The sequence below is a fragment of the Pseudophryne corroboree genome, chromosome 6, assembly GCF_028390025.1.
Source record: "Pseudophryne corroboree isolate aPseCor3 chromosome 6, aPseCor3.hap2, whole genome shotgun sequence".
NCBI classification, from domain to species: Eukaryota; Metazoa; Chordata; class Amphibia; order Anura; family Myobatrachidae; genus Pseudophryne; species Pseudophryne corroboree.
In genome coordinates, this window is record NC_086449.1 from 811,890,248 (window position 1) to 812,034,426 (window position 144,179).

Below are 144,179 nucleotides of genomic sequence, written 5' to 3' on the forward strand. Positions count from 1 at the left end.
CTATTTAGCAAGCTCAGGAGAGCTCACTAAGATGCACCCAGCTCTTCCGGGCACAGATTCTAACTGAGGTCTGGAGGAGGGACATAGAGGGAGGAGCCAGTGCACACCAGTATTCCTAATTCTTTCTTAAAGTGCCCTGTCTCCTGCGGAGCCCGTCTTTTCCCCATGGTCCTTACGGAGTCCCCAGCATCCACTAGGACGTTAGAGAAATTTGTATTATATGGGAGTATTACCTCCAATCATAATTGTGTGAGTGGTTAAATATTGCACGGACAAAGGGCGTGCAATGGTTAAGGGGTCGTAGCCTCTTGCAATGGCGTGAACAGCGCACGCAGGGCCTGATGAATCACCTAGTAGGTGCTGTGGTTGGGGAGTGGTGGGTGCGGGAGAGGCGCAGATGGGGGAGGTGGTCCGTGGGTGCTGCGGATTGTGGAGGGGGTCTGGGGGTGCCATGGGTGGGGGAGGAGCAGTTGTGGTGGTGCCACAGGTGGGGCTGGTGCGGTGGTGGCACAGGTGGGGGAGGGGGTCTGGGGGTGCCATGGGTGGGGGAGGGACAGTAGCAGTGGTGCCACAGGTGGGGCTGGTGCGGTGGTGGCACAGGTGGGGAAGAGGCATATGCGTGGGTGCCACAGGTGGGGGAGGGGGTCCAGAAGAAGATGCATTCAATAAACTACAGTTCCCAGCAGCCCCGAGCACCGGAGCTGTAGTTTATTTAGTGCGTCTACTTCCCTGTAATGCGGCGCGTTGGGACACTGGTGATAACAATAGTGACTGGCTGGCAGAACTGACTGACTCGCTGCATCAATGTAAAAGGTGAGAGTGCTGTGCAGTGTCAGTGACCCTGCACACCCACTGCACTGCACAGCACTGTCACCTTTTACATTGATTCAGCGTCCAGACATTACCCTCCGCGATATCACCCACTCTATCCGCTACATTAGCCATCTCGGGGCTTCCAGGCCGGCAGCCCAGGTGCTGTGTTGCGGAGTCAGGGCCTCTGGGATCTGGGCGCGGCTGTGGCGGGGAGGCACTTCTGTAACATCATGCGCAGAGGAGGGTCCGGGGCTCAGAGAGTATGAGGTGCAGGGAGGGCTATGAAAGCCTTCCGCTGCGTCACTTTTTATACACATCTATGCCGGTGGCCGCAGCAGCTTTCGTTCCACCTGCGCCGCCCTACGGAGTGGGGATTATTGATGCCGGAGGGGGCAGGTGGACTGGCAGTAGGACATAGTGGGTCATTCTGACCTGATCGCTAGCAGGCTACTTTCAGCGCTGTTTCGATCAAGTAGTCACCGCCTACAGGGGAGGGGGAATCGCTGTGCAGGGCTGCAAACGCTTGTGCAGAGAGCTGCACAAACAAAAGTTTTTGCAGTCTCTGCACAGCTCCGGACTTACTCACCCGCTGCGATCATCCAGGACGGAGCTGACGTCAGGATCCCTCCCTGGAAACGGCTGGGCACGCCGGCGTTCAGACGGACACTCCCTGAAAACGGGCAGTTGATGCCTCCGGCCGGCCTCTTCCTGTCAATCTTCTTGCATTCGCTGCTGTGAATGCTTTCTTCATTATTCTCGTCACTGCCCGGTGACGGGCATCGCCAGGCAGCGGTGCGCCTGCGCATTTCCGCCCGTGCGCATGCGCTGTTCTGACCTGTTCACACGGCTGCAAAAAAGTGCAGCGTGCGTACGGGTCGGAATGACCTCCATAGGATGCTGCAGTAAAAGGATTTCCCCCCCTATCTACAGCTCAGAGACTTGATGCAGATGCAGTGACATACTCTCCAGCTGCAACTTTTTGACAGGTACAGTCCCTATTTTATGGTCTGTACCAATTTTTGGCTCTCCAAACTCCCATTGAAAGTATAGGAAAAGGGGCGTGGCCACAGCACTTTACTCGTGGCCACGTCCCCTTTTTGAATTTGTAGCGATTTTTATGTGTAAAGTGTTGGAGGGTATGGTGCTGCAGATGCAGTGGGCCTATTTTGGGGTGTGGACCTGGAGCTGCAGCTCCATCAGCCCCATTGTTAATCCTGTTCTGGGAAAACACAGCAGCCAAAGGGCAGAGCCTCCCATTGGATGTAACCTGTGTGGGAGGGCATATCTCGCCCAATCAGCTGTGGCTGGGTGTGATAGACCTGCTGCTAACCCAATGAGAGCTCGTAGCCACGCCCAGCGTTATACACACAGGCACAGAGTCACAGATCTGGGCTATTATATAGGAGATATACAAATTTGCTTAAGCCCCATACACACTAGAAGAGAAAGCAAAAGATCTCGTTCAGAAGGGCCAATCTGAGTGAGATCTTTCACAATCTCGTCCAGTGTGTACATTCAATGAACATGTACAGACGAGGGAGGTCCTCGTTAACGACAGCCCCCCACCATCGCTGCCGCCACCAATATCAGCGTCCGCGGGGATCACCTAGTTTGCACCAAACTTTAGACAGATTTGGTTCCCCACAGAAAAGATAATAAATAATTGGTTTATAGTGATATTTTATACTGTTTGCTTTCTTGAATTAGCATCACCCATCTCTTCATTCTTCTAATCAGTCATTCAGCCAAAAATTTTAGATATGTAGTTGCTCTGCTGTTTGGTATCATTGTGTGCACCACACTGAGCATGCTCCAGGGAAAGCAAAGGATAGCATTGCCTGAGATCAGAAAGAAAAGTGTACACCTGCATATAAAAGGTAAAGGCTATAAGACCATGTCCATTGGCAAGATGGCGGAGTGGGTACTTTACGCGGGCCTGATGCGGGGGCCCAAGTACAACTGAACCCTCTCCCCTTTCCCAATTGCAGTAAGCCACACTTCGGGAAGGGAGATAGAGAACTGACTGTTAATGCAGCAGCCTCTCTCCCCAGCGTGCTGGGCTGGAGAAAGAGGCAGCAGTCAGTCCTCTCCCTGCATGGGGGAGCGATCACACTCACACACCTCGTGCCCCGAGTGTGGGGCTGAGCATAAGATAATTTTTTAGATTATCTAAGGAAGGGGTCTGGCCACACCTCCCCCATTGGCCACGCCCCTCCCTGTACCGAGGCCTGGCAAAGCTGTCGGCACTCCTCTCCATGTCCAAGCCGCTGTGACTATAGCTGCAAATATTATTAAGAAGTATAAAGTCCATGAGACTGTGTCCTGGATGTGGCCGCAAGAGGATAACTGACCCCAGATTAAACAGGAGGATAGTGAGAATTGTAGAAAAAGATCCAAGGAAAGCGTCCACAGAGATACAGCTGAGCTCAAAGGTCAGGGTATGTCAGGGTCTGATCCCACCATCCAGCGCTTTCTGACTGGACAACACTTTTGATAATACCACATAAAAGGCCAGACTGGAATCTGCTATGATGTATATTGGGGGTGATTCCGAGTTGTTCGCTCGCTAGCTGATTTTAGCAGCATTGCACACGCTAGGCCGCCGCCCTCTGGGAGTGAATCTTAGCTTAGCAGAATTGCGAATAGAAATTTCTTAGCAGTTTCTGAGTAGCTCCAGACCTACTCACAAATAGCGATCAGTTCAGTCAGTTTCGTTCCTGGTTTGACGTCACACACACGCCCAGCCACTCCCCCGTTTCTCCAGACACTCCCATGTTTTTCCCTCAAACGCCTGCGTTTTTCCGCACACTCCCAGAAAACGGCCAGTTTCAATCACACTCCGATCAGTGCCCCCAGTTGCTGTGCCCCTTGTAGCTGTGCCCCAGTTGCTGTGCCCCTTGTAGCTGTGCCCCCTGTAGCTTTGCCCCCAGTAGCTGTGCCCCTTGTGGCTGTGCCCCCAGTAGTTGTGACCCCTGTAGCTGTTCCCCCAGTAGCTTTGCCCCCTGAAGCTGTGCCCCCAGTAGTTGTGACCCCAGTCACTGTGCCCCCAGTCGCTGTGCCCCCTGTAGCTGTGCCCCCAGTAGTTGTGACCCCTGTAATTGTGCCCCTTGTAGCTGTACCCCTTGTAGCTGTGCCCCCAGTTGCTGTGCCCCTTGAAGTTGTGCCCCCAGTTGCTGTGCCCCTTGCAGTTGTGCCCCAGTTGCTGTGCCCCTGGTAGCTGTGCCAGTGCCCCAAACACAAACACATAAAAAAATACACACACACATACTTACCACTCCTGGATGGTCATTCCGAGTTGTAGCCCCTAGTAGCAGTGCCCTGAGTAGTTGTGCCCTTAGTTGCTGTGGCCCCTGTAGCTTTGCCCCCAGTAGTTGTGACCCCAGTCGCTGTGCCCCTTGTAGCTGTGTCCCCTGTACCTTTGCCCCAATAGCTGTGCCCCGAATAGTTGTGACCCCTGTAGTTGTGACCCCAGTCACTGTGCCCCCTTTAGCTGTTCCCCCAGTAGCTTTGCCCCCTGAAGCTGTACCCCCAGTAGTTGTGACCCCAGTCACTGTGCCCCCAGTCGCTGTGCCCCTTGTAGCTGTGCCCCCAGTTGCTGTACCCCTTGTAGTTGTGCCCCCAGTTGCTGTGCCCCTTGTAGCTGTGCCCCCAGTTGCTGTGCCCCTTGTAGTTGTGCCCCCAGTTGCTGTGCCCCCAGTTGCTGTGCCCCTTGTAGTTGTGCCCCCAGTTGCTGTGCCCCTTGTAGCTGTGCCTCCTAGCTGTGCCAGTGCCCCAAACACATAAAAAAATACACACACATACTTACCACTCCTGGGTGGTCATTCCGAGTTGTTCGCTCTTTGCCGATTTTCGCTATGCTGCAATTTGTGGCTAAATGCACATGCGCATGGTACGAGGGCGCATGCGCTAAGTTATTTAACCCAAAACTTAGTAGATTTGCTGTTGTCTGTGCAGCGCTTTTCAGTCGCTCTGCTGATCGGTGAATGATTGACAGAAAGTGGGTGTTTCTGGGTGGTAACTGAGCGTTTTCCGTGAGTGTGCTAAAAAACGCAGGCGTGTCAGGGAAAAACGCAGGAGTGGCTGGAGAAACGGGGGAGTGGCTGACCAAACGCAGGGCGTGTTTGTGACGTCAAACCAGGAACTAAACGGACTGAGCTGATCGCAATCTAGGAGTAGGTCTGGAGCTACTCAGAAACTGCAGGGAATTATTTAGTAGCAGTTTTGCTAATCTTTCGTTTGCTATTCTGCTAAACTAAGATACACTCCCAGAGGGCGGTGGCCTAGAGTGTACAATGCTGCTAAAAGCAGCTAGCGAGCGAACAACTTGGAATGACCACCCTGCTGCGCTGTCCTCCGTCTCCGACCGCCGGCTCGTCTCTACTATGGGAGAGATGTCATGACTCATGACGTCTCTCCCATAGTAGCGCCGCTCAGACACTAGGGGTCAATTATGACCTCTAGTGTCAGTCAGCGGCGCCATCTGCAGCGGGCGCCCACACAGCCCACGGCGCTCGCTGCAGCCGCGAAGGGGGCTCGCTACTGATTGGACAGCGGTTCAGCACTGGATCCGCTGGGGCACGGACAGGGACGTGCATTTATCGGGACTGAATGCACGCTCCTGTCATTGCGGCACCAGTATAGGTGCCGCTTCCCAATTATTTTTCAATGGGCTTTCACAGCCCATTGCTGTGCCCCGCCCCCTGCTCGCCCCCCGCTGCTCGGACTTTTAGTGTTAGCAGCGGGAGGCACCTCTCCCGCTGCCTCCCAGCCCAACTATGCAGCCATAGTAAGAGGGGAAAAATTATTACAATAATAAAAGAAGATATTTATTGCAGACTCTGTTATATCTTCTTTTTATTATTTTAATCATTATGACAGGGGAGGCACTGCCTCCTACCTCCCCTGCCTCCCCTGACTGCAAGTCCCTGACACAGGTGTACGGGTCGTTGGATAGACACAACTTAGGTCGACAGTCACTAGGTCGACCATGGAATGTCGACATGCATTATGTCAACAGGGACGATAGGTTGACATGGTCTTTAGGTCAACATGTACTAGATGGACAGGTCAAATGGTCGACATGGGTTTTTGGACTGTTTTTGGCGTTGTATTCTTCGTAACGTGACGGGAAACCCCAATTAGTGCACCATGTCCCCTCGCACGGCTCGCTTCGATCGTTATGCTTCGGGCAAGGTTACCGTTCCAATCGTAGTCCACGTGGATCGTTAAGTATGAAAAAAAATGAATACAAAAAAAGTGAAAATCTCATGTCGACCTTTTGACCTGTCTACCTAGTACATGTCTACCTAATGCATGTCGACCCTTAGTGGTCGACCTAATAACTGTCGACCTAAGCTGTGTCGACCTAACGACCGTAACCCGGACACAGATACCATTCAGCAAGTTCCAAAAAAGCAATTTTTTTAAGGAACTTGCAGTAAGAGTGTAACTACGCCATCCTGAGATGGCGCACAGTCCCCCATTTGTCTTCACAAGCTGTGGTTTATATGGCAACTTGTGCAGAAGAGGGATCTTATCAGATGCTTCCCCTTATGTGTCCTCACTGTCTCCAACTCTCTGCGCAACTTCTGTCCATCCACGTCACCCACACCCCCGTCATCATCCCAGGGGTCATGGGTCAGTATCTGCGGTATCTGAATATTCCACATGATATTGCCATCAGATCTGCTCCTTACACTTACCTTAGTAGGGAGATAGGTCCTGAGCTCTGTGTCCAGTTTCTCTGGTCACACTGCATTGCCGTCTTCTCTGATGGGTACCGGGGTAACTTGGACATCACTGTGCCCTGGGTTAGAGCTACTGAGCACCCATGCTGGCCCCCAGAGCAGCACCCTCCGGCCCCGGCAGCCAGCGTGCCCCGCATCAAGCTTCTATTTATCCAGCCAGTTCTGTGTTAGACTGCCAGGAGAGCGCCCCCTGTGGTGTACGCATGTAATTTCTGCTGGATCTATAATAATATGGTGATGCACAATGTAATGGATGCTCAGTCCAGAGACACGTCATAAGCCGCATTACCACCTGTATGTGAGCAATTAGACATGAATAATGCACAGTAATGGCTGATTGTTACCGGGAATGGTGGATAAAATGACCTCTGAAGGCAAATAAGACTTGTGACTTCACACGTGTGACGCGCTGGTTAATAAATACATGTCACAAATAAATACAAACACATAATTGACAAGGTCCTTGAACTAATTAATTCCTGTTACAGCCATTAACTCAAGGGTTACTCAGACCTTGCAAAGAGAAAAGGAATTGTTACAGCGCACAACCACCGATTGGTAAGAACAACCACCGTCCGCTTTACATACACACAATAAAAATAAGTTTAGAAACAAATGATTCCCTATGTTTGTCAATAATAAGCAAAGTGACTGATCCTGCAGCAGATGTAATAGTTATGGCTCAATTAGCAACAGCTATTTTGTAACTGGTCTCAGAAACATGTTGCATCCAATTCATATCAAGTTGTTCAGATAAAGTTGACTCAAAACTGCGTTCGTAAAACTCAGAATAGCTAATCATTAAATGGTCTGGCCAGACAAAGTAGTATATAGCCGTGATCTCACCACTCTCCAACTCCTCCACTGCACAAGATTGCCCCCCTCCCACCCTCGGCCGCTTATCTGTTCGTTACAGCCATCCCTGGGGACAACTATCGGAATATTCCCGTGCTGAAAGCTGCAGGATAGGTGCTGTACAGTATGTCCGACCGGGTGGTGGGTGTCTGGTACATTGAAGGCTTGATGCTTTTCCCCGCCTCCTCACAGTATCAGCGGCTTCCTCAGAAGCGGATATATACTATTTTGTCTGGCCAGACCATCTAATGATTAGAGATGAGCAGGTTCGGTTCCTCTGAATCCGAACCCGCCCGAACTTCAGGTTTTTTACACGGGTCCGAGCAGGCTCGGATCTTCCCGCCTTGCTCGGCTAACCCGAGCGCGCCCGAACGTCATCTCGAGAGGCTCGGATTCTATCGCGAGACTCGGATTCTATATAAGGAGCCGCGCGTCGCCGCCATTTTCACACGTGCATTGAGAGTCATAGGGAGAGGACGTGGCTGGCGTCCTCTCCGTTTAGAGAAGAGAGAGACACAATATTTTGGGGAGCATTATTAGGAGGAGTACTACTATACTGTATACAGGTTGAGTATCCCATATCCATATATTCCGAAATACGGAATATTCCGAAATACGGACTTTTTTGAGTGAGAGTGAGATAGTGAAACCTTTGTTTTTTGATGTCTCAATGTACACAAACTTTGTTTAATACACAAAGTTATTAAAAATATTGTATTAAATTACCTTCGGGCTGTGTGAATAGGGTGTATATGAAACATAAATGAATTGTGTGAATGTAGGCACACTTTGTTTAATGCACAAAGTTCTAAAAAATATTGGCTAAAATAACCTTCAGGCTGTCTGTATAAGGTGTATATGCAACATAAATGCATTCTGTGCTTAGATTTAGGTCCCATCACCATGATATCTCACTATGGTATGCAATTATTCCAAAATACGGAAAAATCCCATATCCAAAGTACCTCTGGTCCCAAGCATTTTGGATAAGGGAGACTCAACCTGTACTACTATACTACTTGCTGAAGTGATATTTATAGATTAGATAGTGTGACTGTAAGTGTATTATCTGACTTGTGGGGGAGACACTGACAGTGGGGAGCAGTTAGAGTCTGAGAGCAGGACTCAGGAGTACATATAACGTACAGTGCACACTTTTGCTGCCAGAGTCAGTGCCACACTGCCATTGTTGTGACCACACTGACCACCAGTATAATAATATATTTTGTGATTGTCTGCTTAGGCCTCGGAGTACTAGTTGCAAGTTGCAACGTGACCTGACCACCAGTTTAATAATCAATCACCACCAGTTTAATATATATATATATATATATATATATATATATATATATATATAATTGTATATAATAAATATATATATATATATATATATATATATATAATATTGTATACCACCTACCCGTGGTTTTTTTTTTTCATTCTTCTTTATACATACTACTATAGTAGCTTACTGTAGCAGTCTGCGGTGCTGTGCTGACCTGACAGTGTCCAGCAGGTCCGTCATCAGTCATTACATAATAAATATATATAGTACCTGTCCGGCTGCAGTACTAGTGATATTATATTGATTTCATCTCATTATCAATAATTTATCATCCAGTCTAGACTCTATATTAGCAGCAGACACAGTACGTTAGTCCACGGCTGTAGCTACCTCTGTGTCGGCACTCGGCAGTCCATCCATAATTGTATACCACCTACCCGTGGTTTTTTTTTTCTTTCTTCTTTGTACATACTACTATAGTATAGTAGCTTACTGTAGCAGTCTGCGGTGCTGCTGAGCTGACAGTGTCCAGCAGGTCCGTCATCAGTCATCATTACCTAATAAATATATTATCTACCTGTCCGGCTGCAGTACTAGTGATATTATATATACATACATATATATATTGATTTCATCTCATTATCAATCATCCAGTCTATATTAGCAGCAGACACAGTACGTTAGTCCACAGCTGTAGCTACCTCTGTGTCGGCACTCGGCAGTCCATCCATAATTGTATACCACCTACCCGTGGTTTTTTTTTCTTTCTTCTTTGTACATACTACTATAGTATAGTAGCTTACTGTAGCAGTCTGCGGTGCTGCTGAGCTGACAGTGTCCAGCAGGTCCGTCATCAGTCATCATTACCTAATAAATATATTATCTACCTGTCCGGCTGCAGTACTAGTGATATTATATATACATACATATATATATTGATTTCATCTCATTATCAATCATCCAGTCTATATTAGCAGCAGACACAGTATGTTAGTCCACGGCTGTAGCTACCTCTGTGTCGGCACTCGTTAGTCCATCCATAATTGTATACCACCTACCCGTGGTTTTTTTTTTTCTTTCTTCTTTGTACATACTACTATAGTATAGTAGCTTACTGTAGTAGTCTGCAGTGCTGCTGAGCTGACAGTGTCCAGCAGGTCCGTCATCAGTCATCATTACCTAATAAATATATTATCTACCTGTCCGGCTGCAGTACTAGTGATATTATATATACATACATATATATATTGATTTCATCTCATTATCAATCATCCAGTCTATATTAGCAGCAGAAACAGTATGTTAGTCCACGGCTGTAGCTACCTCTGTGTCGGCACTCGGCAGTCCATCCATAATTGTATACCACCTACCCGTGGTTTTTTTTTTCTTTCTTCTTTGTACATACTACTATAGTATAGTAGCTTACTGTAGCAGTCTGCGGTGCTGCTGAGCTGACAGTGTCCAGCAGGTCCGTCATCAGTCATCATTACCTAATAAATATATTATCTACCTGTCCGGCTGCAGTACTAGTGATATTATATATACATACATATATATATATATATATATATTGATTTCATCTCATTATCATCCAGTCTATATTAGCAGCAGACACAGTACGGTAGTCCACGGCTGTAGCTACCTCTGTGTCGGCACTCGGCAGTCCATCCATAAGTATACTAGTATCCATCCATCTTCATTGTTTATCTGAGGTGCCTTTTAGTTGTGCCTATTAAAATATGGAGAACAAAAATGTTGAGGTTCCAAAATTAGGGAAAGATCAAGATCCACTTCCACCTCGTGCTGAAGCAGCTGCCACTAGTCATGGCCGAGACGATGAAATGCCAGCAACGTCGTCTGCCAAGGCCGATGCCCAATGTCATAGTACAGAGCATGTCAAATCCAAAACACCAAATATCAGTAAAAAAAGGACTCCAAAACCTAAAATAAAATTGTCGGAGGAGAAGCGTAAACTTGCCAATATGCCATTTACCACACGGAGTGGCAAGGAACGGCTGAGGCCCTGGCCTATGTTCATGGCTAGTGGTTCAGCTTCACACGAGGATGGAAGCACTCAGCCTCTCGCTAGAAAAATGAAAAGACTCAAGCTGGCAAAAGCACCGCAAAGAACTGTGCGTTCTTCGAAATCCCAAATCCACAAGGAGAGTCCAAGTGTGTCGGTTGCGATGCCTGACCTTCCCAACACTGGACGTGAAGAGCATGCGCCTTCCACCATTTGCACGCCCCCTGCAAGTGCTGGAAGGAGCACCCGCAGTCCAGTTCCTGATAGTCAGATTGAAGATGTCAGTGTTGAAGTACACCAGGATGAGGAGGATATGGGTGTTGCTGGCGCTGGGGAGGAAATTGACCAGGAGGATTCTGATGGTGAGGTGGTTTGTTTAAGTCAGGCACCCGGGGAGACACCTGTTGTCCGTGGGAGGAATATGGCCGTTGACATGCCTGGTGAAAATACCAAAAAAATCAGCTCTTCAGTGTGGAGGTATTTCAACAGAAAAGCGGACAACAGGTGTCAAGCCGTGTGTTGCCTTTGTCAAGCTGTAATAAGTAGGGGTAAGGACGTTAACCACCTCGGAACATCCTCCCTTATACGTCACCTGCAGCGCATTCATAATAAGTCAGTGACAAGTTCAAAAACTTTGGGTGACAGCGGAAGCAGTCCACTGACCAGTAAATCCCTTCCTCTTGTAACCAAGCTCACGCAAACCACCCCACCAACTCCCTCAGTGTCAATTTCCTCCTTCCCCAGGAATGCCAATAGTCCTGCAGGCCATGTCACTGGCAATTCTGACGATTCCTCTCCTGCCTGGGATTCCTCCGATGCATCCTTGCGTGTAACGCCTACTGCTGCTGGTGCTGCTGTTGTTGCTGCTGGGAGTCGATGGTCATCCCAGAGGGGAAGTCGGAAGACCACTTGTACTACTTCCAGTAAGCAATTGACTGTCCAACAGTCCTTTGCGAGGAAGATGAAATATCACAGCAGTCATCCTGCTGCAAAGCGGATAACTGAGGCCTTGACAACTATGTTGGTGTTAGACGTGCGTCCGGTATCCGCCGTTAGTTCACAGGGAACTACACAATTTCTTGAGGTAGTGTGCCCCCGTTACCAAATACCATCTAGGTTCTACTTCTCTAGGCAGGCGATACCGAAAATGTACACAGACCTCAGAAAAAGACTCACCAGTGTCCTAAAAAATGCAGCTGTACCCAATGTCCACTTAACCACGGACATGTGGACAAGTGGAGCAGGACAGGGTCAGGACTATATGACTGTGACAGCCCACTGGGTAGATGTATGGACTCCTGCCGCAAGAACAGCAGCGGCGGCACCAGTAGCAGCATCTCGCAAACGCCAACTCTTTCCTAGGCAGGCTACGCTTTGTATCACCGCTTTCCAGAATACGCACACAGCTGAAAACCTCTTACGGCAACTGAGGAAGATCATCGCGGAATGGCTTACCCCAATTGGACTCTCATGTGGATTTGTGGCATCGGACAACGCCAGCAATATTGTGTGTGCATTAAATATGGGCAAATTCCAGCACGTCCCATGTTTTGCACATACCTTGAATTTGGTGGTGCAGAATTTTTTTAAAAACGACAGGGGCGTGCAAGAGATGCTGTCGGTGGCCAGAAGAATTGCGGGACACTTTTGGCGTACAGGCACCACGTACAGAAGACTGGAGCACCACCAAAAACTACTGAACCTGCCCTGCCATCATCTGAAGCAAGAAGTGGTAACGAGGTGGAATTCAACCCTCTATATGCTTCAGAGGTTGGAGGAGCAGCAAAAGGCCATTCAAGCCTATACAATTGAGCACGATATAGGAGGTGGAATGCACCTGTCTCAAGCGCAGTGGAGAATGATTTCAACGTTGTGCAAGGTTCTGATGCCCTTTGAACTTGCCACACGTGAAGTCAGTTCAGACACTGCCAGCCTGAGTCAGGTCATTCCCCTCATCAGGCTTTTGCAGAAGAAGCTGGAGACATTGAAGGAGGAGCTAACACGGAGCGATTCCGCTAGGCATGTGGGACTTGTGGATGGAGCCCTTAATTCGCTTAACAAGGATTCACGGGTGGTCAATCTGTTGAAATCAGAGCACTACATTTTGGCCACCGTGCTCGATCCTAGATTTAAAGCCTACCTTGGATCTCTCTTTCCGGCAGACACAAGTCTGCTGGGGTTGAAAGACCTGCTGGTGAGAAAATTGTCAAGTCAAGCGGAACGCGACCTGTCAACATCTCCTCCTTCACATTCTCCCGCAACTGGGGGTGCGAGGAAAAGGCTCAGAATTCCGAGCCCACCCGCTGGCGGTGATGCAGGGCAGTCTGGAGTGACTGCTGATGCTGACATCTGGTCCGGACTGAAGGACCTGACAACGATTACGGACATGTCGTCTACTGTCACTGCATATGATTCTCTCACCATTGAAAGAATGGTGGAGGATTATATGAGTGACCGCATCCAAGTAGGCACGTCACACAGTCCGTACTTATACTGGCAGGAAAAAGAGGCAATTTGGAGGCCCTTGCACAAACTGGCTTTATTCTACCTAAGTTGCCCTCCCACAAGTGTGTACTCCGAAAGAGTGTTTAGTGCCGCCGCTCACCTTGTCAGCAATCGGCGTACGAGGTTACATCCAGAAAATGTGGAGAAGATGATGTTCATTAAAATTAATTATAATCAATTCCTCTGTGGAGACATTGACCAGCAGCAATTGCCTCCACAAAGTACACAGGGAGCTGAGATGGTGGATTCCAGTGGGGACGAATTGATAATCTGTGAGGAGGGGGATGTACACGGTGATATATCGGAGGATGATGATGAGGTGGACATCTTGCCTCTGTAGAGCCAGTTTGTGCAAGGAGAGATTAATTGCTTCTTTTTTGGTGGGGGTCCAAACCAACCCGTCATTTCAGTCACAGTCGTGTGGCAGACCCTGTCACTGAAATGATGGGTTGGTTAAAGTGTGCATGTCCTGTTTATACAACATAAGGGTGGGTGGGAGGGCCCAAGGACAATTCCATCTTGCACCTCTTTTTTCTTAAATTTTTCTTTGCGTCATGTGCTGTTTGTGGAATGTTTTTTGGAAGGGCCATCCTGCGTGACACTGCAGTGCCACACCTAGATGGGCCCGGTGTTTGTGTCGGCCACTAGGGTCGCTTATTACTCACACAGCTACCTCATTGCGCCTCTTTTTTTCTTTGCGTCATGTGCTGTTTGGGGAGGGTTTTTTGGAAGGGCCATCCTGCGTGACACTGCAGTGCCACTCCTAGATGGGCCCGGTGTTTGTGTCGGCCACTAGGGTCGCTTATCTTACTCACACAGCTACCTCATTGCGCCTCTTTTTTTCTTTGCGTCATGTGCTGTTTGGGGTGGGTTTTTTGGAAGGGCCATCCTGCGTGACACTGCAGTGCCACTCCTAGATGGGCACGGTGTTTGTGTCGGCCACTAGGGTCGCTTAGCTTAGTCATCCAGCGACCTAGGTGCAAATTTTAGGACTAAAAATAATATTGTGAGGTGTGAGGTATTCAGAATAGACTGAAAATGAGTGGAAATTATGGTTTTTGAGGTTAATAATACTTTGGGATCAAAATGACCCCCAAATTCTATGATTTAAGCTGTTTTTTAGTGTTTTTAAAAAAAAACACCCGAATCCAAAACACACCCGAATCCGACAAAAAAAATTCGGTGAGGTTTTGCCAAAACGCGGTCGAACCCAAAACACGGCCGCGGAACCGAACCCAAAACCCGAAAAATTTCCGGCGCTCATCTCTACTAATGATTAACTATTTTGAGTGGACTGCAATATTGGATCTATAATCACATGCTGGTTACTAAGCTGAATAGTGAAAGTGCACTTATGGATCAATAAAATTATATGTGGATACTAAAAAGCAATCATATTGGATCCGTACCACAGCGCCGACTTGGGGGTATATTTACTAATATTCGTGTTTTTGCCGTTTTTAAGGGTGTATGATCTCGAATGGTATCGGGTGCATTGTACTGCAACTTTAATGCTACAGCAGGGGGATCCCACACTGAGTGTCTCCCATGCTATGGCATTACCCCTTCCCCCCGGGCTGGTTCGGCCTAGTGCTGGTTTTGCTTAAGTAAGGGGAATCCTATGCTTTATTTTTCTTTATTTGTGGGTTTTTGTATGGGGGGGCGCCAGTGCCTCACCAGTCATTGCCCTCACCGCAAGTCACTGATACAAACATAAACTGTAGATCTTACGAATAATCAAATTAGCATTTAATTAATGCATAATTGCATAAGGAAGAACATTCACAGGTAAGTACAAGTAAAATGATATGTGGGCAGAAATGGCCGCTGTTACCAGATACCAGACTGGGGGGTACATTTACTAAGCAGTGATAAGAGCGGAGAAGTGAGCCAGTGGAGAAGTTGCCCATGGCAACCAATCAGCACTGAAGTAACATCTATAATTTGCATACTATAAAATGATACAGAGCTGCTGATTGGTTGATGGGGAAATATCTCCACTGGCTTACTTCTCCACTCTTATCACTGCTTAGTAAATGTACCCCTGGGTGAGCCGGGTGGTGATCTCCCCGTTACCTCTGGGTAAGAACACTTCTCGGTGTCCCGTCCACACAGCACTGGGCTCACTCTCCAGAGCATCGCCCTCCTGCTCCTCCCGCACATCCTGCAGGGACAGCACTGGGTCCTCGGCAGGGGCCTTCCCCGTGCTCAGCTTTTCCCAGACCCAGACTCCCACAGCCCATCTTCTGCCGCCATCAGCCCAGGGAGAGGAGACTGAGTAACGCTGGTGGCGGGCGGAACTAGTCAGCGCAGCCACTGGCTGGGAGGATGTGAGAGTGGAGTGTCCGTGCAGCGCAGAGCGGGGGACGGCGATTACACCAGGACAATCACCGGAGATGGGGTAGCTCACTCCGACCAGCCCAGCAGCTGGAACAACAGTGGATTTGATCCGCCACTGTCTGTATGCGGGCAGCAGGCTTAATCCGGCTATGGAGGGCAGAGAAGGAGGGGAGATAGCGCACTGCTGCACCCGGCTCTGCCACCGGCGGGGTAGCTGGAGGTAATCATTGACAAAAGCCTTGTCCTACCGCCACGTATAGGTGAGCACCACCAAAAAAACCTGAACCTGCCCTGCCATCATCTGAAGCAAGAGGTGGTAACGAGGTGGAATTCAACCCTCTATATGCTTCAGAGGATGGAGGAGCAGCAAAAGGCCATTCAAGCCTATACATCTGGCCACGATATAGGCAAAGGAGGTGGAATGCACCTGTCTCAAGCGCAGTGGAGAATGATTTCAACGTTGTGCAAGGTTCTGCAACCTTTTGAACTTGCCACACGTGAAGTCAGTTCAGACACTGCCAGCCTGAGTCAGGTCATTCCCCTCATCAGGCTTTTGCAGAAGAAGCTGGAGACATTGAAGGAGGAGCTAACACAGAGCGATTCCGCTAGGCATGTGGGACTTGTGGATGGAGCCCTTAATTCGCTTAACAAGGATTCACGGGTGGTCAATCTGTTGAAATCAGAGCACTACATTTTGGCCACCGTGCTCGATACTAGATTTAAAACCTACCTTGGATCTCTCTTTCCGGCAGACACAAGTCTGCAGGGGTTCAAAGAAATGCTGGTGAGAAAATTGTCAAGTCAAGCGGAACGCGACCTGTCAACATCTCCTCCTTCACATTCTCCCACAATTGGGGGTGCGAGGAAAAGGCTCAGAATTCCGAGCCCACCCGCTGGCGGTGATGCAGGGCAGTCTGATGCTGACATCTGGTCCGGACTGAAGGACCTGCCAACGATTACTGACATGTCGTCTACTGTCACTGCATATGATTCTGTCACCATTGAAAGAATGGTGGAGGATTATATGAGTGACCGCATCCAAGTAGGCACATCAGACAGTCCGTACGTATACTGGCAGGGAAAAGAGGCAATTTGGAGGCCCTTGCACAAACTGGCTTTATTCTACCTAAGTTGCCCTCCCTCCAGTGTGTACTCCGAAAGAGTGTTTAGTGCCGCCGCTCACCTTGTCAGCAATCGGCGTACGAGGCTACTTCCAGAAAATGTGGAGAAGATGATGTTCATTAAAATGAATTATAATCAATTACTCCTTGGAGACATTCACCAGCAGCAATTGCCTCCAGAAAGTACACAGGGATCTGAGATGGTGTATTCCAGTGGGGACGAATTAATAATCTGTGAGGAGGGGGATGTACACAGTGAAAGGGGTGATGAATCGGAGGATGATGATGAGGTCGACATCTTGCCTCTGTAGAGCCAGTTTGTGCAAGGGGAGATTGATTGCTTCTTTTTTGGTGGGGGTCCAAAACCAACCCGTCATTTCAGTCACAGTCGTGTGGCAGACCCTGTCACTGAAATGATGGGTTGGTTAAAGTGTGCATGTCCTGTTTATACAACATAAGGGTGGGTGGGAGGGCCCAAGGACAATTCCATCTTGCACCTCTTTTTTTCTTCTTTGCGTCATGTGCTGTTTGGGGAGTGTTTTTTTGAAGGGCCAGCCTGCGTGACACTGCAGTGCCACTCCTAGATGGGCCAGGTGTTTGTGTCGGCCACTAGGGTCGCTTATCTTAGTCACACAGCTATCTCATTGCGCCTCTTTTTTTCTTTGCGTCATGTGCTATTTGGGGAGTGCTGGGGGGCATGTCATCATGTGTAGCTGGCACTGCTGGGGGGCATGTCATGTGTAGCTGGCACTGCTGGGGGCATGTCATGTGTAGCTGGCACTGCTGGGGGGCATGTCATGTGTAGCTGGCACTGCTGGGGGGCATGTCATGTGTAGCTGGCTCTGCTGGGGGGCATGTCATGTGTAGCTGGCACTGCTGGGGGGCATGTTATGTGTAGCTGGCTCTGCTGGGGAGCATGTCATGTGTAGCTGGCACTGCTGCGAGGCATGTCATGTGTAGCTGTCATTGCTGGGGGGCATGTCATGTGTAGCTGGCACTGCTGGGGGGCATGTCATGTGTAGCTGGCACTGCTGGGGGGCATGTCATGTGTAGCTGGCTCTGCTGGGGGCATGTCATGTGTAGCTGGCACTGCTGGGGGGCATGTTATGTGTAGCTGGCTCTGCTGGGGAGTATGTCATGTGTAGCTGGCACTGCTGCGAGGCATGTCATGTGTAGCTGTCATTGCTGGGGGGCATGTCATGTGTAGCTGGCACTGCTGGGGGGCATGTCATGTGTAGCTGGCTCTGCTGGGGGGCATGTCATGTGTAACTGGCACTATACTGGAGACATTGTGTGTACCTGACACTATACTGGAGACATTGTGTGTACCTGACACTATACTGGAGACATTGTGTGTACCTGACACTATACTGGAGACATTGTGTGTACCTGACACTATACTGGAGACATTGTGTGTACCTGACACTATACTGGAGACATTGTGTGTAAGGAACACTACTGTGGCTGTTATGTGTAAGGCTGCTAACTGTGTGCATAGAGGGTGTGTGAAAATATATTTATTTATAGTTTGATTATATGAACTTATGAAGCCACGCCCACTTTTCCATGAGGCCACACCCACTTTTCCAGGAGCGAGCGCGCATGAGTGTGTGTGTGTGTGTGGGGGGGGGGGGGGCTCTTAAATCTTCTCGCTCAGGGTGCTAGTAGGCCTGGAGCCGGCCCTGCACTTACTGTCATATAATTAGTATTACCAGGCTTCCTATGATGGAGCAAATAGCTCCATGTGTAAGGTGTGTGACTGCAGAGTAATTAGTACCGGGTGTGACATCCTGAGACGTGTATAATACAGGGGATGTAATGGAAGGAGCACATATCTCCTATATGTACAGGCTTAGCTGTGGAAACCAATCACACAAGCCTGCCTGGCTGATTCCCCCCACTCCCCATTACATCAGTAGAACAGAAATATTTCGAAGAGACGTTGATTACAAAGTTATGATCGATGTCTCCCAAAGTCTCTGACTGTGACGTTATAACGTTGTTTATTACATGTATAATGTCATTAGTATGATTTAAGGCTCTTATGGTGACAGCGTACATGGCTGTAAGTGATGGCGGCAGTATAAAGGGCGCGATGTAAAGAGAGAGCGCTGTATAATTTATACTATACTTGTATAATGGTGAGCACATAAACAGTCATTATACATTGTGATTCCTGCATAAGATAATACAGATAAGCAATGAGGCATCATGCAGTTAGGAGCTATCCAGCCAATCATGTGTTATGTAAGAAACATCGGCTTTTGTCACAGTTCCCAGTAGGCGGAGCTTTACACAGTCCCCGCCCCATTCTCCCCCTACACACATAACACCCAGTGCGAGCGAGTGTAGCTCTGACTACAGTAATAGGGGGCACCAATGGTCTCAGTGTTACTGAATCGCAGCGCCCTAGAGTATCAGCATTTTATTCACAGGACTCCGAGGCCAAATGTTTTATATTAAGGAATTCAGCAAATATTACATAGATAAAATAGTGCTGGGCTGTCCTCCCTATGGTCAGCTGTGTGGTGATGGGCCGGGGATGTAGTCACAGTGATGTCACTCATAATGTCACCATCACACTATACTGACATCAGCACACTGACAGATATTCCAGCCAATCACAGGTGTCAGAGGCAGAGATGTGTATTTATATAGTTATAATGACAGCAACACACCAATAAGGGAACAGCTCCAGACACACTGGTCATGTGGTCATATACTGGGAGGAGCTCAGCTGTAGCTCCACCTACTGCTACATTCTATTGGCTGAGTGCTCCACCAATCATATTCCTCTCCATGTGATGTCACCAGTCTCTGGGAGGATTTCCTATGGTAATGTCTTCCAGCTCCTGACTCCCCCACATATAGTTATAGAACCTCTTGGTTCAAATAAACTGTTTCCTACCCATAATGCAGCATGGAGGGGCTCAGTGAGGGCGGCAGTGTAGGTGTGTAAGTGTCTGATGGGGTCACACAGAGAATAAAAGGACAGCTGTCCTGCCTCATAATCCAGATATACCCTCACTCTGTCACAGGGGATACTGTCAGGTAACTGGATCTCTCTACTGTCATGTGTCACTGAGTACTGATTATTATCTCTACACAGACACCAGGACTTGTTATTATATCCAATGAGTGACTGACGTCCTCTCCTGTCTATACTGGGATAACACATCCCCACCCTCCACCACTCTGACTTACTGACATCCACCTCCCAGTAATGTCGCCCTGAGGAGAATCTCCTGGTGCTTATTACCTGATCACACTGAAATCTCTCTGGTGTTACTGGGTGATTCTGACTTGGTGACCAGGATGCAGTTTTCCTGTCACCTGATATCTGTATATTATTACCAGCTGTGGTTACATCCAGTAATATGTCTGTAGCCTCCTGCACATAGATCCCTGTATTTATACCTGTTATTATATCAGATAATGTGTGTAATGTCTCTGAGATGAGACCCACATCCAGATCTCCTGCACCACGGACCTGGGTATCATGTCTCTCTGTGTCCTCAGTATCACACAAGTCCCCTGTGTCTGGTTCCTGTAAGACAGTCACTGGATCAGACATGTTACACAGCTCCTCAATGTGACGCATCTTCCCGGACAGCTCGTCCTTCTTTATTTCCAGCTGCTGGATCAGGTCAGAGACTGAGAGTGAAACGCGCTGTTCCTGCCTGGAGATCTCACTGAGGACTCTCTTCTCCAGGTCTGCCAGCTGTCTCCTGATGTCTCTAAACAGGGCAGTGACTGTCTCTGTTACACCCACTGCTTTTCCCTGTTCTTCTCTCCTGCGCTCCTGCAGACTCTGGACTCTTTTCTCAGTCTCCTCTCTCTTTATGGTTAGTTTCTGCAGAACATTTCTCAGCTTCTCTTTCTTCTTCTCAGAGGCCTCATCCAGCATCTCCACATGGTGTCCCCGATGTTCCCCAGCTGAACAGTACACACAGATACAGGCAGCGTCCTCAGTGCAGTAATACTCCAGGATCTTCTTATGGACGGAGCATTTCCTGTTCCCCAGGGCAGTGGTGGGATCACATAAGACGTGCTCTGATGACTTGCTGTGTACTCTCAGGTGATTATCACACAGAGAAGCCTCACACAGCAGACAGGATTTAGCAGCAGGTACAGGAGAGTCCACACAGTAAGTGCAGAAGATCCCAGTCTCCTCCTGATCTGGCCGAGTAGACAGGAACCTCCCCACTATGTTACACAGCGTTATGTTCCTCTGCAGTGCAGGACGCTCCTGACACTCTGCTCTGCATTCAGGACAAGTATACGCTCCAGCCTCCTCCTGTGTATCCAACACACGATCAATACAGACCCGGCAGAAGTTGTGGCCACATCTCAGGGTTACAGGATCTGTGTAAATGCTCAGGCAGATGGAACAGTCCAGCTCCTGTCTCAGATCAGCAGACGCCATCACTGGAAGCAGGAAAGAGAAATGAAAGTGAGAATTTCTGACACTCAGATACCAGTGAGGTCACATTCTGCACACAGGGCGAGGCTGAGCTTCACTCAGATTATAGCTACAGGCTCAGTTACACTAAAGGGCCGTACACACGGGGGAGATGTGTGCTCAGCGTTCTAGAACAGACTGCTCTGCACACATCTCTCCCCCCCGATCAGCACGACGTGATGTGAGCTGAGCGAGGGCGCACATTTCACCCAGCGGTCAAATGAGCAGTGTGCTAGATTAAGTCTGCATCAAGGGCGTAGCTACCATAGGTGCAGGCAGTGCAGCTGCTATGGGGCCCAGAGCTGAGAGGGGCCCCACCTTCCCTATCAAAGTTACATGAGGTATATACATTTCTCTGACGTCCTAGTGGATGCTGGGAACTCCGTAAGGACCATGGGGTATAGCGGCTCCGCAGGAGACTGGGCACAAAAGTAAAAGCTTTAGGACTACCTGGTGTGCACTGGCTCCTCCCCCTATGACCCTCCTCCAAGCCTCAGTTAGATTTTTGTGCCCGGCCGAGAAGGGTGGACACTAGGGGCTCTCCTGAGCTTCTTAGTGAAAAGTTTAGTTTTAGGTTTTTTATTTTCAGTGAGACCTGCTGGCAACAGGCTCACTGCATCGAGGGACTAAGGGGAGAAGAAGTGAACTCACCTGCGTGCAGAGTGGATTGGGCTTCTTAGGCTACTGGACACCATTAGCTCCAGAGGGACCGAACACAGGCCCAGCCTCGGAGCTCGGTCCCGGAGCCGCGCCGCCGGCCCCCTTACAGAGCCAGAAGCAAGAAAAGGTCCGGAAAAATCGGCGGCAGAAGACATCAGTCTTCAACAAGGTAGCGCAGGGCTATATGGGTGTATTTTAACCCCTGCCAGAACTCACCTAAAAAGCGGGAGAAAAGGCCGCCGAGAAGGGGGCGGAGCCTATCTCCTCAGCACACGGGCGCCATTTTCCATCACAGCTCCGCTGGAAGGACGTCCTGCACTACAGAAAAGGGTAAAAAAGAGAGGGGGGGCACTAATTTGGCGCAGTTTTATACTAACAGCAGCTATAAAGGGAAAAGCACATTTTATAGTGGTATTCCTGTATATATATAGCGCTCTGGTGTGTGCTGGCATACTCTCCCTCTGTCTCCCCAAAGGGCTAGTGGGGTCCTGTCCTCTATCAGAGCATTCCCTGTGTGTGTGCGGTGTGTCGGTACGATTGTGTCGACATGTTTGAGGAGGAAAATGAGATGGAGGCGGAGCAATTGCCTATTATACAGTTGTCACCCCCTAGGGAGTCGACACCTGAGTGGATGAGCTTGTGGAAGGAATTGCATGACAGTGTCAGCTCCTTACGACAGACAGTTGACGACATGAGACAGCCGGCTACTCAGCTTGTGCCTGTCCAGGGGTCTCAAACGCCATCAGGGGCTTTAAAACGCCCGTTACCTCAAATGGCAGACACAGACACGGATTCTGACTCCAGTGTCGATGATGAGGAGACAAACGTGACTTCCACTAGGGCCACACGTTACATGATTGAAGCAATAAAAAATGTATTGCATATATCTGATAATACCACTAAAAAGGGTATTATGTTTGGTGAGAAAAAACTGCCTGTAGTTTTTCCTGTATCCGAGGAATTAAATGAAGTGTGTGATGAGGCGTGGGTTTCCCCCGATAAAAAAACAAAAAACTGATAATTCCTAAAAGGTTATTGGCATCGTACCCTTTCCCGCCAGAGGATAGGGCACGTTGGGAAACACCCCCTAGGGTGGATAAAGCGCTCACACGCTTGTCTAAACAGGTAGCACTACCCTCTCCTGATACGGCCGCCCTAAAGGAACCTGCCGATAGAAAGCAGGAGAATATCCTAAAATGTATATACTCTCACACGGGGGTTATACTGCGACCAGCAATCGCCTCAGCCTGGATGTGCAGTGCGGGCCTGGCGTGGTCGGATTCTCTGACTGAAAATATTGATACCCTAGATAGGGACAGTATATTACTGACTTTAGAGCATTTGAAGGATGCATTTCTATATATGCGTGATGCACAGAGGGATATTTGCCGACTGGCATCAAGAGTTAGCGCGCTGTCCATTTCTGCAAGAAGAGGTTTATGGACGCGGCAGTGGTCAGGTGATGCGGATTCTAAAAGGCACATGGAAGTATTGCCTTATAAGGGGGAGGAGTTAATTGGGGTAGGTCTATCAGACCTGGTAGCCACGGCAACTGCTAGAAAATCCACATTTTTACCCCAGGTAGCTTCTCAACCTAAGAAGACGCCATATTATCAGGCGCAGTCCTTTCGGCCCCATAAGGGCAAGCGGGTAAAAGGCGCCTCATTTCTGCCCCGTGGCAGAGGGAGAGGAAAAAGGCTGCAACAAACAGCCAGTTCCCAGGAACAAAAGCCCTCTCCCGCCTCCGCAAAGTCCTCAGCATGACGCTGGGGCTTTACAAGCGGACTCAGGCACGGTGGGGGCCCATCTCATGAAGTTCAGTGCGCAGTGGGCTCACTCGCAAGTGGACCCCTGGATCCTTCAGGTGGTATCTCAGGGGTACAAATTGGAATTCGAGACGTCTCCCCCTCGCCGTTTTCTAAAGTCTGCTTTACCGACGTCTCCCTCAGACAGGGAGGCAGTATTGGAAGCCATTCACAAGCTGTATTCCCAGCAGGTGATAATCAAGGTACCCCTCCTACAACAGGGAAAGGGGTACTATTCCACACTATTTGTGGTTCCGAAGCCGGACGGCTCGGTGAGACCAATTTTAAACCTAAAATCCTTGAACACTTACATACAAAGGTTCAAATTCAAGATGGAGTCACTCAGAGCAGTGATTGCAAACCTGGAAGAAGGGGACTATATGGTGTCTCTGGACATCAAGGATGCTTACCTACATGTCCCAATTTACCCTTCTCACCAAGGGTACCTCAGGTTTGTGGTACAGAACTGTCACTATCAGTTTCAGACTCTGCCATTTGGATTGTCCACGGCACCCCGGGTCTTTACCAAGGTAATGGCCGAAATGATGATACTCCTTCGAAGGAAGGGAGTTTTAGTTATCCCTTACTTGGACGATCTCCTGATAAGGGCAAGATCCCGGGAACAGTTGGAAGACGGAGTAGCACTATCTCAGATAGTGCTGCGCCAGCACGGTTGGATTCTCAATATTCCAAAATCGCAGCTGATCCCGACAACACGACTTCTATTCCTAGGGATGATCCTGGACACAGTCCAGAAAAAGGTGTTTCTCCCGGAGGAGAAAGCCAGGGAGTTATCCGAACTAGTCAGAAATCTCCTAAAGCCAGGCCAAGTCTCAGTGCATCAATGCACAAGGGTCCTGGGAAAGATGGTGGCTTCTTACGAAGCAATCCCATTCGGCAGATTCCACGCAAGAACCTTCCAGTGGGATCTGCTAGACAAATGGTCCGGGTCGCATCTTCAGATGCATCAACGGATAATCTTGTCACCAAGGACAAGGGTGTCTCTCCTGTGGTGGTTGCAGAGTGCTCATCTTCTAGAGGGCCGCAGATTCGGCATTCAGGACTGGGTCTTGGTGACCACGGATGCCAGCCTGAGAGGCTGGGGGGCAGTCACACAGGGAAGAAATTTCCAGGGTTTGTGGTCAAGCCTGGAGACATCACTTCACATAAATATCCTGGAGCTAAGGGCCATCTACAATGCTCTAAGCCTAGCAAGACCTCTGCTTCAAGGTCAGCCGGTGCTAATCCAGTCGGACAACATCACGGCAGTCGCCCACGTAAATAGACAGGGCGGCACAAGAAGCAGGAGGGCAATGACAGAAGTTGCAAGGATTCTTCGCTGGGCGGAAAATCATGTGATAGCACTTGATAAAGCTAAATATTTATCTTATTTAAAACCCTTTAAGAGGTCTAAGAACACTGTACGCTATTGACGTATGGAGTACCGTAAGGGTACGCACGTTGCGTAACAATCGCTTAGCCGTAGTCGAGACGCTCAAGCGTTACGTTCGCTCACGGCCAAGAGATCACAGGCAGGCACGCTATTGGCTGCCGACTAACGTAATGGTTCGCTATTAGCGTAGCGGACGCTTGGGACCACGAGGAGATCACCAGCGGCGCAGACGCTCACACTGTTAAACCTTTGTATCTAAACCATACACAATGTAATATGCAGTAAACCTTTGTGTAGTGATAGGGTGTAAATGCAACACAGTGTAACCTTATTAACTTAAAAGCTGTTTGGGCGTCACCGACGCTCTGAGAATACTTAGCGATATAAGAAATACACAGATACCGGTCTTAGGGTCTAACGCCTTATATGAATGTTATACTTGCAAAAAGAATAATACAATACAAGTCATACACTACAATATAACATAGACTAACTAACCAGATAACTACACAGGAAATACAATACAATTACGTTTAAGGGAAAATGAGAGAAAAAGGAGAAGAGAGAGAGAGAGAGAGAGAGATATGGCTCACAATAACAACAAAGACAATATGATTGCGGAGAAAACTTACGCACAAAGGGAATGATCGCATGCACCTCTGAATATCCAGCTCCCGATTATCAGTGATGAGAACCGTTGAAGAGAGTGAGCTGGATATCATCGGCTTGTCTATTTATGCCCCACACACAATACAATTCAATGGTCCCTACAATCTCATTGTTCATTGGACACAGGAATTCGTCTTCGCATTATAACAAAAGGTCATAGGTTGATTCATACAGGTGGGCTGTGGCTACTTCCAACTGCTCAGGTGGGTGGGAAACTAGGTTGCAAGTAAGTGCAAATAATAGTAAATGGACATAACTTCTTATGTCCATAACTATTCGCACGAGCGATTAATCCGCTTCAAACCAACACCGGAATATTGCTAATTAAATACTCTTCCGATGGATACTAAACACCACTGTATGACCCCTGTCGGACCCTTCGTATCAAACAAAGAGGGATCTCTTTGTCCAGGAACATGCTACCTTAACTAAACTTTCAGATTCTATCAAAGGGACCATGATCTACAAAATACATTATATAGTGAAAATATGTAATGATTGAGTCGCACGCTACGAACACATAAACTCTACCGTAAATACGCATACCGTGCACCTGCGGGTGCACGTAACAGCGGGTATGCGCACGCACGGGAGAGCGCACGCATGCGCAGCGCGGACATGTATGAGGTGCAAATATGGCAGTGTGCATAGTGATATTTTTCTGACTTTGACAGTCCACCCTTTGGCAGTCAACAATAACTGCCACTTCCTAAAACATTTCAAAAAGAGAAAAATATATGTCAGGTGTTAATACATTTCCATGGTTGGGTAAGGGAGGAGAGAAGAAGGTGTGAAAAGGGTATGACCTAGTGAGATAGCAGAAGCATGTGTGTATGAATCCATGTTTGGGGGAGTCATGTATTATCGTGCCGTACGTGTTGTAAATCAAGCTTCGAGGTATTGCGAAGTATACATTTGAATTCCTTCTTATCCCGTATCAAGGGTCTGTGGATGGGCTGTCAAACTCTACCGAGCTCTTTTCGGCTGTGGTTGTAACAAAATGGGGGAGCACATTTTAGTTGATGATACATGAATGGGGGAATATGTGATTGCTGATATCTGTGCCTGTATTCCCTATCGACTATGTGTGTCATTACCTGAGGGTTGTAGAAATGAAGATAAAGAACACTTATGGTAAATGCAGTGGTATTCTATGTCAGGTTAATGAACGTTTGTCGGTTGAAGTCTTGTTCGGTGTCTGTTGAATGCAGTCTTCTTTGTGCTTTTGCCCAAAAGGTGTGGGCAAAAAGCTTTGTCAATGTCCATAGACTTACAAAAGTGTTGGGCTAGCGTAATTTTAAAATTTCTAGGGAAACTGGGGGTCTATGGCATAGTTCATCAAATATCTGTGTATAAGGTTGTCAAAACTTCTTCTTTAATCCATCAGTTGTCTGTATACAGGCTCATCAAATTCCTCGTCCAAGTGGGTCTTTTTACCTTGGAGAAAACGGAAAAACAGGTGAAAGAAACGGACCGTATAATCGCATTTTCATCACATCATTGTTTCTACCGTTGGGTCATAAATCAAATCCATTGGAATTACAGTTTCCTCACTCCTCAGACTCATTACCCTGGTACTATGTTTGCACTTCATTAAAGCCTGACCGCATCTAAATATCAAGCCAATTGATATGACAACACCTAAGATACATAGAAGAAACTTCCCAACATCCATTATGACTCCTTGAGCCCATTCTCCTAAACCAGAGAACCAATTTCGCGGGTTCAACCATGACACTCAACCAGTCAGCTCATTACCTACAGCAGCAAGAGTGAGATTGTGTCTCCTGCGAAATTCCCACTTTAGTTGGAGAATATCGTCCATCTTTTGGTCTATGACCTCGACCGGGTCCTCGGTGCTATTCGTACTATATGTGCAACATTTCACGCCGTACTGCGTTGCCAGTGTGACACAATATCCGCCTGTCACTGCTGTGAGGTAATTGAGAACCATTCTATGCTGTACCAGTTCTGTTTTATAAGCTTGAAGTTCTCTTCCAGTATACCTAAACGTGTCATCATACATTTCAGTGATATTATCTAACAAATTTGCAAGCGCAGATATGTATCTATAGTTCATCACTCCTCGAGCGGTGCGAGTGAAATCTAACGCAAGCAGGACCTGAATCCCGGTGGATTCATGGATCAGATCAGAGGCCGGATGCTCTGTCCTTTCTCTCAGTTGCCTTTTAACTACGTGCTCGTAATGAGTATGAGTATTAGGAGCTTGGGCACCACGGTGTATATCTTTCATTCTGGCATGTGATACAGTCATTACCTCAGGCAGTACTTTTCCAATATAACACAATCCTTCAGAGTTTGGGACAAGCCACTTATACGCCTTCCTCCCGCATATGAAATATGCATCATCGGGGAGAACATAGGGGACGGAGTAGGACATAACCATGTTACACATCTTCCATGTGAAATCTCCTAGCCCTAATTCTCCCATCTGCCTAGTACACGTATCAGTTTGTACGATATGTGCACAGTATCCTGGTGATACCTCTCCAACTCTCGTAATCCTACTTCCTAGGGTATACCTATATCGGAAAGATTTTCCTCTACTGGCTATGTGGCGTATAAGCTCTGTATCTGTAGGCATTCTATCTGCCCTATATGAAAAGGTCATGGTTTGGTTACTCCATGACACTTCCCAATTTCCCGGCTTTCGGGGATTGGTAATGTTAAAACATATTAGGGATCTATCCACATGATATTGGTGGAGCTTCAAACTAGGAGGACTGGAGATATTGAACCTCCTGTCCACCGGTCTCCCACCCTTTAGCTCAAGTACCTCCCCTACCGTTAAAGGAAATGGTACTAGCCCTGATTTGCTATGACCTTGAGGTACTTGAGAGCATACCCAACAATCTGTTTGATTTAACACACTACCCACTAAGGAGTGATAGTCACTCAATGGATGCCGGTCCATGTGGATATTAAAACTGGATTGGCATTTCTTGATGCACCCATCCTCAACTTCATTGTTACAGAGCCTACAGATACAGTTTTCTTCAGCTAACAATCCTTCACAATTCCTTCTATTGTCAATGCTATCGGATCGTTTTCTGATACTCGCCTTTACTTGTTGGTTAAGTTGTTCTTGGAAAACTACGCCTCCATCTTTATCATCAGAACCCATTCCAGAACCTCTCTCGACCTCCATGGTACTCTCGCCGGAACAGACTGCTCTGGTCAACATCATGGTCAACAGGAAAATCCGGATCACAGTCTCTTGGGGCAAGTCCATCTTATAGGAGGAAACGGAGAAGAATGAGAAGGGGAAAAAAATAATTTGAAGGAGAGGGGATGGGAAGTGGAGAAAACAATAAAAGGGAACAGGGAATCGACAACTGCTTTTGATCTTGTGATTTTCAATGCTCAGGTGCCGCCTCAGTCCTCCTGGAACAGACACTCCAGTGATACAACTTCCTCTACCGTCTGTTCCTTATCACGGGACCTCTCTGGATCAGCAACCTTCTTACAGTGGGATGAATGAACCCAAGTCTCTCTCTCGGCAACCTTCAATGTTGTAGTGCTAGTCAATAAGACTTGGTATGGTCCTTCCCATCTGTCAATAAGGCAACCTGAGCGTAGAAAATTCCGTATCATTACATAATCCCCAGGTTCAATGTCATGACAATTACTATCTGGTAAATCAGGAATCACCAACTTCAAATTATCATTTTGATTCCTTAACTGTTTACTCATGTTAATCAAGTATTTTACAGTCACTTCATTGTTACACTTCAAATCATCCTGAGGGTTAATCATAACATGCGGTTGTCGACCAAACAAGATTTCAAAGGGGGACAGATTAAGAGGGGACCTGGGAGTGGTTCTGATGCTGTACAGTACAATGGGTAAAGCTTCTGGCCATGTCAATCCTGTCTCTGCCATAACTTTGCTCAGTTTATTTTTAATAGTGCTGTTCACTCTTTCCACCTTCGCACTCGCCTGTGGACGGTATGGAGTGTGCAGCTTGCTATCAATTCCCATCAACTTACACATTCCTTGAAAGACATCACCTGTAAAATGGGTACCCCTATCACTTTCGATTATTCTAGGGATACCATATCTACATACAAATTCCTGCACAATTTTCTTAGCAGTAAACATAGCGGTATTTGTGGCCGCAGGAAATGCTTCGACCCAATTTGAGAAAACATCTATACAAACAAGTACATATTTTAAATTTCGACAAGGGGGTAATTGAATGAAGTCAATCTGTATTACCTGGAAAGGGCCGCCTGCAGGTGGGATATGAGATGGTTCTGTTGGTATTGCCTTTCCGATATTCTTTCTCAAACAGGTAAGGCATGACATTGCTCTCTTACTCGCATGAGATGAAAATCCTGGGTCGCACCAATATGCTCTTACCAACTTGCACATTCCCTCCTTGCCCAGATGAGTCAGCCCGTGAGCTGCCTCAGCCAAACATGGAAGGTATGCTCTGGGGGCCACTGGTTTACCTTGTCCATCCGTCCAGAGTCCTGAGGACTCCTGGCCATATCCCTTTGCCTTCCAGACTGCCTTTTCCTGTGTGGAACACAAATTTTGCATTTCACTCAGCTTCTGTGTGTTGATGGTATTAAATACCATCAGTTGTGTGGTGTCTGTCTGTCTGGGGGTACCAGCTGCTAACTTAGCAGCTTCGTCTGCTCGGCTGTTACCAAGTGATACTGGGTCCTGGCTATATGTGTGTGCTTTACACTTGATAACAGCCACTCTGTCGGGTTCCTGTATCGCTGTTAGAAGCCTTTTAATGTGAGCTGCATGCGCTACCGGTGTACCAGCTGCTGTCATGACATTTCTGAGGCGCCATAGGGCTCCGAAATCATGGACTACCCCGAAGGCGTATCTAGAATCGGTGTAGATATTGGCTGACTTACCCTTAGCCAATTCACATGCTCTGGTTAGGGCGACCAGTTCAGCAACCTGGGCTGAGTGAGGTGGGCCTAGCGGTTCTGCTTCTATGGTGCCTTGGTCATCTACGACTGCGTATCCAGTACACAAGTCTCCCGATTCCGACTGTCTGTGACAACTACCGTCCGTGTAAAAAGTAAGTTCTACATCTTCCAGTGGGTTGTCACTGATGTCAGGCCTCGCCGTGAAATTTTGGGTCAAATATTCCATACAATCATGTGTGTCTTCCTTTGTATTAAATCCTCCCTCCCCACCACTCTCATCCTCCACCCTTTGTGCCTGTCCAGGCACACCTGGGAGATATGTTGCAGGATTTAATGCAGTGCATCTCCTTATGGTGATGTTTACAGGGGCCATTAGTGCCAATTCCCATCTTGTAAACCGTGCTGATGAGACGTGCCTGGTTTGGGCAGAATTTAACAAAGCTGACACCGCATGTGGCGTATGAATTGTGAGGTTGTGACCTAGCACGACATCTTCGCTTTTCGTCACTAGCAATGCAATCGCAGCAACGCTTCGCAAACATGTGGGGAGGGATCGCGCTACCGTGTCTAGCTGAGCGCTATAGTATGCTACCGGCCTGCTGGCATCACCATGCTTCTGGGTTAGGACGCCTGCCGCGCAACCAGCACTTTCTGTTCCGTACAGCTCAAAGGGTTTCCCATAGTCTGGCATACCTAATGCTGGTGCCTGCGTTAGGCACTGTTTAAGTCTCTCAAATGCCATCTCGGACTCGTCTGTATGCGAAATCCGATCCGGTTTGTTTGAGGAGACCATCTCCTGCAAAGGTAACGCTAGAATGGAAAATCCTGGGATCCAGTTACGGCAATACCCACACATTCCTAAAAACGTTCTGATCTGTTGCTGTGTTTGTGGCAGAGTCATGTCTCTAATTGCTTGAATTCTATCAGCGGTCAGGTGTCTCAGTCCTTGTGTTAGACAGTGTCCCAAATATGTTACTTTAGTTTGGCATAATTGCAACTTGTCTTTGGAAACCTTGTGTCCTGTGTCTGAAAGATGAAACAGGAGCTGTTTCGTATCCTTCAGGGATGCTTTCAATGAATCTGAACACAGCAGTAAATCATCCACATACTGTATCAATACTGATCCACTCTCTGGTTGGAAAGACTGTAAACAATCATGCAAAGCCTGGGAAAATATACTTGGACTATCTATGAAACCTTGTGGTAATCGAGTCCATGTGTATTGGACTCCTCTGTATGTAATGCGAACAAATATTGGCTGTCAGGGTGCAGAGGTACCGAAAAGAAAGCGGAGCAGAGGTCAATAACAGTGAAAAATTTCGCAGTGGGAGGGATTTGCATAAGGATGACAGCTGGATTTGGCACTACGGGGAACTGACTCTCAACTATTTTGTTAATCCCCCTTAGATCCTGCACTAGCCTGTAACCCCTCCCCCCACTCTTTTTCACAGGGAAGATGGGACTATTGGCTGTGCTGGATGTTCTTACCAGAATGCCCTGTTGTAGCAAGTGCTCTATTGCGGGATACACTCCTAACTCCACCTCTGGCTTCAGAGGGTATTGTGGGATTTTAGGAGCTATCCTACCATCTTTTACTTGCACAACTACCGGAGCTACGTTTGCCATCAATCCAGTGTCCTGTCCATCTTTAGTCCAAAGTGACTCTGGTATTTGGGATGTCATTTCTTCTACTTGGGATGGAGTCCTATTTGTCATAATGGTATGTGACATTAATTTTGATGGGGAGTCTAACATGTCTCGCACTTCCTGAGCGTGATTCTCAGGTATGTCCAAGAATACACCTTCAGGAGTACAATAAATGACGCACCCCGGACTTCCGGGGGCGGAGCCAGCGAGTATGGCTGCCTTTTAATGTGGCTCCCAAAGCTGACTGAAAATTCCCCAATATTGGCAAGAATTGGGAATTCAGGTCCTCATATTTTCATTGCTGACACCTGAGGGACCTCGGGACTAAAACATTTATCAGGGAGAATTGAAATTACCCCGGAGTCAGGCCATCGGTAAGAGACGGCCAGCAGGCTTGCTAACACGGCGTGGGCGCGAAAATGGAGCTGCGTGTGTGAGCAAGCTCTGAAGAATCGAGTCCCTGGTAGCACTTGAGCCCGCCTAAATCACAGCCCTTAAAGAAACAACTGACGACGAGCTCGTGGAGCGAGGCTAGAGAGGAGTTGCGGGCAGAGGAAGAGGTGAACGTGTACCGTGTCCCGGGCGGGTGTAAGGACACTGAGAGCGGCGGCAGAGACCATCCTCCCTGCAGGACCCTGGGGACGCTCGCTCGCTAGCAAAGGGATTGCCGGCTACCTAATCCTGAAGAAAGAGTGTGAGCAGAGGAAGCGGTATACCTATACCGAGTCTCGGACGGGCGTCAGGACACTGTGTGCTGTGGCGGAGACCATCCTTCCTGCAGGACACCGAGGACGCTCACAAGTACGGAGGAGAGAGAGTGCCGGCTACCTAAACCCCGCTGGGCGCGACATACTGGCCGGACCGGAGGGTGCTCCCAGGAGGCGTAGAAGCGGCATAGCTCAGAGGGGCTCCCTGTCAGATACACGACCATAAGCCAACAGCATTGTGGACGGAGCTCAGATCGGAGCTCAGTAACGGGGACCGCAAGAACAAGAACACAGGGTTCCCTACAGTGCCCCTCCAGGGTCCGAGCCTAATATTTCTTTGCCCTCCAGGGTACTAATTTTGTTTGTACACCTCCTTCTCTTTTATTAACACTCTTCATAACTGCCTGCACCCTTCCTAAACTTGTATCCATCCCCCCTTGTGTGTTTCCCATATCCCCCCCTCCCCATGATTTCCCTCCCAACTCTATGATCCCTTTAGCTATCCCCTTTTTCCTCTTCTTGGCACATAACTCCAAGACAGCGGAACGCGGGCTGTGACCGGCTATCTGCCACTCCGAGTGAAGCAATCACAGAACACTAGGTGAACTGCTCTGAACCGACCTGTGAACAGTTTATGGACTGGCGGCATATTATCCTTACACCTGTCAGAGTGAATTATTCTACATACTGGGGAGGTTCTTTAATAGAAGAAAACCTCTGCAATTTCCCTTGTCCCCTTATTTTCCTCCACGTGCAGTACAGGTTTTTCAGCCTACTCACGAGGCTGGGATAGTATTACATGTGCCTGTAGTGACACCTTGTGGCTGATTTGAAAATAATTCTATTTAAAATCTAACTTGCAGGCTGCTGCCCTCATTTCACCATAACTGCTTGTTATATGTTTCACACTGAGGTTCCATTACACCTGATCCTGCTGCGGATCTGAATTTAATTTTTATTCTTATTTGATTTATTCATCTAATTATTGATTGATCTTATTTTTTTTTTTTTTTTTTTATTTTTTTTTTTTTTCTCCTCTCCCCTTCCCTTCTTACCACAAAATGCCATGATCCTTGCATATACTATTGAATTAAGTGACAGAGATATGCTGTTTATTTTGTAAGTGGCACCTGCTACGTTTCTTATTTACCATTCAATTGCTTGTACACGGCTCCCAGGGCAAGTGAGACCGCTGGTCTTTTAGCCTCCGGATCCGTATATTTTTCAGGTACTTTTCTATGTGCAAGTTACCCATCTCGTGAGAATATGTAGTTAACATTTCGTTCGCAGGGTCTAACGTACACATCTCAGTAAGACTTATGTATGCTTTATAGCGGTTAATTTACCATTGCGGCTATCATTGGTCACATCTGCTCTGCTTCTAGTGCTAGTACACCGTGGTATGGACAAGTATTTGGCTAAAAACCAAAATCCATCCGCAGACATGCCTAGTTCCGCGGCTAAATCAGGCTACAAACGCCAAACCAACCAGAAAACAAATGCGTCTCAATCATCTTCTCCTCCTTCTCCATTATCAGGAGGAATTGAGGACACACATCCTGTCCATATGGCAATTCCGTCACCAGCGGATAACGCCAAAGAAGTAATCAACATGCTAATGCCCCTCATTGATAAAAAATTTGAGGATCTGCATGCGCGACTAGACACATCGCTAGCAAAGATAGAATCAAATACTGCTAGAATAGACACTTTAGAACAACGAACAAGCGATGCTGAGGACTCAGTTCACGCTTTGCAACAAGAACTAGCGATTAAATCTCAAACTATACACACCATGGTCGAGAAACTCGATGACCTGGAAAACAGGAATAGAAGATGTAATTTACGTTTTATTGGCATTCCCGAAGAGGTTACTGACACACAATTGCAGGATTACGTTGGTAACCTTATCCCGTCTGCTCTGGGTCTGCTAGAATCTGACCTGCCACTGCCGGTGGAAAGGGCGCATAGGTTAGGTGCAGTTCGCAGGGATAGGGGTAATCAATCTAGGCCCACTATTGCTAAATTCTTAGACTACAGAGACAAAGAAAAAGTACTGCAGGCTTACCGTGCCGCCCCAGAGTTGCGAGTGGGAGGTCACAAAATTCTGGTGTTCCAAGACTTCTCAGCCTTGGTATCACAGAAACGTAAGGCATTTTCGGAGGTCTGTAGGTTTTTGGTGGACAAAAAGATAAGATTCGCTTTACTTTATCCAGCCAAATTGAAAGTAACTGAAAATGGCCGCACTCAGCTTTTTACTGACCCCCAACAGGCGAAGTCCCATTTCCTTAGACAGGGCCCTCCCTCGCCTGCCCGCTCTAATGCTAGTTCACGAGAATAAACAAGTCACACTCAAATAGCTCCTTATTGTGTTATCTTCTCGGGGGGGGGAGGGGCGCTCGGCCTAAACCCACTTGGTAGCCGGACCCCTACAACTTTCGCTCATTTCTGTGCCACCATGTCAATGAATAGGGGGGCTCTGGGGGGGTGGAGGGCCGGACGCACTTCCCCCTTATATTAGGTCTTACCCTACACTGTATTATTTACCCAGACCCTGACTGAAGGTTAAGATTTTTCTTTTTGATCTTCTCTTTGTTCTTCATTAATGATGTTTTGTGGGCTTCTTATACCTGCATTACAATGTTTGTTGTTTGTATTGTTTTTGTTCAAAAAACGGAGCATTCCCTCCATTACGGTTGGGAGTCCTCAGTTTGTTGACATGGGTCAATTAAATGACCCACGTTTAGTTATAGTTCTAAAAAATGGAAATGTATTACTTCACCTGAATTTATTGAATGTGATAGCCTGTTCTGTCTCCTCAGCGGTCTCCAGGGGTTGTGTAGCGGGGGGAGGGGGTCGGGACCTGAGCGCCAGGAACTTTGGGACCCCTGCTGTTCTACTCTTCGTGGGGGAACAGTTGCTCCCAATTGGGAAGGTTTGGGAAACATCGGGGCACCCCTTTCAGCTCTTCATCACCAATGATGGCGGATGATAATAGGCGCACGTCTGCGGGCCGGGAGACCGCCCACCGTTCTATACTATCTTGGAACGTGGGTGGACTTAACACCCCGATCAAGAGAAAAAAAGTACTCATTCACCTTCGTCGGAAAAAACCCTCTATCACCTTCCTCCAGGAAACTCACTGGAGGCTTGGTGATGAATCTACTTTGCGAGCCCCCTGGTTAGCGGAATGCATACAGGCTTCTCACTCCTCAAAGTCCAGGGGAGTGGCAATCTTGTTTCATAAACAATTGAGATACAAGATTCTACATACACTGGTGGACCCAGAGGGCCGCTATTTGATTCTTGATGTGGAAATTGAGGGTAAAAAATTTACCTTAGTGAATTTATATGCACCCAATGTGGCAACCGGGGAATTTTTACGTCACCTTACGCAGATCTTAGCCAGCAGAACCAATTACTCTTTAATAGTTGGAGGCGACTTCAACGCGGTTGATGACCACACACTGGATAAGTCATCTCCTGTCGCTAGACCGACCTCCCCATGTTGGCAATTTATACAGGAAATGAAGGAAATATTAGAACTGAGCGACCCATGGCGTTTACTAAATCAAACGGACAGATCTTATAGTCACCTATCTAGGGTACATGGTACTATGTCCCGGATAGATTATATATTACTGGCCAATCACTTATTGGACCAGGTGAAAAGTACGGCATTGGACGATATCGTTATCTCGGACCATGCTATTATACGATTAGAGTTATATGTGGATTCTCAGGGGGGCGGGGACCGCCTTTGGCGCTTTCCGGATCACCTCTCCAATTCAGAAGATTTCAAGAAATTTCTATTACAGTCCTGGCACAACTTTGTAGATGACAATATAGAACATTGGGATGACACGGTGCTTTTTTGGGAAGCGTCAAAGGCGGTGTTACGAGGTCACATAATAGGTTATGTAGCAAAGTTGCGGAAAGATAGCTCAAGACAATATCATACTTTACACAACGCTATGTCTCACAGCTTCAACATCTATAAAGCCACTCCCTTAGAGGAACATCTGGAGAGATATGTCAGGGATAAAAAATTACTTGATGCCTTTTTGACGGCTCAAGCTCAACAACGCTTAGACTACACCAAATTTCATTATTATAAGTGGGGCAACAGAACTGGTAAACTCCTAGCTACTATGTCTAAACCGAGAAGGCAACGCTCCTTCATAGCAGCGCTGAGAGACGATTCCCAGAACAAGACCTACACAACGACAGCGGACATTTTAACACATTTAAGTGATTATTACACTGCCCTTTATAGTCCCGTATCTCCTCATGAAGAGTTACAGAGGGAATTTCTAAATATGGCGAATCTACCTCATCTCAGTACCGACCAACAGGAGGCGCTTGACGGGGACATCAGGGAAGAAGAAATACGGGAGGTTATTGCCTCTTTACAGCCGCACAAATCGCCTGGACCCGATGGATTCACAGGGGCATACTATAAATTGTTACAAAGGGAACTAACACCGACGTTACTAGAACTATTTAATAAAATCTACAGGGAGCACCCAAGCTACTCTTCCTTTTCACAAGCATACACGACACTAATCCCCAAACCAGATAGGGACCTAATGTCAGCAGACTCATACAGGCCCATTACTCTTTTAAACTCTGATTTTAAGATCTTTACGAAAATAATGGCCAATAGGTTACAATTGATTCTCCCTGACTTATTGACGGACCATCAATATGGCTTTGTTCGGGATCGCCAATCGGTTAAAGCCATCCGAACAGCCATAGCGGCCACAATTGCGTCAAGGAATTCACCCCTATCAGAACATATTCTCTTAAGCCTAGATACACACAAAGCTTTCGACACTGTGGCGTGGCATCATTTATTTAATATGTTGAAGTATAGGGGCTTCAGCGACAGGTTTGTGAACCTCATTAAATATCTATATACTGCCCCGAAAACATCATTACTGGTTAATGGCAAACGAGGTAATCAAATAACCATGCAAAGGGGCACTAGGCAGGGCTGCCCATTGTCCCCTCTTCTTTTTAATTTGTCTATAGATCCCCTATTCCGAGTTCTCCAAGACTCAACGGTTTATAAGGGTATTCCTGTTGGAAATATGGAGATAAAATTATCTGCTTTTGCGGATGATGTCCTATTATATATAGGGAACCCTAGAGAGTCCTTAAGGGACATTCTGAGATTGTTAGATGATTTTGGTAAAATATCGGGCTTTCAAGTTAACCTTAACAAATCAGTGGGTTTATGTTTAAAAACTGGAATAAAAAGTCCAGGATGGGCCCGCCAACTTCCTATCAAATGGGCCCCCACATATATCACATATCTAGGCATCAAACTCTCTAAATACCCATCGGATTTGTATCGGCTAAATGTTAAAACGGCGATCGACAACGTAGCAAAGGAGTTGGAGGCTTGGAAGAGCTTGTTGCTCTCATACCTAGGACGGGCTAATTTAATTAAAATGTGCACATTCCCCAAACTGTTGTACATCCTGCAATCCCTCCCTGTACTGCTTAGCAGAGCTGACGTAGCATACATAACTAAACTGTTCAGACAATTCATATGGAAAGGTAAAAGACCGCGTATTGCAATGCACAAATTACAACAACCTAAGGCTAACGGAGGCATTAATTTTCCAAACGTCCAGAAATATAACCATGCTTCTTTATTGAGGTTTTTAAAAGACTGGTTACATAATAGTGACACTTATGCTAATACACAGCTGGAGGCACAATTTGTGGGGTCCAGAAACCTTATATCTTTCCTTCACGGGGTAGAAGCGGAATTTGACCAAGAATTGAAAGATAACCCGCTTCTATGGACAATATATAGATTATGGCATACTCTTAGACGCGCTAGGAATTTAGGTGGGCACAAGTCCTTGTTCCTGACGTTCCTGGGCAATCCGGAGTTCCAACATGGGGAGGCGGTCTTTCCATTCACGCTGTTCAATAAAGGGGGCCTGAAAAACATACGTCACGTAATTGATGAGGGTAGAAGGAAGCCATTGACATTTACAGAGGCGAGGGAAATTTACCCATTTATCTCTGATTTCCCGTTAGCATTTTTTCAGATGCAACATTATGCAAGCTCAGTGATCAAATCTCTTTCGGGGGCGGATTTCACTAACGATTTAGATACTATGCTCTTGACTCTGCCTGCCACGAAACGAGCTATGTCCATATATTATAGAAAACTTACTACTCTACTCGACCATTCTGCATCACAATATGGGATGCAGAAATGGACATCTGATTTCCCTAGGCTTACATGTGAAATAATTTTAAACAGCCTGCTTCAATCCTGTAAATTATTGCCTTCGGCACAGTATCAAGAAATGTTCTATAATATCACCCATAGGACCTATTTCTCCCCATATAAGCAATATTTGGCAGGCATGACAAATTCGGATAGGTGTCTCAAATGCCATACACCCAAATCCGATCTCATGCATTGCTTTTGGTCATGCCCGATTATCCGCCATTTCTGGCTGCAAGTACGGCAATATGCCATGGAAGAGCTGATTAATTTTATTCCCTTCACGGCGGAATGGGCAATTTTCGGAATTCTTCCGTCGGGGCAGAGAGTTACAAAGGGATGCAAACGATTACTTTTGGCAATAAGTGCGGCTGCGAGAAAGGCCATTCTACAGGCCTGGATCCTTAAAGATCCTCCTACCTTACCTCTATTCAAAGGGAAGTTGCACCACCTATTTCAAATGCATTGGATAGAAACTACCATACAAAAAGAGAAATTGGTGGGGCAATTCTTTGAGTCTTGGGAAAGCTATATCACCACCCTTCCCGCTGATTTTAAAATTAGAATAAAAAATTCATTGAAAATGACGCACCCCATTTTACACAATAAGTCCCTTCCCAGGATATTAGTCGGTGCCGATGCAGCCAGCAAAAAGGAATGCTTGGTATGTAAAGGCCCTTTGTTAGAGACACGTGTACACAAAGCAAATATCCACCGTAACACAATGTACACGTTTATCAATGTAGATGATCCCCGATCATCTACCGAGCACCACACCGATTTCTCCTTGTATCTCAGGCGAAGCTGTGTGTGTTTTTCTACACCTTAATGTATTACTTTTACTCTTTAACTATGAAATAGCGGCAAATCTCTCTTAGCACGTTTATCAATTATAAAATGGCAAACAGGAGAGTGATATATGAAAATACACGAGTGAAAAAGAAATGCAGATATATATACGTGCGTGCGTACGCAAGACAGAAATAAACAGTTTTGTTTGTTTTTTTAAAAGACACTAGCGTGTTGTTCTTACCTCCGGTTCCCAGATTCCTTCAGCACCCTTTACCAAGCGAAGCAGACGCTTATCCCGTCAGCACTGCGAGGAATATGATCTCCCGCCCTTTGCTGATGGATAATGTCTGCTGTAATTACCTAGTGCAGATATGTGAAGGACGGGCGAGCCGCCAATTGATAAAGCTAAATATTTATCTTATTTAAAACCCTTTAAGAGGTCTAAGAACACTGTACGCTATTGACGTATGGAGTACCGTAAGGGTACGCACGTTGCGTAACAATCGCTTAGCCGTAGTCGAGACGCTCAAGCGTTACGTTCGCTCACGGCCAAGAGATCACAGGCAGGCACGCTATTGGCTGCCGACTAACGTAATGGTTCGCTATTAGCGCTACGGGACGCTTGGGACCACGAGGAGATCACCAGCGGCGCAGACGCTCACACTGTTAAACCTTTGTATCTAAACCATACACAATGTAATATGCAGTAAACCTTTGTGTAGTGATAGGGTGTAAATGCAACACAGTGTAACCTTATTAACTTAAAAGCTGTTTGGGCGTCACCGACGCTCTGAGAATACTTAGCAATATAAGAAATACACAGATACCGGTCTTAGGGTCTAACGCCTTATATGAATGTTATACTTGCAAAAAGAATAATACAATACAAGTCATACACTACAATATAACATAGACTAACTAACCAGATAACTACACAGGAAATACAATACAATTACGTTTAAGGGAAAATGAGAGAAAGAGGAGAAGAGAGAGATAGAGAGAGAGATATGGCTCACAATAACAACAAAGACAATATGATTGCGGAGAAAACTTACGCACAAGGGGAATGATCGCATGCGCCTCTGAATATCCAGCTCCCGATTATCAGTGATGAGAACCGTTGAAGAGAGTGAGCTGGATATCATCGGCTTGTCTATTTATGCCCCACACACAATACAATTCAATGGTCCCTACAATCTCATTGTTCATTGGACACAGGAATTCGTCTTCGCATTATAACAAAAGGTCATAGGTTGATTCATACAGGTGGGCTGTGGCTACTTCCAACTGCTCAGGTGGGTGGGAAACTAGGTTTCCCGCCGCATGGCTAAGTAAGTGCAAATAATAGTAAATGGACATAACTTCTTATGTCCATAACTATTCGCACGAGCGATTAATCCGCTTCAAACCAACACCGGAATATTGCTAATTAAATACTCTTCCGATGGATACTAAACACCACTGTATGACCCCTGTCGGACCCTTCGGATCAAACAAAGAGGGATCTCTTTGTCCAGGAACATGCTACCTTAACTAAACTTTCAGATTCTATCAAAGGGACCATGATCTACAAAATACATTATATAGTGAAAATATGTAATGATTGAGTCGCACGCTACGAACACATAAACTCTACCGTAAATACGCATACCGTGCACCTGCGGGTGCACGTAACAGCGGGTATGCGCACGCACGGGAGAGCGCACGCATGCGCAGCGCGGACATGTATGAGGTGCAAATATGGCAGTGTGCATAGTGATATTTTTCTGACTTTGACACACTGTCAGCAGTGTTCATTCCAGGAGTGGACAACTGGGAAGCAGACTTCCTCAGCAGACACGACCTCCACCCGGGGGAGTGGGGACTTCATCCAGAAGTCTTCCACATGATTGTGAACCGTTGGGAAAAACCAAAGGTGGACATGATGGCGTCCCGCCTCAACAAAAAACTAGACAGGTATTGCGCCAGGTCAAGGGACCCTCAGGCAATAGCTGTGGACGCTCTGGTAACACCGTGGGTGTACCAGTCAGTGTATGTGTTCCCTCCTCTGCCTCTCATACCCAAGGTACTGAGAATCATAAGAAGGAGAGGAGTAAGGACTATACTCATGGCTCCGGATTGGCCAAGAAGGACTTGGTACCCGGAACTTCAAGAGATGCTCACAGAGGACCCGTGGCCTCTACCTCTAAGAAAGGACCTGCTCCAGCAGGGACCCTGTCTGTTCCAAGACTTACCGCGGCTGCGTTTGACGGCATGGCGGTTGAACGCCGGATCCTGAAGGAAAAAGGCATTCCGGATGAAGTCATCCCTACCCTGATCAAAGCCAGGAAGGATGTAACCGTACAACATTTGGCGTAAATATGTTGCGTGGTGCGAGGCCAGGAAGGCCCCTACAGAGGAATTTCAACTGGGTCGTTTCCTGCATTTCCTGCAAACAGGACTGTCTATGGGCCTAAAATTAGGGTCCATTAAGGTTCAAATTTCGGCCCTATCGATTTTCTTCCAGAAAGAACTGGCTTCAGTTCCTGAAGTTCAGACGTTTGTCAAGGGGGTACTGCATATACAGCCTCCTTTTGTGCCTCCAGTGGCACCTTGGGATCTCAATGTAGTTTTGGGGTTCCTAAAATCACATTGGTTTGAACCACTCTCCACTGTGGACTTAAAATATCTCACATGGAAAGTGGTAATGCTGTTAGCCCTGGCTTCAGCCAGGCGTGTCTCAGAATTGGCGGCTTTATCCTATAAAAGCCCTTACCTAATTTTTCATACGGACAGGGCAGAATTGAGGACTCGTCCTCAATTTCTCCCTAAGGTGGTTTCAGCGTTTCACTTGAACCAGCCTATTGTGGTACCTGCGGCTACTAGGGACTTGGAGGACTCCAAGTTGCTGGACGTAGTCAGGGCCCTGAAAATATATGTTTCCAGGACGGCTGGAGTCAGAAAATCTGACTCGCTGCTTATCCTGTATGCACCCAACAAGCTGGGTGCTCCTGCTTCTAAGCAGACTATTGCTCGTTGGATTTGTAGTACAATTCAGCTTGCACAAAATCTGTAAAAGCCCATTACACAAGGAAGGTGGGCTCATCTTGGGCGGCTGCCCGAGGGGTCTCGGCTTTACAACTTTGCCGAGCAGCTACTTGGTCAGGGGCAAACACGTTTGCTAAATTCTACAAATTTGATACCCTGGCTGAGGAGGACCTGGAGTTCTCTCATTCGGTGCTGCAGAGTCATCCGCACTCTCCCGCCCGTTTGGGAGCTTTGGTATAATCCCCATGGTCCTTACGGAGTTTCCAGCATCCACTAGGACGTCAGAGAAAATAAGAATTTACTTACCGATAATTCTATTTCTCGTAGTCCGTAGTGGATGCTGGGCGCCCATCCCAAGTGCGGATTGTCTGCAATACTTGTACATAGTTATTGTTACAAAAATCGGGTTATTATTGTTGTGAGCCATCTTTTCAGAGGCTCCTCTGTTATCATGCTGTTAACTGGGTTCAGATCACAGGTTGTACGGTGTGATTGGTGTGGCTGGTATGAGTCTTACCCGGGATTCAAAATCCTTCCTTATTGTGTACGCTCGTCCAGGCACTAGAGATGAGCGGGTTCGGTTCCTCTGAATCCGAACCCGCCCGAACTTCATGTTTTTTTACACGGGTCCGAGCGACTCGGATCTTCCCGCCTTGCTCGGTTAACCCGAGCGCGCCCGAACGTCATCATCACGCTGTCGGATTCTCGCGAGGCTCGGATTCTATCGCGAGACTCGGATTCTATGTAAGGAGCCGCGCGTCGCCGCCATTTTCACATGTGCATTGAGATTGATAGGGAGAGGACGTGGCTGGCGTCCTCTCCGTTTAAAAATAGATAGGAGAGTGAGAGTGAGACACTTCATTTACTGGAGCTTAGGAGGAGTACTCAGAGAGTGCAGAATTTTGCTGATAGTAGTTAGTTATACTAGTGACTGACCAGTGACCACCAGTGCGGTTTTATTATTATTTAATATAATCCGTTCTCTGCCTGAAAAAAAACGATACACAGTGACTCAGTCACATACCATATCTGTGCTCAGCCCAGTGTGCTGCATCATCTATGTATAATATCTGACTGTGCTCACACAGCTTAATTGTGGGGGAGACTGGGGAGCAGTTATAGGTTATAGCAGGAGCCAGGAGTACATATTAAACAGTGCACACTTTTGCTGCCAGAGTGCCACTGCCAGTGTGACTGACCAGTGACCACACTGACCACCAGTATATTGTGATTGTCTGCCTGAAAAAGTTAAACACTCGTCGTGTGACTTGTGTGGTGTTTTTTTATTCTATAAAAAACTCATTCTGCTGACAGTGTCCAGCAGGTCCGTCATTATATAATATATACCTGTCTGGCTGCAGTAGTGATATATATATATTTTTTATATCATTATTTATCATCCAGTCTATACTAGCAGCAGACACAGTACGGTAGTTCACGGCTGTAGCTACCTCTGTGTCGGCACTCGGCAGTCCATCCATAATTGTATACCACCTACCCGTGGTTTTTTTTTTCTTTCTTCTTTATACATACTACATCTCATTATCATCCAGTCTATATTAGCAGCAGACACAGTACGGTAGTCCACGGCTGTAGCTACCTCTGTGTCGGCACTCGGCAGTCCATCCATAATTGTATACCACCTACCCGTGGTTTTTTTTTTCTTTCTTCTTTATACATACTACATCTCATTATCATCCAGTCTATATTAGCAGCAGACACAGTACAGTACGGTAGTCCACGGCTGTAGCTACCTCTGTGTCGGCACTCGGCAGTCCATCCATAATTGTATACCACCTACCCGTGTTTTTTTTTTCTTTCTTCTTTATACATACTACATCTCATTATCATCCAGTCTATATTAGCAGCAGACACAGTACAGTACGGTAGTCCACGGCTGTAGCTACCTCTGTGTCGGCACTCGGCAGTCCATCCATAATTGTATACCACCTACCCGTGGTTTTTTCTTTCTTTCTTCTTTATACATACTACATCTCATTATCATCCAGTCTATATTAGCAGCAGACACAGTACGGTAGTCCACGGCTGTAGCTACCTCTGTGTCGGCACTTGGCAGTCCATCCATAATTGTATACCACCTACCCGTGGTTTTTTTTTCCTTTCTTCTTTATACATACTACATCTCATTATCATCAAGTCTATATTAGCAGCAGACACAGTACAGTACGGTAGTCCACGGCTGTAGTTACCTCTGTGTCGGCACTCGGCAGTCCATCCATAATTGTATACCACCTACCCGTGGTTTTTTTTTTCTTTCTTCTTTATACATACTACATCTCATTATCATCCAGTCTATATTAGCAGCAGACACAGTACAGTACGGTAGTCCACGGCTGTAGCTACCTCTGTGTCGGCACTCCATCCATAATTGTATACTAGTATCCATCCATCTCCATTGTTTACCTGAGGTGCCTTTTAGTTGTGCCTATTAAAATATGGAGAACAAAAATGTTGAGGTTCCAAAATTAGGGAAAGATCAAGATCCACTTCCACCTCGTGCTGAAGCTGCTGCCACTAGTCATGGCCGAGACGATGAAATGCCAGCAACGTCGTCTGCCATGGCCGATGCCCAATGTCATAGTACAGAGCATGTCAAATCCAAAACACCAAATATCAGTAAAAAAAGGACTCCAAAACCTAAAATAAAATTGTCGGAGGAGAAGCGTAAACTTGCCAATATGCCATTTACCACACGGAGTGGCAAGGAACGGCTGAGGCCCTGGCCTATGTTCATGGCTAGTGGTTCAGCTTCACATGAGGATGGAAGCACTCAGCCTCTCGCTAGAAAAATGAAAAGACTCAAGCTGGCAAAAGCAGTAGCACCGCAAAGAACTGTGCGTTCTTCGAAATCCCAAATCCACAAGGAGAGTCCAATTGTGTCGGTTGCGATGCCTGACCTTCCCAACACTGGACGTGAAGAGCATGCGCCTTCCACCATTTGCACGCTCCCTGCAAGTGCTGGAAGGAGCACCCGCAGTCCAGTTCCTGATAGTCAGATTGAAGATGTCAGTGTTGAAGTACACCAGGATGAGGAGGATATGGGTGTTGCTGGCGCTGGGGAGGAAATTGACCAGGAGGATTCTGATGGTGAGGTGGTTTGTTTAAGTCAGGCACCCGGGGAGACACCTGTTGTCCGTGGGAGGAATATGGCCACTGACATGCCTGGTGAAAATACCAAAAAAATCAGCTCTTCGGTGTGGAAGTATTTCAACAGAAATGCGGACAACAGGTGTCAAGCCGTGTGTTGCCTTTGTCAAGCTGTAATAAGTAGGGGTAAGGACGTTAACCACCTCGGAACATCCTCCCTTATACGTCACCTGCAGCGCATTCATAATAAGTCAGTGACAAGTTCAAAAACTTTGGGCGACAGCGGAAGCAATCCACTGACCAGTAAATCCCTTCCTCTTGTAACCAAGCTCACGCAAACCACCCCACCAACTCCCTCAGTGTCAATTTCCTCCTTCCCCAGGAATGCCAATAGTCCTGCAGGCCATGTCACTGGCAATTCTGACGAGTCCTTTCCTGCCTGGGATTCCTCCGATGCATCCTTGAGTGTAATGCCTACTGCTGCTGGCGCTGCTGTTGTTGCTGCTGGGAGTCGATGGTCATCCCAGAGGGGAAGTCGTAAGCCCACTTGTACTACTTCCAGTAAGCAATTGACTGTCCAACAGTCCTTTGCGAGGAAGATGAAATATCACAGCAGTCATCCTGCTGCAAAGCGGATAACTGAGGCCTTGACAACTATGTTGGTGTTAGACGTGCGTCCGGTATCCGCCGTTAGTTCACAGGGAACTAGACAATTTCTTGAGGTAGTGTGCCCCCGTTACCAAATACCATCTAGGTTCCACTTCTCTAGGCAGGCTATACCGAGAATGTACACGGACGTCAGAAAAAGACTCACCAGTGTCCTAAAAAATGCAGTTGTACCCAATGTCCACTTAACCACGGACATGTGGACAAGTGGAGCAGGGCAGGGTCAGGACTATATGACTGTGACAGCCCACTGGGTAGATGTATGGACTCCCGCCGCAAGAACAGCAGCGGCGGCACCAGTAGCAGCATCTCGCAAACGCCAACTCTTTCCTAGGCAGGCTACGCTTTGTATCACCGCTTTCCAGAATACGCACACAGCTGAAAACCTCTTACGGCAACTGAGGAAGATCATCGCGGAATGGCTTACCCCAATTGGACTCTCCTGTGGATTTGTGGCATCGGACAACGCCAGCAATATTGTGTGTGCATTAAATATGGGCAAATTCCAGCACGTCCCATGTTTTGCACATACCTTGAATTTGGTGGTGCAGAATTTTTTTAAAAACGACAGGGGCGTGCAAGAGATGCTGTCGGTGGCCAGAAGAATTGCGGGACACTTTCGGCGTACAGGCACCACGTACAGAAGACTGGAGCACCACCAAAAACTACTGAACCTGCCCTGCCATCATCTGAAGCAAGAAGTGGTAACGAGGTGGAATTCAACCCTCTATATGCTTCAGAGGTTGGAGGAGCAGCAAAAGGCCATTCAAGCCTATACAATTGAGCACGATATAGGAGGTGGAATGCACCTGTCTCAAGCGCAGTGGAGAATGATTTCAACGTTGTGCAAGGTTCTGATGCCCTTTGAACTTGCCACACGTGAAGTCAGTTCAGACACTGCCAGCCTGAGTCAGGTCATTCCCCTCATCAGGCTTTTGCAGAAGAAGCTGGAGACATTGAAGGAGGAGCTAACACGGAGCGATTCCGCTAGGCATGTGGGACTTGTGGATGGAGCCCTTAATTCGCTTAACAAGGATTCACGGGTGGTCAATCTGTTGAAATCAGAGCACTACATTTTGGCCACCGTGCTCGATCCTAGATTTAAAGCCTACCTTGGATCTCTCTGACTTTCCGGCAGACACAAGTCTGCTGGGGTTGAAAGACCTGCTGGTGAGAAAATTGTCAAGTCAAGCGGAACGCGACCTGTCAACATCTCCTCCTTCACATTCTCCCGCAACTGGGGGTGCGAGGAAAAGGCTCAGAATTCCGAGCCCACCCGCTGGCGGTGATGCAGGGCAGTCTGGAGCGACTGCTGATGCTGACATCTGGTCCGGACTGAAGGACCTGACAACGATTACGGACATGTCGTCTACTGTCACTGCATATGATTCTCTCAACATTGAAATAATGGTGGAGGATTATATGAGTGACCGCATCCAAGTAGGCACGTCACACAGTCCGTACTTATACTGGCAGGAAAAAGAGGCAATTTGGAGGCCCTTGCACAAACTGGCTTTATTCTACCTAAGTTGCCCTCCCACAAGTGTGTACTCCGAAAGAGTGTTTAGTGCCGCCGCTCACCTTGTCAGCAATCGGCGTACGAGGTTACATCCAGAAAATGTGGAGAAGATGATGTTCATTAAAATGAATTATAATCAATTCCTCCGCGGAGACATTGACCAGCAGCAATTGCCTCCACAAAGTACACAGGGAGCTGAGATGGTGGATTCCAGTGGGGACGAATTGATAATCTGTGAGGAGGGGGATGTACACGGTGATATATCGGAGGATGATGATGAGGTGGACATCTTGCCTCTGTAAAGCCAGTTTGTGCAAGGAGAGATTAATTGCTTCTTTTTTGGTGGGGGTCCAAACCAACCCGTCATATCAGTCACAGTCGTGTGGCAGACCCTGTCACTGAAATGATGGGTTGGTTAAAGTGTGCATGTCCTGTTTATACAACATAAGGGTGGGTGGGAGGGCCCAAGGACAATTCCATCTTGCACCTCTTTTTTCTTTAATTTTTCTTTGCGTCATGTGCTGTTTGGGGAGTGTTTTTTGGAAGGGCCATCCTGCGTGACACTGCAGTGCCACTCCTAGATGGGCCCGGTGTTTGTGTCGGCCACTAGGGTCGCTTATCTTACTCACACAGCTACCTCATTGCACCTCTTTTTTTCTTTGCGTCATGTGCTGTTTGGGGAGGGTTTTTTGGAAGGGACATCCTGCGTGACACTGCAGTGCCACTCCTAGATGGGCCCGGTGTTTGTGTCGGCCACTAGGGTCGCTTATCTTACTCACACAGCTACCTCATTGCGCCTCTTTTTTTCTTTGCGTCATGTGCTGTTTGGGGAGTGTTTTTTGGAAGGGCCATCCTGCGTGACACTGCAGTGCCACTCCTAGATGGGCCCGGTGTTTGTGTCGGCCACTAGGGTCGCTTATCTTACTCACACAGCTACCTCATTGCGCCTCTTTTTTTCTTTGCGTCATGTGCTGTTTGGGGAGGGTTTTTTGGAAGGGACATCCTGCGTGACACTGCAGTGCCACTCCTAGATGGGCCCGGTGTTTGTGTCGGCCACTAGGGTCGCTTATCTTACTCACACAGCTACCTCATTGCGCCTCTTTTTTTCTTTGCGTCATGTGCTGTTTGGGGAGGGTTTTTTGGAAGGGACATCCTGCGTGACACTGCAGTGCCACTCCTAGATGGGCCCGGTGTTTGTGTCGGCCACTAGGGTCGCTTATCTTACTCACACAGCTACCTCATTGCGCCTCTTTTTTTCTTTGCGTCATGTGCTGTTTGGGGAGGGTTTTTTGGAAGGGACATCCTGTGTGACACTGCAGTGCCACTCCTAGATGGGCCAGGTGTTTGTGTCGGCCACTAGGGTCGCTTAGCTTAGTCATCCAGCGACCTTGGTGCAAATTTTAGGACTAAAAATAATATTGTGAGGTGTGAGGTATTCAGAATAGACTGAAAATGAGTGGAAATGATGGTTTTTGAGGTTAATAATACTATGGGATCAAAATGACCCCCAAATTCTATGATTTAAGCTGTTTTTTAGTTTTTTTGGAAAAAAACACCCGAATCCAAAACACACCCGAATCCGACAAAAAAAATTTGGTTAGGTTTTGCCAAAACGCGGTCGAACCCAAAACACGGCCGCGGAACCGAACCCAAAACCAAAACACAAAACCCGAAAAATTTCCGGCGCTCATCTCTACCAGGCACAGTATCCTAACTGAGGCTTGGAGGAGGGTCATAGGGGGAGGAGCCAGTGCACACCAGGTAGTCCTAAAGCTTTTACTTTTGTGCCCAGTCTCCTGCGGAGCCGCTATTCCCCATGGTCCTTACGGAGTTCCCAGCATCCACTACGGACTACGAGAAATAGAATTATCGGTAAGTAAATTCTTATTTTTTTGTCATTTGGTGGTATGTAGGGGTTCTTTCAGACCTTTTCCTTTGGGCCTGCAATATATCTAGGTATGCCCCTGGGCCTGCTCATTGTAGTGTGGTATAAAATGAACTGGAGGGCATTTTAATGTTATATAATATGAACCGGGGCACTGTAATGAGGCACAATGTGAACAGTGAGCACTATATATCATAATGTGAATTGGGGGTACTGTGCGGCATAATGTGTACTGGCAGCTCTGAATTGTGACATAGGGGGAACTTAAGCACTACTGTGATTCATAAAAGAAACTAGGGCACTACTATGGGGCATAACATTAATGAGGCTCTACTATGGTTCAGAAAATGAACTAGGGCACTAATGTAGGGCATAACATTAACAACTGCTGCAGAGAAGTGTCTCTAGAAGCATTGGGACGGGGGCCCCTTCAAAATGTTGCTATGGGGCCCACAAAGTTCTGGCTACGCCCCTGGTCTGCACGCAGGCTCAATCTAGCACCGGCGACAGCGACGTGCGGGGACGTGCATCACTATCACTGTGGGGCAACACACAGAGATTTCCGTGCTTAAGTTCTAAGCAATCTAGTCAGATTGCTTAGAATTTATGCACGGATATCTCCGCGTGTACCCCCTTTAGGGACACAGATAATATGTATGACTGATAAAGATACACATTGGGCCTTATTCAGAGTTGGAGATCAATGTAATCACAAAATGTATCTTGGAAAAAGCGCATTTTCTTCCTAGTATGAGTGGGCGTGTTCTGTTCTGATGTTATCTTATAGCATTGAATAATAATGTATGCTGATTATGTCTTTTATTTCTTTTTGGTAATACCTGATTTATTACAGGTAGACACAGACAGTATCGGACTGAGGCATTAAGGGCCCACCGGGGCGGATGCTATGGTAGGAGGCCATGTATAGGGGTGTAGCAAGTCTCCAGAGGGGGTGTGGCCAGTATCCAGAGAGGGTGTGGCCTGCCACCACATTGGTTTGCCTAACCATTAGAGCGTGCATGGCCCCTTGATAAATATATACCGTATATACTGCTAGTGCGTGCATGATAATGTACCAGAGTAATAACAGCAATGCACTGTAGAGAATACACCATAGTCCTGTGCAGGATAATGTAACATAAGTATAATGTATGTAACCCTAATATGGGGTTTACAGTGACAAATTAGTTACTATCTATGGTGGGTAGTATTATATGGTATAACCCTGACACTTAATGACTGATATAGATTTATTATTTATGGGAAAATATATATATATATATGGATATATATGATACATAATTACAGTATGAATAAATGTAAGTATGTGTTATGCACCAATGGTGGTAGACAGGTGGTAAATGTAAATGCCCCCGGGAACTGGGGTAAATTCTTCTGAGTGTCCTCGAGCTAAAACAAAAGTGCTGTGTGCAGAGAGGGGAGCGAGCATGCAGCACGCGGGGTTAAGGGACTGTTACTCCGTGGGGGGAAAAAAAAAACGGAGCGAAGGAGACAGATCTGACAGGAGGAGAACGGAGAGAGCTGACAGAGGCACCGCTGTGGAGAGCGGGGAAGTCAGTTGATTGACCGGGACCAGAAGCGGTAGTGAACCCGGACCAAGAGGACTGGACTGCGGCCACCGGAGCAGGGGGAGCACCGATTGGAAGAAAGGCGGAGATCTAACTGACGGCGACGCTGAGGAGAAGTGGAGGGACTCTATACCAGAGAAGGCCGCTGCTGACGAGACTGGGAAGGGAGAGGATGGTGGAAGCAGCGATCGGGGTACACGGAGCGGGTGACCGGTGAGGAGACATCGCGCTAAAACATCCACCCAGCAGGGAGAGAGATAATCACCTGAGGTGACATTATGGTGTATAGTCAGTTCGGAGTATAATACAGAGACTGTGCCCATACTCACCTCATAGAACTCAGGGAAAGTTGGGAGTACTAGCCAGTTGAGTCTGCAGGGGAAGAGGAGAGCCAGCCCCTATATTAACATACTGAGTTCAGCCCAGATCTGGGGGAGGAGTGCTTGGCATGAGGGACAGAGACTGCTAATGATAAAGAATATAGAACATAAATAGACTTGTGTTCCTTATAAGTATCAGTGGAAAACCGGTGCTGGACATAAACTATACCGATACATTCTCTCTTCAGTAGTGCAGTGCAATAATCTAAATAAAGGAATATATTCTGTAACCCCCATGAAATACTCCTTGTATTGCTACATACAATTGTTAAGTCAGCACGAGGGCTGAGGTACTGTAGGATATTATACACAGAGATTCTACACAGAGGGATGAGATACTTTTGCACTGGGGGTATCATTGTATTTATCGCTGGCCCCTTTGACTGCATTTAACCTAATAGTCACCAGGATAGAGCTACGGAAGCATTGGAAAGTTATAAATATTGGAGGAGATTGAAAGCAGATACCCCTAATAGTATAATCTCCATGGATAACAAGGATAGTTATATATGCAGCAAGAGACAAGTACCCTTCTCCGTTGTCGCCTAAGACTGTACTTGAAAGCAGCTAAGAGAAGATCATCAGACCCACGCTAGGCCATCGATACGTAGCGATCAGTAGATTTGAAGTACTGGACATCATACTACTTCGGAATTTGTGACCCAGAAGATGTATATATATTTCCCTCTAATCTTTATGAACCCTACTAGTAATTCATTCATCCTAATGTGACGACTACAACAAGAGTAAATAAGGTAACTTGGGCCCCAACAGTGCACCAACGATAAACAAAGGGTATACCCAACACATAAAACTGAGACTGCAGTGTGAATTATAAGGTTATAGTAACTGTATTATTAATCTATCTGATAAACCTAGTTGAAATAAGTTGTTGTATGGTAGAAAAGGTAACAATTTATGTATAGACATATATGTTGGTAAATTATATCATTATTCTGTGGGTAATGATTTCAAATGCTTGTAAGAATTGGTAATGTACTGTTAACCTAAAGTAAATAAGTGTTTATTCGGTGAACCCAAGAACATGAGAAGGTATTAACGTCCTATTAATAAATACTTACCGTTGAATGGGATCCGTTGTTTCAGTCATCTGAATATCCGAATCTGAAAAACATAAGCAGACATAAAAGGTACAGTGAACATCTTACTCAACCCACACAAGACCAAGTAAATATAACATTACTTATAATAGCTTTCCCAAGCAAGCCTGGGTTGGAACAAACACTGCTTGGGTGGAGGCACTCTGTCCTATGTAGAAAGTAACCCTGTGAGGTGAAGTAAGGGTTACATGTATAATTCATGTACACAGTCTGGAACATGATCCCTAGAGGAGGGGCCCCCAGGCATTGGGGCTCACTGGCAGTTACCCCTGTACCCCAGGGGCAAACGCAGGATTTACTTGGGGGGGTTTCCATATTTTAAATATATATGTAAAATATACATATATAGGAAGTGGTGTTGGCGACACTAAGGTAGTGAAAAGACTTTTCTTTACCGGAGTGCTGCCGACACCACTTGCTATATTTGGGCTCCTGGCCGGTGGGCACCATCGGAAGGCATCGGGGCTGTTATTTACATATGGGAGTGCTGCCTCATGGGCTCTTATATATATATACACACACACAAATCAGTCCTTGCGCACAAAGTCCCTCAGGCTCCAGAGTTTAAAATGTCCAAAATGTTGCTCTGATCCCTCCAAGCTCTCCGAGTATCGCAAGAACAACTGGTAAACAAATGGGGAGCGCACTTGTAAGTGGTTAAAAAGTACAATCTTTACTTACAACATATGCTCACGTACATTCCCCCTGACGAAGTCACCCATTGGACGAAATGCGTTGGCATAGCCTAGACGTGGACGCTGTGACGTCATCTGCCGAGACCAGAGCGGACGCTGAGACAAGTCTGCATTACAACCGGAGCAGCTAAGTTGCAGCGATCCATTCATGCCGTTCATTTTACATTTGAATGTACGTGAGCATATGTTTTATGTAAAGAGTGTGCTTATTAACCACTTACACGTGCACTCTCCATTTATTTACTACACACACACACACACACACACACACACACACACACACACACACACACACACACACACACACACACACACACACACACTGTATAGGGACCAGATGCACACTGACACACACACTGTATAGGGACCAGATGCACACCGACACACACGCACACACACTGTATAGGGACCAGATGCACACTGACACACACACACACACACACACACACACACACACACACACACACACACACACACACACACACACACACACACTGTATAGGGACCAGATGCACACTGACACACACACTGTATAGGGACCAGATGCACACCGACACACACGCACACACACTGTATAGGGACCAGATGCACACTGACACACACACACACACACACACACACACACACACACACACACACACACACACACACACACACACTGTATAGGGACCAGATGCACACTGACACACACACTGTATAGGGACCAGATGCACACTGACACACACACTGTATAGGGACCAGATGCACACCGACACACACGCACACACACTGTATAGGGACCAGATGCACACTGACACACACACACACACACACACACACACACACACACACACACACACACACACACACACACTGTATAGGGACCTGATGCACACTGACACCCACACACACACTGTATAGGGACCTGATGCACACTGACACACACACACACACACACACACACACACACACACACACACACACACACACACACACACACACACTGTATAGGGACCTGATGCACACTGACACACACACATGTTGTACAGGGGGAGCATACCTTCTCAATCATCACAGGCCAGCTCTCCCTCCTTCAGACCCTACTGCACTGTGTCCCTCCCCCTGTTCCCAGCATGGGGGAGGGCTGCTGTGTGTGCTCAGAGCTGCCGGAGTCTGACAGGCAGTGTCCGTGAAGGCTCCCATCAGAGGAGCCTGTAATATCCACAGCGCAGATTTCTGCAGCAGGAGTGACAGTGACTCACTGTCACTGACTGCAGTCCACGCTCTACGCCGGCCGCCGAGGGGTGAGTGCGCCGGCTGGAGGGGGCTCTCTGTGTGGCTGCAGGTCCGTCCTCTCCGCTGGTAGGGGTCTCTGATGCGGGCCTGCTTCCATCTTCCGGAAGCAGCCGCACCATGCATGACGATGCCTAGTCCTCCTGGGCGCTGCACATGCGGCTGCTTCCGGAAGTTCAGCTGTGATTGCGGTAGCGGTTGCGATCATCGCGGTTTATATTGAGACGGAGACAAAGCTGTCTCTGTCTCTGAAAACAAGAATTTGCCCTAACAGAGGGGGGGGGGGGGGGGTTCTGGGTACTCAGAAACCCCCCCTGCGTGCACCACTGTACATACCCCGATCTCACATGCCTGATGCAGCGATCGCCGAGCAGGCTGATTACTGTCGCCTCTGTGCTGCACCCTGTCAGGACTGCATTACTGACCGGACACCTGGGTTAATCAAGGATGCCACTGCCACCGGCTTTCAAACTCTCGACTCCACCTCCATGTACAAAAACAGCGTGCAGAGAGAGTTAGATTTGGGTGGGGTGTGTTCAATCTGCAATCTAAATTGCTGTGTAAAAATCAAGCAGCCAGTATTTACCCTGCACAGAAACAATATATAACCCAACCAAATCTAACTCTCTCTGCACATGTTATATCTGCCCCTCCTGCAGTGCACATGGTTTTGCCCAACTGCTAACAAAGTTCCTGCTGCGATCAACTCAGAATTACCCCCAATGTATCTGCTTTATTAGGATTGGTACAAGGGTGGATATTTTATATTGTGTTGACCATCAATAGATGGCGCTAGACACGCCCAAAAGGCGGTGCTAGACACACCCCTCCCGACGGTGTACCCCCTAATAAAACGTGCTGTGCACGCCTATGCTCTCATACTCACCTACTCTCATACTCACCTACTCTCATACTCACCTATTCTCATATTTCTGCTACTTGATAATGCACATAAGCTATATCTATATCATACTCACCTACTCTCAGAAGTTGCAGGATACTCACAATATTTTGGGTAGCTCCTGCACCCCCAGAAGAGTAAGCGTCTCTCCCGCATCCTACCCGCTTCCCATCAGGCAGGATGTGGAGAAAATCACCATAATGGTGGTTCCGGGCAGAGGGGGTGGGATTCAGTGATGCTATTTGCATAATTACACCCCGTCCCTGTCCTTGGACCTACAAATTGCAGCATTTTTCCTATGTTGGGGCCTAATAATGTGACAGACCGGCCCCCGGCCCCCAAAGTGGGCAGCAGTGAGGAGACAAAAGTAGGTTACTAAGATATACCAGATGATTCATCGCGCCCTACGGGCGCTCTTCACACCGTCATATGGGGCTACGCCCCATTAACCCTTGTGGCATGCAATATTTGTATTATATGGAGTATTACCTTCAATCATAATTGTGTGAGTGGTTAAATATTGCACGGACAAAGGGTGTGCAATGGTTAAGGGGTCGTAGCCTCTTGCAATGGCGTGAACAGTGCACGCAGGGCCTGATGAATCACCTAGTAGGTGCTGTGGTTGGGGAGTGGTGGGTGAGGGAGAGGTGCAGATGGGGGAGGTGGTTCGGGGGTGGTACGGATGGGGGAGGGGGTGCCATGTGTGGGGGAGGGGCAGTAGCAGTGGTGCTACAGGTGGGGCTGGTGCGGTGGTGGCACAGGTGGGGAAGAGGCAGGTGCGTGGGTGCCACAGTTGGGGGAGGGGGTCCAGAAGAAGATGCACTCAATAAACTTCAGCTCCCAGCAGCCCCTAGCACCGGAGCTATAGTTTATTTAGTGCATCTTCTTCCCTGTAATGTGGCGCGTTGGGACACCGGCACTAACAATAGTGACTGGCTGGCAGAACTGACTGACTCGCTGAATCAATGTAAAAGGTGAGAGTGCTGTGCAGTGTCAGTGACACTGCACACCCACTGCACTGCACAGCACTGTCACCTTTTACATTGATTCAGCGTCCAGACATTACCCTCCGCGATATCAGCCACTCTATCCATTACATTAGCCATCTCGCGGCTTCCAGGCTGGCAGCCCAGGTGCTGTGTTGCTGAGTCAGGGCCTCTGGGGATGTGGGCGCGGCTGTGGTGGGGAGGCACTTCTGTAACATCACGCGCAGAGGAGGCTCCAGGGCTCAGAGAGTATGCAGCGCAGGGAGGGCTATGAAAGCCTTCCGCTGCACCGCTTTCATACACATCTATGCCGGTGGCCGCAGCAGCTTTCGTTCCACCTGCGCCGCCCTACGGAGTGGGGATTATTGATGTCGGAGGGGGCAGGTGGACTGGCAGCAGGACATTGGGGGTCATTCCGACCTGATCGCTAGCAGGCTACTTTTAGCGCTGCTGCGATCAAGTAGTCGCCGCCTACAGGGCTGCAAACGCTTGTGCAGAGAGCTGCACAAACAAAAGTTTTTGCAGTCTCTGCACAGCTCAGGACTTACTCACCCACTGCGATCATCCAGGACGGAGCTGACGTCAGGATCCCTCCCTGGAAACGGCTGGGCACGCCTGCGTTCAGACGGACACTCCCTGAAAACGGGCAGTTGATGCCTCCGGCCGTCCTCTTCCTGTCAATCTTCTTGCATTCGCTGCTGTGAATGCTTTATTCGATATTCTCGTCACTGCCCGGTGACGGGCATCGCCAGGCAGCGATGCTCCTGCGCATTTCCACCCGCATGCATGCGCAGTTCTGACCCGTTCACACGGCTGCAAAAAAGTGCAGCGTGCGTACGGGTCGGAATGACCCCTATAGGACGCTGCAGTAAAAGGATTTTTTTCCACCTATCTACAGTGCAGAGACTTGCTGCAGATGCAGTGGCATACCCTCCAGCTGCACCTTTTTGGCAGGTACAGTCCCTATTTTATGGTCTGTACCAATTTTTGGCTCTCCAAACTCCCATTGAAAGTGTAGGAAAAGGGGCGTGATCACGGCACTGTACCCGTGGCCACGCCCCCTTTTTGAATTTGTAGCCATTTTTATGTGTAAATTGTTGGAGGGTATGATGCTGCAGATGCAGTGGGCCTATTTTGGGGTGTGTACCTGGAGCTGCAGCTCCATCAGCCCCATTGTTAATCCTGCTCTGGGAAAACACAGCAGCCAAAGGGCAGAGCCTCCCATTGGATGTAACCTGTGTGGGAGGGCATTTCTCGCCCAATCAGCTGTGGACTGGGTGTGATAGACCTGCTGCTAACCCAATGAGAGCTTCTAGCCACGCCCAGCGTTATACACACAGGCACAGAGTCACAGATCTGGGCTATTATATAGGAGATATACAAATATGCTTAAGCCCCATACACACTAGAAGAGAAAGCAAAAGATCTCGTTCAGAAGGGCCAATCTGAGCGAGGTATTTCACAATCTCGTCCAGTGTGTACACTCAATGAACATGTACAGACGAGGGAGGTTCTCGTTAACGACAGCCCCCCACCATCGCTGCCGCCACCAATATCAGCGTCCGCGGGGATCACCTAGTTTGCACCAGGCTTTAGACAGATTTGGTACCCCATAGAAAAGATAATAAATAATTGGATTATAGTGATATTTTATACTGTTTGCTTTCTTGAATTAGCATCACCCATCTCTTCATTCTTCTAATCAGTCATTCAGCCAAAAAATAGAGATAAGTAGTTGCTCTGCTGTTTGGTATCATTGTGTGCACCACACTGAGCATGGTCCAGAGAAAGCAAAGGATAGCATTGTCTGAGATCAGAAAGAAAAGCATACACCTGCATAATAAAGGTAAAGGCTATAAGACCATGTCCATTGGCAACAAGATGGCGGAGTGGGTATTCTTTACCCGGGCCTGTTGCGGGGCCCTAGTCCAACTGACCCCCCTCCCCTTTCCCAATTGCAGTAAGCCACACTTCAGGAAGGGAGAGAGAGAACGGACTGTTGATGCAGCAGCCTCTCTCCACAGCGTGCTGGGCTGGAGTAAGAGGCAGCAGTCAGTCCTCTCCCTGCATGGGGGAGCGATCGCACTCACACACCCCGGTGCCCCGTGTGTGGGTCTGAGCATAAGATAATTTTTTTATATTTTCTAAGGATGGGGTCTGGCCACACCTCCCCCCATTGGCCATGCCCCTCCCTGTACCGGGGCCTGGCAAAGCTGTCGGCACTCCTCTCCATGTCCAAGCCGCTGTGACTATAGCTGCAAATATTATTATGAAGTTTAAAGTCCATGAGACTGTGTCCTGGATGTGGCTGCAAGAGGATAACTGGCCCCAGATTAAACAGAAGGATGGTGGGAATTATAGAAAAAGAGCCAAGGAAAACGTCCACAGAGATACAGCTGAGCTCAAAGGTCAGGGTATGTCAGGGTCTGATCCCACCATCCAGCGCTTTCTGACTGGTCAACACTTTTGATAATACCACATCAGGGCCGAAACTAGGATTTTTGTCACCCGGGGCAAGGTAGTCATTTGACACCCCCCCCCCGGCAAAAAAAAAAAAATTCTTTTACAATAAATAAATAAAAATAATAATAAAAAAAATTAAAATAAATAAATACATGAATAAAAATATTATATGTATATATATATATCTCTTTCAGAACTTTTTTACCTGAAAAATTGCCTTTTCTAACATGAACTTCATATCCAGGAAAAAGTGTCCCCATTTTACACAGTACGACAGGCAAGTGTCCCCATTCCCCATTTTACACATTGCGGCAGACAGGTGACCCCATTTTACACATTGCGGCAGACAGGTGTCCCCATTTTACACATTGCGGCAGGAAAAAGTGTCCCCATTTGACACATTGCGGCAGGCAAGTGTCCCCATTTTACACATTGCGGCAGGAAAAAGTGTCCCCATTTTACACATTGCGGCAGGAAAAAGTGTCCCCATTTTACACATTGCGGCAGGCACAGGTCCCCATTTTACACAGTACGCTGGCAAGTGTCCCCATTTTACACATTGCGGCAGGCACAGGTCCCTATTTTACACAGTACGCTGGCAAGTGTCCCCATTTTACACATTGCGGCAGGCACAGGTCCCCATTTTACACAGTACGCTGGCAAGTGTCCCCATTTTACACATTGCGGCAGGCACAGGTCCCCATTTTACACAGTACGCTGGCAAGTGTCCCCATTTTACACATTGCGGCAGGCACAGGTCCCCATTTTACACAGTACGCTGGCAAGTGTCCCCATTTTACACATTGTGGCAGGAAAAAGTGTCCCCATTTTACACATTGAGGCAGGCACAGGTCCCCATTTTACACATTGCGGCAGGCACAGGTCCCCATTTTACACATTGCGGCAGGACGGTGGTGGAGGGAGAGAGAGAGAGAGGAAGGGAGAGGGGCTGACTTACATTTGAAGCGGTTCTCGCCGCTCTTCAGCCGCCTCTCCCTCCTCGTCCGGTCTGCGCGGCTCCCCCTTCTCCCTCCTCCGGCGGGGTTTCGTGGAATGACGCGTTTGCGCCGTGACGTCACGACGCAATCGCGTCATTCCGCGAAACCCCGCCCCCCGAGCTGAACACTCGGGAGAAGGGGGTTTCAATGTTATAAAAGTGCCGCGGCGGGTGTTAGGGGGTCTCGGCGCCCCCTCCAATCCGGCGCCCAGGTCGCCTGCCCCCCTAGCCCCCCCCTAGTTTCGGCCCTGACCACATACAGGCCAGACTGGAATCTGCTATAATGTATATTGGGGGTGATTCCGAGTTGTTCGCTCGCTAGCTGATTTTAGCAGCATTGCATACGCTAGGTCGCCGCCCTCTGGGAGTGTATCTTAGCATAGCAGAATTGTGAATAGAAATTTCTTAGCAGTTTCTGAGTAGCTCCAGACCTACTCACAAATAGCGACCAGTTCAGTCAGTTTCGTTCCTGGTTTGACGTCACACACACGCCCAGCCACTCCCCCGTTTCTCCAGACACTCCCATGTTTTTCCCTCAAACGCCTGCGTTTTTCCGCACACTCCCAGAAAATGGCCAGTTTCAATCACACTCCGATCAGTGCCCCCAGTTGCTGTGCCCCTTGTAGCTGTGCCCCCTGTAGCTTTGCCCCCAGTAGCTGTGCCCCTTGTGGCTGTGCCCCCAGTAGTTGTGACCCCTGTAGCTGTGCCCCTAGTAGCAGTGCCCTGAGTAGTGGTGCCCTTAGTTGCTGTGGCCCCTGTAGCTTTGCCCCTAGTAGTTGTGACCCCAGTCGCTGTGCCCCTTGTAGCTGTGTCCCCTGTACCTTTGCCTCAATAGCTGTGCCCCGAGTAGTTGTGACCCCAGTCGCTGTGCCCCCTTTAGCTGTTCCCCCAGTAGCTTTGCCCCCTGAAGCTGTGCCCCCAGTAGTTGTGACCCCAGTCACTGTGCCCTCAGTCGCTGTGCCCCCTGTAGCTTTGCCCCCTGTAGCTTTGCCCCCAGTAGTTGTGACCCCTGTAATTGTGCCCCTTGTAGCTGTGCCCCCAGTTGCTGTGCCCCTTGTAGTTGTGCCCCCAGTTGCTGTGCCCCAGTTGCTGTGCCCCTTGCAGTTGTGCCCCAGTTGCTCTGCCCCTGGTAGCTGTGCCAGTGCCCCAAACACAAACACATAAAAAAAAAAAACACACACACATACTTACCACTCCTGGATGGTCATTCGCTCGTTGCCGATTTTCGCTATGCTGTGATTTGTGGCTAAATGCACATGCGCATGGTACGAGGGCGCATGCGCTAAATTATTTAACCCAAAACTTAGTAGATTTGCTGTTGTCTGTGCAGCGCTTTTCAGTCGCTCTGCTGATCGGTGAATGATTGACAGGAAAGGGGCGTTTCTGGATGGTAACTGAGCGTTTTCCGGGAGTGTGCTAAAAAACGCAGGCGTGCCAGGTAAATGCGGGAGTGTCTGGAGAAATGGGGGAGTGGCTGGGCGAACGCTGGGCGTGTTTGTGACGTCAAACCAGGAACTAAACGGACTGAGCTGATCGCAGTCTGTGAGTAGGTCTGGAGCTACTCAGAAACTGCAGGGAATTATTATTTAGTAGCAGTTCTGCTAATCTTTCGTTTGCTATTCTGCTAAACTAAGATACACTCCCAGAGGGCGGCGGCCTAGCGTTTGCAATGCTGCTAAAAGCAGCTAGCGAGCGAACAACTTGGAATGACCCCCCTGCTGCGCTGTCCTCCGTCTCCGACCGCCGGCTCGTCTCTACTATGGGAGAGATGTCATGACTCATGACGTCTCTCCCATAGTAGCGCCGCTCAGACACTAGGGGTCAATTATGACCTCTAGTGTCAGTCAGCGGCGCCGTCTGCAGCGGGCGCCCACACAGCCCACGGCGCTCGCTGCAGCCGCGAAGGGGGCTCGCTACTGATTGGACAGCGGATCCAGCACTGGATCCGCTGGGGCACGGACAGGGACGTGCATTTATCGGGACTGAATGCACGCTCCTGTCATTGCGGCACCAGTATAGGTGCCGCTTCCCAATTATTTTTCAATGGGCTTTCACAGCCCATTGCTGTGCCCCGCCCCCTGCCCGCCCCCCGCTGCTCGGACTTTTAGTGTTAGCAGCGGGAGGCACCTCTCCCGCTGCCTCCCAGCCCAACTATGCAGCCATAGTAAGAGGGGAAAAATTATTACAATAATAAAAGAAGATATTTATTGCAGACTCTGTTATATCTTCTTTTTATTATTTTAATCATTATGACAGGGGAGGCACTGCCTCCTACCTCCCCTGCCTCCCCTGACTGCAAGTCCCTGACACAGGTGTACGGGTCGTTGGATAGACACAACTTAGGTCGACAGTCACTAGGTCGACCATGGAATGTCGACATGCATTATGTCAACAGGGACGATAGGTTGACATGGTCTTTAGGTCAACATGTACTAGATGGACAGGTCAAATGGTCGACATGGGTTTTTGGACTGTTTTTGGCGTTGTATTCTTCGTAACGTGACGGGAAACCCCAATTAGTGCACCATGTCCCCTCGCACGGCTCGCTTCGATCGTTATGCTTCGGGCAAGGTTACCGTTCCAATCGTAGTCCACGTGGATCGTTAAGTATGAAAAAAAATTAATACAAAAAAAGTGAAAATCTCATGTCGACCTTTTGACCTGTCTACCTAGTACATGTCTACCTAATGCATGTCGACCCTTAGTGGTCGACCTAATGACTGTCGACCTAAGCTGTGTCGACCTAACGACCGTAACCCGGACACAGATACCATTCAGCAAGTTCCAAAAAAGCAATTTTTTTAAGGAACTTGCAGTAAGAGTGTAACTACGCCATCCTGAGATGGCGCACAGTCCCCCATTTGTCTTCACAAGCTGTGGTTTATATGGCAACTTGTGCAGAAGAGGGATCTTATCAGATGCTTCCCCTTATGTGTCCTCACTGTCTCCAACTCTCTGCGCAACTTCTGTCCATCCACGTCACCCACACCCCCGTCATCATCCCAGGGGTCATGGGTCAGTATCTGCGGTATCTGAATATTCCACATGATATTGCCATCAGATCTGCTCCTTACACTTACCTTAGTAGGGAGATAGGTCCTGAGCTCTGTGTCCAGTTTCTCTGGTCACACTGCATTGCCGTCTTCTCTGATGGGTACCGGGGTAACTTGGACATCACTGTGCCCTGGGGCAGAGCTACTGAGCACCCATGCTGGCCCCCAGAGCAGCACCCTCCGGCCCCGGCAGCCAGCGTGCCCCGCATCAAGCTTCTATTTATCCAGCCAGTTCTGTGTTAGACTGCCAGGAGAGCGCCCCCTATGGTGTACGCATGTAATTTCTGCTGGATCTATAATAATATGGTGATGCACAATGTAATGGATGCTCAGTCCAGTGACCCGTCATAAGCCGCATTACCACCTGTATGTGAGCAATTAGACATGAATAATGCACAGTAATGGCTGATTGTTACCGGGAATGGTGGATAAAATGACCTCTGAAGGCAAATAAGACTTGTGACTTCACACGTGTGACGCGCTGGTTAATAAATACATGTCACAAATAAAGACAAACACACAATTGACAAGGTGCTTGAACTAATTAATTCCTGTTACAGCCATTAACTCAAGGGTTACTCAGACCTTGCAAAGAGAAAAGGAATTGTTACAGCGCACAACCACCGATTGGTAAGAACAACCACCGGCCGCTTTACATACACACAATAAAAATAAGTTTAGACATAAATTATTCCCTATGTTTGTTATTAATAAACAAAGTGACTGATCCTGCAGCAGGTGTAATAGTTATGGCTCAATTAGCAACAGCTATTTTGTAACTGGTCTCAGAAACATGTTGCATCCAATTCATATCAAGTTGTTCAGATGAAGTTGACTCAAAACTGCGTTTGTAAAACTCAGAATAGCTAATCATTAAATGGTCTGGCCAGACAAAGTAGTATATAGCCGTGATCTCACCACTCTCCAACTCCTCCACTGCACAAGATTGCCCCCCTCCCACCCTCGGCCGCTTATCTGTTCGTTACAGCCATCCCTGGGGACAACTATCGGAATATTCCCGTACTGAAAGCTGCAGGATAGGTGCTGTACAGTATGTCCGACCGGGTGGTGGGTGTCTGGTACATTGAAGGCTTGATGCTTTTCCCCGCCTCCTCACAGTATCAGCGGCTTCCTCAGAAGCGGATATATACTATTTTGTCTGGCCAGACCATCTAATGATTAGAGATGAGCGGGTTCGGTTCCTCTGAATCCGAACCCGCCCGAACTTCAGGTTTTTTACACGGGTCCGAGCAGGCTCGGATCTTCCCGCCTTGCTCGGCTAACCCGAGCGCGCCCGAACGTCATCATCACGCTGTCGGATTCTCGCGAGGCTCGGATTCTATCGCGAGACTCGGAGTCTATATAAGGAGCCGCGCGTCGCCGCCATTTTCACACGTGCATTGAGAGTCATAGGGAGAGGACGTGGCTGGCGTCCTCTCCGTTTAGAGGAGAGAGACACAGTATTTTGGGGAGCATTATTAGGAGGAGTACTACTATACTGTATACTACTATACTTCTTGCTGAAGTGATATTTATAGATTAGATAGTGTGACTGTAAGTGTATTATCTGACTTGTGGGGGAGACACTGACAGTGGGGAGCAGTTAGAGTCTGAGAGCAGGACTCAGGAGTACATATAACGTACAGTGCACACTTTTGCTGCCAGAGTCAGTGCCACACTGCCATTGTTGTGACCACACTGACCACCAGTATAATAATATATTTTGTGATTGTCTGCTTAGGCCTCGGAGTACTAGTTGCAAGTTGCAACGTGACCTGACCACCAGTTTAATAATCAATCACCACCAGTTTAATATATATATATATATATATATATATATATATAATTGTATATAATATATATATATATATATATATATATATATATATATATAATATTGTATACCACCTACCCGTGGTTTTTTTTTTTTCATTCTTCTTTATACATACTACTATAGTAGCTTACTGTAGCAGTCTGCGGTGCTGTGCTGACCTGACAGTGTCCAGCAGGTCCGTCATCAGCCATTACATAATAAATATATATAGTACCTGTCCGGCTGCAGTACTAGTGATATTATATTGATTTCATCTCATTATCAATAATTTATCATCCAGTCTAGACTCTATATTAGCAGCAGACACAGTACGTTAGTCCACGGCTGTAGCTACCTCTGTGTCGGCACTCGGCAGTCCATCCATAATTGTATACCACCTACCCGTGGTTTTTTTTTTTTCTTTCTTCTTTGTACATACTACTATAGTATAGTAGCTTACTGTAGCAGTCTGCGGTGCTGCTGAGCTGACAGTGTCCAGCAGGTCCGTCATCAGTCATCATTACCTAATAAATATATTATCTACCTGTCCGGCTGCAGTACTAGTGATATTATATATACATACATATATATATTGATTTCATCTCATTATCAATCATCCAGTCTATATTAGCAGCAGACACAGTACGTTAGTCCACGGCTGTAGCTACCTCTATGTCGGCACTCGGCAGTCCATCCATAATTGTATACCACCTACCCGTGGTTTTTTTTTTTTCTTTCTTCTTTGTACATACTACTATAGTATAGTAGCTTACTGTAGCAGCCTGCGGTGCTGCTGAGCTGACAGTGTCCAGCAGGTCCGTCATCAGTCATCATTACCTAATAAATATATTATCTACCTGTCCGGCTGCAGTACTAGTGATATTATATATACATACATATATATATTGATTTCATCTCATTATCAATCATCCAGTCTATATTAGCAGCAGACACAGTTGTTATGATTCCAGTACTTCTGACCAGAGGAGATCTTATGACAGAGGCCAGAGTACTGGAAGGGAATGCTGGTTACGGGAGCAGGAAAGCCTAGTAACCCCTGGCGCCCTAACTCCGTTGTCTCGCCCGTGTTATCAGAAATCCCCTGCGAGACTATGGTTGCTTGAGCCCATGGCAGCCGCGTTTGAAGGGCGGATTATGTCTGCCAAACTCCGATGCCCCCTCAGGTCTTAATGGGAGACAAAGGGAAATCCGAGACAGGGTGATAACAAGGGGCCCTCTGACTAAGAGACCAGGCCAGGGGCTACAAGCTAACTAACTTAAACCAGAAGTATGTGCGGACAAACCGCCAGGGAAAAGGACAACCAAAAATCCACTAATCCGTAACTCCTATCCAGCACCGCTGGATACCAGAGTGGATTTGTGGGAGCGGAATCCTCCGCAAAAAGCTCCGAAACACAATATAACCAAATGATAAATAGTAAGCGGTCAAGCCGCAACACACGGCTACGCCGCGACTCACGAACACCACAGGATGTTAAAGGTGCTCGGTCTGGACTCCAGGAAAAGATGACAACTTCCGAGTACTGGACCACTGAGGACAGGAACGACCGGATAGAACAGGACTGGAAAACTCTCTGCAACTGACACAGCAAACAGGAAGCTATTACCGGCGTCTGTGAGAAGTCCTGAGAGTGCCTTTAAATGGGAGCCCTCCAATCAGGAGCCAGACAGGGCTAATTACAACATGCCGTGCAGCTGCATGCTGCACGGCCAGGAACCAGTGAGGTGATTAACTTAGACCCAGCAACGGGGAACGCGGTCCGACAGTGGCGTCCCCGTTGCTAGGGTCTGTGCGGCTCCGTGCGCCCGGCGTCTAGCGTTGCTAGGGAGCCGGCGGCTGTCCGCATGCGGTGTCCCTAGTTGCTAGGCGCCGGGCCGCACCGACGAGCGGACCCTCGGCGCCTAACAGTACCCCCCCCTTGAGGAGGGGTCAAGGAACCCCTAAAGCCAGGTTTCTGAGGAAATTCTCGAAAAAATGCCCTCTTGAGCCTCGGGGCATGGAGATCCTTATCCAGGACCCAAGACCTTTCTTCTGGACCATAACCTCTCCAATGTACCAGAAAATAAAGCCGACCCCGGGACAACTTGGAATCGAGAACCTTCTCCACCAAGAACTCCTGCTGACCCTGTACATCTACTGGTGATTTCCCCTGAGAGACCTTTCGAGGAAATCTACTGGAAGAAACGTATGGTTTCAACAAGGAGCAATGGAAGGTATTTCCGATCCGGAGAGTTCTTGGTAAACGTAACCGGAAAGCAACTGGATTGATTTTTTTTATAATATGAAATGGTCCAATAAATTTGGGGCCCAATCTGGCTGAGGTTTGTCGAAGTTTAATGTTGCGAGTCGACAACCATACCCTATCTCCTACTTTAAAAGTGCAAGGCCGCCGGAGCCTGTCAGAAAAAATTTTCTCCCGAAATGCCGCTTTTCTGAGAGCAAGGTGCACTTTTCTCCAAATGAGTCTGAGATGAGAGGTCAAGGTCAGCGAGGAGACAGAGGAATGTTGAAAAAAGGAATTAGCCCTGGGGTGAAAACCGAAAACTGTAAAAAATGGAGACACATTGGTGGAGGAATGACAGGCATTGTTGTAGGCAAACTCCGCCAAAGGAAGAAACTCGGACCAATCATTTTGGAGTTTGGCCGAGTACAAACGCAAATACTGTTTTAATGATTGATTAACTCGCTCAGTCTGCCCGTTGGATTGGGGATGGTAGCCGGACGTTAAAGACAATTTCATCTTTAATGAGGCACAAAAAGACTTCCAAAATTGTGCAATGAATTGTGGACCCCGATCAGAAACAATATCAGTGGGTAATCCATGGAGTCTGAAAACATGGCGGAGGAACAAAACTGCCAATCCCTGGGCAGATGGCAGTCGGGGAAGAGCAATGAAATGAGCCATCTTGCTAAAACGGTCCACTACTACCCATATGACTCGGCATCCGGCTGACAGAGGGAGGTCTACCACAAAATCCATGGAAATATGAGACCAGGGCCTGAGAGGAACATTTAAGGGCATAAGTTGACCGATAGGCAAGGAACGGGGAACTTTATGCTGTGCACAGACTTGACAAGAAAAAACAAACTCCTTAATGTCTTTGGAAAGACCAGGCCACCATACTGAGCGGGAGACTAATTCCAAAGTCTTAGAGATCCCCGGATGCCCGGCAACTTTGCTATCATGAAACTCAGTCAAAACAGTTGCTCTCAAAAACTCAGGGACATAAAGACGACCAGCAGGAGTATTTCCAGGAGCTTGATGTTGAAGCTGCTTCAACTGGGTGAATAAATCTTGTGTGAGACCTGCCCGAATGACTGAAGACGGAAGTATGGGAGTAACAGGACTGTTATCATGAACTGGAAGAAAACTGCGTGACAGGGCATCCGCCTTGGTATTCTTGGAACCTGGCCTGAAGGTGATAAAAAACTTGAAACGAGTGAAAAATAAAGCCCAACGAGCCTGCCGGGCATTCAGCCGTTTAGCTGATTCGATGTACTGAAGATTTTTGTGATCAGTCAAAACTGAAATGGTATGTGTTGCTCCCTCAAGCCAATGCCTCCACTCCTCGAAAGCCCATTTAATAGCCAGTAATTCCCGGTTACCAACATCGTAGTTGGATTCAGCAGAAGAGAATTTCCTGGACATAAAGGCACAAGGATGTAATTCTAGAGAGTCCGGATCCTTCTGAGACAGGATAGCCCCTACTCCAACCTCCGAGGCATCAACCTCAACAATGAAAGGCAATTCTGGGTTGGGATGTCTGAGGACTGGGGCTGAGATGAAGGCTTGTTTCAAGGCCTGAAAAGATACTTCAGCTTCACGTGACCAGTTGGTTGGATCCGCTCCCTTCTTAGTCAATGCCACAATGGGAGCAACCAGGTCGGAAAAAGAATGAATAAATCTTCTATAATAATTTGCAAACCCTAAAAAGCGCTGAATTGCTTTTAAGTTGGTGGGTTGCGCCCAACTAAGGATGGCTTGGAGCTTCTTTGGTTCCATACAGAATCCCCAAGGGGAAATAATGTACCCTAAAAAGGATACCTCCGTGACATGAAATTCACACTTCTCTAGCTTGGCATATAGGTGATTTTCACGTAATTTTTGAAGAACCTGACGCACCTGGGTAACATGTTGTTCAATAGAGTCAGAATAGATCAAGATATCGTCTAAGTAGACGACTACGAATTTTCCAAGAAAATCACGGAGCACCTCGTTAATGAGATCCTGGAAAACTGCCGTAGCGTTAGACAGGCCGAATGGCATAACCAGATACTCGTAGTGACCCGATTGAGTACTGAATGCCGTTTTCCACTCATCTCCTGACTTGATTCGGATGAGGTTATACGCTCCTCTCAGGTCAATCTTAGAAAAAATCACAGCCGAACGTAGCTGATCAAAGAGGACAGAAATCAGCGGCAAAGGGTAAGTATTCTTTACTGAGATCTTATTCAAGGCTCTAAAGTCAATGCAAGGTCTGAGTGATCCATCTTTCTTCTCCACAAAGAAGAAGCCTGCACTTAAAGGGGATTTAGATGGCCTGATAAATCCTTTCCCTAAGCTCTCTTTAACATACTCATTCATGGCCACAGTTTCTGGTCCGGACAATGCATATAACCTTCCCTTTGGCAATGTGGCACCAGGAATTAGCTCAATAGCACAATCATAAGGCCGATGGGGAGGCAGAATGTCCGCATTGCCCTTGGAAAATACATCAACAAAATCCTGGTATTCCACAGGAATGGGTGCGGGAATGACAGCAGCAATTCTGAGGGGAAGCGTAATACATTCCTTATTACAGATGGTACCCCATTGTGAGATCTCCCCCGACTGCCAATCAATGATGGGATTATGAAAGGCCAGCCAAGGGTGACCCAGGACCACTGGAACTGCTGGGCAATGGGTAAGGAAAAATTCAATTTTTTCGGAATGAAGAGCTCCTACCGAAAGTAGAACAGGGGGTGTACAGAGAGAAATAACCCCATTGGATAAGGGACTCCCATCTAAACCATGCATTGTGATATGCCTACCCAAGGTTAACTGAGGAATACCTAAGGCTTTGGCCCACGTTAAGTCCATAAAGTTCCCTGCAGCTCCACTGTCAACGAAAGCCGACACCGAAGAACAGAGGCTGCCAAAGGAAACTTTAGCTGGGACTAACAGGGAATTTTTCGAGGAGATAAGCTGCAGACCAAAGTGAACCCCCTCACAATTCACTTGGTCGAGGCGTTTCCCGACTTGTTCGGACAATTACGGGCAAAATGTCCTTTACCCCCACAGTACAAACAAAGACCAGAATTTTGCCTTCTGGTTCTTTCTTCAGGAGACAGCTTGGAGAGACCCATCTGCATGGGCTCCTCTATGTCCACAGGAATGGAAAAAACACAAGGGGTAGACCCGACAGGTGCTCCTTTTTCAGCCCTCCGCTCTCTGAGACGACGATCAATCTTAATAGAAAGCTCCATGAGTTTATCGAGAGTCTCAGGAGCGGGATACTGAAGGAGACTGTCTTTTATAGACTCAGATAAGCCGAGGCGAAACTGACTGCGCAGGGTTGGGTCATTCCATCCACAGTCGTTCGACCAACGGTGAAACTCCGTACAAGGGCCCTCATTCCGAGTTGTTCGCTCGGTATTTTTCATCGCATCGCAGTGAAAATCCGCTTAGTACGCATGCGCAATGTTCGCACTGCGACTGCGCCAAGTAACTTTACTATGAAGATAGTATTTTTACTCACGGCTTTTTCTTCGCTCCGGCGATCGTAATGTGATTGACAGGAAATGGGTGTTACTGGGCGGAAACACGGCGTTTCAGGGGCGTGTGGCTGAAAACGCTACCGTTTCCGGAAAAAACGCAGGAGTGGCCGGGGAAACGGTGGGAGTGCCTGGGCGAACGCTGGGTGTGTTTGTGACGTCAACCAGGAACGACAAGCACTGAAATGATCGCACAGGCAGAGTAAGTCTGGAGCTACTCAGAAACTGCTAAGTAGTTAGTAATCGCAATATTGCGAATACATCGGTCGCAATTTTAAGAAGCTAAGATTCACTCCCAGTAGGCGGCGGCTTAGCGTGTGTAACTCTGCTAAATTCGCCTTGCGACCGATCAACTCGGAATGAGGGCCAATAAATCTCTGCGGGATTCCTACCCTGTCTGAGAGCACGTAACTGACTCTCGGCGGATGCCTCTCTATCAGGGTCATCATACAATAGCCCTAAAGACCCCAGAAAGGCGTCTACAGACAACAATGCCGGATCCTCTGTTCTTAAACCAAAAGCCCAGGTCTGGGGATCCCCCTGAAGTAAAGAAATAATAATTCCGACCCGCTGAGATTCCGTACCTGAGGAGATTGGTCTTAAACGAAAATAAAGTTTACAAGACTCTTTAAAATTAAAAAACTGCTTCCTATCACCAGAAAAACGGTCAGGCAAATGCATTTTCGGTTCAGGAACGACCCTCGGGGAAGTCCGTAAAAGATCTTCCTGTGACTTCACCCGAAGGGAAAGATCCTGAACCATCTGAGTAAGTTCTTGAATCTGGCTAACTAGAAGCTGGCCAGGATTTGGCCCTAAACCAGTGGGATTCATGAGGCCGACAAATCTTCTAAACTGAATAAGGGAAAAAATCAAACCCTGTTTAATTTTAAGTTTTGGTCTGGCCGGTAATAATGTTATGATTCCAGTACTTCTGACCAGAGGAGATCTTATGACAGAGGCCAGAGTACTGGAAGGGAATGCTGGTTACGGGAGCAGGAAAGCCTAGTAACCCCTGGCGCCCTAACTCCGTTGTCTCGCCCGTGTTATCAGAAATCCCCTGCGAGACTATGGTTGCTTGAGCCCATGGCAGCCGCGTTTGAAGGGCGGATTATGTCTGCCCAACTCCGATGCCCCCTCAGGTCTTAATGGGAGACAAAGGGAAATCCGAGACAGGGTGATAACAAGGGGCCCTCTGACTAAGAGACCAGGCCAGGGGCTACAAGCTAACTAACTTAAACCAGAAGTATGTGCGGACAAACCGCCAGGGAAAAGGACAACCAAAAATCCACTAATCCGTAACTCCTATCCAGCACCGCTGGATACCAGAGTGGATTTGTGGGAGCGGAATCCTCCGCAAAAAGCTCAGAAACACAATATAACCAAATGATAAATAGTAAGCGGTCAAGCCGCAACAAACGGCTATGCCGCGACTCACGAACACCACAGGATGTTAAAGGTGCTCGGTCTGGACTCCAGGAAAAGATGACAACTTCCGAGTACTGGACCACTGAGGACAGGAACGACCGGATAGAACAGGACTGGAAAACTCTCTGCAACTGACACAGCAAACAGGAAGCTATTACCGGCGTCTGTGAGAAGTCCTGAGAGTGCCTTTAAATGGGAGCCCTCCATTTAGGAGCCAGACAGGGCTAATTACAACATGCCGTGCAGCTGCATGCTGCACGGCCAGGAACCAGTGAGGTGATTAACTTAGACCCAGCAACGGGGAACGCGGTCCGACAGTGGCGTCCCCGTTGCTAGGGTCTGTGCGGCTCCGTGCGCCCGGCGTCTAGCGTTGCTAGGGAGCCGGCGGCTGTCCGCATGCGGCGTCCCTAGTTGCTAGGCGCCGGGCCGCACTGACGAGCGGACCCTCGGCGCCTAACAACAGTACGTTAGTCCACGGCTGTAGCTACCTCTGTGTCGGCACTCGGCAGTCCATCCATAATTGTATACCACCTACCCGTGGTTTTTTTTTTTTTCTTTCTTCTTTGTACATACTACTATAGTATAGTAGCTTACTGTAGCAGTCTGCTGTGCTGCTGAGCTGACAGTGTCCAGCAGGTCCGTCATCAGTCATCATTACCTAATAAATATATTATCTACCTGTCCGGCTGCAGTACTAGTGATATTATATATACATACATATATATATTGATTTCATCTCATTATCAATCATCCAGTCTATATTAGCAGCAGACACAGTATGTTAGTCCACGGCTGTAGCTACCTCTGTGTCGGCACTCGGCAGTCCATCCATAATTGTATACCACCTACCCGTGGTTTTTTTTTTTCTTTCTTCTTTGTACATACTACTATAGTATAGTAGCTTACTGTAGCAGTCTGCGGTGCTGCTGAGCTGACAGTGTCCAGCAGGTCCGTCATCAGTCATCATTACCTAATAAATATATTATCTACCTGTCCGGCTGCAGTACTAGTGATATTATATATACATACATATATATATATATATATATATTGATTTCATCTCATTATCATCCAGTCTATATTAGCAGCAGACACAGTACGGTAGTCCACGGCTGTAGCTACCTCTGTGTCGGCACTCGGCAGTCCATCCATAAGTATACTAGTATCCATCCATCTCCATTGTTTACCTGAGGTGCCTTTTAGTTGTGCCTATTAAAATATGGAGAACAAAAATGTTGAGGTTCCAAAATTAGGGAAAGATCAAGATCCACTTCCACCTCGTGCTGAAGCTGCTGCCACTAGTCATGGCCGAGACGATGAAATGCCAGCAACGTCGTCTGCCAAGGCCGATGCCCAATGTCATAGTACAGAGCATGTCAAATCCAAAACACCAAATATCAGTAAAAAAAGGACTCCAAAACCTAAAATAAAATTGTCGGAGGAGAAGCGTAAACTTGCCAATATGCCATTTACCACACGGAGTGGCAAGGAACGGCTGAGGCCCTGGCCTATGTTCATGGCTAGTGGTTCAGCTTCACACGAGGATGGAAGCACTCAGCCTCTCGCTAGAAAAATGAAAAGACTCAAGCTGGCAAAAGCACCGCAAAGAACTGTGCGTTCTTCGAAATCCCAAATCCACAAGGAGAGTCCAAGTGTGTCGGTTGCGATGCCTGACCTTCCCAACACTGGACGTGAAGAGCATGCGCCTTCCACCATTTGCACGCCCCCTGCAAGTGCTGGAAGGAGCACCCGCAGTCCAGTTCCTGATAGTCAGATTGAAGATGTCAGTGTTGAAGTACACCAGGATGAGGAGGATATGGGTGTTGCTGGCGCTGGGGAGGAAATTGACCAGGAGGATTCTGATGGTGAGGTGGTTTGTTTAAGTCAGGCACCCGGGGAGACACCTGTTGTCCGTGGGAGGAATATGGCCGTTGACATGCCTGGTGAAAATACCAAAAAAATCAGCTCTTCATTGTGGAGGTATTTCAACAGAAAAGCGGACAACAGGTGTCAAGCCGTGTGTTGCCTTTGTCAAGCTGTAATAAGTAGGGGTAAGGACGTTAACCACCTCGGAACATCCTCCCTTATACGTCACCTGCAGCGCATTCATAATAAGTCAGTGACAAGTTCAAAAACTTTGGGTGACAGCGGAAGCAGTCCACTGACCAGTAAATCCCTTCCTCTTGTAACCAAGCTCACGCAAACCACCCCACCAACTCCCTCAGTGTCAATTTCCTCCTTCCCCAGGAATGCCAATAGTCCTGCAGGCCATGTCACTGGCAATTCTGACGATTCCTCTCCTGCCTGGGATTCCTCCGATGCATCCTTGCGTGTAACGCCTACTGCTGCTGGCGCTGCTGTTGTTGCTGCTGGGAGTCGATGGTCATCCCAGAGGGGAAGTCGGAAGACCACTTGTACTACTTCCAGTAAGCAATTGACTGTCCAACAGTCCTTTGCGAGGAAGATGAAATATCACAGCAGTCATCCTGCTGCAAAGCGGATAACTGAGGCCTTGACAACTATGTTGGTGTTAGACGTGCGTCCGGTATCCGCCGTTAGTTCACAGGGAACTACACAATTTCTTGAGGTAGTGTGCCCTTGTTACCAAATACCATCTAGGTTCTACTTCTCTAGGCAGGCGATACCGAAAATGTACACAGACCTCAGAAAAAGACTCACCAGTGTCCTAAAAAATGCAGCTGTACCCAATGTCCACTTAACCACGGACATGTGGACAAGTGGAGCAGGGCAGGGTCAGGACTATATGACTGTGACAGCCCACTGGGTAGATGTATGGACTCCCGCCGCAAGAACAGCAGCGGCGGCACCAGTAGCAGCATCTCGCAAACGCCAACTCTTTCCTAGGCAGGCTACGCTTTGTATCACCGCTTTCCAGAATACGCACACAGCTGAAAACCTCTTACGGCAACTGAGGAAGATCATCGCGGAATGGCTTACCCCAATTGGACTCTCCTGTGGATTTGTGGCATCGGACAACGCCAGCAATATTGTGTGTGCATTAAATATGGGCAAATTCCAGCACGTCCCATGTTTTGCACATACCTTGAATTTGGTGGTGCAGAATTTTTTTAAAAACGACAGGGGCGTGCAAGAGATGCTGTCGGTGGCCAGAAGAATTGCGGGACACTTTCGGCGTACAGGCACCACGTACAGAAGACTGGAGCACCACCAAAAACTACTGAACCTGCCCTGCCATCATCTGAAGCAAGAAGTGGTAACGAGGTGGAATTCAACCCTCTATATGCTTCAGAGGTTGGAGGAGCAGCAAAAGGCCATTCAAGCCTATACAATTGAGCACGATATAGGAGGTGGAATGCACCTGTCTCAAGCGCAGTGGAGAATGATTTCAACGTTGTGCAAGGTTCTGATGCCCTTTGAACTTGCCACACGTGAAGTCAGTTCAGACACTGCCAGCCTGAGTCAGGTCATTCCCCTCATCAGGCTTTTGCAGAAGAAGCTGGAGACATTGAAGGAGGAGCTAACACGGAGCGATTCCGCTAGGCATGTGGGACTTGTGGATGGAGCCCTTAATTCGCTTAACAAGGATTCACGGGTGGTCAATCTGTTGAAATCAGAGCACTACATTTTGGCCACCGTGCTCGATCCTAGATTTAAAGCCTACCTTGGATCTCTCTTTCCGGCAGACACAAGTCTGCTGGGGTTGAAAGACCTGCTGGTGAGAAAATTGTCAAGTCAAGCGGAACGCGACTGTTATGATACCAGTACGTCTGACCAGAGGAGATCTTATGACGGAGGTCAGAGTACTGGAATGGAATGCTGGTTACGGGAGCAGGAAAGCCTAGTAACCCCTGGCACCCTAACTCCGTTGTCTCGCCTGTGTTATCAGAAATCCCCTGCGAGACTATGGTTGCTTGAGCCCATGGCAGCCGCGTTTGAAGGGCGGATTATGTCTGCCCAACTCCGATGCCCCCTCAGGTCTTAATGGGAGACAAAGGGAAATCCGAGACAGGGTGATAACAAGGGGCCCTCTGACTAAGCAACCAGGCCAGGGGCTACAAGCTAACTAACTTAAACCAGAAGTATGTGCGGACAAACCGCCAGGGAAAAGGACAACCAAAAATCCACGAATCCGTTACTCCTATCCAGCACCGCTGGATACCAGAGTGGATTTGTGGGAGCGGAATCCTCCGCAAAAGCTCCGAAACACAATAAACCAAATAATAAATAGTAAGCGGTCAAGCCGCAACACACGGCTACGCCGCGACTCACGAACACCACAGGATGTTAAAGGTGCTCGGTCAGGACTCCAGGAAAAGATGACAACTTCCGAGTATTGGACCACTGAGGACAGGAACGACCGGATAGACAGGACTGGAAAACTCTCTGCAACAGACACAGCAAACAGGAAGCTATTACCGGCGTCTGTGAGAAGTCCTGAGAGTGCTTTTAATTGGGAGCTCTCCAATCAGGAGCCAGACAGGGTAATTAACAATCATGCCGTGCAGCTGCATGCTGCACGGCCAGGATACCAATGAGGTGATTAATCTAGACCCAGCAATGGGGAACGCGGTCCGACAGTGGCGTCCCCGTTGCTAGGGTCTGAGCGGCTCCGTACGCCCGGCGTCTAGCGTTGCTAGGGAGCCGGCGGCTGTCCGCATGCGGCGTCCCTAGTTGCTAGGCGCCGGGCCGCACTGACGGGCGGACCCTCGGCGCCTAACAGTACCCCCCCTTGAGGAGGGGTCAAGGAACCCCTAAGGCCAGGTTTCTGAGGAAATTCTCGAAAAAATGCCTTTTTGAGCCTCGGGGCATGGAGATCCTCATCCAGGACCCAAGACCTTTCTTCTGGACCATAACCTTTCCAATGTACCAAAAAATAAAGCCGACCCCGGGACAACTTGGAATCGAGAACCTTCTCCACCAAGAACTCCTGCTGACCCTGTACATCTATTGGTGATTTCCCCTGAGAGATCTTCCGAGGAAATCTACTGGAAGAAACGTATGGTTTCAACAAGGAGCAATGGAAGGTATTTCCGATCCGGAGAGTTCTTGGTAAACGTAACCGGAAAGCAACTGGATTGATTTTTTTTATAATATGAAATGGTCCAATAAATTTAGGGCCCAATCTGGCTGAGGTTTGTCGAAGTTTAATGTTGCGAGTCGACAACCATACCCTATCTCCAACTTTAAAAGTGCACGGCCGCCGGAGCCTGTCAGAAATTTTTTTCTCCCGAAATGCCGCTTTTCTGAGAGCAAGGTGCACTTTTCTCCAAATGAGTCTGAGATGAGCGGTCAAAGTCAGTGAGGAGACAGAGGAATGTTGAAAAAAGGAATTAGCTCTGGGGTGAAAACCGAAAACTGTAAAAAATGGAGACACATTGGTGGAGGAATGACAGGCATTGTTGTAAGCAAACTCCGCCAACGGAAGAAACTCGGACCAGTCATTTTGGAGTTTGGCCGAGTACAAACGCAAATATTGTTTTAAGGATTGATTAACTCGCTCAGTCTGCCCGTTGGATTGGGGATGGTAGCCAGACGTTAAAGACAATTTCATCTTTAAAGAGGCACAAAAAGACTTCCAAAATTGTGCAATGAATTGTGGACCCCGATCAGAAACAATATCAGTGGGTAACCCATGGAGTCTGAAAACATGGCGGAGGAACAAAACTGCCAATCCCTGGGCAGATGGCAATCGGGGAAGAGCAATGAAATGGGCCATCTTGCTAAAACGGTCAACTACCACCCATATGACTCGGCATCCGGCTGACAGAGGAAGGTCCACCACAAAATCCATGGAAATATGAGACCATGGCCTGAGAGGAACATTCAAGGGCATAAGTTGACCGATAGGCAAGGAACGGGGAACTTTATGCTGTGCACAGACCTGACACGAAAAAACAAACTCCTTAATGTCTTTGGAAAGACCAGGCCACCATACTGAGCGGGAGACTAATTCCAAAGTCTTAGCGATCCCCGGATGCCCGGCAACTTTGCTATCATGAAACTCCGTCAAAACAGTTGCTCTCAAAAACTCAGGGACATAAAGACGACCAGCAGGAGTATTTCCAGGAGCTTGATGTTGAAGCTGCTTCAACTGGGTAAATAAATCTTGTGTGAGGCCTGCCCGAATGACTGAAGACGGAAGTATGGGAGTAACAGGACTGTTATCATGAACTGGAAGAAAACTACGTGACAGGGCATCCGCCTTGGTATTCTTGGAACCTGGCCTGAAGGTGATAATAAACTTGAAACGAGTAAAAAATAAAGCCCAACGAGCTGATTCAATGTACTGAAGATTTTTGTGATCAGTCAAAACTGAAATGGTATGTGTTGCTCCCTCAAGCCAATGCCTCCACTCCTCGAAAGCCCATTTAATAGCCAGTAATTCCCGGTTACCAACATCGTAGTTGGATTCAGCAGATGAGAATTTCCTGGACATAAAGGCACAAGGATGTAATTCTAGAGAATCCGGATCCTTCTGAGATAGGATAGCCCCTACTCCAACCTCCGAGGCATCAACCTCAACAATGAAAGGCAATTCTGGGTTGGGATGTCTGAGGACTGGGGCTGAGACAAAGGCTTGTTTCAAGGCCTGAAAAGATAACTCAGCTTCACGTGACCAGTTGGTTGGATCCGCTCCCTTCTTAGTCAGTGCCACAATGGGAGCAACTAGGTCGGAGAAAGAGTGAATAAATCTTCTATAATAATTCGCAAACCCTAAAAAGCGCTGAATTGCTTTTAAGTTGGTGGGTTGCGCCCAACTAAGGATGGCTTGGAGCTTCTTCGGTTCCATACAGAATCCCCGAGGGGAAATAATGTACCCTAAAAAGGATACCTCCGTGACATGAAATTCACACTTCTCCAGCTTGGCATATAGGTGATTTTCACGTAATTTTTTTAGAACCTGACGCACCTGGGTAACGTGTTGTTCAATAGAGTCAGAATATATCAAGATATCGTCTAAATAGACTACTACGAATCTTCCAAGAAAATCACGGAGCACATCGTTAATGAGATCCTGGAAAACTGCCGGAGCGTTAGACAGGCCGAATGGCATAACCAGATACTCATAGTGACCCGACTGAGTACTGAATGCCGTTTTCCACTCATCCCCTGACTTGATTCGGATGAGGTTATATGCTCCTCTCAGGTCAATCTTAGAAAAAATCACAGCCGAACGTAGCTGATCAAAGAGGACAGAAATCAGCGGCAAAGGGTAAGTATTTTTTACTGAGATTTTATTCAAGGCTCTAAAGTCAATGCAAGGTCTGAGTGATCCATCCTTCTTCTCCACAAAGAAGAAGCCTGCACTTAAAGGGGATTTAGATGGCCTGATAAATCCTTTCCCTAGGCTTTCTTTAACATATTCATTCATGGCCACAGTTTCTGGTCCGGACAATGCATATAACCTTCCCTTAGGCAAAGTGGCACCAGGAATTAGCTCAATAGCACAATCATAAGGCCGATGGGGAGGCAGAACGTCCGCATTGCCCTTGGAAAATACATCAACAAAATCCTGGTATTCCACAGGAATGGGTGCGGGAATGACAGCAGCTATTCTGATGGGAAGCGTAATACATTCCTTATTACAGATGGTACCCCATTGTGAGATCTCCCCCGACTGCCAATCAATGATGGGATTATGAAAGGCCAGCCAAGGGTGACCCAGAACCACTGGAACTGCTGGGCAATGGGTAAGGAAAAATTCAATTTTTTCGGAATGAAGAGCTCCTACCGAAAGTAGTACAGGAGGTGTACAGAGAGAAATAACCCCATTGGACAAGGGACTCCCATCTAAACCATGCATGGTGATACACCTACCCAAGGCTAACTGAGGAATACCTAAGGCCTTGGCCCACGTTAAGTCCATAAAGTTCCCCGCAGCTCCACTGTCAACAAAAGCCGACACCGAGGAACAGAGGCTGCCAAAGGAAACTTTAGCTGGGACTAACAGTGAATTATTTGAGGAGATAAGCTGCAGACCAAAGTGAACCCCCTCACAATTCACTTGGTCGAGGCGTTTCCCGACTTGTTCGGACAATTACGGGCAAAATGTCCCTTACTCCCACAGTACAAACAAAGACCAGAATTTTGCCTTCTGGTTCTTTCTTCAGGAGACAGCTTGGAGAGACCTATCTGCATGGGCTCCTCTATGTCCACAGGAATGGAAAAAACACCAGGAGTAGACCCGACAGATGCTCCTTTTTCAGCCCTCCGCTCTCTGAGACGACGATCAATCTTAATAGAAAGCTCCATGAGTTTATCAAGAGTCTCAGGAGCGGGATACTGAAGGAGACTGTCTTTTATAGACTCAGATAAGCCGAGGCGAAACTGACTGCACAGGGCTGGGTCATTCCATCCACAGTCGTTCGACCAACGGCGAAACTCCGTACAATAAATCTCTGCGGGATTCTTACCCTGTCTGAGAGCACGCAAATGACTCTCGGCGGATGCCTCTCTATCAGGGTCATCATACAATAGCTCTAAAGACCCCAGAAAGGCGTCTACAGACAACAATGCCGGATCGTCTGTTCTTAAACCAAAAGCCCAGGTCTGGGGATCCCCCTGAAGTAAAGAAATAATAATTCTGACCCGCTGAGATTCCGTACCTGAGGAGACTGGTCTTAAACGAAAATAAAGTTTACAAGACTCTTTAAAATTAAAAAACTGCTTTCTATCCCCAGAAAAACGGTCAGGCAAATGCATTTTCGGTTCAGGAACGACCCTCGGGGAAGTCCGTAACAGATCTTCCTGTGACCTCACCCGAAGGGATAGATCCTGAACCATCTGAGTAAGTTCTTGAATCTGACTAACTAGAAGCTGGCCAGGATTTGGCCCTACACCAGTGGGATTCATGAGGCCGACAAATCTTCCAAACTGAAATAAGGGAAAAAATCAAATCCTGTTTAATTTTAAATTTTAGTCTGGCCGGTAATAATGTTATGATACCAGTACGTCTGACCAGAGGAGATCTTATGACGGAGGTCAGAGTACTGGAATGGAATGCTGGTTACGGGAGCAGGAAAGCCTAGTAACCCCTGGCGCCCTAACTCCGTTGTCTCGCCCGTGTTATCAGAAATCCCCTGCGAGACTATGGTTGCTTGAGCCCATGGCAGCCGCGTTTGAAGGGCGGATTATGTCTGCCCAACTCCGATGCCCCCTCAGGTCTTAATGGGAGACAAAGGGAAATCCGAGACAGGGTGATAACAAGGGGCCCTCTGACTAAGCAACCAGGCCAGGGGCTACAAGCTAACTAACTTAAACCAGAAGTATGTGCGGACAAACCGTCAGGGAAAAGGACAACCAAAAATCCACGAATCCGTTACTCCTATCCAGCACCGCTGGATACCAGAGTGGATTTGTGGGAGCGGAATCCTCCGCAAAAGCTCCGAAACACAATAAACCAAATAATAAATAGTAAGCGGTCAAGCCGCAACACACGGCTACGCCGCGACTCACGAACACCACAGGATGTTAAAGGTGCTCGGTCAGGACTCCAGGAAAAGATGACAACTTCCGAGTATTGGACCACTGAGGACAGGAACGACCGGATAGACAGGACTGGAAAACTCTCTGCAACAGACACAGCAAACAGGAAGCTATTACCGGCGTCTGTGAGAAGTCCTGAGAGTGCTTTTAATTGGGAGCTCTCCAATCAGGAGCCAGACAGGGTAATTAACAATCATGCCGTGCAGCTGCATGCTGCACGGCCAGGATACCAATGAGGTGATTAATCTAGACCCAGCAACGGGGAACGCGGTCCGACAGTGGCGTCCCCGTTGCTAGGGTCTGAGCGGCTCCGTGCGCCCGGCGTCTAGCGTTGCTAGGGAGCCGGCGGCTGTCCGCATGCGGCGTCCCTAGTTGCTAGGCGCCGGGCCGCACTGACTGGCGGACCCTCGGCGCCTAACAGCGACCTGTCAACATCTCCTCCTTCACATTCTCCCGCAACTGGGGGTGCGAGGAAAAGGCTCAGAATTCCGAGCCCACCCGCTGGCGGTGATGCAGGGCAGTCTGGAGTGACTGCTGATGCTGACATCTGGTCCGGACTGAAGGACCTGACAACGATTACGGACATGTCGTCTACTGTCACTGCATATGATTCTCTCACCATTGAAAGAATGGTGGAGGATTATATGAGTGACCGCATCCAAGTAGGCACGTCACACAGTCCGTACTTATACTGGCAGGAAAAAGAGGCAATTTGGAGGCCCTTGCACAAACTGGCTTTATTCTACCTAAGTTGCCCTCCCACAAGTGTGTACTCCGAAAGAGTGTTTAGTGCCGCCGCTCACCTTGTCAGCAATCGGCGTACGAGGTTACATCCAGAAAATGTGGAGAAGATGATGTTCATTAAAATGAATTATAATCAATTCCTCTGTGGAGACATTGACCAGCAGCAATTGCCTCCACAAAGTACACAGGGAGCTGAGATGGTGGATTCCAGTGGGGACGAATTGATAATCTGTGAGGAGGGGGATGTACACGGTGATATATCGGAGGATGATGATGAGGTGGACATCTTGCCTCTGTAGAGCCAGTTTGTGCAAGGAGAGATTAATTGCTTCTTTTTTGGTGGGGGTCCAAACCAACCCGTCATTTCAGTCACAGTCGTGTGGCAGACCCTGTCACTGAAATGATGGGTTGGTTAAAGTGTGCATGTCCTGTTTATACAACATAAGGGTGGGTGGGAGGGCCCAAGGACAATTCCATCTTGCACCTCTTTTTTCTTTAATTTTTCTTTGCGTCATGTGCTGTTTGTGGAATGTTTTTTGGAAGGGCCATCCTGCGTGACACTGCAGTGCCACTCCTAGATGGGCCCGGTGTTTGTGTCGGCCACTAGGGTCGCTTATCTTACTCACACAGCTACCTCATTGCGCCTCTTTTTTTCTTTGCGTCATGTGCTGTTTGGGGAGGGTTTTTTGGAAGGGCCATCCTGCGTGACACTGCAGTGCCACTCCTAGATGGGCCCGGTGTTTGTGTCGGCCACTAGGGTCGCTTATCTTACTCACACAGCTACCTCATTGCGCCTCTTTTTTTCTTTGCGTCATGTGCTGTTTGGGGAGGCTTTTTTGGAAGGGCCATCCTGCGTGACACTGCAGTGCCACTCCTAGATGGGCCAGGTGTTTGTGTCGGCCACTAGGGTCGCTTAGCTTAGTCATCCAGCGACCTAGGTGCAAATTTTAGGACTAAAAATAATATTGTGAGGTGTGAGGTATTCAGAATAGACTGAAAATGAGTGGAAATTATGGTTTTTGAGGTTAATAATACTTTGGGATCAAAATGACCCCCAAATTCTATGATTTAAGCTGTTTTTTAGTGTTTTTTAAAAAAAAAACACCCGAATCCAAAACACACCCGAATCCGACAAAAAAAATTCGGTGAGGTTTTGCCAAAACGCGGTCGAACCCAAAACACGGCTGCGGAACCGAACCCAAAACCAAAACACAAAACCCGAAAAATTTCCGGCGCTCATCTTTACTAATGATTAACTATTTTGAGTGGACTGCAATATTGGATCTATAATCACATGCTGGTTACTAAGCTGAATAGTGAAAGTGCACTTATGGATCAATAAAATTATATGTGGATACTAAAAAGGAATCATATTGGATCCGTACCACAGCGCCGACTTGGGGGTATATTTACTAATATTCGTGTTTTTGCCGTTTTTAAGGGTGTATGATCTCGAATGGTATCGGGTGCATTGTACTGCAACTTTAATGCTACAGCAGGGGGATCCCACACTGAGTGTCTCCCATGCTATGGCATTACCCCTTCCCCCCGGGCTGGTTCGGCCTAGTGCTGGTTTTGCTTAAGTAAGGGGAATCCTATGCTTTATTTTTCTTTATTTGTGGGTTTTTGTATGGGGGGGCGCCAGTGCCTCACCAGTCATTGCCCTCACCGCAAGTCACTGATACAAACATAAACTGTAGATCTTACGAATAATCAAATTAGCATTTAATTAATGCATAATTGCATAAGGAAGAACATTCACAGGTAAGTACAAGTAAAATGATATGTGGGCAGAAATGGCCGCTGTTACCAGATACCAGACTGGGGGGTACATTTACTAAGCAGTGATAAGAGCGGAGAAGTGAGCCAGTGGAGAAGTTGCCCATGGCAACCAATCAGCACTGAAGTAACATCTATAATTTGCATACTATAAAATGATACAGAGCTGCTGATTGGTTGATGGGGAAATATCTCCACTGGCTTACTTCTCCACTCTTATCACTGCTTAGTAAATGTACCCCTGGGTGAGCCGGGTGGTGATCTCCCCGTTACCTCTGGGTAAGAACACTTCTCGGTGTCCCGTCCACACAGCACTGGGCTCACTCTCCAGAGCATCGCCCTCCTGCTCCTCCCGCACATCCTGCAGGGACAGCACCCGGTCCTCGGCAGGGGCCTTCCCCGTGCTCAGCTTCTCCCAGACCCAAACTCCCACAGCCCATCTTCTGCCGCCATCAGCCCAGGGAGAGGAGACTGACTAACGCTGGTGGCGGGCGGAACTAGTCAGCGCAGCCACTGGCTGGGAGGATGTGAGCGCGGAGTGTCCGTGCAGCGCAGAGCGGGGGACGGCGATTACACTAGGACAATCACCGGAGATGGGGTAGCTCACTCCGGCCAGCCCAGCAGCTGGAACAACAGTGGATTTGATCCGCCACTGTCTGTATGCGGGCAGCAGGCTTAATCCGGCTCTGGAGGGCAGAGAAGGAGGGGAGAGAGCGCACTGCTGCACCCGGCTCTGCCACCAGCGGGGTAGCTGGAGGTAATCATTGACAAAAGCCTTGTCCTACCGCCACGTATAGGTGATTGGACCAGCGGATCCAGAACTGGATCCGCTGTCCAATCACATCTGCAGCGCTGACAGGGACGTGATTTTATGTGAGCTGAAAGCCCGGCCCCGTCAATGAGGCACTGATACTAGTGCCGCTTTCACCACCTCCCAAACTAATTATATGCATTAAAATGATTGGAATAATATAAAGAAGAAACTTATACAGAATATGTGTCATAAGTATCTTCTTTCTATTAGAGATGAGCGGGTTCGGTTCCTCGGAATCCGAACCCGCCCGAACTTCAGCCTTTTTACACGGGTCCGAGGCAGACTCGGATCTTCCCGCCTTGCTCGGTTAACCCGAGCGCGCCCGAACGTCATCATCCCGCTGTCGGATTCTCGCGAGGCTCGGATTCTATCGCGAGACTCGGATTCTATATAAGGAGCCGTGCGTCGCCGCCATTTTCACACGTGCATTGAGATTCATAGGGAGAGGACGTGGCTGACGTCCTCTCCATTTAGATTAGAAGAGAGAGAGTGAGAGTGAGACACTTGATTTACTGGAGCTTAGGAGTACTCACAGAGTGCAGAGTTTACTAGTGACTGACCAGTGACCACCAGTGCAGTTTTATTATTATTTAATATAATCCATTCTCTGCCTGAAAAAAAACGATACACAGTGACACAGTAACAGTATACCATATCTGTGCTCAGCCTCAGTGTGCTGCATCATCTATGTATATCTGACTGTGCTGAGTGCTCAGTGCTCACACAGCTTAATTGTGGGGGAGACTGGGGAGCAGTAGCAGGAGTACATATTATTTAACAGTGCACACTTTTGCTGCCAGAGTGCCACTGCCAGTGTGACTGACCAGTGACCACTGTCTGACCACCAGTATATTGTGATTGTCTGCCTGAAAAAGTTAAACACTCGTCGTGTGGTGTTTTTATTCTATAAACGCATTCTGCTGACAGTGTCCAGCAGGTCCGTCATTAATTATATAATATATATACCTGTCCGGCTGCAGTAGTGATATATATATATATATATATATATATATATATATATTTTTTAATATCATTATCATCCAGTCTATATTTGCAGCAGACGCAGTACGGTAGTCCACGGCTGTAGCTACCTCTGTGTCGGCAGTCGCTCGTCCATCCATAATTGTATACCACCTACCTGTGGTGTTTTTTCTTCTTCTATCTTCTTGATACTACTAGTAGCTTACTTTAGGAGTCTGCAGTGCTGCTAACAGTGTCCAGCAGGTCCGTCATTATATAATATATACCTGTCCGGCTGCAGTAGTGATATATATATATTTTTTATATCATTATCATCCAGTCTATATTAGCAGAAGACGCAGTACGGTAGTCCACGGCTGTAGCTACCTCTGTGTCGGCAGTCGCTCGTCCATCCATAATTGTATACCACCTACCTGTGGTGTTTTTTTTTCTTTCTATCTTCTTGATACTACTAGTAGCTTACTTTAGGAGTCTGCAGTGCTGCTGACAGTGTCCAGCAGGTCTGTCATTATATAATATATACCTGTCCGGCTGCAGTAGTGATATATATATATTTTTTATATCATTATCATCCAGTCTATATTAGCAGCAGACGCAGTACGGTAGTCCACGGCCGTAGCTACCTCTGTGTCGGCAGTCGCTCGTCCATCCATAATTGTATACCACCTACCTGTGGTGTTTTTTTTTTTCTATCTTCTTGATACTAGTAGCTTACTTTAGGAGTCTGCAGTGCTGCTGACAGTGTCCAGCAGGTCCGTCATTATAATATATACCTGTCCGGCTGCAGTAGTGATATATATATTTTTTATATCATTATCATCCAGTCTATATTAGCAGAAGACGCAGTACGGTAGTCCACGGCTGTAGCTACCTCTGTGTCGGCAGTCGCTCGTCCATCCATAATTGTATACCACCTACCTGTGGTGTTTTTTTTTCTTTCTATCTTCTTGATACTACTAGTAGCTTACTTTAGGAGTCTGCAGTGCTGCTGACAGTGTCCAGCAGGTCTGCCATTATATAATATATACCTGTCCGGCTGCAGTAGTGATATATATATATTTTTTATATCATTATCATCCAGTCTATATTAGCAGCAGACGCAGTACGGTAGTCCACGGCCGTAGCTACCTCTGTGTCGGCAGTCGCTCGTCCATCCATAATTGTATACCACCTACCTGTGGTGTTTTTTTTTTCTATCTTCTTGATACTACTAGTAGCTTACTTTAGGAGTCTGCAGTGCTGCTGACAGTGTCCAGCAGGTCCGTCATTATAATATATACCTGTCCGGCTGCAGTAGTGATATATATATATATTTTTTATATCTGTTAGGGTCTCCTGCCCTGTGCTGCCACGTCGTCATGGCAACCGGGAGACAAGTGCTAGCGGAGTAACCTGAGTGCAGCTGATACTCCGGTTCGGGTCTTTTGCTGTGCAGTGGTTATAGGCTCTGTGCACGGCAGGGGATCCGGTGCTGGTTTTTGTGCTCACAGTCTGTGAGGTCTGAGTGGGGCGTGGACAGCACCTGCTTTATAAGGCCTCTTCTCAGGGTAAGCAGATGCTGCTGAATCTTTGTTGGTTAGTCAGTTCCTGAAAGTTAACCAGTACTGTGTAGCTTTGTATTTGTTTGCTGCTTACTGCAAATAGGCCTGGGGATTTGGTATTACACTCTGCCAATCCAGACCTAGCAGTAAGACTGGAGTCAGTCGTTTAGCTTGCTGGGGTTCAGTTACTACTCTGTGAACTTAGCAAGTTTGCGGCTGTATTCTAAGACTTGCCTGTCTAATCCTGTCTCACTGTGCTAGGTGTCAGGGGTCAGTTTAGTGGCAGTAAGCTGAACCTGTGCACTGCAAGTGAGAATTAGGATTGTGGAGACTCTCCTTGTGTCTATCATTCCATCTCTGACCAAGGAGTTTACTGCCACACCCGTTGGTAACCCTTTAGGGTTTTGCTGTTGCCCTTAGCAACAGCATTTCGGGTTCTCTATGTATTAAAACACAACATCTTGCTTTTCCCATCTGAGCATTTCTAATACAAGGGAGATACCCAGTTCCTTAGCCTCTGGGCTTCTCTGTTCACTTTGTGTGTATTTTGTTACCCTATCACCTTCTGTGTACGTTATGTCATATTCCCCAGTCTGTCTGTGAGTCCATTTGTTTTGCATAACAGTTCAAACTCCAGTACATTCCTGCAGGCACTGGAGTGCATAACAGTTCTGACACCAGTACTTTCCTGCAGGCACTGGTGTGCATAACATATTCAGCAGCCCCATACTCCTGTTGAAATTTTGTGGGAATATGGAGCATACCCCTCAAAATACGTTGCAACAGGTGGTCGATCAGGTGCAGGTCCTGACTCGACAATTTAATGATTTGTCCATTAAAATGCACACCTCCCAGGCTGCTGGCGGAGCTCCCGCAGCAGCAGCACCTGCAGGGGTTAAGGAGCCGAAAGTAAATCTCCCGGATCGTTTTTCTGGAGATCGCTCGCAGTTCTTTTGTTTCAAGGAGAGCTGCAAGCTATACTTCCGGCTTAGGCCTCAGTCTTCTGGGTCGGAGATTCAGCGGGTGGGCATAGTGATTTCCTTGCTACAAGGAGACCCACAGGTCTGGGCATATGGGTTGCAGCCTGACTGTCCGTCGCTTAAAAGTGTTGATGCTTTTTTTACGGCACTGGGCATGTTGTATGATGACCCTGACAAGACGGCCTCAGCCGAGGCTCAGATTTCGATCCTTAAGCAAGGGCGAAGGCCAGTTGAGGTTTACTGTACGGAGTTTCGGAGGTTGGCCCATGATACCCAGTGGAATGACCCAGCCCTGAGACACCAGTACAGAAGAGGTCTTTCTAACCAGATAAAGGACCAACTGGTACAATATCCCTTGCCTGATAGCTTGGATCAGCTCATGCAGTTATCCATCTGGGTGGATAGACGGCTGAGAGAGCGTAGGCTTGAAAGGGAGACTGAGATTTCCTTCCTTCCCAAGGGAACCTCAGACTCTGAGGAATTTTCCGAGGAGCCTATGCAGATTGGGTCTACCCGCCTCTCCTCGCGTGAGAAGACGCGGAGGAGACAGCAGGGGTTGTGTTTGTACTGTGGGAATAAAGGTCATGTGGTAGTATCATGCCCAGAAAAGCCGGAAAACTTCAGGGCCTGAGGGTGATGGGAAATATCCTGTCAGGCCAGAAGTCAGAATTTCCCAAGAAGACTTTTATCATTCCGGTGACCTTGAAGATCCTTGGTCAAACTGTCAAGACTGAGGCCTTTGTGGACAGTGGGGCCGACGGGGTTTTTATGGACTGCCAATTCGCCCTGAAACACTCTGTTCCCTTAGTACCCTTGGCATCGGAAATTGAGATTTGTGGGTTAAACGGGGAACCATTATCCCAAGGTAAAATTACCTCTTGCACTAGCCAGATTTCTTTGTTTATTGGAGCCACACACTCTGAAAAATTGTCCTTTTATGTGACTGTCTGTACTTTTGCCCCATTGGTGTTGGGGTTACCCTGGTTAAGGGCCCACAATCCTCAATTTGACTGGGTCTCTGGGGAGATTCTTAGTTGGGGTACTGATTGTTTCAGGAGTTGCTTGAGCCTTCCAGTCAGGCTCTCGCAGCTAAGTTTGCCAGGATTGCCAGGGTGTTATGCAGATTTTGCGGACGTGTTCTCCAAAAAAGTTGCAGAGGTACTACCTCCCCATCGGCCCTATGACTGTGCCATTGATTTGTTGCCAAATGCTAAGCTTCCCAAGAGCAGGTTGTACTCCCTGTCACGTCCTGAGACTCAGGCTATGGCAGAGTACATTCAGGAGAACTTGGCTAAGGGATTTATCAGACCTTCACAGTCTCCAGTTGGGTCGGGGTTCTTCTTCGTGGGTAAAAAGGACGGTTCGATGCGACCCTGCATCGTCTTCAGGGAATTGAACCGTATCACGATTAAAAACTCATACCCACTGCCTCTCATTTTGGTCTTGTTTGACCAGCTTCGTACTGCCACCATTTTTTCTAAGATTGACCTACGCGGTGCGTACAATCTAATCCGAATAAGAGAGGGGGATGAATGGAAGACTGCCTTTAATACCCACTCAGGGCATTATGAATATTTGGTGATGCCTTTTGGGCTCTGTAATGCCCCGGCAGTCTTCCAGGATTTCATGAATGATGTGCTCAGGGAATATTTGGATAGATTCTTAGTTGTATACTTAGATGACATCCTAATCTTCTCCCATTCCCTGGAGGAACATCGGAAGCATGTACGCTTAGTCCTCCAGAAACTCAGAGACCACCGGCTTGGGGCGAAGCTGGAGAAGTGCGAATTTGAAGTTCAGCAAATCGCATTTCTAGGATATATTATCTCCCCAGAAGGTTTCCAAATGGAGGGTTCCAAGGTACAGGCAGTCCTGGATTGGGTGCAGCCCACTAGTTTGAAGGCGCTTCAGCGTTTCCTGGGCTTTGCGAATTTTTATAGACGATTTATCGCTGGATTTTCGTCTATAGTGGCGCCCTTGGTGGCACTCACTAAGAAAGGGGCGGATGTTGCTCACTGGTCTTGTGAGGCTAAAGCGGCTTTTGCCCGTCTCAAAAGGGCATTTGTTTCGGCCAAGGTGCTGCGACACCCAGATCCAGAGCGTCCTTTTGTGGTGGAGGTGGATGCCTCTGAGATGGGTATTGGGGCAGTGCTTTCTCAGATGGGAGTGTCTGATAATCGCCTTCATCCCTGTGCTTACTTTTCCCGTAAATTTTCCCCTGCCGAGATGAATTATGACGTGGGTAACCGGGAATTGTTGGCTATTAAGGATGCACTTGAGGAGTGGAGACACTGGCTTGAGGGGGCTAAGTTTGTGGTCTCAATTCTCACTGACCATAAGCATCTGGCATATTTAGAGTCAGCGAAGCGTCTCAATGCCAGGCAGGCACGATGGGCTTTGTTTTTTGCTCGCTTTAATTTTTTGATAACATATCGCCCTGGGTCAAAAAACATCAAGGCTGATGCGCTCTCGCGGAGTTTTGCTCCAATCCAGGAGACCACCGAGGAGCCGTTGCCCATTGTTTCTCCATCATGTATTAAAGTGGGCATTACCCAGGACCTCTTATCATTAGTCCTTAGAGCACAGGAGCAGGCTCCTCCAGACCTTCCGGTAGGTCTTTTGTTTGTGCCTTCTAGGTTAAGACAGCGAGTGTTCCTGGAATTCCATGCCAAGAAGTCGGCAGGTCACCCGGGTATTGCCAGAACTCGGGAGTTGCTATCTAGGGCGGTGTGGTGGCCCTCGGTGGCTAAGGATGTGGATCAGTGGGTTCGGGCATGTGACATCTGTGCCCGAAATAAGACTCCTAGAGGTGTTCCTGTTGGCCCATTACATCCACTCTCTATCCCATCTAAGCCATGGACCCACATTTCAATGGATTTTGTGGTGGACTTGCCCAAATCCTCGGGGATGACAGCCATCTGGGTTGTCGTTGACAGGTTTTCGAAGATGGCGCACTTCGTTCCACTGGTTGGGCTGCCATCGGCCAGACGCCTGTCTGAATTATTTATGCTGCATGTTGTGCGTCTCCACGGGTTGCCACTTGATGTGGTCTCTGACCGCGGATCCCAGTTTGTGGCCAAATTCTGGAGGGCATTTTGTTCCGATCTCCAGATTTCTGTCAGCTTGTCCTCAGGCTACCATCCGCAGTCTAATGGGCAGACTGAAAGGGTGAACCAGTCCTTGGAGCAGTTCCTCAGGTGTTATGTCTCCAAGTGTCAGACTGACTGGGTTGCTCATCTGTCCATGGCGGAGTTTGCCTATAACAACGCGGCTCACTCTGCTACAGGGATCTCTCCCTTCCTTTGTGTGTATGGGCATCATCCTAAGGCCAATTCTTTTGACCCCCTGGACTCCACGCCTGGTGGTTCCTCTGTGGTTTCGGTCCTTAGAGGTATTTGGCGAAAAGTGAAGAAAGCCCTTGTGTCTGTGTCATTAGTGACCAAAAGGGTTTTTGATAAGCGGAAAAGACCCTGCAGCTTCAAATTAGGAGACTTCGTCTGGTTGTCTACCAAGAATTTGAAGTTGAGACAGCCATCTCATAAGTTAGGCCCCCGGTTCATCGGCCCTTATAAGATCACCAGGGTTATCAATCCGGTGGCATTTCAGTTAGATCAGCCCCGTTCTCTGGGCTTCTCTGTTCACTTTGTGTGTATTTTGTTACCCTATCACCTTCTGTGTACGTTATGTCATATTCCCCAGTCTGTCTGTGAGTCCATTTGTTTTGCATAACAGTTCAAACACCAGTACATTCCTGCAGGCACTGGAGTGCATAACAGTTCTGACACCAGTACTTTCCTGCAGGCACTGGTGTGCATAACAATATCATTATCATCCAGTCTATATTAGCAGCAGACGCAGTACGGTAGTCCACGGCTGTAGCTACCTCTGTGTCGGCAGTCGCTCGTCCATCCATAAGTATACTAGTATCCATCCATCTCCATTGTTTACCTGAGGTGCCTTTTAGTTGTGCCTATTAAAATATGGAGAACAAAAATGTTGAGGTTCCAAAAATAGTTAAAGATCAAGATCGACTTCCACCTCGTGCTGAAGCTGCTGCCACTAGTCATGGCCGAGACGATGAAATGCCATCAACGTCGTCTGCCAAGGCCGATGCCCAATGTCATAGTACAGAGCATGTAAAATCCAAAACACCAAATATCAGTAAAAAAAGGACTCAAAAATCTAAAATAAAATTGTCGGAGAAGCGTAAACTTGCCAATATGCCATTTACCACACGGAGTGGCAAGGAACGGCTGAGGCCCTGGCCTATGTTCATGGCTAGTGGTTCAGCTTCACATGAGGATGGAAGCACTCAGCCTCTCGCTAGAAAAATGAAAAGACTTAAGCTGGCAAAAGCACAGCAAAGAACTGTGCGTTCTTCGAAATCCCAAATCCACAAGGAGAGTCCAATTGTGTCGGTTGCGATGCCTGACCTTCCCAACACTGGACGTGAAGAGCATGCGCCTTACACCATTTGCACGCCCCCTGCAAGTGCTGGAAGGAGCACCCGCAGTCCAGTTCCTGATAGTCAGATTGAAGATGTCAGTGTTGAAGTACACCAGGATGAGGAGGATATGGGTGTTGCTGGCGCTGGGGAGGAAATTGACCAGGAGGATTCTGATGGTGAGGTGGTTTGTTTAAGTCAGGCACCCGGGGAGACACCTGTTGTCCGTGGGAGGAATATGGCCATTGACATGCCTGGTGAAAATACCAAAAAAATCAGCTCTTCGGTGTGGAAGTATTTCACCAGAAATGCGGACAACAGGTGTCAAGCCGTGTGTTGCCTTTGTCAAGCTGTAATAAGTAGGGGTAAGGACGTTAACTACCTCGGAACATCCTCCCTTATACGTCACCTGCAGCGCATTCATCATAAGTCAGTGACAAGTTCAAAAACTTTGGGCGACAGCGGAAGCAGTCCACTGACCAGTAAATCCCTTCCTCTTGTAACCAAGCTCACACAAACCACCCCACCAACTCCCTCAGTGTCAATTTCCTCCTTACCCAGGAAAGCCAATAGTCCTGCAGGCCATGTTACTGGCAAGTCTGACGAGTCCTCTCCTGCCTGGGATTCCTCCGATACATCCTTGAGTGTAATGCCTACTGCTGCTGGCGCTGCTGTTGTTGCTGCTGGGAGTCGATCGTCATCCCAGAGGGGAAGTCGGAAGACCACTTGTACTACTTCCAGTAAGCAATTGACTGTCCAACAGTCCATTGCGAGGAAGATGAAATATCACAGCAGTTATCCTGCTGCAAAGCGGATAACTGAGGCCTTGACAACTATGTTGGTGTTAGACGTGCGTCCGGTATCCGCCGTTAGTTCACAGGGAACTAGACAATTTCTTGAGGTAGTGTGCCCCCGTTACCAAATACCATCTAGGTTCCACTTCTCTAGGCAGGCGATACAGAGAATGTACACGGACGTCAGAAAAAGACTCACCAGTGTCCTAAAAAATGCAGTTGTACCCAATGTCCACTTAACCACGGACATGTGGACAAGTGGAGCAGGGCAGACTCAGGACTACATGACTGTGACAGCCCACTGGGTAGATGTATTGCCTCCCGCCGCAAGAACAGCAGCGGCGGCACCAGTAGCAGGATCTCTCAAACGCCAGCTCGTTCTTAGGCAGGCTACGCTTTGTATCACCACTTTCCAGAATACGCACACAGCTGAAAACCTCTTACGGCAACTGAGGAAGATCATCGCAGAATGGCTTACCCCAAATGGACTCTCCTGTGGATTTGTGGCATCGGACAACGCCAGCAATATTGTGTGTGCATTAAATCTGGGCAAATTCCAGCACGTCCCATGTTTTGCACATACCTTGAATTTGGTGGTGCAGAATTATTTAAAAAACGACAAGGGCGTGCAAGAGATGCTGTCGGTGGCCAGAAGAATTGCGGGCCACTTTCGGCGTGCAGGCACCGCGTACAGAAGACTGGAGCACCACCAAAAAAACCTGAACCTGCCCTGCCATCATCTGAAGCAAGAGGTGGTAACGAGGTGGAATTCAACCCTCTATATGCTTCAGAGGATGGAGGAGCAGCAAAAGGCCATTCAATCCTATACATCTGGCCACAATATAGGCAACGGAGGTGGAATGCACCTGTCTCAAGCACAGTGGAGAATGATTTCAACGTTGTGCAAGGTTCTGCAACCTTTTGAACTTGCCACACGTGAAGTCAGTTCAGACACTGCCAGCCTGAGTCAGGTCATTCCCCTCATCAGGCTTTTGCAGAAGAAGCTGGAGACATTGAAGGAGGAGCTAACACAGAGCGATTCCGCTAGGCATGTGGGACTTGTGGATGGAGCCCTTAATTCGCTTAACAAGGATTCACGGGTGGTCAATCTGTTGAAATCAGAGCACTATATTTTGGCCACCGTGCTCGATACTAGATTTAAAACCTACCTTGGATCTCTCTTTCCGGCAGACACAAGTCTGCAGGGGTTCAAAGAAATGCTGGTGAGAAAATTGTCAAGTCAAGCGGAACGCGACCTGTCAACATCTCCTCCTTCACATTCTCCCGCAATTGGGGGTGCGAGGAAAAGGCTCAGAATTCCGAGCCCACCCGCTGGCGGTGATGCAGGGCAGTCTGATGCTGACATCTGGTCCGGACTGAAGGACCTGCCAACGATTACTGACATGTCGTCTACTGTCACTGCATATGATTCTGTCACCATTGAAAGAATGGTGGAGGATTATATGAGTGACCGCATCCAAGTAGGCACGTCAGACAGTCCGTACGTATACTGGCAGGGAAAAGAGGCAATTTGGAGGCCCTTGCACAAACTGGCTTTATTCTACCTAAGTTGCCCTCCCTCCAGTGTTTACTCCGAAAGAGTGTTTAGTGCCGCCGCTCACCTTGTCAGCAATCGGCGTACGAGGCTACTTCCAAAAAATGTGGAGAAGATGATGTTCATTAAAATGAATTATAATCAATTACTCCTTGGAGACATTCACCAGCAGCAATTGCCTCCAGAAAGTACACAGGGATCTGAGATGGTGGATTCCAGTGGGGACGAATTAATAATCTGTGAGGGGGGGGGTGTACACAGTGAAAGGGGTGATGAATCGGAGGATGATGATGAGGTGGACATCTTGCCTCTGTAGAGCCAGTTTGTGCAAGGGGAGATTGATTGCTTCTTTTTTGGTGGGGGTCCAAAACCAACCCGTCATTTCAGTCACAGTCGTGTGGCAGACCCTGTCACTGAAATGATGGGTTGGTTAAAGTGTGCATGTCCTGTTTATACAACATAAGGGTGGGTGGGAGGGCCCAAGGACAATTCCATCTTGCACCTCTTTTTTTCTTCTTTGCGTCATGTGCTGTTTGGGGAGTGTTTTTTTGAAGGGCCAGCCTGCGTGACACTGCAGTGCCACTCCTAGATGGGCCAGGTGTTTGTGTCGGCCACTAGGGTCGCTTATCTTAGTCACACAGCTATCTCATTGCGCCTCTTTTTTTCTTTGCATCATGTGCTCTTTGGGGAGTAGTTTTTTGAAGGGCCAGCCTGCGTGACACTGCAGTGCCACTCCTAGATGGGCCAGGTGTTTGTGTCGGCCACTAGGGTCGCTTATCTTAGTCACACAGCTACCTCATTGCGCCTCTTTTTTTCTTTGCGTCATGTGCTGTTTGGGGAGTGTTTTTTTTGGAAGGGCCATCCTGCGTGACACTGCAGTGCCACTCCTAGATGGGCCAGGTGTTTGTGTCGGCCACTTGGGTCGCTTATCTTACTCACACAGCTACCTCATTGCGCCTCTTTTTTTCTTTGCGTCATGTGCTGTTTGGGGAGTGTTTTTTGGAAGGGCCATCCTGCGTGACACTGCAGTGCCACTCCTAGATGGTCCAGGTGTTTGTGTCGGCCACTTGGGTCGCTGAGCTTAGTCATCCAGCGACCTCGGTGCAAATTTTAGGACTAAAAATAATATTGTGAGGTGTGAGGTGTTCAGAATAGACTGAAAATGAGTGGAAATTATGGTTATTGAGGTTAATAATACTTTGGGATCAAAATGACCCCCAAATTCTATGATTTAAGCTGTTTTTGAGGGTTTTTTATAAAAAACACTCGAATCCAAAACACACCCGAATCCGACAAAAAAAATTCGGTGAGGTTTTGCCAAAACGCTTTCGAACCCAAAACACGGCCGCGGAACCGAACCCAAAACCAAAACACAAAACCCGAAAAATTTCAAGTCCCTACTTTCTATTATTTTAATCCTTAATGACAGGGCAGGCACTGCCTCCTACCTCCCCTGCCTCCCCTGACTGCACGTCCCTGGTTCCAGGTGCTGTGGGGCAGAGATGATGCCACCACCAGCATCCGGCATCTCCCGCACACCCTACTTACAGCCTGTGTCAGCCACATACTCCGCAGTCAGACACCTGACACATGGAGCTATTTGCTCCGGCATTGGAAACCTGGTAATCTACTATATAAAAGTGAAAATTTGTCCTTCTGTCTTTCTATACAAATCCACAGTTTACAAGCGAAGATCGTGAAATTTGACATACGAGCATTATAAACATGGCGTAGGTAACTAAAACAATTATAAATCCCTGGCACCCCTAGGGGGCGGGACAGCAGCACAGAGTATATCAGGAGACAGCATTACTCTGGAATTGCTGGACCCATGTACTAAAAATTTGGTACACATCTGCCTTACAATCTGGGAACAAACATTGTGACCGGGGGGGGGGGGGGGGGGGGGGGGGAGAGACACTCCTAGCACCCCTAGGGGTGAGGCAGCAGCTCAGAGTTTTTCAGCTGACACCATAACTCTGGAATGCCTGGAGCTATTTACACCAATCTTGCTCATACTTGCCTACTTTTGAAAAAGCATTTCAGGGAGATGTGACAGTGACCTATCAGCGCGGGCGTGTACGACTACATCTGAGAGGCGTGTCATGAAAATGACTTGTATCCAAATGTAAATGAGCCCCAAAGTTAGTAAGATCTACTTGTTAAAGAAAAGACACTGATATTTTGCAGGATTTGTTCATGTATTGTGTTTTACAAGAGGTTCCATATACTGTAAGGGATCCGGTCTGAAGATCGACAGTGCCTAGGTCGACAATGTTTAGGTCGACCACTATTGGTCGACAGTCACTAGGTCGACATGGATGGAAGGTCGACAGGGTTTCTAGGTCGACATGTGCTAGGTCGACAGGTCTAAAGGTCGACATGAGTTTTTTTATTTTATTTTTCATTTTTTTTATTTTTTCATACTTAACGATCCATGTCGACTACGATTGGAACGGTAAAGTGTGCCGAGCGAAGCGGTAGCGGAGCGAAGGCACCATGCCCGAAGCATGGCGAGCGAAGCGAGCCATGCGAGGGGACGCGGTGCGCTAATTTGGGATCCCGGTCACTTTACGAAGAAAACGACACCAAAAAAAATAAAAAAACTCATGTCGACCTTTAGACCTGTCGACCTAGCACATGTCGACCTAGAAACCCTGTCGACCTTCCATCCATGTCGACCTAGTGACTGTCGACCAATAGTGGTCGACCTAAACATTGTCGACCTAGGCACTGTCGATAAAACGAACCACACCCATACTGTAAGTGGCCACAAGAAACGTTACTTAAAATGCATGTAGCCATAGGGATCTTTGTGCCTTATAACTAATATAGGGAAGTGGCGCTGATGATCCCATTTGAATGTATATGTCTCTGATTTCTTTTTTCCCCCCCAAGAATGTAAAAGCTACATAATAGGGATAATGTACAATGAGGGAGATTGCTGGTCTATTCAGGGAGTGAGGGAGATTGCTGCTATTTCAGGGAGTCTCCTGCAGAATGAGGGAGGGTTGGCAATTATGAACTTGCTACACAAATAACTTACACTCTGGGAACAAACACTGTGGGGGTAACACACCACTCAGTGGCGTAACTAGGGGTCCGCAGACACTGCGCTCCCTTGGGGGACCGCAGGGCTGCGGGGTGCCCTAGTCGCCACTGATCTCTGCCGTGAAGGAGGGACACGGAGGGCACAGCGCGCGCCTCTCCTGTGTCCCTCCTGTGTCTCCGGCGTGTCTATTAAATGAGGTGCCCGATCGTGAGTTCTGATTGACTCATGAACCGACACTTCATTTAACAGACACGCCGGAGAAGCAGGAGGGACACAGGAGAGGCGCGCGCTGTGCCCTCCGTGTCCCTCCACGACAAAACAGCGGGGCAGCAGGGAGTGAGCTGTACCCGGCACTGAGGGGGCATATTTGGCACTGGGGGTGGGGCAGCATATTTGGCACTGGGGGAGGGGGAGCATATTTGCACTGGGGGAGAGGGAGCATATTTGGCACTGGGGGGTTAATGTGTACCTGGCACGGGGGGGCATATTTGGCATTGGGGACATGTGTGTACCTGGCACTGTGGGGGAATATCTGGCACTGGGGGCATATATGGCACTGGGAGCACAGCCCTAGCAACAAGCATTACCCCATAGCAACGAACATGACACCCAGTGCATGAAACCCCTGGCAACGAGCATGACACCCAGTGCATGAAACCCCTGGCAATGAGCATGACACCCTGAGCATGAAAACCCCTGGCACTGTGCTTGGAACCAAGAGAATGAAACCCCTGGCAACGAGCAGGTAATTTAAAAGCAATTAGAAGCCTTACCGTAGGACTTAATGTGTAATGGGCATTGCGTTGTGTGGCATAATGTTCACAGACATTGCGGTGTGTGTCATAATGTGTCACAGGCATTACGGTGTGTGGCATACAACATCACGGGCATTGTGGTATGTGGTATAATGTCTAAGGGGCATTGCAGTGTGGCATAATGTATAACGGGCATTGCGGTGTGTGGCATAGGGTATAAAGGGCATTCCGGTATGTGATACAGCCATTACGATGTGTGGTTTACTATATCACGGGCATTGTGGTATGTGCTATAATGTATCAGAGGCATTGCAGTGTGTAACGTAATGTATAACGGGCGTTGCGATGTGTGGCATAAAGTGTCACAAGCATTACGGTGTGTGGCATAATATGTCGGGGTCATTATGCTGTGTGGCATGTTGTGTCATGGGCATTATTGTGTGTGGCATAATGTCTAAGGGCCATTGCAGTATGTAGCATAATGTATACTGGGCATTACTATAAGGAGGAAAAATGACAAATAATGTAAAAGGCATGAGGCAGGATTATTTTTCTTTCCTGTGGTGGCCAACGTCTGGGCGTGCAGGTTGCAAAACTGGGGTATAAGGTAGTCTTTTCCTGCAATGCCACTCCCCTTTATACAAAGCCAGACTCATTTCAACAAAGCCACACCCCTTTTTGCAGTGCACGCGCGCAGATTCATCGCTTTACTAGTGCCAGTTATGGCGGAGCGCCAGAGAATTTTTTGGCTTGGGGGAGAAAAATTTCTAGTTACGCCACTGACACCACTAGCACCCCTAAGGGTGGGCCAGCAGCACAGACTATATCAGGAGAGGAGTGATGTGTCAGTGAGGACAGGACTGCATGTGACAGGGGCAGTGACATGATGTGAGGAGGGGAATGGAGGCAGCAGGAAGCCACAGACTGAGAGTTATATAGTGGGAGGAGCAGGGTTCCCAGCAGCACAGAGTGTATCAGGAGATGAGTGACGTGTCAGTGAGGACAGGACTGCATGTGACAGGGCAGTGACATGATGTGAGGAGGGGAATGGAGGCAGCAGGAAGCCACAGACTGAGAGTTATATAGTGGGAGGAGCAGGGTCCCCAGCAGCACAGAGTATATCAGGAGATGAGTGATGTGTCACTGAGGACAGGGCTGCATGTGACAGGGGCAGTGACATGATGTGAGGAGGGGAATGGAGGCAGCAGGAAGCCACAAACTGAGCTATATAGTGGGAGGAGCAGGGTCCCCAGCAGCACAGAGTATATAAGGAGATGAGTGATGTGTCAGTGAGGACAGGGCTGCATGTGACAGCGGCAGTGACATGATGTGAGGAGGGGAATGGAGGCAGCAGGAAGCCACAGACTGAGAGTTATATAGTGGGAGGAGCAGGGTCCCCAGCAGCACAGAGTATATCAGGAGATGAGTGATGTGATACTGAGGACAGTGCTGCATGTGACAGGGGCAGTGACATGATGTGAGGAGGGGAATGGAGGCAGCAGGAAGCCACAGGCTGCGAGTTAGATAGTGGAAGGAGCAGGGTCCCCAGCAGCACAGAGTATATCAGGAGATGAATGATGTGTCAGTGAGGACAGGGCTGCATGTGACAGGGGCAGTGATATGATGTGAGGAGGGGAATGCAGGTAGCACATATACACACACTGAGAGTTATATAGTGGAAGTAGCATGGTCCCCCAGCAGCACAGAGTATATCAGGAGATGAGTGATGTGTCAGTGAGGACAGGGCTGCATGTGACAGGGGCAGTGACATGATGTGAGAAGGGGAATGGAGGCAGCAGGAAGTCACAGACTGAGAGTTATATAGTGGGAGGAGCAGGGTCCCCAGCAGCACAGAGTATATCAGGAGATGGGTGGTGTGTCAGTGAGGACAGGGCTGCATGTGACAGGGGCAGTGACATTATGTGAGGAGGGGAATGGAGGCAGCAGGAAGCCACAGACTGAGAGTTATATAGTGGGAGGAGCAGGGTCCCCAGCAGCACAGAGTATATCAGGAGATGAGTGATGTGTCAGTGATGACAGGGCTGCATGTGACAGGGGCAGTGACATGATGTGAGGAGGGGAATGCAGGTAGCACATATACACACACTGAGAGTTATATAGTGGAAGTAGCATGGTCCCCCAGCAGCACAGAGTATATCAGGAGATACATAATGTGCTGCGCTATATAAGAAACTGTAAATAAATTGATCATTTCACAGGGGCAGTGACATGATGTAAGGAGGGGAATGGAGGCAGCAATAAGCCACAGACTGAGAGTTGTATAGTGGGAAGAGCAGGGTCCCTTGGGAGACCAAAAAGGGGTCCGGCCACTACACAGTGTATCAGGGAAGCAAGACATGCCTATATACTACATCTCCAACCAACGTAAATTAACAAACAACTATCAGTCTAATTAACCATCATTATCCTGTAGTGAAGCACGGTATTCAGCTATCTACAATGTTATTTCTACTGTGTGTTTAATATTTACATTTATTTGTGTAAACAAACATTCTTAAAATCCGGGCAACCCTGTGTACTCCAGCTAGTACTATATGAAGCTATGGGGGTCATTCCAAGTTGATCGCTAGCTGAAAATGTTCGCTGCCCAGCGATGATGCACAAAAACGGCACTTCTACGCATGCGTATGCGGCGCAATGTGCACGCGCGGCGTACTTTCACAACGGACGAAGTAGTTTCACACATGGTCTAGCGAAGCTTTTCAGTCGCAGTGCTGGCCGCAGAGTGATTGACACGAAGTGGGCGTTTCTGGGTGTCAACTGGGTGTCTGGGTGTTTCAGGGTGTGCCCGGAAAAAGGCAGGCATGGCTGGCCGAACGCAGGGCGTGTATGTGATGTCAAATCCGGGACTAAACAGTCTGAAGTGATCGCAAGCGCAGAGTAGGTCTGGAGCTACTCTGAAACGACACAATTTTTTTCGTAGTCACTCTGCGATCCTTTCGTTCGCACTTCTGCTAAGTTAAAATACACTCCCAGAGGGAGGCGGCTTAGCGTTTGCACGGCTGCTAAAAAGTGCTAGCGAGCGAACAACTCGGAATGACCCCCAAAGTGTAATGGTCAGGTTACATCATATTCTGCTGAGCTGCAATGGTTATAAACTGACACATCACATTTACCCTGGGCCGGCGCTCCAGGCACGTTCGACTAGAGCGGCCGCGCGGGGCGCCACCCTTAATGGGCGCCGCGCTTTGGCGCCGCCATCTTTGTGCTTGGAGCCAGCCTGCAGTGCTCCCTGGCCTAAACTTAAATTGTTGTGTATGCGGCTGTGCGGCGCCGGCGTCTGACGTTAGATGCCGGTGTCGGGCAGCCGCGCACACAAGAGTTTTAGAAGAGCCGCCCGTGTCCTTACTGTGGGGGCATTTATGTATCTGGCACTGTGGGGTCATTTATGTATCTGGTACTATGGGGGCATATCTGCACTGTGGGGGCATTTATGTATCTGGCACTGTGGGGGCATTTATGTATCTGGCACTGTGGGGGCATTTATGTATCTGGCACTATGGGGGCATATCTGCACTGTGGGGGCATTAATGTATCTGGCACTGTGGGGGCATATCTGCACTGTGGGGGCATTGATGTATCTGGCACTGCTGGGGGGCATGTGACGTGTAGCTGGCACTGCTGGGGGGCATATCATGTAGTGTTCCCGCTAGGCGTCTGTGGCTAGGCAATGTGTCTCAGTGCTCTGCCTGGCGCAAAGTGTATAGGAGGTTCTACCTGGTGCAATGTGTATTAGCTGCACTACTATGTGGTGTAATGTGAATTGCCACTATTATGTGGCCACACCCCTTCTCCACGAAGCAACGCCCCTAAATTTTTGTTGCGTGCCTTCGGCGCGCACTGTCCATGCTTTGCCATGTAGGTAGGGGAGCACCAAGCATTACAGTATGTACATCATTTTGCCCTCCTAACTTAAAAATGTGCCCTCCCTGTGATCAGCACCCTGCCCTAAAAAGTGAACACTATCATGTGTAGCTGGCACTGCTGGGGGGCATGTCACGTGTAGTTGGCACTGCTGTGGAGCATGTCACGTGTCGCTAGCACTGCTGGGGGGCATGTCATGTGTAGCTGGCACTGCTGGGGGGCATGTCAGGTGTAGCTGGCACTGCTGGGGGGAATGTCATGTGTAGCTGGTACTGCTGGGGGGCATGTCATGTGTAGCTGGCACTGCTGTGGGGCATGTCACGTGTTGCTAGCTCTGCTGGGGGGCGTGTCATGTGTAGCTGGCACTGCTGGGGGGCATGTCATGTGTAGCTGGCACTGCTGGGGGGCATGTCAGGTGTAGCTGGCACTGCTGGGGGGCATGTCATGTGTAGCTGGAACTGCTGGGGGGCATGTCATGTGTAGCTGGCACTGCTGGGGGGCATGTCACCTGTTGCTAGCTCTGCTGGGGGGCATGTCATGTGTAGCTGGCACTGCTGTGGGGCATGTCACGTGTTGCTAGCACTGCTGGGGGGCATGTCATGTGTAGCTGGCACTGCTGGGGGGCATGTCACGTGTTGCTAGCACTGCTGGGGGGCATGTCATGTGTAGCTGGCACTGCTGTGGGGCATGTCACGTGTTGCTAGCACTGCTGGGGGGCATGTCATGTGTAGCTGGCACTGCTGGGGGGCATGTCATGTGTAGCTGGCACTGCTGGGGGGCATGTCACGTGTAGCTGGCACTGCTGTGGGGCATGTCACGTGTTGCTAGCAGTGCTGGGGGGCATGTCATCATGTGTAGCTGGCACTGCTGGGGGGCATGTCATGTGTAGCTGGCACTGCTGGGGGCATGTCATGTGTAGCTGGCACTGCTGGGGGGCATGTCATGTGTAGCTGGCTCTGCTGGGGGGCATGTCATGTGTAGCTGGCACTGCTGGGGGGCATGTTATGTGTAGCTGGCTCTGCTGGGGAGCATGTCATGTGTAGCTGGCACTGCTGGGGGCATGTCATGTGTAGCTGGCACTGCTGCGAGGCATGTCATGTGTAGCTGTCATTGCTGGGGGGCATGTCATGTGTAGCTGGCACTGCTGGGGGGCATGTCATGTGTAGCTGGCTCTGCTGGGGGGCATGTCATGTGTAACTGGCACTATACTGGAGACATTGTGTGTACCTGACACTATACTGGAGACATTGTGTGTAAGGAACACTACTGTGGCTGTCATGTGTAAGGCTGCTAACTGTGTGCATAGAGGGTGTGTGAAAATATATTTATTTATAGTTTGATTATATGAACTTATGAAGCCACGCCCACTTTTCCATGAGGCCACACACCCACTTTTCCAGGAGCGAAATCTTTTCGCTCAGGGTGCTAGTAGGCCTGGAGCCGGCCCTGCACTTACTGTCATATAATTAGTATTACCAGGCTTCCTATGCTGGAGCAAATAGCTCCATGTGTAAGGTGTGTGACTGCAGAGTATGAGTACCGGGTGTGACATCCTGAGACGTGTATAATACAGGGGATGTAACGGAAGGAGCACATATCTCCTATATGTACAGGCTTAGCTGTGGAAGCCAATCACACAAGCCTGCCTGGCTGATTCCCCCCACTCCCCATTACATCGGTAGAACAGAAATATTTAGAAGAGACGTTGATTACAAAGTTATGATCGATGTCTCCCAAAGTCTCTGACTGTGACGCTATAACGTTGTTTTATTACATGTATAATGTCATTTGTATGTTGGTGACAGCGTACATGGCGGTAAGTGATGGCGGCAGTATAAAGGGCACGATGTAAAGAGAGCGCTGTATAATTTGTACTATACCTGTATAATGGTGAGCACATAAACAGTCATTGGCCCTCATTCCGAGTCGTTCGCTCGGTATTTTTCATCGCATCGCAGTGAAAATCCGCTTAGTACGCATGCGCAATATTCGAACTGCGACTGCGCCAAGTAGTTTTACAATGAAGATAGTATTTTTACTCACGGCTTTTTCCTCGCTCCGGCGATCGTAGTGTGATTGACAGGAAATGGGTGTTACTGGGCGGAAACACGGCGTTTTATGGGCGTGTGGTTGAAAACGCTACAGTTTCCGGAAAAAACGCAGGAGTGGCTGGAGAAACGGGGGAGTGTCTGGGCGAACGCTGGGTGTGTTTATGACGTCAAACCAGGAACGACAAGCACTGAACTGATCGCACAGGCAGAGTAAGGTTGAAGTTACTCAGAAACTGCTAAGTAGTTTGTAATCGCAATATTGCGAATACATTGGTCGCAATTTTAAGAAGCAAAGATACACTCCCAGTAGGCGTAGGCTTAGCGTGTGTAACTCTGCTAAATTCGCCTTGCGACCGATCAACTCGGAATGAGGGCCATTATACATTGTGATTCATGCATAAGATAATACAGATAAGCAATGAGGCATCATGCAGTCAGTAGCTGTCCAGCCAAACATGTGTTATGTAAGAAACATCGGCTTTTGTTACAGTTCCCAGTAGGCGGAGCTTTACACAGTCCCCGCCCCATTCTCCTCCTACACACATAACACCCAGTGCGAGCGAGTGTAGCTCTGACTACAGTAATAGGGGGAACCAGTGGTCTCAGTGTTACTGAATCGCGGTGCCCTAGGGTATCAGCATTTTACTCACAGGACGCCGAGGCCAAATGTTTTATATTAAGGAATTCAGCAAATATTACATAGATAAAATAGTGCTGGGCTGTCCTCCCTATGGTCAGGTGTGTGGTGATGGGCCGGGGATGTAGTCACAGTGATGTCACTCATAATGTCACCATCACACTATACTGACATCAGCACACTGACAGATATTCCAGCCAATCACAGGTGTCAGAGATGTGTATTTATATAGTTATAATGACAGCAACACACCAATAAGGGAACACCTCCAGACACACTGGTCATGTGGTCATATACTGGGAGGAGCTCAGCTGTAGCTCCACCTACTGCTACATTCTATTGGCTGAGTGCTCCACCAATCATATTCCTCTCCATGTGATGTCACCAGCCTCTGGGAGGATTTCCTATGGTAATGTCTTCCAGCTCCTGACTCCCCCACATATAGTTATAGAACCTCTTGGTTCAAATAAACTGTTTCCTACCCATAATGCAGCATGGAGGGGCTCAGTGAGGGCAGCAGTGTAGGTGTGTAAGTGTCTGATGGGGTCACACAGAGAATAAAAGGACAGCTGTCCTGCCTCATAATCCAGATATACCCTCACTCTGTCACAGGGGATATTGTCAGGTAACTGGATCTCTCTACTGTCATGTGTCACTGAGTACTGATTATTATCTCTACACAGACACCAGGACTTGTTATTATTCCCAATGTCTGACTGATCTCCTCTCCTGTCTATACTGGGATAACACATCCCCACCCTCCACCACTCTGACTTACTGACATCCACCTCCCAGTAATGTCGCCCTGAGGAGAATCTCCTGGTGCTTATTACCTGATCACACTGAAATCTCTCTGGTGTTACTGGGTGATTCTGACTTGGTGACCAGGATGCAGTTTTCCTGTCACCTGATATCTGTATATTATTACCAGCTGTGGTCACATCCAGTAATAGGTCTGTAGCTTCCTGCACATAGACCCCTATATTTATACCTGTTATTATATCAGATAATGTGTGTACTGTCCTTGTGATGAGACCCACATCCAGATCTCCTGCACCACGGACCTGGTTATAATGTCTCTCTGTGTCCTCAGTATCACACAAGTCCCCGGTGTCTGGTTCCTGTAAGACAGTCACTGGATCAGACATGTTACACAGCTCCTCAATGTGACGCATCTTCCTGGACAGCTCGTCCTTCTTTATTTCCAGCTGCTGGATCAGATCAGAGACTGAGAGTGAAACGCGCTGTTCCTGCCTGGAGATCTCACTCAGGACTCTCTTCTTCAGGTCTTCCAGCTGTCTCCCGATGTCTCTGAACAGGGCAGTGACTGTCTCTGTTACACCTGCTGCTTTTCCCTGTTCTTCTCTCCTGCGCTCCTGCAGACTCTGGACTCTTTTCTCAGTCTCCTCTCTCTTTATGGTTAGTTTCTGCAGAACATTTCTCAGCTTCTCTTTCTTCTTCTTAAAGGCCTCATCCAACATCTCCACATGGTGTCCCCGATGTTCCCCAGCTGAACAGTACACACAGATACAGGCAGCGTCCTCAGTGCAGTAATACTCCAGGATCTCCTTATGGACGGAGCATTTCCTGTTCCCCAGGGCAGTGGTGGGATCACATAAGACGTGTTCTGCTGACTTGCTGTGTACTCTCAGGTGTTTATCACACAGAGAAGCCTCACACAGCAGACAGGATTTAGCAGCAGGTACAGGAGAGTGAATGCAGTAAGTGCAGAAGATCCCAGTCTCCTCCTGATCTGGCCGAGTAGACAGGAACCTCCCCACTATGTTACACAGCGTTATGTTCCTCTGCAGTGCAGGACGCTCCTGACACTCTGCTCTGCAGTCAGGACAGGTATAAGCTCCAGCCCCCTCCTGTGTATCCAGCATACGATCAATACAGACCCGGCAGAAGTTGTGGCCACATCTCAGGGTTACAGGATCTGTATAAATGCTCAGGCAGATGGAACAGTCCAGCTCCTGTCTCAGATCAGCAGACGCCATCACTGGAAGCAGGAAAGAGAAATGAAAGTGAAAGTCTCTGACACTCAGATACCAGTAAGGTCACATTCTGCACACAGGGCGAGGCTGAGCTTCACTCAGATTATAGCTACAGACTCAGTTACACTAAAGGGCCGTACACACGGGGGAGATGTGTGCTCAGCGTTCTAGAACAGACTGCTCTGCACACATCTCTCCCCCCCAATCAGCACGACGTGATGTGAGCTGAGCGAGGGCGCACATTTCACCCAGCGGTCAAATGAGCAGTGTGCTAGATTAAGTCTGCATCAAGGGCGTAGCTACCATAGGTGCAGGCAGTGCAGCTGCTATGGGGCCCAGAGCTGAGAGGGGCCCCACCTTCCCTATCAAAGTTACATGAGGTATATACATTTCTCTGACGTCCTAGTGGATGCTGGGAACTCCGTAAGGACCATCGGGTATAGCGGCTCCGCAGGAGACTGGGCACAAAAGTAAAAGCTTTAGGACTACCTGGTGTGCACTGGCTCCTCCCCCTATGACCCTCCTCCAAGCCTCAGTTAGATTTTTGTGCCCGGCCGAGAAGGGTGCACACTAGGGGCTCTCCTGAGCTTCTTAGTGAAAAGTTTAGTTTTAGTTTTTTTATTTTCAGTGAGACCTGCTGGCAACAGGCTCACTGCAGCGAGGGACTAAGGGGAGAAGAAGTGAACTCACCTGCGTGCAGAGTGGATTGGGCTTCTTAGGCTACTGGACACCATTAGCTCCAGAGGGACCGAACACAGGCCCAGCCTCGGAGCTCGGTCCCGGAGCCGCACCGCCGGCCCCCTTACAGAGCCAGAAGCAAGAAAAGGTCCGGAAAAATCGGCGGCAGAAGACATCAGTCTTCAACAAGGTAGCGCACAGCACTGCAGCTGTGCGCCATTGTTACTCAGGCACACTTCACACTCCGGTCACTGAGGGTGCAGGGCGCTAGGGAGGGGGGCGCCCTGAGCAGCAATGTAAAACACCTTGGATGTCATAAATACACCACATATAACCCCCAGGGCTATATGGGTGTATTTTAACCCCTGCCAGAACTCACCTAAAAAGCGGGAGAAAAGGCCGCCGAGAAGGGGGCGGAGCCTATCTCCTCAGCACACGGGCGCCATTTTCCATCACAGCTCCGCTGGAAGGACGTCTCCCTGACTCTCCCCTGCAGTCCTGCACTACAGAAAAGGGTAAAAAAAAGAGGGGGGGCACTAATTTGGCGCAGTTTTATGCTAACAGCAGCTATAAAGGGAAAAGCACATTTTATAGTGGTATTCCTGTATATATATAGCGCTCTTGTGTGTGCTGGCATACTCTCCCTCTGTCTCCCCAAAGGGCTAGTGGGGTCCTGTCCTCTATCAGAGCATTCCCTGTGTGTGTGCGGTGTGTCGGTACGATTGTGTCGACATGTTTGAGGAGGAAAATGAGATGGAGGCGGAGCAATTGCCTATTATACAGTTGTCACCCCCTAGGGAGTCGACACCTGAGTGGATGAGCTTGTGGAAGGAATTGCGTGACAGTGTCAGCTCCTTACGACAGACAGTTGACGACATGAGACAGCCGGCTACTCAGCTTGTGCCTGTCCAGGGGTCTCAAACGCCATCAGGGGCTTTAAAACGCCCGTTACCTCAAATGGCAGACACAGACACGGATTCTGACTCCAGTGTCGATGATGAGGAGACAAACGTGACTTCCAGTAGGGCCACACGTTACATGATTGAAGCAATAAAAAATGTATTGCATATATCTGATAATACAAGTACCACTAAAAAGGGTATTATGTTTGGTGAGAAAAAACGGCCTGTAGTTTTTCCTGTATCCGAGGAATTAAATGAAGTGTGTGATGAGGCGTGGGTTTCCCCCGATAAAAAAACAAAAAACTGATAATTCCTAAAAGGTTATTGGCATCGTACCCTTTCCCGCCAGAGGATAGGGCACGTTGGGAAACACCCCCTAGGGTGGATAAAGCGCTCACACGCTTGTCTAAACAGGTAGCACTACCCTCTCCTGATACGGCCGCCCTAAAGGAACCTGCCGATAGAAAGCTGGAGAATATCCTAAAATGTATATACTCTCACACGGGGGTTATACTGCGACCAGCAATCGCCTCAGCCTGGATGTGCAGTGCTGGGGTGGCGTGGTCGGATTCCCTGACTGAAAATATTGATACCCTAGATAGGGACAGTATATTACTGACTATAGAGCATTTGAAGGATGCATTTCTATATATGCGTGATGCACAGAGGGATATTTGCCGACTGGCATCAAGAGTTAGCGCGCTGTCCATTTCTGCAAGAAGAGGTTTATGGACGCGGCAGTGGTCAGGTGATGCGGATTCTAAAAGGCACATGGAAGTATTGCCTTATAAGGGGGAGGAGTTATTTGGGGTAGGTCTATCAGACCTGGTAGCCACGGCAACTGCTGGAAAATCCACATTTTTACCCCAGGTAGCTTCTCAACCTAAGAAGACGCCATATTATCAGGCGCAGTCCTTTCGGCCCCATAAGGGCAAGCGGGCAAAAGGCGCCTAATTTCTGCCCCGTGGCAGATGGAGAGGAAAAAGGCTGCAACAAACAGCCAGTTCCCAGGAACAAAAGCCCTCTCCCGCCTCCGCAAAGTCCTCAGCATGACGCTGGGGCTTTACAAGCGGACTCAGGCACGGTGGGGGCCCGTCTCATGAAGTTCAGTGCGCAGTGGGCTCACTCGCAAGTGGACCCCTGGATCCTTCAGGTGGGATCTCAGGGGTACAAATTGGAATTCGAGACGTCTCCCCCTCGCCGTTTTCTAAAGTCTGCTTTACCGACGTCTCCCTCAGACAGGGAGGCAGTATTGGAAGCCATTCACAAGCTGTATTCCCAGCAGGTGATAATCAAGGTACCCCTCCTACAACAGGGAAAGGGGTACTATTCCACACTATTTGTGGTTCCGAAGCCGGACGGCTCGGTGAGACCAATTTTAAACCTAAAATCCTTGAACACTTACATACAAAGGTTCAAATTCAAGATGGAGTCACTCAGAGCAGTGATTGCAAACCTGGAAGAAGGGGACTATATGGTGTCTCTGGACATCAAGGATGCTTACCTACATGTCCCAATTTACCCTTCTCACCAAGGGTACCTCAGGTTTGTGGTACAGAACTGTCACTATCAGTTTCAGACGCTGCCGTTTGGATTGTCCACGGCACCCCGGGTCTTTACCAAGGTAATGGCCGAAATGATGATACTCCTTCGAAGGAAGGGAGTTTTAGTTATCCCTTACTTGGACGATCTCCTGATAAGGGCAAGATCCAGGGAACAGTTGGAAGTCGGAGTAGCACTATCTCAGATAGTTCTGCGCCAGCACGGTTGGATTCTCAATATTCCAAAATCGCAGCTGATCCCGACGACACGACTTCTATTCCTAGGGATGATCCTGGACACAGTCCAGAAAAAGGTGTTTCTCCCGGAGGAGAAAGCCAGGGAGTTATCCGAACTAGTCAGAAATCTCCTAAAGCCAGGCCAAGTCTCAGTGCATCAATGCACAAGGGTCCTGGGAAAGATGGTGGCATCTTACGAAGCAATCCCATTCGGCAGATTCCACGCAAGAACCTTCCAGTGGGATCTGCTAGACAAATGGTCCGGGTCGCATCTTCAGATGCATCAGCGGATAATCTTGTCACCAAGGACAAGGGTGTCTCTCCTGTGGTGGTTGCAGAGTGCTCATCTTCTAGAGGGCCGCAGATTCGGCATTCAGGACTGGGTCCTGGTGACCACGGATGCCAGCCTGAGAGGCTGGGGAGCAGTCACACAGGGAAGAAATTTCCAGGGTTTGTGGTCAAGCCTGGAGACATCACTTCACATAAATATCCTGGAGCTAAGGGCCATCTACAATGCTCTAAGCCTAGCAAGACCTCTGCTTCAAGGTCAGCCGGTGCTGATCCAGTCGGACAACATCACGGCAGTCGCCCACGTAAACAGACAGGGCAGCACAAGAAGCAGGAGGGCAATGACAGAAGTTGCAAGGATTCTTCGCTGGGCGGAAAATCATGTGATAGCACTGTCAGCAGTGTTCATTCCGGGAGTGGACAACTGGGAAGCAGACTTCCTCAGCAGACACGACCTCCACCCGGGGGAGTGGGGACTTCATCCAGAAGTCTTCCACATGATTGTGAACCGTTGGGAAAAACCAAAGGTGGACATGATGGCGTCCCGCCTCAACAAAAAACTAGACAGGTATTGTGCCAGGTCAAGGGACCCTCAGGCAATAGCTGTGGACGCTCTGGTAACACCGTGGGTGTACCAGTCAGTGTATGTGTTCCCTCCTCTGCCTCTCATACCCAAGGTACTGAGAATCATAAGAAGGAGAGGAGTAAGGACTATACTCGTGGCTCCGGATTGGCCAAGAAGGACTTGGTACCCAGAACTTCAAGAGATGCTCACAGAGGACCCGTGGCCTCTACCTCTAAGAAAGGACCTGCTCCAGCAGGGACCCTGTCTGTTCCAAGACTTACCGCGGCTGCGTTTGACGGCATGGCGGTTGAACGCCGGATCCTGAAAGAAAAAGGCATTCCGGATGAAGTCATCCCTACCCTGATCAAAGCCAGGAAGGATGTAACCGTACAACATTATCACCATATTTGGCGTAAATATGTTGCGTGGTGCGAGGCCAGGAAGGCCCCTACAGAGGAATTTCAACTGGGTCGTTTCCTGCATTTCCTGCAAACAGGACTGTCTATGGGCTTAAAATTAGGGTCCATTAAGGTTCAAATTTCGGCCCTGTCGATTTTCTTCCAGAAAGAACTGGCTTCAGTTCCTGAAGTTCAGACGTTTGTCAAGGGGGTACTGCATATACAGCCTCCTTTTGTGCCTCCAGTGGCACCTTGGGATCTCAATGAAGTTTTGGGGTTCCTAAAATCACATTGGTTTGAACCACTCTCCACTGTGGACTTAAAATATCTCCCATGGAAAGTGGTAATGCTGTTAGCCCTGGCTTCAGCCAGGCGTGTCTCAGAATTGGCGGCTTTATCCTATAAAAGCCCTTACCTAATTTTTCATACGGACAGGGCAGAATTGAGGACTCATCCTCAATTTCTCCCTAAGGTGGTTTCAGCGTTTCACTTGAACCAGCCTATTGTGGTACCTGCGGCTACTAGGGACTTGGAGGACTCCAAGTTGCTGGACGTAGTCAGGGCCCTGAAAATATATGTTTCCAGGACGGCTGGAGTCAGAAAATCTGACTCGCTGCTTATCCTGTATGCACCCAACAAGCTGGGTGCTCCTGCTTCTAAGCAGACTATTGCTCATTGGATTTGTAGTACAATTCAGCTTGCACATTCTGTGGCAGGCCTGCCACAGCCAAAATCTGTAAAAGCCCATTCCACAAGGAAGGTGGGCTCATCTTGGGCGGCTGCCCGAGGGGTCTCGGCTTTACAACTTTGCCGAGCAGCTACTTGGTCAGGGGCAAACACGTTTGCTAAATTCTACAAATTTGATACCCTGGCTGAGGAGGACCTGGAGTTCTCTCATTCGGTGCTGCAGAGTCATCCGCACTCTCCCGCCCGTTTGGGAGCTTTGGTATAATCCCCATTGTCCTTACGGAGTTCCCAGCATCCACTAGGACGTCAGAGAAAATAAGAATTTACTTACCGATAATTCTATTTCTCGTAGTCCGTAGTGGATGCTGGGCGCCCATCCCAAGTGCGGATTGTCTGCAATACTTGTACATAGTTATTGTTACAAAAATCGGGTTATTATTGTTGTGAGCCTTCTTTTCAGGGGCTCCTCTGTTATCATGCTGTTAACTGGGTTCAGATCACAGGTTGTACAGTGTGATTGGTGTGGCTGGTATGAGTCTTACCCGGGATTCAAAATCCTTCCTTATTGTGTACGCTCGTCCAGGCACAGTATCCTACCTGAGGCTTGGAGGAGGGTCATAGGGGGAGGAGCCAGTGCACACCAGGTAGTCCTAAAGCTTTTACTTTTGTGCCCAGTCTCCTGCAGAGCCGCTATTCCCCATGGTCCATACGGAGTTCCCAGCATCCACTACGGACTACGAGAAATAGAATTATCGGTAAGTAAATTCTTATTTTTTTGTCATTTGGTGGTATGTAGGGGTTCTTTCAGACCTTTTCCTTTGGGCCTGCAATATATCTAGGTATGCCCCTGGACCTGCTCATTGTAGTGTAGTATAAAATGAACTTGAGGGCATGTTAATGTTATATAATATGAACCGGGGCACTGTAATGTGGCACAATATGAACAGGGAACACTATAAATCATAATGTGAATTGGGGGTACTGTGCGGCATAATGTGTACTGGCAGCTCTGAATTGTGACATAGGAGGAACTTAAGCACTACTGTGATTCATAAAAGAAATTAGGGCACTACTATGGGGCATAACATTAATGAGGCTCTACTATGGTTCAGAAAATGAACAAGGGCACTAATGTAGGGCATAACATTAACAACTGCTGCAGAGAAGTGTCTCTAGAAGCATTGGGACGGGGGCCCCTTCAAAATGTTGCTATGGGGCCCACAAAGTTCTGGCTACGCTCCTGGTCTGCACGCAGGCTCAATCTAGCACCGGCGACAGCGACGTGCGGGGACGTGCATCACTATCACTGTGGGGCAACACACAGCGATTTCCGTGCTTAAGTTCTAAGCAATCTAGTCAGATTGCTTAGAATTTATGCACGGATATCTCCGTGTGTACCCCCTTAAGGGACACAGATAATATGTATGACTGATAAAGATACATATTGGGCCTTATTCAGAGTTGGAGATAAATGTAATCACAAAATGTATCTTGGAAAAAGTGCATTTTCTTCCTAGTATGAGTGGGCGTGTTCTGTTCTGATGTTATCTTATAGCAATGAAGAATACAGTATGCTGATTATGTCTTTTATTTCTTTTTGGTAATACCTGATTTATTACAGGGAGACACAGACAGTATCGGACTGGGGTATGAAGGGCCCACTGGGGCGGATGCTATGGTAGGAGGCCCTGTATAGGGGTGTAGCAAGTCTCCAGAGGGGGTGTGGCCAGTATCCAGAGAGGGTGTGGCCTGCCACCACATTGGTTTGCCTAACCATTAGAGCGTGCATGGCCCCTTGATAAATATATACCGTATATACTGCTAGTGCGTGCATGATAATGTACCAGAGTAATAACAGCAATGCACTGTACAGAATACACCATAGTCCTGTGCAGTATAATGTAACATATGTATAATGTATAATGCACTGTAGAGAATACACCATAGTCCTGTGCAGTATAATGTAACATATGTATAATGTATAATGCACTGTAGAGAATACACCATAGTCCTGTGCAGTATAATGTAACATATGTATAATGTATAATGCACTGTAGAGAATACACCATAGTCCTGTGCAGTATAATGTAACATATGTATAATGTATAATGCACTGTAGAGAATACACCATAGTCCTGTGCAGTATAATGTAACATATGTATAATGTATAATGTACTGTAGAAAATACACCATAGTCCTGTGCAGGATAATGTAACATATGTATAATGTATAATGCACTGTAGAGAATACACCATAGTCCTGTGCAGTATAATGTAACATATGTATAATGTATAATGCACTGTAGAGAATACGCCATAGTCCTGTGCAGTATAATGTAACATATGTATAATGTATAATGCACTGTAGAGAATACACCATAGTCCTGTGCAGTATAATGTAACATATGTATAATGTATAATGCACTGTAGAGAATACGCCATAGTCCTGTGCAGTATAATGTAACATATGTATAATGTATAATGCACTGTAGAGAATACGCCATAGTCCTGTGCAGTATAATGTAACATATGTATAATGTATAATGCACTGTAGAGAATACACCATAGTCCTGTGCATTATAATGTAACATATGTATAATGTATAATGCACTGTAGAGAATACACCATAGTCCTGTGCAGGATAATGTAACATATGTATAATGTATAATTCATGTACACAGTCTGGAACATGATCCCTAGAGGAGGAGACCCCCGGGCATTGGGGCTCACGCTGTACCCCAGGGGCAAACGCAGGATTTACTTGGGGGGGTTTCCATATTTTAAATATATATGTAAAATATTCATATATAGGAAGCGGTGTTGGCGACACTAAGGTAGTGAAAAGACTTTTCTTTACCTGAGTGCCGCCGACACCACTTGCTATATTTGGGCTCCTGGCCGGTGGGCACCATCGGAAAGCATCAGGGCTGTTATTTACATATGGGAGTGCTGCCTCATGGGCTCTTATATATATATATATATATATACACACACACAAATCAGTCCTTGCGCACAAAGTCCCTCAGGCTCCAGAGTTTAAAATGTCCAAAATGTTGCTCTGATCCCTCCAAGCTCTCCGAGTATCGCAAGAACAACTGGTAACAAATGGGGAGCGCACTTGTAAGTGGTTAAAAAGTACAATCTTTACTTAAAACATATGCTCACGTACATTCCCCCTGACGAAGTCACCCATTGGACGAAATGCGTTGGGCATGGCCTAGACGTGGACGCTGTGATATCATCTGCCTAGACCAGAGTGGACGCTGAGACAAGTCTGCATTACAACCGGAGCAGCTAAGTTGAAGCGATCCATTCATGCTGTTCATTTTACATTTGAATGTACGTGAGCATATGTTTTATGTAAGGAGTGTGCTTATTAACCACTTACACGTGCACTCTCCATTTATTTACTATACACACACACACACACACACACACACACACACACACACACACACACACACACACACACACTGTATAGGGACCAGATGCACACTGACACACACATATACACTGTATAGGGACCAGATGCACACTGACACACACACACACACACACACACACTGTATAGGTACCAGATGCACACTGATACACACACACATCATACACTGTATAGGGACCAGATGCACACTGACACACACACACTCACACACACACACACACACACACACACACACACACACACACACACACTGTATAGGGACCAGATGCACACTGACACACACACACACACACACACACACACACACACACACACACACACACACACTGTATAGGGACCAGATGCACACTGACACACACACACACGCTGTATAGGGACCAGATGCACACTGACACACACGCACACATGCTGTATAGGGACCAGATGCACACTGACACACACACACACACACACACACACACACACACACACACACACACACACACACACACACACTGTATAGGGACCTGATGCACACTGACACACACACACACACACACACACACACACACTGTATAGGGACCAGATGCACACTGACACACACGCACACACACACGCTGTATAGGGACCAGATGCACACTGACACACACGCACACATGCTGTATAGGGACCAGATGCACACTGACACACACACACACACGCTGTATAGGGACCAGATGCACACTGATACACACACATCATACACTGTATAGGGACCTGATGCACACTGACACACACACACACACACACACACACACACACACACACACACACACACACACACACACACACACTGCATAGGGACCTGATGCACACTGACACACACACACACACACACACACACACACACACACACACACTGTATAGGGACCTGATGCACACTGACACACACACACACACACACACACACACACACACACACACACACACACACACACACACACACTGTATAGGGACCAGATGCACACTGACACCCACACACACACGCTGTATAGGGACCAGATGCACAGTGACACTGACACACACACACACACACACACACACACACACACACACACACACACACACACACACACACACACACACACTGTATAGGGACCTGATGCACACTGACACACACACACACACACTGTATAGGGACCAGATGCACACTGACACACACATGTTGTACAGGGGGAGCATTCCTTCTCAATCATCACAGGCCAGCTCTCCCTCCTTCAGACGCTATTGCACTGTGTCCCTCCCCCTGTTCCCAGCATGGGGGAGGGCTGCTGTGTGTGTTCAGAGCTGCCGGAGTCTGACAGGCAGTGTCCGTGAAAGCTCCCATCAGGAGCCTGTAATATCCACAGCGCGGATTTCTGCAGCAGGAGTGACAGTGACTCACTGTCACTGACTGCAGTCCACGCTCTATGCCGGCCGCCGAGGGGTGAGTGTGCCGGCTGGAGGGGGCTCTCTGTGTGGCTGCCGGTCCGTTCTCTCCGCTGGTGGGGTCTCTGATGCGGGCCTGCTTCCATCTTCCGGAAGCAGCCGCACCATGCATGACGATGCCTAGTCCTCCTGTGCGCTGCACGTGCGGCTGCTTCCGGAAGTTCAGCTGTGATTGCGGTAGCGGTTGCGATCGTGGTTTATATTGAGACGGAGACAAAGCTGTCTCTGTCTCTGAAAACAAGAATTTGCCCTAACGGGGGGGGGGGGGGGTACTCAGACCCCCCCCCCCCCCCCCCCCTGCGTGCACCACTGTACATACCCCGATCTCACATGCCTGATGCAGCGATCGCCGAGCAGGCTGATTACTGTCCCCTCTGTGCTGCACCCTGTCAGGACTGCATTACTGACCGGACACCTGGGTTAATCAAGGGTGCCACTGCCACCGGCTTTCAAACTCCCGGCTCCACCTCCATGTACAAAAACAGCGTGCAGAGAGAGTTAGATTTGGGTGGGGTGTGTTCAATCTGCAATCTAAATTGCTGTGTAAAAATCAAGCAGCCAGTATTTACCCTGCACAGAAACAATATATAACCCACCCAAATCTAACTCTCTCTGCACATGTTACATCTGCCCCCCTTGTAGTGCACATGGTTTTGCCCAACTGCTAACAAAGTTCCTGCTGCGATCAACTCAGAATTACCTCCAATGTATCTGCTTTATTAGGATTGGTACAAGGGTGGATATTTTATATTGTGTTGACCATCAATAGATGGCGCTAGACACGCCCAAAAGGCGGTGCTAGACACACCCCTCCCGACGGTGTACCCCCTAATAAAACGTGCTGTGCACGCCTATGCTCTCATACTCACCTACTCTCATACTCACCTACTCTCATACTCACCTATTCTCATATTTCTGCTACTTGATAATGCACATAAGCTATATCTATATCATACTCGCCTACTCTCAGAAGTTGCAGGATACTCACAATATTTCAGGTAGCTCCTGCACCCCCAGAAGAGTAAGCGTCTCTCCCGCATCCTACCCGCTTCCCATCAGGCAGGATGTGGAGAAAATCACCATAATGGTGGTTCCGGGCAGAGGGGGTGGGATTCAGTGATGCTATTTGCATAATTATACCCTGTCCCTGTCCTTGGACCTACAAATTGCAGCATTTTTCCCATGGTGGAGCCTAATGATGTGACAGACCGGCCCCCGGCCCCCAAAGTGGGCAGCAGTGAGGAGACAAAAGTAGGTTACTAAGATATCACCCTCTCTATCCGTTACATTAGCCATCTCGGGGCTTCCAGGCCGGCAGCCCAGGTGCTGTGTTGCGGAGTCAGGGCCTCTGAGGATCTGGGCGCGGCTGTGGCGAGGAGGCACTTCTGTGACATCACACGCAGAGGAGGCTCCGGGGCTCAGAGAGTATGCGGCGCAGGGAGGGATATGAAAGCCTTCCGCGACACCGCTTCCATACACATCTATGCCGGTGGCCGCAGCAGCTTTTGTTCCACCTGCGCTGCGGCTAGAGAGTGGGGATTGTTGATGCCGGAGGGGGCAGGTGGACTAGCAGCAGGACATAGGGGGTCATTCAGACCTGATCGCTAGCAGGATACTTTTAGCACTGCTGCGATCAGGTTGTCGCCGCCTACAGGGGAGGGGGAATCGCTGTGCAGGGCTGCAAACGCTTGTGCAGAGAGCTGCAGCTCCGGACTTACTCACCCGCTGCGATCATCCAGGACGGAGCTGACGTCAGGAAGGATCCCTCCCTGGAAACGGCTGGGCACGCCGGCGTTCAGACGGACACTCCCTGAAAACGGGCAGTTGATGCCTCCGGCCGGCCTCTTCCTGTCAATCTTCTTGCATTCGCTGCTGTGAATGCTTTCTTCGTTATTCTCGTCACTGCCCGGTGACGGGCATCGCCAGGCAGCGATGCGCCTGCGCATTTCCGCCCGTGCGCATGCGCAGTTCTGACCTGTTCAAATGGCTGCAAAAAAGTGCAGCATGCGTATGGGTCGGAATGACCCCTATAGGACGCTGCAGTTAAAGGATTCCCCCCCTATCTACAGCACAGAGACTTGCTGCAGATGCAGTGACATACCCTCCAGCTGCACCTTTCTGGCAGGTACAGTCCCTATTTTATGGTCTGTACCAATTTTTGGCTCTCCAAACTCCCATTGAAAGTATAGGAAAAGGGGCGTAGCCACAGCACTTTACTCGTAGCCACGTCCCCTTTTTGAATTTGTAACGATGTTTATGTGTAAATTGTTGGAGGGTATGATGCTGCAGATGCAGTGGGCCTATTTTGGGGTGTGGACCTGGAGCTGCAGCTCCATCAGCCCCATTGTTAATCCTGCTCTGGGAAAACCCAGCAGCCAAAGGGCAGAGCCTCCCATTGGATGTAACCTGTGTGGAAGGGCATTTCTCGCCCAATCAGCTGTGGCTGGGTGTGATAGACCTGCTGCTAACCCAATGAGAGCTCCTAGCCACGCCCAGCGTTAGAGAAACAGGCACAGAGTCACAGATCTGGGCTATTATATAGGAGATATACAAATTGCTTAAGCCCCATACACACTAGACGAGAAAGCAAAAGATCTCGTTCAGAAGGGCCAATCTGAGTGAGATCTTTCACAATCTCGTCCAGTGTGTACACTCAATGAACATGTACAGACGAGGGAGGTCCTCGTTAACGACAGCCCCCCACCATCGCTGCCGCCACCAATATCAGCGTCCGCGGGGATCACCTAGTTTGCACCAGACTTTAGACAGATTTGGTTCCCCACAGAAAAGATAATAAATAATTGGATTATAGTGATATTTTATACTGTTTGCTTTCTTGAATTAGCATCAATCATCTCTTCATTCTTCTAATCAGTCATTCAGCCAAAAAATGTGAGATATGTAGTTGCTCTGCTGTTTGGTATCATTGTGTGCACCACACTGAGCATGCTCCAGGGAAAGGAAATTATAGCATTGTCTGAGATCAGAAAGAAAAGCGTACACCTGCATATTAAAGGTAAAGGCTATAAGACCATGTCCATTGGCAACAAGATGGCGGAGTGGGTATTCTTTACCCGGGCCTATTGCGGGGCCCAAGTCCAACTGACCCCTCTCCCCTTTCCCAATTGCAGTAAGCCACACTTCGGGAAGGGAGATAGAGAACTGACTGTTGATGCAGCAGCCTCTCTCCCCAGCGTGCTGGGCTGGAGGAAGAGGCAGCAGTCAGTCCTCTCCCTGCATGGGGGAGCGATCGCACTCACACACCCCGGTGCCCTGTATGTGGGACTGAGCATAAGATAATTTTTTATATTATCTAAGGATGGGGTCTGGCCACACCTCCCCCCATTGGCCACACCCCTCCCTGTCAGTTTCGTTCCTGGTTTGACGTCACACACACGCCGGGCATTCGCCCAGCCACTCCCCCGTTTCTCCAGACACTCCCGCGTTTTTCCCTGAAACGCCTGCGTTTTTCCACACACTCCCAGAAAACGGCCAGTTTCCGCCCAGAAACACCCACTTCCTGTCAATCACACTCCGATCAGCAGAACGATGGAAAAAACTTTGTTACGCTGTGAGTAAAATACCAAACTTTTGTGCTGATTTACTTGGCGCAGGCGCACTGCGTAAATTGCGCATGCGCAGTTTGCGACTAATCGCTCCGTAGCGGAAAAAAATAATGAGCGAACAACTCGGAATGACCCCCATTGTGCAATGCTCCTGGGAGAACGTTCTGTGGACAGATGAGAATTGGATGTATATTGTGCAATGCTCCTGGGAGAACGTCCTGTGGACAGATGAGAATTGGATGTATATTGTGCAATGCTCCTGGGAGAACGTCCTGTGGACAGATGAGAATTGGATGTATATTGTGCAATGCTCCTGGGAGAACGTCCTGTGGACAGATGAGAATTGGATGTATATTGTGCAATGCTCCTGGGAGAACGTCCTGTGGACAGATGCGAATTGGATGTATATTGTGCAATGCTCCTGGGAGAACGTCCTGTGGACAGATGAGAATTGGATGTATATTGTGCAATGCTCCTGGGAGAACGTCCTGTGGACAGATGAGAATTGGAGCTGTGTGATAAGTCTCCTGAGCTCTGCAGAATGGTCACAGACAGAGACATGAATCTGTATAAGAAAAGACCCCCGTACCCACAGTGACACGTGCTGCTTGGGTATGTGTAGGGGCTGTGTTGCTGCGTCTGGCATGGGGTGCCCTGAATCTGTGCAGGACACAATGATATCTCCGGACTATCAGGACATTCTGGAGTAAACATACTGGCCGGTGTCAGAAAGCTCCATCTCAGTCGCAGGTCCTGGGTCCTCCAACAGGATAATGACCCAAAACACACAGCTAGAAAATCACCCATGAATGGATAAGAACATTGGCCCTCATTCCGAGTTGTTCGCTCGGTGTTTTTCATCGCATCGCAGTGAAATTCCGCTTAGTGCGCATGCGCAATGTTCGCACTGCGACTGCGCCAAGTAACTTTGCTAAGAAGAAAGTATTTTTACTCACGGCTTTTTCTTCGCTCTGGCGATCGCATTGTGATTGACAGGAAATGGGTGTTACTGGGCGGAAACACGGCGTTTTTGGGGCGTGTGACTGAAAACGCTACCGTTTCCGGAAAAAACGCAGGAGTGGCCGGAGAAACGGTGGGAGTGCCTGGGCGAACGCTGGGTGTGTTTGTGACGTCAACCAGGAACGACAAGCACTGAAATGAACGCACAGGCAGAGTAAGTCTGAAGCTACTCTAAAACTGCTACGAGGTTTGTGATCGCAATATTGCGAATACATCGGTCGCACTTTTAAGAAGCTAAGATACACTCCCAGTAGGCGGCGGCTTAGCGTGTGTAACTCTGCTACATTCGCATTGCGAGCGATCAACTCGGAATGAGGGCCATTGGACGGTTCTGAGGTGGCCTCTATGAGCCCTGATCTGACTCCTATGGAATATCTATAGAAAGAGCGGAGACATGCAGTCTGGAGAAGGCGCCATCACACCTGAGACCGCTGGGGCAGTTTGCGCAGGAGGAGTGGCCCAAACTACCTGCTGACAGGTGCAGAAGTGTCACTGAGAGCTACAGAAGTCACATGATTGCAGTGATTGCCCCTAACAATCGTGTAACAAAAATATTATATTATATTATGGGTCCCATCAGCGTTGTCTCTGCCATGTTCATTTGTTTCATCAAGTATACTTTCTTATTGATTCAAAAATCTAATGCAAATCTGATTTCTACTAACTATGGAATAAACACTGCTGGGTGCTAATTACTATTATCACTTCCAGGTTATTTCAGTGACATAAGGAAACCGACATTGGCCCTCATTCCGAGTTGATCGCACACTGCAACTTTTTGCAGCCCGTGTGATCAGATAGTCACCGCCTATGGGGGAGTGTATTGTAGCTTAGCAAGTGTGCGATCGCATGTGCAGGGGAACTGTGCCAAAAAGTTTTGTGCTCAGAGTAGATCTGAAGTTACTCAGCCGCTGCGATGACTTCAGCCTGTCCGGTCCCGGAATTGACGTCATACACCCGCCCTGCAAACGCCTGGACACGCCTGCATTTTCCTCACCACTCCCCGAAAACGGTAAGTTGACACCCAGATCCGTCTTCTGCCTGTCAATCTTCTTGCGTTCGTCACTGCGAATACATATGTCGGTGTTCTGGTCGCTTCCTGGCGATGCCTGTCACCGGGCTAAGACGCACATGCGCATTGCTGCCCGCGCGCAGCCGCAGTACAGACCCGTTTGCACGGCTGCGAAAAAAAGCAGCATGCGAACGGGTCGGAATGACACCCATTATTTCTCCATGTCTGTGTGTGTGTGTGTATGTGTTTTTGTGTGTACCATATGTGCGATCATTGTCATGTCAACCTTTTGTACCTGTCAACCTTAAGCATTATCGCCCTTTTACACGTCAACCTATTGACCATGTCGACCATATGGGGTTGACCTATTGACTGGTGACGTTATTACTGATGACCTATGACCCGGATACGGTATTACTGTGACCTATGACCCGGATACGGTATTACTGTGACCTATGACCCGGATACGGTATTACTGTGCAGTGTATTGCAGCATACATATATCAGGGTGATTATTATTACAGTGTTACATCTATCTATACGTTGTATCTATATACTGTCACTGTGTCACTTGTGACTATAGACACCTAGGGGTATATTTACTAAAATTCGTATTTGTCCCGATTTGGAGAGAGATTCATCACGAATGACATCGAAAGTGTAATTTTGCAACTTTTTGAATTTGTTACGCCTCATTTACTAAGCTGTCATATTTTTTTTTCTCGTGTTTTCCGATGTCGATGTCATTCGTATTTTTGTAAGGTATAATGCGGCCGATTTAGTGGTTTGTCGGCCGTGTTATGAGTTTTTTTTACGACTGCGTCACATTTCGGTTACGGTAGTGTTTATCCGTTCCCGGACGCGTTTTTTTTTCTAAGTTTCGATTTTGTCACTCGTCCGTGATTGGTTTGATTCGTGATGGAGGAGTGTCTGTGCTCATTACTATAAGAACGCCCCAAACCGGCCGCACCTCGTGGGTTTAGCTAGTGAAGAGGAGAGAGGAAGGTGTGTTAGGAGTTGGTGAGTTTTGTGGAGTTTGTAGAGGATTTGAGGCGGAGTTTTGCGATTGTTGAGTGCTGTACTGTGTGTGTAAGTAGTCTTGTCATACTAGTTGTGTAGTTATTTAAAAGTCTGTCTAGTTTTTTGTCTTTGTTTTTTTTTTACGTCTATTGTCATTGTTTGTGAGTGAGTGAGTGAGTGTGTGTGTGTGTGTTTGGTGTGTGGTGTGTAGTGGTAGTGGAGGAGTGTGTTAATTGTTTTTTTTTCTCAGTGTTATTTGTTGTTTGTCCTGATTATGTCCCAGTCAGAGGTGAGTGTGGTGGAGGAGGTGAGTGAGGTGGAGGAGGTGAGTGAGAGGGAGGAGGTGAGTGAGGTGGAGGAGGTGAGTGAGGAGGAGGGGGAGGTTGCTGCAGCGGCTTCCACTAATAGTGATAGTGATGGTGTTGTGGCTCCGCAGCCACGCACCACTACAAAGACGGGCCGCAATGTTAAGTTCAGTTACGCTGAAAATATGGCTCTGGTGCGGGAGCTGATGAGGCATCATCGCCAGTTGTTTGGGCATGATGCTGCAAAGGTGTCGTCACGCAGGAAGACTGTTCTGTGGGGGAAGGTCGTTGCGGCTGTGAATAGTGAGGGTGTGGTGAGGCGGACCGAGGACACCTGTCGTAAGCGCTTCTACGACATCAAGCGCCGTGTGAAGGCGAAGATGGCGAAGGAGGCTAAATCAGCCCGCCAAACCGGGGGTGGACACCCCTTCCGAGCGTCTTATCGAGATTGGGAGGAGATTGGGAGGAGCCTGTTCGTACGCTGATTCCGCCTGAAGTGGTTGGTGCCACTCATGTCCGGGATTCGGATCGGCCAAGGCAGGATGGTGAGTTTGTTTAATTTTTTTATGTAATTTAAACATCTGTGCTTTGTCCTTAGTTGTGTGAAATGTCTTTGCGCTAATTGTGATTGTTATTTGGTTCTTTCTTCTAATGTGTTGGTGATGTAGTGCAGGCCTGGGCAACCTGTGGCTCTCCAGCTGTTGTAAAACGACAAGTCCCATCATGCCTTGCCACAGTTTTGCTATTAGTGAATGCAAAATGTGTTGCCGGGCATGCTGGGATGTGTAGTTTCACTACATCTGGAGAGACACAGGTTGGCCAGGCCTGATGTAGTGTTACTCTCAATTCTGTTTTTTTTTGGCTTATGTATTGTCAATGTTTCTGGTTGGGTTGGCCTTTTTCTGCTGTCTGATTTTCCAAGTAAATGTTAGTCAGTGTATTTTAAAGAAGTGTGATTACTGTGTTTTATGCATATGTTTATATTTTATCAATTTCAATGGACTTATGTTTATTTTGTGTTGTTCTGGGTTGTCATTTGTGTTGATTATGTGTTTTTTACATGCATTTGTGGTTTTGATGTTTACAATTTTGTGCAGATATTTGTGGCTAGTGTTTTCTTGTTAGCATCTAAAATTGGTAACTTAGCGTGCAATATTGTGGCTGAGTAAAGCTACGACGTTTGGGTTTTAAGTAGTATAATATTGTGCATTATGCGCCTTTGTGTATGTATTGTTTGGTGAAATTGTTTTGCATTTAAAGTATACACACCCAATGAAGTCATGCATTAAAGCCTAAGCATCGTTTAGTTTACTTCACAGCAGGTTCCACATATGTTTACATCCCAATAACTAATTTGCATAAACATATCAACCAAAGAGTATGTTCATATCGACATTCTTCATATTTCTACAGTACGCTGGAGAAGCAGCACAGCCAGGCCACATCCAACATTGCCAAGAGATGCAGATGGTGGCAATGCAGGTAAGATTTAACTGTAACCACATATTCTGCAAACACATAGAAACACAAAATGTTAATGATTATCTTATCACATAGGTTCTTCTTCGGCTAATCCACCTCCACTAAGGCGCCCATCACAGGGCTCGGTTACTGTGGCTACGAGGCCACCCAAGAGGCCCCGTCTTGAGGCTCAAGCTCCAGCACCAGCATCAGCACCCCAACGGCGCATCTCCGCAGTGTCGGCCGTGCCACCACTAGCTCTTTTGGTCAGCCCCCAAAGTGATGAACCACAATCCCCTCAGTTGTCTGGTGAGTAAACCTAACAATTACGTGTAAATAAGTTCAAAAACAGTGGGGTAGATTTATTAACCTGGAGAAGGCATAAGGAAGTGAAAAAACACTGATATGTGCAAGATGATAAAGGCAGCAGTACAAAATAAACACAACTGTTAATGTACATATTGGTTCTGTTTGCCTTGTGCCTTTAGCACCTTGCACATATCACTGGTTTTTCACTTCCTTATGCCTTCTCCAGGTTTATACATCTGCACCACTGTTAGTACTGAAAAAACAAAAAAACAAATGACCAGTCATACTTGCAATAATAAACAACAACAAGCAGATGGTGTTAAGGTATTTTTAGACGGTTAATTGTCTGATGTGATGTTGGCCATATCAGCACATTTTTTAAAATGATTTTTTGGCCCAAAAAAACCAAAACATAAATGTTAAGTCTCATCCAATTGTTTTGCATGGCCAAAAACACCACTTCTAAACATAGGGCACCTTAAAACTTTTTCACCCTTTGTTAATGTGTACATTTTAGCCCACTATATTAGTTAACGTTTTGCCCAGACCACTGACTGCCTTGAACAATGTATGAGTGCATTGGTCAACACATTTATTGTATTGTGTGTGTTGTTCCAAAGGAAGCTTCATACCCAATATGTAAATGTAGTACTTTGTATTTGTTAGAGTTCTTCGTGTTTAAACAGTAATTATGGCTCTGAATCCTACTATTCCCACAAACTTTAAACAACTGAGTAGTGAACGTTAGAAGCCACATATTTTTAAAAAAAGGTGACCAACATAGTTAAGTTTAGGCCACAATCTATTTAGCTATTACATTAATATTAAGAAGTAATGCATGTTGACGTAAAGCTATAGTAAGACCAATGCTATATATGTACTAAATAGTGGCTGTCTTCAACCCCATACAGACCCAGGCATCATGACCGAGGATGCCCAGCAGGACCGTGACCAGGAGACCTTCACACTCCACCTGCAGCCCATCGATCCGACACAGCCAAACATGCCTCAGGACATACCCCAACCACCCCAAACATCCCAAAGCCCCCAATTGAGCACAACACAAGACCACACACAAATGGGCCCTGAGTTTTGGAGCCGTTGGTCGTCACAACAGGCACAACACTACGCGTGCCTCACCACCCAAAGCCAATACCTGTCAAGTCTGCCCCATCATTTGCCTAGACTGAGTCGCAACTCAGGAAGACTTATAGTGCAGGTGGGCAGAATAGCAAACTCCATGGAACAGATGAGGGCAGACAACAGCCAAATGCAGTCAAACCTCCAACGCATCTTGGATGAACAGCAGCGCCAGCAACAAACACTCATCCAGATCATCCAACATAATCAAATGATCAATGATAATCTCTCAAGAATGATCGCAAACAACACTGCCGCTAATACTCAGCTCACAGCAAGCTTGAACAATCTTAGCCAAAGCCTAAGTGTGTTGGCATCACACCATGTGACATCGAGCTCGGGGACAACAACACCAAGCCACACCCCAGTTCAATCCCCAGTTCGACGCTCAAGTCGAAGCCGCGCCAACAAGCCAGCACAATCCTCCGCACCCAGCACCCAAAAAAAATTATAATAATAATGCATGGCCAGAATATGGTGACCATTTAATTTTTTTCTGTTTTTGTTGTGCCTAAATTGGTGTGTTAAAAAAAATAAATTGTTAACACAGAATATGTGTATTGCTTAATTCGCAACACAAACAACCTCCACATTAGTGTCTAGGGCCAGATGTGTATTGCTATAAATATATTGCCTACCCCTAGGTGTCCTCAGCTCAACGTATGTCTAATCTATGACACCCAGCACATTGGCCATGGCCGCAAGATCACATAAAGCTACCCTGACTGCATGCCACTGCGACTCCTGGGTAGGGAAGCAGAGAGAGGCATCTATGTGGCCATCCAAGACATCCAAAACCTGAGTGGCCATTCCAAAATTAAAGGTGAGTGTCATGACCTGTAATCAATACAATACTGTGTTCTATTACATTCCAGAAGCAACACTTAGACGTAGACGTGTATGTAACTATGTATGTGTTAACTCACCTGAATTACATATTTTAAAAAGGTAACCTGTGAGATACTAATTACATCGCCAGTCACAGCCTGGAAGCTGCCAGTAGCCATAGAGTGCAACACAGGCAGGAGTTTGTGCAGGCCTGAGACAGAGCGAGAGCGTACTGTGTCAGGGTCTAGGTTCAGTTTGACAAGGTCATACAGAGTGAAAATAATATTTACATTTAGTCTGCTCATCTGTATAACATGGTCATCAGCAATTTTTTTATCGTTTAAACGCCCACTAAAAAAACAAACCATGGCCAGCCTACGCAGAACATGTACAACCTGCTGACCCTGTTGATTTTCCTGGGTTGGGTTTATTGTAGCCTCATGGAGCAGTGTCAGGTATCCCCCAGCAAACAAGACAGCAGTACTACACACAGTAGCAGCCATTTCAGATTGAGAGTGGTGAAAAATGTGTTGGGGCCCCTTTTAAAGGTCAAAAAAGTCAGGTGTGACTAATGTAGAATTGACAACACATGTAAACACGCTTCTCAAAAGCAGGTCTACTTTTTTTTAGGCTTTTTGTACGATTAGTAATTTTTTGCGGTCGCAATTCCATTTTTACGGTAGAAATGACAAATACGAATGCTTAGTAAATGACTGAGTTCTATATCTAAACAGCCGCGTTTGACCGATGGTGTATTCATTCGTACTTTTACAACACAGCCGTAAATAAAAATACGAATGCCCTCATCACTGCCGAGATTTGTGCTTAGTAAATTCCCGAGATGACACTTTGAAGAAAAAACACCACCTCGGTCAAAATCGGGACCTTAGTAAATATACCCACTAGACTAAAAATCTGAGTTTTTCCGATTTGTGTTTTTTTTTCCTAAGTCCCAACACGGGAATTCACTAAGCACAAATCTCGGCAGTGTTTGGGGCTATTCGTAATGGTTTTTGACGGCAAAGTTCAGAAATACGAATGAATAGACCATCGGTCAAACGCGGCTGTTATTTCCTACAACACAGGTATTCACTATTCATTCGTATTTGGGTGTTAGTCTCTGAGTGCTCAAGTGCGGGTCTGTTTTTTTTCGAATCGTTTGAAAAAGCAGCAAAAAAATAGACCTGCTTTTTCCAGGCGAGTTTGGATAATCATGCACGGATCAGTGAGATCTGTGCATGGTTATCTATGGGAAAGGGTCTGTTTACTGTAAAAACAGGAAAAAAATTGTGTGCGGTCCCCCCTCCTAAGCATAACCAGCCTCGGGCTCTTTGAGCCAGTCCTGGATGTAAAAATATGGGGAACAAATTGACAGGGGTTCCCCAATATTTAAACAACCAGCACCGGGCTCTGCGTCTGGTCCTGGTGTAAAAAATACGGGGGGGCAAAGGATGTTGGGGTACCCCCGTATTTTTCACACCAGCACAGGGCTCCACTAGTCAGAGAGATAATGCCACAGCCGGGGGGACACTTTTATATTGGTCTCTGCGGCCCTGGCATTAAATCCCCAACTAGTCACCCCTGGCCGGGGTACCCTGGAGGAGTGGGGGACCCCTTAAATCAAGGGGTCCCCCCTCCAGCCACCCAAGGGCCAGGGGTGAAGGCCGAGGCTGTCCCCCCCATCCAAGGGCTGCGGATTGGGGGCTGATAGCCATAGTGTAAAAAAAGAGAATATTGTTTTTTGTAGCAGTACTACAAGTCCCAGCAAGCCATCCCCGCAAGCTGGTACTTGGAGAACCACAAGTACCAGCATGTGGAGGGAAAACGTGCCCGCTGGTACCTGTAGTTCTACTACAAAACCCCCCCAAAAAAAACAGAACACACACACCGTGACAGTAAAACTTTATTACATACATGCACACCTACATACACACATACTTACCTATGTTCACACGAGGCTCGGTCCACTTCTCCACGTAGAATCCACGGGGTACCTGTAAATAAAATTATACTCACACAATCCAGTGTAGCTCCGTACTCTTTGTAATCCACGTACTTGGCAAAAAAACAAACCGAAAAACCCGATCCACGCACTGAAAGGGGTCCCATGTTTACACATGGGACCCCTTTCCCCGACTGCCGGGACTCCCCGTGACTCCTGTCAAAGAGGGTCCCTTCAGCCAATCAGGGAGCGCCACATCATGGCACTCTCCTGATTGGCTGTGCGCTCCTGAGCTGTCAGTCAGGCTGCGCACTGAAGATACAATGTAGCGCATAGGCGCTCCATTGTATCCAATGGTGGGATCTTTGCGGTCAGCAGTTGACCGCGAGTAACTTCAACCGCTGACCGCAAAGTTCCCACCATTGGATACAATGGAGCACCTATGCGCTACGCCGCAGGGACCTATATAAAAGTGTCCCCTGGCTGTGGCATTATCTCTCTGACTAGTGGAGCCTGGTGCTGGTGTGAAAAATACGGGGGACCCCTACGTCTTTTGTCCCCCGTATTTTTTACACCAGGCGCAGAGCCAGTGTTGGTGTTTAAATATGGGGGAACCCCTATCAATTTTCCCACCGTATTTTTACAACCAGGACCGGCTCAAAGAGCCCGAGGCTGGTTATGCATAGGAGGGGGGACCCCACGCTATTTTTTTTCTGTTTTTTTAACTCTTTAAACACTGTTTTTAAGGTACACAATGAAGCCCTGCATGGATCTCACAGATCCGGCCGGGATTCCTTGCGTTTTGTCAGGCAGTGTTTTACTCATCACTCCCGTAAAACACTGCCTGACATTACGAATCACATCGACATCGGAAAAAACGAATGAGGAAAACTCGGCAGCTTAGTAAATGACCGTATCAGGATTCAAAAAGTTGCAGTAAAATGCACCCGATACCATTCGAGATCAAACACCCTTAAAAACGGCTAAAACACGAATATTAGCAAATAACCCCCCTAGACTGGAATAAAGATACTTTAATGGATTGGAAATGTCGGCGTCAGACAGTGAAATTCCTGATCATCTCTTTCTGACGTCTCATTGTTGTATCATGTATCCTGGTGTGAATAAAACAAAGAAAGTGAATACTAGTGAAAGCGCTCTCCAGTAACCATGTTTTATATATCACCCATGTGTAAGTGATATAATAGGGTTTGATTCACCATATATTGCAAATAGAACCGTCCTCTGAATTCCTTAGTGTACACCCACAAAGGGTTACTCCACCGTTCTTCCTTCCCAGAGATAATTCGAGTATGTTCATATGTAATTGAACCACCATGGACCTATGGGAATAAATATAAGCCACCCCTAATCCTCTTGCAAGGATATTTGTGGGAGGTGCTTATAAATAGAACACAAATATAGTGTAGCAAGTCTTAAAAATGGGAACGTATTTAATGGGTACAAAATGCACGTACAGCAAGACAATTTTAAAATAGCATATCATGTAACTCCATGTAACATCACCATCGCTGAGATCTTGTACAGGGAATCCAATGGCGCCAGATGTCCCGTTTGGAAGGTGAATGAGCTCCGGATGCCCACCGCCACACCATGAATATTTCCCTCTTACAGCAGATTGGTCAATGTAGGAGTCCACGTGAAAATCACAACCACGCTTAACGCGTTTCGGACGAGATCCGTCCTTCGTCAGAAGCATGGTTGTGATGTATAAAACTCAGGTATTTAAACCCCCTTAATGAGAAAACAACAGCTGAAAATCATTACAACATCAGGAGTCCTCCCGCATCGAAGACCGGCGTTGCCGGAAGCGGAAGTTCGTCATGCGGGTCACAGATTCCGTCACTTCCGGTATTTGCGTTCCAGATGGCATTCTCGAAAACCGGAAGTCACTTTATTTTCATTTCCAATGACGGAATCGTTCCTGTTTATCCTTATCATAGATGCACGCTGGACGTGTTTACAAACTCCAGCTATAGCATTATCTCTGCATCATGGGCCCACATAGTATTTCTTCCAGTACCATAAACATGTGTGAAAAACAAAATAAATACAGCACATTACCATAAAACACAAAAAAAATAATAACATGATTCTGCTATTAGAACTAAGTGAATTAAAACCTATAAGAACACAGAAAAGTCAGTAAGTGAGACGCAGAAAGATAATTAGATAAGAAAACATTTTAACTCGAATTCACCGTTTAGGCCCCTAGGTGTCAATGTATTTAAACGGTGAATCCATCGGTTTTCAACTTGTGATAACCTTTTCTGTACGTCCCTAGTCCGCCATTTGGGTAAAATCATCTGAATCCCGCAAAATGATTTCAAATGACATTCTCTTGATCCATGTACCTTTTTAAAATGCGAGGAAACGGTATGGGTATCTAGACCCTTACGGATATTATAGATGTGTTCGGCCCATCTGACCTTAACACATCTCCCCGTTTTCCCCACATAAAAAAGTCCACACGTGCACTCCAAGATGTAAATGACATTCTTGGAGTGACACGTAATGAACTCCTTTATTGGATACGTTTGTCCATTTACTGTGAAATCTGAAACTTTTCTCAAAGGTGATTTTACAGATCTGCACATTAGACATTCCCCGCAGCGGTGGAACCCCTTAGTTCTGATACTTTGTCTGGGATTATTTTCCACACTGCTTTTAACTAACTGATTTTTCAGTGTAGGGGCTCTTCTGTAAATAAATATTGGTTTCTCAGGTAACAATGGACCAAGAACTGTATCTTGCTTAAGGATGTTCCAATTGCCACTCACCACTCGTTCTATACTTTTAAAGGATTTGTTGTACTGACTGATGAAAGCCCACCTAAAACGTTCATCTTTAGGTTTGGGATGGTTTTTGACTTCTAATAGCTTCTCCCGTTCTATTGTTCCTACTCTCGATCTTGCCTTATCTAGGAGATTATCAGAGTACCCTTTCTTCCGAAAAAGCGTGGACATTTCATTAAGTTGTTGATCACATATACTTTGATCCGTACAGTTTCTTTTTATTCTAGCAAACTGGCTGAACGGGATTCCATCCAGCCAGTTTGCATGGTGCTGGCTTGTTTTTTCGATAAAACTATTCGAATCTGTGGCCTTTCTGTAGGTTTTGGTGTGTACTTGGCCCCCAGAAATGTATATGCACAAGTCCAAAAAGGAAACTTCCTTCTGGCTTTTATTAAATACCAATTGTATTGCCATGTCATTCTGATTCAGACTATGACAAAAATTTTCGAGTGAATGTGCATCACCCCGCCAGACAAACAAAATGTCATCGATATAGCGCTGCCAGGACACCAGGCCCGCCACCAGCCCGCCGTCACGCCAAATCTGGAGCTCCTCCCAATACGCCATGAACAGATTGGCGTAGCTGGGGGCGAACCTGGTGCCCATGGCAGTGCCCACCCTCTGCAAGTAGAAGGTGCCATCGAAGACAAAGTAATTATTCAACAGAATGAACCTTATACTATCAAGGATAAAATTCTTTACCAGAGTACTTAAGGTACTAGCATTCAAAAAATGAGAAACTGCAATGAGTCCCTTCTCAAGATCAATTATTGTATATAACGTGGAGACGTCGGCTGTGCACAAGAAATCTCCATCCTCCCACTTATATTGATCTATCCTTCTAAGTGTGTCTCCAGTATCCTTCAAAAAAGCCCTTGTTTTTTGTACCAGGGGTTGTAAATGAAAGTCGACCATGGCTGACAAATTGCTTGTTAGGCTATTACAGCCCGAAACAATTGGTCTACCTGGGGGGTGGAGGGGGTCCTTATGAATCTTTGGGAGAACGTACATGGTAGGAATAGATGGTTCTGTTATGTTTAAATAATCAAATTCCTTCTTTGTTATTGCCCTACTCTCCAAAGCTTTTGTACTCATATCCAATAAAGCTTTGGCAATTCTATTGGTGGGGTCAGATTTCAGTTTTAGGTACGTTTTACCATCATTGAGTTGTCTATATATTTCCTGCATGTACATCTCTCTGCTCATAAGGACAACCCCTCCACCCTTATCCGCAGGTTTAATAATTAAATCAATATCATTCTTCAATGATTCAACAGCTGCGAATTCTTTTTGAGTCAGATTTAATTTGGCATTCTTATTTTTACTTTTAGTTTCCTTCAAAACAATCCTCTCTATTTCATCGCACACCACTTTGTTGAAAACCTCCAAACAATTTCCTCTGGCCTGTGTGGGATAAAAAGTAGAGGGAGGTTTGAAATGTGAGATTTCCATATCACTTTCATGGTCACCAGTTTCATGGGGACATTCATTCCCCTTTTCCTCTTTAATTTGAAAAAAGCGTTTGATTGTTAGTTTGCGTACAAATTTTTGAACATCCAAAAAAATATCAAAGGGATTAACCCTACTTGAAGGGGAAAATTTTAGACCCTTCTGTAAAACACTTATTTCATGCATATTTAGGGTTCTATCTGAAAGATTAAAAATCCTTCCTTCAGTGGAAACACTGGCATCCTCAGGAATTATTTCTATATTCTCTGGGGATTGTTGTGGGCGGGATTTTTTTCTTTTACACCTCCCATTTTTTCCTGCTCTTTTTCCTCTTTTGGTGGCCCTATTACTTTTAAGCCCAGTGGACATTACTTCCACCGATTTCTCGGTGTCCTGGGGCCCCACTCTAAAAAAGGAGAAGAGTTTTCCACGTCCATATCGGAAAATGGTTGGAACCTATTGGAGAGATTAGCGGAAAAAGACCTACCATCGGGATCTGGTTGTTTAAAACTACGCGTATTTCTTCCCCAACCTTCCCGAGTACCATTCACAAATGTGGGATCCTGGTGTGATAAGAGCTATAATTCATGTGTGTGCGCAATGGCCGATGCTCACGCAAGTGAGCGATTATTACCAGACCGCGCATGTGCTGTGATCGCATGGCGCATGCTTGAAGGTGCCGCTGCCGTACCGCTCGCAGGGAGGATTTTATGGGAAAGTGATTGACAGGAAGTGACCCCTTGGAGGTGGTAACGGGGAGTGGTTGCAAACACACAGGCGTGCCGATACTATTGTTGAGGTGCGTATCTGCCACCAGCTGCGAGCTTGTACATATAAAACATGGCGCCTGTGTTGCTATTGCCCTGTCCAGGCTGAGTAGCCATAGGCCAACCCTTAGTTCATTGTTTTTGCATATGGGCTGTGAATGTGTATGCAATTGTGAATGAGTTTGCAGTAGCTCCAGTGGACGTCTCTTTTACTGTCTGGGCGGCAGCGTCACTTGCTAATATCAGCAGTTACGAAGCCGAGATAATCGCTCATGCTAGAGCACTAGTGTACAAACATGGCTGAGGCCCCGTGTGAGAGAGTATGAGGTGTTGCTGGGTTTGGTAGCAGTGGCCACTAGGGGGCAGCAGAGTACATGCAGGAACTGAGCTGCTGCCGTACTCTGAGCTTTAGCTGACATTTCCTGACAATGATATGGAGCCTATTTATCATTACTTACTTATATCATTTTTTCTCTAACGTCCTAGTGGATGCTGGGGACTCCGTAAGGACCATGGGGAATAGCGGCTCCGCAGGAGACAGGGCACAGTTCACAGTTCTGTGTCCGGCTCCTCTGGTCACATTGCACTGCCGTCTTCTCTGATGGGTACCGGGGTAACTTGGACATCACTGTGCTGAGCACCCATGCCGGCCCCCAGAGCAGCACCCTCCGGCCCCGGCAGCCAGCGTGCCCCGCATCAAGCTTCTATTTATCCAGCCAGATCTGTGCTAGACTGCCAGGAGAGCGCCCCCTGTGGTCTCCGCATGTAATTTCTGCTGGATCTATAATAATATGGTGATGCACAATGCAATGGATGCTCAGTCCTGTGACACGTCATAAGCCGCATTACCACCTGTATGTGAGTAATTAGACATGAATAATGCACAGTAATGGCTGATTGTTACCGGGAATGGTGGATAAAATGACCTCTGAAGGCAAATAAGACTTGTGACATCACACGTGTGACGCGCTGGTTAATAAATACATGTCACAAATAAATACAAACACACAATTGACAAGGTGCTTGATCTAAGTAATTCCTGGTTGCAGCCAGTAACTCAAGGGTTACTCAGCCCTTGCAAAGAGAAAAATAATTGTTACAGCGCACAACCACCGATTGGTAAGAACAACCACCGGCCGGTTTACATACACACAATAAAATAAGTGTAGAAATAAATTATTCCCTATGTTTGTTAATAATAAGCAAAGTGACTGATCCTGCAGCAGGTGTAATAGTTATGGATCAATTAGCAACAGCTATTTTGTAACTGGTCTCAGAAAAATGTTGCATCCAATTCATATCAAGTTGTTCAGATCAAGTTGGGTAAAAACTGCATTCGTAAAATGGCCCTCATTCCGAGTTGATCGCTCGGTATTTTTCTTCGCATCGCAGTGAAATTCTGCTTAGTACGCATGCGCAATATTCGCACTGCGACTGCGCCAAGTAAATTTACAATGAAGATAGTATTTTTACTCACGGCTTTTTCATCGCTCCGGCGATCGTAGTGTGATTGACAGGAAATGGGTGTTACTGGGCGGAAACACGGCGTTTTAGGGGCGTGTGGATGAAAACGCTACCGTTTCCGGAAAAAACGCAGGAGTGGCCGGAGAAACGGGGGAGTGTCTGAGCGAACGCTGGGTGTGTTTATGACGTCAAACCAGGAACGACAAGCACTGAACTGATCGCACAGGCAGAGTAAGTGTGGAGCTACTCTAAAACTGCTAAGTAGTTTGTGATCGCAATATTGCGATTACTTCGGTCGCAATTTTAAGAAGCTAAGATACACTCCCAGTAGGCGGCGGCTTAGCGTGTGTAACTCTGCTAAATTCGCCTTGCGAGCGATCAACTCGGAATGAGGGCCAATATACAAGTAACAAGTCCAAGACCAAGGGGTATATTTACAAAAAATCTGAGTTTGTCCGATTTGTGTTTTTTTTTCTAAGTCCCAACACGGGAATTCACTAAGCACAAATCTCGGCAGTGTTTGGGGCTATTCGTAATGGTTTTGACGGCAAAGTTCAGAAATACGAATGAATAGACCATCGGTCAAACGTGGCTGTTTTTTCATACAACACGGGAATTTACTATTAATTGGTATTTGGGTGTTAGTCTCTGAATGCTCAAGTGCGGGTGTATTTTTTTGCGATTCATTAAAAAATATGAGCCCAAAAAAAATAGACCTGCTTTTTCCAGGCGAGTTTGGATAATCATGCACGGATCAGTGAGATCTGTGCATGGTTATCTATGGGAAAGGGTCTGTTTAGTGTAAAAACTGGAAAAAAAAATTGTGTGGGGTCCCCCCTCCTAAGCCAAACCAGCCTCGGACTCTTTGAGCCGGTCCTGTTTGTAAAAATGCAGGGGAAAAATTGACAGGGGATCCCCCATATTTTAACAACCAGCACCGGGCTCTGCGCCTAGTATTGGTGTAAAAAATATGGGGGACAAAAGACGTAGGGGTCCCCCGTATTTTTCACACCAGCACCGGGCTCCACTAGTCAGAGATAATGCCACAGCCGGGGGACACTTTTATATGGGGTGAAGCCTGAGGGCGGCGGATGGGGGGCTGATAGCCATAGTGTAAAAAAAATATATATTGTTTTTTGTAGCAGTAGTACAAGTCCCAGCAAGCCTCCACCGCAAGCTGGTACTTGGAGAACCATAAGTACCAGCATGCGGGGGGAAACGGGCCCGCTGGTACCTGTAGTTCTACTACAAAAAAATACCTAAATTAAAACAATACACACACACCGTGACAGTACAACTTTATTACATACATGCACACCTACATACACACATACTTACCTATGTTGACACGAAGAGTCAGTCCCCTTCTCCGGTAGACCGCGAGGTTAAGTGGGGCCAACCACAAGAGTGACCCCACTTAACCTCGCGGTCTACCGCAGACCGCAAAGTTCCCACCATTGGATACAATGGAGCGCCTATGCGCTACATTATATCTTCAGTGCGCAGCCTGACTGACAGCTCAGGAGTGCACAGCCAATCAGGAGAGTGCCATGATGTGGCGCTCCCTGATTGGCTGAAGGGACCCTCTTTGACAGGAGTCACGGGGGGTCCCGCCAGTCGGGGAAAGGGGTCCCATGTGTAAACATGGGACCCCTTTCAGTGCGTGGATCGTGTTTTTATTTTTTTATTTTGCCAAGTACGTGGATTACAAACAAGAAGAGGACCGATCTACACTGGATTGTTGTGAGTATAATTTTATTTATAGGTACCCCATGGATTCTACGTGGAGAAGGGGTCCGATTCTTCGTGTCAACATAGGTAAGTATGTGTGTATGTAGGTGTGCATGTAGGTGTGCATGTATGTAATAAAGTTGTACTGTCACGGTGTGTGTGTGTATTGTTTTTATTTGGGTATTTTTTTGTAGTAGAACTTTAGGTACCAGCGGGCCCGTTTCCCCCCTGCATGCTGGTACTTGTGGTTCTCCAAGTACCAGCTTGCGGGGGAGGCTTGCTGGGACTTGTAGTACTGCTACAAAAAACAATATTCTTTTTTTTTTTTTACACTATGGCTATCAGCCCCCCATCCGCCGCCCTTGGATGGGGGGGGGGGGGGGGGGCAGCCTCGGGCTTCACCCCTGGCCCTTGGGTGGCTGGAGGGAGGGACCCCTTAATTTAAGGGGTCCCCACTCCTCCAGGGTACCCCGGCCTGGGGTGACTAGTTGGTGATTTAATGCCAGGGCCGCAGGGACCAATATAAAAGTGTCCCCCGGCTGTGGCATTATCTCTCTAACTAGTGGAGCCCGATGCTGGTGTGAAAAATACGTGGGACCCCTACATCTTTTGTCCCCCATATTTTTTACACCAGGACCAGGCGCAAAGCACGGTGCTGGTTGTTAAAATATGGGGGAACCCCTGTCAATTTTCCCCATGTATTTTTACAGCCAGGACCGGCTCAAAGAGCCCGAGGCTGGTTATGCTTAGGAGGGGGGACCCCACGCAATTTTTTTATTCAGCTTTTAACCCATTCTGCACTGCTCATAATGCACACAATGAAGCCCTGCACGGATCTCACAGATCCGGCCGGGATTCCTTGTGTTTTGTCAGGCAGTGTTTTACTCATCACTCCCGTAAAACACTGGCTGACATTGCGAATCACATCGACATCAGAAAATACGAATGTGGAAAACTTTGCAGCTTAGTAAATGACCGTATCAGGATTCAAAAAGTTGCAGTAAAATGTACCCGATACCAAACGCCAAAAACACGAATATTAGTAAATATACCCCCAAGTCGGCGCTGTGGTACAGATCCAATATGATTGCTTTTTAGTATCCACATATAATTTTATTGCTCCATAAGTGCACTTTCACTATTCAGCTTAGTAACCTGCATGTGATTATAGATCCAATATTGCAGTCCACTCAAAATAGTTAATCATTAAATGGTCTGGCCAGGCAAAGTAGTATATATCTGCTTCTGAGGAAGCCGCTGATACTGTGAGGAGGCGGGGAAATGCATCAAGCCTTTAATGTACCGGACACCCACAACCCGGTCGGAAATACTGTACAGCACCTATCCTGCAGCTTCCAGCACGGGAATATTCTGATAGTTGTCCCCAGGGATGGCTGTAACGAACAGATAAGCAGCCGAGGGGGGGAGGGGGGCAATCTTGTGCAGTGGAGGAGTTGGAGAGTGGTGAGATCACGGCTATATACTATTTTGACTGGCCAGACCATTTAATGATTAGCTATTCTGAGTTTTACGAATGCAGTTTTGAGTCAACTTTATCTGAACAACTTGATATGAATTGAATGCAACATGTTTCTGAGACCAGTTACAAAATAGCTGTTGCTAATTGAGCCATAACTATTACACCTGCTGCAGGATCAGTCACTTTGTTTATTTTTAACAAAAAAAAGGGAATAATTTGTTTCTAAACTTATTTTTACTGTGTGTATGTAAACCGGACGGTGGTTGTCCAATTGTATTTGTACCTTAAATAGATTAATTAGTCATTTAATTCCTGTGCGCTGTAACAATTCTTTTTCTCCCAAATAAACAGTTTTTCTTAATTACCTCTGAAAGCAGAAAAATGATACAAACCAGGGACGTGCAGTCAGGGACCCGGCGGAGAAAGGGTGGCTGGCCGCAGACCTGGATCTGAGAAGCAGCGGAGAGCAGCTTCCAATTTTTAAAATGGCACCTCAGCGTCATTTTTGAAATTCAAGATGGTCACCATGAGGCAACCACGGCTCGCCGAGTCAATGCCCTGCCCCCTCAACTGACTTATATAAGCCAGCGGCGGTCAGTCCAGTGGCGGGAAGGGAACAGGCAAGAGTTCCCGAAGACAGAAGACTCCGGAAGCCCTGAGGAGGTGGCGGCCATGAAAAAGAGCTTAAAGACCACCGCCCCCAGGTGAAGGTCCAGCACAATAAATTATTTAAACATTAGGTGTTGTGTTTTTATCTTAATATTGTCTTTACAGACGGACTACGGGTGCCAGCAGGCCCTTAATGTCCGGGCATGCTGGCACTTGGAAAACCACAAGTGCCAGCATGCTTGGGCAGGCTTGCTGGGACCTGTAGGCTGACTGTAAAGAACAATATTAGTATGCCATGATCCCCGCACCCACCGCCACCAGGGGTTGTTGCTCAGGAGGGGGGACCCCATTTAAATTTTGGGGTCCCCACTTCCTGATGAATTCCAACCCTGGGCTGACTGGTTTGGGGGGGACGGGTGTTTAATGCTACAGCAGGGGGACCCCACACTGAGTGTCTCCCATGCTATGGCATTACCCCTTCCCCCCCGGGCTGGTTCGGCCTAGTGCTGGTTTTGCTTAAGTAAGGGGAATCCTATGCTTTATTTTTCTTTATTTGTGGGTTTTTGTATGGGGGGGCGCCAGTGACTCACCAGTCATTGCCCTCACCGCACGTCACTGATACTAACATAAACTGTAGATCTTACGAATAATCAAATTAGCATTTAATTAATGCATAATTGCATAAGGAAGAACATTCACAGGTAAGTACAAGTAAAATGATATGTGGGCAGAAATGGCCGCTGTTACCAGATACCAGACTGGGGGGTACATTTACTAAGCAGTGATAAGAGCGGAGAAGTGAGCCAGTGGAGAAGTTGCCCATGGCAACCAATCAGCACTGAAGTAACATCTATAATTTGCATACTATAAAATGATACAGAGCTGCTGATTGGTTGATGGGGAAATATCTCCACTGGCTCACTTCTCCACTCTTATCACTGCTTAGTAAATGTACCCCTGGGTGAGCCGGGTGGTGAGAAAATGAGACACTGGAAATCTCTCGATAGCCCTCCGGAACAGGATGAGTAAAGGTGCTGCAAGCTTCTCGTACCGACGCGTTTCAAGATGCCCTGATCTCTGTGTCAAGGTACAGAGTCAGATTGCTGGCTCCTGTTATACAGGGTAAGTCTCTGCTACTTCCGGTTTCTGGGGGGGGCAGGCATTTGGGGATCTCCCCGTTACCTCTGGGTAAGAACACTTCTCGGTGTCCCGTCCACACAGCGCTGGGCTCACTCTCCAGAGCATCGCCCTCCTGCTCCTCCCGCACATCCTGCAGGGACAGCACCGGGTCCTCAGCAGAGGCCTTCCCCGTGCTCAGCTTCTCCCAGACCCAGACTCCCACAGCCCATCTTCTGCCGCCATCATCCCAGGGAGAGGAGACTGACTAACGCTGGTGGCTGGTGGAACTAGTCAGCGCAGCCACTGGCTGGGAGGATGTGAGCGCGGAGTGTCCGTGCAGCGCAGAGTGGGGGATGGCGATTACACCAGGACAATCACCGGAGGTGGGGTAGCTCACTCCGGCCGGCCCGGCAGCAGGAACAACAGTGGATTTGATCCGCCGCTGTCTGTATGCGGGCAGCAGGCTTAATCCGGCTCTGGAGGGCAGAGAAGGAGGGGAGAGAGCGCACTGCTGCACCCGGCTCTGCCACCGGCGGGGTAGCTGGAGGTACTTGTCCCACCGCCACGTATAGGTGATTGGATCAGCGGATCCAGAACTGGATCCGCTGTCCAATCACATCTGCAGCGCTGACAGGGACGTGATTTCATGTGAGCTGAAAGCCCGGCCCCGTCAATGAGGCACTGATACAAGTGCCGCTTTCACCACCTTTTTCAATGGGCTTTTTAAGCCCCAGCTGTATCCTGTTCTCATTGTGAATGGGAGGCACTGCTATCGGTGCCTCCCAAACTAATTATATGCATTAAAATGATTGGAATAATATAAAGAAGAAACTTATACAGAATATGTGTCATAAGTATCATCTTTCTATTATTTTAATCATTAATGACAGGGGAGGCACTGCCTCCTACCTCCCCTGCCTCACCTGACTGCACGTCCCTGGTTCCAGGTGCTGTGGGCAGAGATGATGCCACCACCAGCACCCGGCATCTCCCGCACACCCTACTTACACCCTGTGTCAGTCACATACTCCGCAGTCAGACACCTGACACATGGAGCTATTTGCTCCGGCATTGGAAACCTGGTAATCTACTATATAAAAGTGAACATTTGTCCTTCTGTCTTTCTATACAAATCCACAGTTTACAAGCGAAGATCGTGAAATTTGACCTACGAGCATTATAAACATGGCGTAGGTAACTAAAACAATTAGAAATCCCTAGCACCCCTAGGGGGCGGGACAGCAGCACAGAGTATATCAGGAGACAGCATTACTCTGGAATTGCTGGACCCATGTACTCCAAAATTGGTACACATCTGCCTTACAATCTGGGAACAAACACTGTGAGGGAAAGACACCCCTAGCACCCCTAGGGGTGAGGCAGCAGCACAGAGTTTTTCAGCAGACACCATAACTCTGGAATGCCTGGAGCTATTTATACCAAACTTGCTCATACTTGCCTACTTTTGAAAAAGCATTTCAGGGAGATGTGAAAGTAACACCTATCAGCGCGGATGTGTACGGCTACATGTGAGAGGCGTGTCATGAAAATGACTTGTATCCAAATGTAAATGAGCCCCAAAGTTAGTAAGAACTACTTGTTGAAGAAAAGTCGCTGATATTTTGCAGGATTTGTTCATGTATTGTGTTTTACAAGAGGTTCCATATACTGTAAGTGGCCATGAGAAACATTATTTAAAATGTATGTAGCCATAGGGATCATTGTGCCTATAACCAATACAGGGAAGTGGCACAGATGATACCATTTGAATGTATATATCTCTGATTTCTCCCCCCCCCCCCCCCCAAGAATGTA

At 47.7% G+C, this 144,179-nt stretch overlaps 2 protein-coding genes across 3 annotated transcripts; both read right to left on the bottom strand.

The window, feature by feature from the left end:
- Nucleotides 1–18,805: 18,805 nt before the first annotated feature.
- Nucleotides 18,806–21,118, bottom strand: LOC134933674 (E3 ubiquitin/ISG15 ligase TRIM25-like). Its single transcript, XM_063929049.1, has one exon. The coding sequence runs from the start codon at nucleotides 21,113–21,115 to the stop codon at nucleotides 19,520–19,522; it is 1,596 nt and encodes a 531-aa protein (XP_063785119.1). The 5' UTR covers nucleotides 21,116–21,118; the 3' UTR covers nucleotides 18,806–19,519.
- Nucleotides 21,119–38,586: 17,468 nt separating this feature from the next.
- LOC134933675 (E3 ubiquitin/ISG15 ligase TRIM25-like) lies at nucleotides 38,587–108,148 on the bottom strand. 2 transcript variants are annotated; one of them, XM_063929050.1, is made up of 3 exons: nucleotides 107,138–108,148; nucleotides 53,247–53,289; nucleotides 38,587–38,902 (listed from the first exon to the last, which is right to left on the bottom strand). In XM_063929050.1, exons 1-3 carry the CDS (start codon nucleotides 108,144–108,146, stop codon nucleotides 38,707–38,709), a joined length of 1,248 nt encoding a protein of 415 aa, XP_063785120.1. In that variant the 5' UTR covers nucleotides 108,147–108,148; the 3' UTR covers nucleotides 38,587–38,706. The 2 variants fall into 2 exon arrangements, with proteins under 2 accessions (XP_063785120.1, XP_063785121.1); XM_063929051.1 differs by having other exon boundaries at nucleotides 38,814–38,902; nucleotides 107,211–108,148.
- Between the last annotated feature and the right edge of the window lie 36,031 nt (nucleotides 108,149–144,179).

What these genes read in the sequence shown, in the direction of transcription:
- LOC134933675 (XM_063929050.1), bottom strand. Translation starts at nt 108,146, where the DNA reads ATGGCGTCTGCTGATCTGAGACAGGAGCTGGACTGTTCCATCTGCCTG. An exon ending in ATTATCTGATATAATAACAG is followed by an intron (nt 53,290 to 107,137) that starts GTATAAATATAG and finishes TATGTTTTTCAG; the next exon opens with ATTCGGATATTCAGATGACT. An exon ending in ACAACGGATCCCATTCAACG is followed by an intron (nt 38,903 to 53,246) that starts GTAAGTATTTAT and finishes TATGTTTTTCAG; the next exon opens with GCCCCCTTTATTGAACAGCG.
- LOC134933674 (XM_063929049.1), bottom strand. Translation starts at nt 21,115, where the DNA reads ATGGCGTCTGCTGATCTGAGACAGGAGCTGGACTGTTCCATCTGCCTG.